This window comes from Lissotriton vulgaris, chromosome 3_1 (assembly GCF_964263255.1).
Source record: "Lissotriton vulgaris chromosome 3_1, aLisVul1.2, whole genome shotgun sequence".
NCBI classification, from domain to species: domain Eukaryota; kingdom Metazoa; phylum Chordata; class Amphibia; order Caudata; family Salamandridae; genus Lissotriton; species Lissotriton vulgaris.
Window position 1 is genome coordinate 1,237,247,860 of NC_141689.1, and position 144,179 is coordinate 1,237,392,038.

At 46.2% G+C, this 144,179-nt stretch overlaps 2 protein-coding genes across 2 annotated transcripts; both read left to right on the forward strand.

Moving 5' to 3' along the window:
- Window positions 1-1,310: 1,310 nt before the first annotated feature.
- MBOAT4 (membrane bound ghrelin O-acyltransferase MBOAT4) lies at window positions 1,311-101,162 on the forward strand. Its single transcript, XM_086963674.1, has 4 exons — window positions 1,311-1,763; window positions 35,739-35,947; window positions 87,924-88,148; window positions 100,205-101,162. The coding sequence occupies exons 1-4, from the start codon at window positions 1,311-1,313 to the stop codon at window positions 101,160-101,162; spliced, it is 1,845 nt and encodes a 614-aa protein (XP_086819800.1).
- On the forward strand, window positions 61,353-65,891 carry LOC147727715 (uncharacterized). The gene is made up of 2 exons (XM_086963167.1): window positions 61,353-62,852; window positions 65,622-65,891. Exons 1-2 carry the CDS (start codon window positions 61,353-61,355, stop codon window positions 65,889-65,891), a joined length of 1,770 nt encoding a protein of 589 aa, XP_086819293.1.
- Window positions 101,163-144,179: the final 43,017 nt, after the last annotated feature.

Here is a 144,179-nt window from a genome sequence, read left to right on the forward strand (position 1 = left end):
TCTATTTACATGAGTGCTTTAATTTCATGGTGGTTCTTGCTAGACTCGGAATGTTCGATCTGAATGTCATACTGCACATCTTATCAGTTGTCACACAAATTCTAAACCCTAATGGCTAGGCAGCCTGACGCACAATTCAATGTAATTACATGGAATGTAAGGGGACTTGGGGACCCTAGGAAACGAAGACAGATATTAGCATACCTTGATAGGCATCACACCCACGTAGCAATGTTACAGGAAACGCATATTGCACCACACAGGCCCACGACCTTTGCTTCCCGTTGGGCTGCGCACAGCATCTTTTCCTCGTACTCCTCCTATGCTAGGGGCACTGCGATATTAATCAAGAAACACGTCCCCTTTCATCTTACAGAACCGATGGGAGACGACCAAGGGCGGTACTGTATGATCTGGGGCCGATTGGGCCTGGAATAGGTCACACTAGTGTGCTGTTACGGCCCTAATGTAGATACCCCTGAGTTCTTCTCCTCTCTTTGGGAGGCAATCAGACGCATAGGCTCTACGCATATTATTTGGGGAAGTGATTTTAATGTTACGTACGCACCAACTCTGGACAGACCCCACCCCAGTCCGCACCATCGCACTAAATCTGGCTTATTGCTGAAAGACATTATAGACGAAAATCAATTGGTTGACACCTGGCGACACATGCACCTACTAGACAGGGAAGGCACACATTTCACGGCTCACGCGGCCACTTGGGCCCGACTGGATCTTTGGCTTGTCTCTCGGGGTCTGGGCACTGCACTCTGCCAGTCCCACCAGCTGACCAGGAAATATATTCGGACCATGCCCCAGTGCTGATGGCCTTTTCATATGCTGACTTTAGCCCTCCATGCAGCGCTTGGCGACTCAACACACGCATGCTCTCAGACATAGTCTTTCAGGAGGAACTGCGCGAAGAGGTGCGCGATTTCTTGGAACGGAACAAGGGGTCTGTTGATGCAGTGGAGACAATTTGGGAAGCCTTTATGGTTACCATAAGGGGTTACTGCATCTCCAAGGGGGCAGGAATCCTTAAAAATATCCTGAACACCTTGTCTAGGCTGGAACGAGAACTGCGGGCACTGGAGGATAAGCTTAGAAGCACACCAGACGGTGAAACGCAGTAGAAATTTAGGGCCCTGCTCAATGAGTACATGGAGGAGGCACAAAGAGAAGTGCGCTTTAGGGGGAAATACTGGCAGGCTCGCCGGTACGGCGAGGGGAGCGCCCCGGTAAGGCACTAGCGAACACTATCCGACGGCCTCGACACTCTGGCTTTGTATTGGAAGTGGAGGGTCGTGATGGGGCGCGCCACTGCGAGCATAATCGGTGAGTTTACTGACCACTATGAAGCTTTATACACGACCTCCGGGGCTGTGGATGTGGACTTTGATGCCTACCTGGGAAATATTGCGCTAGGTTGGCTAAGTGACGCGGATCGCAATTTCTTGTGCGCTCCCTTCGAACTAGATGAAGTACGGGATGCCATAATGGGCCTTCAGTCCGGGAAGGCCACAGGTATGGACGGCATACCTGTGGAATTTTACAAAACCTATATAGACTTAATGGCACCTATTCTCCGAGAAGTATATGCAGAATCACTAGAAGTTGGTTCACTGCCTGCCTCTATGAAGGAAGCGCTAATAATCTCCCTGTTGAAACCGGACAAACCTGCTCATTTGTGCGAGTCCTATAGACCTCTGTCGCTCCTCAATTGCGACGCCAAAATCCTTGCCAAACTCCTAGCTAATCGAGTTAGTCTATTGCTGGAACATCTTAAATTGCCGGATCAGTCCGGATTTGTCCCTGGCAGATCCACTTCCCACACCCTGAAAACCTTATTTACAGTGTTGCACAACGTGTCCCCTGAGCTACCCCTAGCAGCAGTCTTTCTAGACGCAACAAAAGCTTTTGACTCGCTTGAGTGGCCGTTCCTCTTTGGGATAATGCACCGCATGGGCTCCCCCCCCCCATTCATATCATGAATATGCTTACTTTATCACCAACCAGGGGCCAGAATACTGATCAATGGCCAGATCTCGAACACCTTTTTGATTACCAGGGGCACGCGCCAGGGATGTCCGTTGTCCCCACTCTTATTTGCTATGGCCACTGAACCTCTGGCTGCTCGCCTACGACAACGTCACAATGATCTGGCCCTCCGCTTTAACATGAGGCAAATATTAATATCCATGTATGCTGACGATATTACCTTGTATGTTAGAGACCCGCAGCATAACTTGAATACCCTACTTAGAGAATTTGTAACATTTGGTCGTCTGTGGGGTATCCAAATAAACTGGAGTAAGTCTTGCTTCTTCCCGATCACGGAGGCAGTGGCGCGTTTCCCCCTGGACTACCCATTGCAATGGTGTGACGAAGACGTACGCTACTTGGGCATGAAAATCACCAGAGACAAGGACGAACTCATGCGTCTTAATTACGGTGTAGCAGTCTCACGCCTCACGGATAAAATTGACCGTTGGATCACACTTCCCCTCTCTATGGCAGGAAGAGCCTCGCTGATCAAAATGGTAGTTCTACCACAACTATTGTACCTGTTCCTGCATATTCCCCACTATCCTGGGAGGCATTTCTTTTCAACCCTCAGGTCCGAACTGTGCAGATTGGTGTGGGGAGGAAAAAGAGCTAGACTGAAGTGGTCCACACTTGCTAAACCTTATGCAGCGGGTAGGTTCGGAATTCCTGATTTTGAACTTTACTATCTTTGTGCCCAGGCGCATTACATGTATTACTGGATTAGACAGCCCAGGTACATGCCACAAGTTGCGGCTGCACATTGGTTGCTACACCCTATTCCGATAGAAGGTGCAGTCTATATGAATCTGAATGCTCGGGAACGCACACAGACCACTGTGAATGCCACAATTACAGTGTGGCAACGCATAAAGTGCATGTTCGATCTCCCCCTGCTCTATTCACCGTTACTTCCTCTGACCTACCATCCAGATATGCCACTACTACAAAAGACAATCTTCTACAGACTGCAGCACTGATTGTCCATTCCATTATGGGGGGACCTGTACACGAATGGAGTGTTCAGAGACTTCAGCGATTTGCTCAAAGATGCACAACATACTCCATTAGATAGCTTTCTGTATCTTAGACTCAAACAGGGGATGAGGGCGCTTCACACTGACTTTCGTGCTGAGCCCCCATCGCTTCCACCACTGCACGCTGTACTACAACAACCCTCACCCAGGCGACTGGTCTCGCTCATCTACCGAGCCATACACACTAGACCTGTGACGCTGGATTCACCATCTCGTACTAAATGGGAGGCGGACCTGGGCACACCCATAACAGATGACCAGTGGGAGTACTGCTGCTCACAAACTGAACGAGTGTCTGCCAGCAGCCGGTTTCGGATAATACATTATAAGTATCTACACAGATTGTACTGTACCCCTGCTGGCATGCACAGACGGCAACTGCGCGACACTGACTATTGCGATAGAAGCCGCGCGCCCAGGCTGATTTCTTACATTTAGCCTGGGAATGCCCCACTATCGCAGAGTACTGGACACAAGTCTTTGCATCCCTTACCCAGATAATCAATGCAAACCTTGAGGCTACCCCATTACTAAGTTATGTTCAGCATGTCTCCACAGCGCATCGCAGATTCGTAGCTCTAGCTCTGGTGGTGGCCAAGCGCCGTATTGCCTGCAGATGGGGAAGGGGAAGAGCACCAAAATTTAAGGACTGGCTTGCAGACATGATACACTGCCAAGATCACCTCACCCTTTATGCAGACCTTCTCCCTGCCAATTCTCGACCCAGAGACATATGGGCGCTATTTGCAGCTTATCTGCAGTCCTGCGCTGAGGCAAACGACCAACCTATTGCTAATACTCAAGTATAAGAGCTGTCTCTCTGTAACACTAAGCTATTAGAGTGGTCTTCCTACAAGTTACTTCCTGACCGACACTCTCAATGTCCTGCTTCTCCCTCGGGGACCATATCAAGAGAAGGAACCCCCTGGCCGCCCCCTTACATCTTTTTCGCATTCTCATGTTTGCCTTACAGTATACTTACATATGCAATGATATGAGAATTATTGTGTAATGCGTTTTTAGCGACTACTTGTTGATTGCTGATCTTTGGCCCGAGCTCACAAGAGAACCACTGTGCCTACTGCACCTTTTTCACTTTGTTATGGATTACATCATGCACATGTATACTTCAAAGATGCTTAAATGTTGAGACGCGGCCGGCCCTGAGAGGTTGTAGGCGGCTTGCTGTGTTAGAAATTTCGTACTAATCTTCTGATGCTACTGATGATTCATTTTGTTTTGAAGCGCTGGCGGCCACATGACTGGTGGTAGGCATGGAGCTGTGTAACCCATCTAATTTCCCAATAAAATGTTAAAAAAAAAGATATATACAAATAATGACCCCCCCCCCCCCACCTCAGGAAAAACTGTGGGTGTAGGGGCCATTAGTTATTTGTTTTCAAAACCAAACTCCCATTTTGGGAGCTTGTTCTTGAAAACAACTTCAATGGATGGGCGTCAAAATCGATGATGGCTATTTTACAAACTTTTGGTAACTTCAGAGGAACGCTGTGACTGTGGTTACTCTGAAGGTCCTGAGATTACAGGTGGGCAAGTGGTGCTTTCTTGATATGGTGGCCCTCTGCGTGTTAGTGTGGTAGATGTAATGTCCTCCGCCACTCTAATGGAGAGAATAAATGTTAGAACTGGGAGTCTCTAGTTGGCAATGGCTTGCACCATTGTCCAAATAGGGACCCTTGCTCCTAGTCAGAGTAAGAGGGCTACACTCCTAAATAACCCCTGCTCAACCCTGTGGTAGCTTGGCACGAGCAGGAAGGCTTATCTCAGAGGCAGTGTGTAAAGCATTTGTGAACACATACAGTAATACAGCGAAAATAAGTATTCTTTATATAGACTTAACACAAGACACAAACAACAAAAATCCACAATACAGTATTAAGAAAATGACTTTAAGATGGTAGAAATAGCTTAGTTCAAAGATGATGGTAAATGGAACACGTTTCTCTCAAAGTACCTTAGGATGCGTCACGCAAGATAAATAAAAGGTTCGCAGGGAGAACGATGTGTCGGTTCCTTGCTTCGGCGGAGGCGATGCGTCTATTCCTCAGTGCTTGCGCAAAGTAGGCGATGTGTCTGTTCCTTACCAGAGAAGAGGTGATGCGACAAACTCGTGGTGCGGCCTGGCTGCGATGCGACAAGATTGCGCCTCGATGAGATGCGACGATCCGGTGCAATGCGACAAGATGGCGTCTTTGATGCGATGCAACAACATGAAGGCGATGCGTGCACGCCCGATAGCCGTGCAGCGACTCTAACTTTGGAGCTGTGACAGACCCTGCGACACGCTTCTCCGGTGAAGCGATGGCGACCCATGTGGTAACGACACGCTTCTCCAGTGATGCAATGGCAACCCTTGCGGTGGTGACTTACTTCTCCGATGATGCGACGGCGACAGCTGCGGATGCGACACGCTTCTTCTTGTTGAGTCGCGCTTCCAGCTCCCAACAATACGCAGGCTTCTGCAGACAGAATTCCCAGCAAGGAAATTCAGGGGGGAGCTGGTGGTGAAGTCTTGTATCCCTGAGACTTCAGCAGGAGGCAAGCCCAGTTCAAGCCCTTGGAGATTCTTCTTCAAGATGATGAACGTTGCAAATAAAAGTCTTTCTCCTTTCCTTGGCAATAAAGAATCCACTGCAGGCCAACCCCAGAAAGCAACACACTGGCACAGGGGAAGTCAAAGACTCATGCAGATTCTCTGGTTCTTCTCCTTGGCAAAAGGTCCTTCTTATTGTCCAGAAGTGATCTAAAGTTCTGGGGTCTAGCCCCCCCCCTTTTTATACACACAAATCCTTTGTCTCTGAAGGCACCGAGTGTCTGTACCTAGTCCAAACCAGTTCTGGTGCATTCTGCCAGTGCACAACGTCTTCCTTTGTCAGTGTGGGCCAAGGTCATCAGACGCACCACAGGAGGTGAAACCAGCGTTGTGGAAGGCAGGCACAGCCCTATTCAGGCCCAGGTGCTACTCCTCCCACCACTCCCAATACAAATAGGTCTATTCAGCCTTGTGCTGACTCACCCTGCCTCCTGGATGGTTTAGGCAAGAAAATACCTACTTTCTAAAAAGTAGTATTTTCAAACACAGAATGTTAAAACCAACTTTACTAAAAGATGTATTTCATCATTCTGAGTTTACAGGCATACTAAATTTGTTTTTCTACCATGTTCCCTGGGTCAGTTAGGATTTTAAAATGTTGTAATCAAACTGCCCATTCTGTCCTATGAGGACAGGTAGCCTTGCAATAGTGAAAAACGAAATTGGCTGTAATTCACTATCAGGCCATGCTACACACATCAGGGCATGTCCTACCTTTCACGTACAATGCACCCTGCCCTAGGGCCTACCTTGGGGATGGATAACACGTAGAAAAGGGAAGGTTCAGGGACTAGTAAGTGGGTGCACTTACCAAGTCGACATGGCAGTACTAGACTGCACACAGGCTCTGCAATGGCAGGCCCGAGACACACTTTACAAGCTGCTTCTGTGGGTGGCACAATCAGTGCTGCAAGCCCACTAGCAGCATTTGATCTACAGGCCCTGGGCACACATGGTGCACTGTACTAAGTTCTGACAAGTAAATCAGATAAGTCAATCATGTAGTCACTAATCCATTACAATAATTTACAATAGGGAGCACTTGCACTGTGGCACTGAATAGCAGTGGCACCGTGCCCAAAGCATCTAACCAGCAAAAACATATCAAAAACAGAGGAGGCAACAGCAAAAAATGTAAGGAAGACTCACATCAATGGTACCAGATCTTAACAGTAAATATCTCCAAAGTATAAACCAGGCCGTAAAATTAGATTCACAGTGGTTTGTGCCAGTTTATGAACAATCTGGAGCAAAGAAGCCAATGACTGTAGGAGGCTGACCCAAAGTCGATTAAAGTAAGTACACACTGCACCATGCACATCAGACCTAAAATCATGCTATGTCAAATAGAAAAAGTCAGCTGTACAAGGTGTATTATTTTAGGCAATCAGATTATGTTGCCTATCAAAAAAGGAAAGTCAGCAATTTTCCACCCTTCAGAACCTCTATTAACAAGCATTTGCAATACAATAGGCCATTAGTAGAAAATTGAGCTTTTGGCGTTGCAAGTAATAATGCAACACTAATAGCTCTAACTTTTAGGAATGCAAGACCTATTGCATTGCAAATGTTTGTTTTTTAACCGGAATGTTAATTTGTATTTAAAAAGTGGACATATAAATAGGGAGCAAGGGAGGGAGCAAGATGATGGGAGAGAGTGGAAGAGGAATACAGGGAGAGGTAGAGGAAGAGATGAGGGATAGGAATAGTGAAAGGGAGGAAAAGTGCCAGGTACTACTATGGAAATGTGTGATTTTTTTTAACCAAATATCTTTTGGCTTTTTGCCATTTTTTATATTGGCGAATGCCTGACAGCTCCCCCGAAAACTGAAGTTGTACACGAACCAAGCACTGACACAGCCAAAAAGGTGGTAGCAGTCCAGACATATTGGGTTTGCTGGTGGAGTAGTTCTAAAAAGACAAAAAAAAGCCAAGCAGGATAAGGGGTGAAGGAAGCATCGGGCAAGCTGGATGGAAAGCAACTACCTTTCAGGGGTGGGGGGCGAGGGACACGTGAAGGTGGAAGCAGCACAGGCGGGGACAACACGAAAAGGTGGAAGCAGCACATCGGGAAGAGATCACGAAAAGACATGCACTCCCATAGCATGCCAAATAGCAAAATAAAAAATCATAGTTCCATGAATATAAGCAGCTGAAGAATTCAAGCCATCTAATCAAAATGATAGGAAAGAAACTATGATCTAAGAGCAGGACAAGAAAAGATGAGTAAAACCACAGAAGAAGATAGCACTAGACTGACAAGAAAGACAAAGGAACGGACTGATCCAAAAGGTACTCTACCTATACAGTCCATAGCGAACACTTGAGGCAGACTACTGGCAAGTAAAGTAAAACAAAAGATTTCCCAGTGGGATATACTATTTCCTGCTCATAAATCAGGGCTCAACTCTCAAACACCATTCACACCATTCATTTTTGTGGAACGGGAAAACACTCACCAGAAAGGAAACCCACCCGATCTAATAATACAGTGAAAAATATAGTAAAAAATATACACTTTATTCTAAAATATACAACACTGATCGATAAGTCAAAGTTAAAAAAACACATAAAAAACACAATTGAATGCACAGTTAAAAAGCCACCTAATGTGGACGTGGAGAAAATTAATCTAAAGAGACACTTGTATCTGTCTTTAGTCTGTCATTTCGGGCCCTCTTTTGTCAACACTACGAGGAAAAATATTCCTTTAGTTCAGTTAGAATGTTGGCAATGCCGAATATGACTTTGGAGTTGGCGTCGACGCGTTTCGGAAGCTTAAAAAATGATAATGGCTTCCTTCCTCAGGACAGTTTGTATACGTATTCTCCACAAGTTGATAGAAAACCTAATGCATAAATAACATAAAATGTAACTATTAGAACCCTCTTACATTTTGCACTTATTTCTATTTTTGACATTACTATTTTGGCTACACACACCCAGTATTTATGCTCCATTTTATGAATCATGATAAGGGTGGTAACAACAACAACAACAGTTCATAATCCCTGTGGGTTTGTCAGTAATATTGAGGCCTTGTTTTTTACTTAATTCCCAGGCGAGATACTAAGCATTTCCTACACAGAGTTGGTTATGCACCCAGTTACAATCATGATAGAGATAAAAGTAACAAAAACACAGAACAACATGTCGTGCTGACAAAAAATCTATATATCTAGATCCTCTTTTTACACACTCCCTCCATAACATTTAACCCTGCGAGATTGGCATCTGCCACACGGGTTCCTTTTTTTTTTTTTTTTTTTTTAAAACAAAAACAGAATGGCTACACATCAGAGCAGGATAGCTACACATAAGTGTTCCCAGTTAAAACCCACATCTTTACACCTGAAGCCATATGCCCATCAATTACCAAACCTAATTACATTGTAAGGGACCTTCACTCTTTCTGCTTTCTATAAAAAACATTTTGCCTTTTGGTTCATGTTATCCCCGTTCTATTGTAAGAAATACCACATTCATGCGTCAATCATGCACACTGGCAGCGATAATACACTAACCGTAATGATTGTTATTTTCGTAAAGAGGCCACCCAATGTATAATGATCCTCAGTTTAGCTTCCGTGACAATCACCTGGCTTTTCTTTCCTCCCCCACCTATGAATTAGAGCGGTATTGAATTAGGTATAAGCTTGCACTTATTCACTTATCTCCTAATGTGCTAGATTAGAGTTATATTCACCTTCATATTTTGAAAGATGTTTTTTATCATGACACTCGTTTTTTTCAATAAAAGATATTTTTCATCGGGAGGAGGCTTTAAACGATCCTGCATTAATAACAGAAATAAACCATATTATAATTCCCTTTATATTTAACGATTATTGTTCTAATCTCTACAAGATTAAACACGAAAATACCTTACAAGTCGCTCAATGCGATCTTTATTTGAAATTATGGGTCTCACAGAATTTTCAGGTGCTGTTCTTTGCTGCAAAAACGGAGAAAAGCGCATTACGTCAGCTTAAACCCAGGGCGTAGTTTAACTTATCACCCAGGTATCTTATGATCAAAGTCACGTATTTCATCTTACCCGAAATAAGTAGGTTTCGTTCCCTGAATGGGGTTGTTGTCCGGCTACCGGGTAAAATAATGCACGAGGCTGCATGCGAGAAAAAGTAATGAGAGTTTTGCTAAGGAATCAAATTAGAAAAGAGGGCTTGGCATATTATAGTCTAAACACCCATTCCGCTTCTGGTATTTAATCTTACCCGAGATACGGCACTCTTGTTCCTTAATTGGGGTTCTTGTTCAGCAACCGGGTAAGGTAATGCGCGTGGCTGCATGCAAGAGAATTAAAAGAATTTTACTAAAAATTCCGCTCGGTAACGGAGGCTTAGTTTGTTATAGTCTGAACACCCATTCCATGGCTGTCCTTACCTAGTGTGTGCACACGGCTCGCGTTCCCGGTGCTCAATCTCGTGGCGTTTTTTCAATCACCGCTGTCGTAGGGAAATGTTTGCACGCCCCATTAGACGTCGCATTTTGATCTCGTGTAGAGGTCACGTGATTTTAAAAGGGTGGGTCTGTATTAATGGGTTCACCCGCTTTGGTCTGTTTTTTTAAAAGGAAAGCGGCTGCTCGTGAATGAACTTTATTATTCTAAGTAAACAAGGACATGTCTTGTGGTTGAATAGCTACAGCCCATAGTATGCATTTTCCAATTCTATTTAGCTGTTGTTAAGCTGTAGTGTTCTTTTATTGGCTGTCCATCGCTACGATTCTAATTGTATCAAATTTTATAGCTGTATTCGAGTCGGGTAATTATCCCCTCATAAAGGGTCCGGATTAAAATTGATCAAAAATAAACAAGAATAAACGGATGTTTTTGATGCATTTCTTAGCTAAACACCGAATATTTTATCTCGATTTTATTTTTATTGTGCATAGTATGTAGTATCACTCAGGTTATTTTTCCTTAAAAAGGAAGCTAAAAGGGGGGGGATTTTAAATGTTAACAAGGGGTCACAGAACTCTCTGCATTATTAAGAGAGTATTCTTTGGTGAAGAGAGATATTAAGTTGTTATGTTAGTCACTTAATGGTCATGGCATACAGTGATTCTGTCTACTTAGTGTTGGATATAAGAGGCAGTGGTGTCAATAGTATCTCTAGGAGTGCTTATGACACTATTTTCATCCAGTCTTCTTTTGTATTGAGGCCCCTGTTGACAGTGTCTAGCGTGGAAATATACCACTGTTCTCTGTTTTTGCGTTTAATCTCAAGGTTGCCTCCTCTTTTGGATGTCGTAATTTTTTCTATTACAAACCATCTGAAGTCTGTATGTTTGTGCTGTAATTTGTTAAAGTGATCCACCATGGGGGCATTCTCTTTGTTCGTTTTGAGTGCAGACCTGTGTTCCAATAAACGCACCCTTATCTCTCTTCCCGTCTCTCCTACGTAAGCTAGTTTGCAGGGGCATAGGATTATATAAACTAGGTTGCTGCTTCTGCAATTGTTCAAAGTTTTTGCAGTTATAGTGTAGTTGTTATAGGTCAGCGTTTTGCCAATAATGCAATTTTCGCATATTGAACAGTTACTGCACTTGTGATTCCCTACTGCTTTACTGCCTCCAATTGTCAGTTGGTTGTTTTGAGTCTGTTCTCTGTATGTGTGGACCAGATTCTGACGGATAAGACCTAAAAACAGTGATTATAGCAGACCAGAAGCAGTCCTTCAAGTTTCAGATTTCTCACCGGACGACTTGTGCCTGCTCTCAACAACAAATTAATAAATCTAACATCAGCCCAGTGAGAGAGTCATGGATTATTAAAACTGCCCATCATCCTAACACGTGGGGATCACAGACACCTTGTGTGTGGAATGAGCAGGTTTTAGAGGCCTGAAGAGATGCCCTTCCTATCAGACAGAATTCAGATCTACCTTTCCTAACCTGTCCATCCGACGACTGGTGGAGGGACAGACCGAGGGGCACCGCCATCAGTTAAGAAGGCCCTGACAACACATGCCCGAAGATGACAGACAACTGTCAGTCACTTAGTAGTGAAAACTAGGAATGTAATCCGGTTCATTAAAAAAAGTTCAACAAGCTATCGTTTTTTCGTTTAAAACATTTAAAAAGATGCCAAAATATTGTCACTGGCTAGTGTTACACGTTAGAGAGATTCACAGGAGTCAACATTGTGTAACATTCAAAAGACTAGTGAATTTCCCACCAATAACTCCTAACCAATGAAAGAAATGTGTCCTTCAGGGCAACGTTGTGAAAAAGTTCGCTTCACACACCTGTCCACAGAGCGTGCGCTTTTCAGGGCAGTGCTATCACTGAGGATGCAGACTGAGCAGGGCAGTGATTGTCGGTGGGCAGAGCTGGCACCCCTCTCGACCGTCATGGGGAGCAGCAGCGAGCTGACTGGGCAGGCACAAAGACACATGGAGCCGCACATGCCCGGGAGGGGCTTCACACCGCTAGAAAACTTCTTATTTCTCTATAGCGCTACAAGCTGGCAGCTTATGTCCCTAAATACTTCTACTTATTAGGACCAACAAAGCTTGCACACCCTGGGATCAATGTCCTCACCCTTCGAGGGTGAATTAAAAATACTAGAAAACACCGTCACGCATTCACAACCCGTACCTCTTCAGCGGCAGCTTGGCGCCATGAAGTGGCTGTAAAGGTGTCAGGCTGTGATCCCGCCTGACTCCTTCAGGAATACCTGTACTATGGACAGTTTTCCTACGATCGATGCCGAATCGTTCATCTCCTTGATGTCCAAAGTTAAATCTGGATCCCCCCGTGACTGCTGCCCCCCACATATAATGAGGGAAGTATTTTCCATTATTCTTCAACCTGCTCTACCCCTATTAAACTCATCACTTACTCAAGGTTGCGTCCCAAAATCATTCAAGGACGCCACAGTGGTCCCTCTGATAAAAAAAGTTTGGCGCCGACATATTAGAACCATCTAATTACCGCCCCATCTCCTTGCTTCCATACTTAGCCAAGGTTTTGGAGGCACATGTCGCAAAATCCATGTTTGCCTTTATAGAACAGTCCGGACATTTGGACCCCCACCAAGCCGGCTTTCGTCCAGGTCATTCGACTGAGATGGTCATCTTGGCAGTCCTGGACGAGCTCCGTAGGGAGGCTGACATTGGAACCCCTCAAGCCTTGGTTCTTTTAGATCTGTCGGCCGCGTTCGACACAGTGGACCATAAGATCCTGGTGGACCGTGTCGGACGTGCAGGCTTTCAGGGCAGAGCCTTGAGATGGGTCACCTCCTTTCTGGAAGACCGTACACAGGCTGTTCGCCTGGCTAACTTTACAGCGCCAGGGCTGAATACCACATGTGGGGTTCCCCAGGGTTCTTCCTTATCCCCACATCTGTTTAACATCTATTTACTCCCCCTGATCGAAGCCTTAAAACAGAGGAAAGTAACAACATTTAACTACGCAGACGATCTGCAGCTTTCCTTCACCATAGATAATTCCACTGAATCTATTACCAACTTTCAGGATACTATGGTGTTCATCCGCCATTGGATGGATTATAACCATCAGAAGCTGAACCCCGGAAATGTGGAGGTACTGCTGATAGGAGATAGTCGTATCTCCTGGGGCCCTCATTATTGGCCAGCAGAACTAGGGCCTTTCCCTAAACCCTCCTCTTCCGTAAAAAGCCTGGGGGTGACTATTGACAGAGATCTGTCTTTAAACACCCAAGTGGGTACAGTAGTTTCTAAATGTTTCTTCCAACTACGAAAGATCCAGAAGATACATCACTTGCTCACCCAGGTAGCACTGATACAAGTTGTGATCGGCCTAGTTTTGTCCCATCTAGATTATGCGAACTCAATCTATCTAGGCCTCCCCTCTTATCAGATCAAGAGGCTCCAGCTTGTACAGAACCAGGCAGCACAACTGATTTATCAGCAGCCTAAGTGGCAATCGGCCAGATCCTTGATAAAAAAGCTACATTGGCTCCCACTGCTTCAACGGGCCACCTTCAAAACTGCCTGTCTTACATTCAAGTCCCTAAATTGTTATAGCCCTATTTTTATTAACGAACTGATCTTGAGATATATTCCAACCCGTGATCTCCGTTCTAAACATCAAAATCTGCTGGTGAGCGCAAAGTTCAAACGAAAGCGGCATGGCGGGTGTCGCTTCGGATATCTGGCACCACAACTCTGGAACTCACTCCCATGGGAGATCCGTTCTTGCCCCGATCTGCTTCAATTTAGAAAGCAGCTTAAGACATGGCTGTTCATACAGGCACATGAGTAAACCGACCCCACTGAAGTCAAGTCAGAACAGTCAACTCAGAACAGCTTGAAATAGCGCCATGAAACCTTGGTCGAGGTGCGCTTTACAAATAGGTTATTAAAAAAAAAAGGTATGAGGTTGCTGAAGGTAGTTCTAAAAGTATCTTAAATGTGCGGTTATATGTACCACACAACTTAAAGAAATCCCCTAAAACGTCAAATCGGAATTTACCTCATGCCCGCTGCTCAGCAGACTATAATTATTTTTACAGCTGCGGGATGGAATGTCATCAGGATGGAAAAGGGCGAATTGCCTGTTCCATTTTTACATTTCCCAAAAAGACCATATCCGAAAAAACAAAAAATCCCCTCTGGTGGAACCATTCATGGTGACTTTTGAAGAGTGTTTCGCATTTATTTCCGCTTCAAGTGAGGGTCCAGGGCAGCCCAAAGAGGACACCGAGATCTTAAAGCTAGGCATGTTGCGCGCAAATCCTGTGCACATTTTTTTATATAATCAAAGGGGTGATTCACAGTCGTTAGTTTCTTCCGCCCAAACGTTTAGGACTATGGTAAGCAAAGGACAAAGGCGGCTGTTTGTCCCACATAAAGTACCAGCGAACTCATGACACAAAAAACACAGGAGCTGCCCCTTTCTCTCCGGTCCAAGAAAAGCAAGCCAATATTAAGAGAGCTCATTAGCATTCAACTGCCGAACCAAAAATCATGGAACAATAGCCGATTTCATTGGCTGCTGCTTTCCACAATGCTGCATTGTGAGCGTCTAAAAAAAGCACATTCGGACCCAACGCCTTATATCTCTGAGAACTTTCAAGCACGTATGGCGCGCTGACCAGGCTCAGACAGAACATTGTATTCACCAGATTCCTTACAGCCTTCTTCCTGATGTCTTAGCATCTCTTAGTATCATAAAAGCTCAGTAAAAATGTCTTCGGAATATAAACGGACCAACATTTTAAGTGGTTACTTTACATGACGGTCTGGGAGACAGCACCTAAGGACTGGCCTTGTGGCGCCTTGCTGCCAATCAGGGCCTGGGTGCTGCCTGTGGCCAACTTCACAGTCTTGAGGAAGGAAACGGCCGTCGATAGTTGCACTTGCTGACAATTCTCACGAGGAAGAGTGTGAGCAAAATAGAACCGGTGGTGCGTGCGCACCACAGAGGAGCGGGGGCTAGGGAGCGAGGCAAACGCGTGCTGCTGCGCGTGGTAGCCACCAACGGGAATGGGCAGAGCAAAGATGGGACATGCGCCCTCCTTTGCCCAATTGTGTGCTGGCTTTTTTACAAAAAAGCATGCGAAAGCCAATAGAGCAGCGCAAAGCAAAATCACACGCACAAGTGTGTGAGCAGCTTTCAGAACCCCATACAAAAGGCATCGCTGCGCGTGCACTGCTGCGCACTGCAACGCAGGCGCGAGCCCTAAAAAGGGGTTTTCATCTGTGTAGACAACTATAAACTGCATTTTCTTTTGGTGACATAAATTGCAATATTCAACATGATGATCTGTGAAGACAAGAAAGTAATAAAAAGACAAACAATGTTTGTGTAGATTTGAACTGGGTTAATAATAATAATAATATTGAATCTTGCAGTGGGAAAGATGCTCTTACAATGGATGCCATTAAAGGTTAGGAATCACAGAAATGAATGCACTGCACTAGCAGGATATGTGCACTGTGTTATAGAGCTGATACTAGGGTGTCTTTCTTCTAGAGGCCAGAGGCACGAAAAGCTTAAAGACAAATGTTCCAAACACACAGTATTGTGAGCAAGAAAACGTGCTTGAAAAAACTCGAGCCCTAAAACTGTTGGGGAGTATCTTTATATCTCTCTTTTACTTCTACTTCTACAGTAGCAACACATAAAATAGAACTCATTTTAGAATACGAAAATTCTTGCAGTATGTTCTTAACCAGACCAACACTATTAACAAAAGGCTGAAAATCGGCAAGCTGTCTAGAAACATAGCACTGACTTCCTTTAAATAAAAAGTGTGATTTCAATATGTCTTTCAGTCTTCCTCTCCAAGTACAGGCCATTGCTCTTCTCACAGATTGTGCCACAAATGCAGAAATGTCAACGACTGCATGATTTATAACACACTTGGATAGCGTGGGTGGTAGACATGACTGAAATGGTTTTTACAAATGAAATCATCTTAAGCACTTTACAACAAAATGTTTCTAATGACATATCACATTGGACAAAGATTTAATTTGTCTTGTCACTACAAAAAAACACCCTTTCTGGTGTAAAGAATACATTTGAACTATCCAAAACTCTCTCATTTCAAAGTAACCTAATTACATGTGTCACCAATGTTAATGTGAGCTATTTCCTAGTAAAATATATATTGTATTGGCCCTGCCAAACCATTAGCAGTACCCTAGTCACATCTGATCAAACTGAATACCTACACCAAGTAGATCATTCCAACTTAATACTCTTTCAATCTGCACACCAGAGTATTTCTTCCTATTGCCACATCATACAGTAAAACTGGTTCCCTTGCAATAGCTGACCTGTGCAAATTAATTTTACAATAAAATTTGAAACAACACTAAAAGAAAGCTAGCTATTTCAACCACAGATGCTTTCAAAGGATCCACACATCATTCTATGCACCCACCCAACCATGATCTGCAAGCAAGTCTAAAAACTTTCTTTGTTCCCAGAATGCAGGACTCCCGAATAAGGCTGGAAAGGACTCAAGAAAGCAGGGCTGGTGTCGCCCAGTGCAACATTCTTTGTTGGTAAACCCGCCCTCTAATATATATCCTCCTTCTCAACACATTACCTCACTACCACACTCTAATTGCGCCCCTCTCTTACATACATTTCACTTGTTTTAAAGGGCTACTCATACCAGTGTAGGGCGTCAGAGCATTTTACGTCACACACACATTATACAAAAGCGATGAATCATACGAGTATAAATCAGTCTATATAATGTACATAAAACAATGAGGATTGCGACGTGTAGAAATCCCCTTATCCATACTAGTAGGCAGTATATTTTGAGGCGTTTGTCTAGAAAAGCCTAAACTATGGATTCAAAAAGTGCCACAGTGGTTAGAGTTGCCTTTACTAATAAGAATGCATTTCTACCCAAACGAACCCTTTTTAGCAATATTAGGAAAATGAAAGACTAAGAGGAAAAAACACAGCATTCTAACCTATACCATGCAGTTTGCATGCAGCTCTTTCATTACAGTTCATAGGACACTGTGCTATATTAAGATTGCACCTTATGAACTGCAAGAACTGCAAGTAACAAAATGATGTCTATGACAAAAGCAGTAACCCACTGAGCTACCATCATAAAATACAGTTCTGTGATCTGCATGGTGTGCATTCTTTGCAGCAAGCATAATAATCCTCTGTTCTACATCTTGATGAGTCAAAACTGCCACTACTCAAAAAATCTGATCTCTCTCCAACAGGAACCTTAATCACCATTGTATATTGACCTTTTTATTCGTGCCTGAAAACTGCTGGACACACAAGGAACTCTGCAGCAGGTGTGTTTAAACCCATTAATTATCTCTAAAGACAGCACCCCTTTAGCACAGCGCCAGGTGCAATTGCACTGGTCACACTCCCGTAAAGCCTGGCCCTGCAAGGAAAGGGCAGGGAGTTGCCAAGATCACCCAAAGATTTTCCAAACCACAAATTGCTGATGACCAGAAATGATCATTTTATGAACTTCTCTGCTAGGATTCAATAGCAAGTCTTGAAAATGTGGGATCAATAGTGGTACCGCCCCACACATATCCAACATTTGCCGGAAATCAAGATTGAATTGACCAAGTTGGAGTAACCAGAACTATACACACTTGAGCCCGCTTAACCTGAAGCAACTTATGTGGATCAATAGTAAAGTGGGACTGCTTAACACCTCATCCCTGACCATTCCTGATTAAAAGCATCTGAAGTTGTGGGATTTGGCATATAACTGAATAAATCTTGCAAGCTGTCTCGATAGTCAATGGGCAAGCACATATATGTCCAGAAGAACCCAAGGAGAGGCTCCCCTCTTGAAACAGTCCCTTTTGGAACCTCCATTAGCTAAACTCTCAAAGCGACCTTGAGTTACAATCAGCTACGACATTAGATAACCATGGAAGATTCTGAGCCTTCACTTAAACTTTGTAAGTCAAAAAGAAACCAGATGATTGTCACACTGAACCACTGACACATTGCCCATCCTCGACAGCACTGAACAGCCCCTCTTTTCCTTCCCCATACTTACTTCTTTACCAAACTGTATTTAACAAGTGAAGCACAGCATCATGGTGTAAACAGTGTATTATTCCCTGGGACAAAAATCTCTCAAACAAGTGATGCCCCACATATCAAGCGCCTTACTAGTTATGTCTAATAAGCTAAACCCAGTGAGTGATAACAAGGGAAAACTGAATTCACGGGCTCATTAGGAGGCATGAGAGGTAAATGCAGATCAGCAGAGACACAAAACAGTTAGGGAATCACTACTTAAACCTGTGATTCTATCTCCTACACCACTTCCACAAAGGTGATTCATCCACGAATCTTCAGAACAAGAGAATAGTATCCCTACCAACTCTAAAATAATATGGTCATCATCGATATCATTCGTAAGCTTTTACATGATGGTCATATGCTTCCACTCGATGAGCTTCAGAATTTGACCTGCCTCATGGGTTTTTAAATTACTGCACATCTGTGATTTCTTTTACAAACTGACCAGTCTGGGATCAACATTGGAACAATACGTTTTTAGATAAAGTGCAAAAATATAGATTTATTGTTATTTATGTTTAATATAGCGCACAAATCACCCAGGGGCATCTTGGCGCTGTTATGAAAACAAGTATCAGTGGAGGGGTAAAGGATGCAGAATAGGGGAGATTTTAGTAGTTTTCTGAATTTACAATAGTTCGGACAAGAGCAAACATGAAGTGGAAGCTTTTTCCAGTAGTAGGGAGCGAGGTAAGAAAAATCCTTTCCTCCGCTGTGAGTCAGGTGAATGAGAGGAACACAGAGTAAGGTTTTATCACAAGATCTTAGGCTATGGCCCGGTGTTTATGCTTTAATTTTTTGTTGCAGATATAATGGGCCTTTTCCTTTTAGGGCATTATATGTGTGGCAGCAGATCTTAACACAAGATCTTTTCTTTACTGGCAACCAGTGCAGTTCCATTAGCAACAGAGCCGAAGAAGTACCATAAGGGCAATTAAGAACGTGCCTGGCTGCAGTATTTTGAACAACCTGAAATTTGGCAACTAAGGTCTCATTAGCATCTGCTAAAAGGGTGTTGCCATCGTCTAGCCTGCTTATTACTAAGGCTCGGACAAGAGTTCTTCGAGCAGAGGTTGGAAGAGAGGGGAATATCTGTGCAGAAGGCGCATGTTATGGTAACATACTCCGGTAGTAGCCAAGATGTGCTCTTTCATCGTTAAGGCTTGGTCTCTTTTCATACCAAGATTCTTTACTGCTTGTTTGGGCATAGGAGTAGACCCCAGCTGGTGAGGCCACCAGTCGTCTGTCCTGGTAGAGGAAGCTCTTCTAAATAACACGCTCTCTGTCTTATCTGCATTCAATTGGAGATAGTTCTTATTCATCCAATCGGAGAAGGCTAACATGCCCAGGGGGAAACAATGTTTAGTCTCTGTCAGATCAGGGTCAAATATAAACATCATGGGGGTTGGGAGCACACTGCATCACAGTCCCAGCACAGTTCGCCCCTTTGCATCCTGGTAAATGCAGTACACAGTTCAAACTTACTTCAAAATTAGCTGGAGTTTTTCACCAAAGTTGGTGCAGACATTGCTCTATATCTCTAGACACGTGTTTCTGGGCTGAGCCCTTCATCAGTAGAGAGCACCAGTTTTAGAGTGCAAAGAAAAATCATCTGGGGTTGCTGGAAATGCTGCCAAGTTCCTCTCAGGTCACAGTAGCACTCACAGGCACACAGGTGCATCTCCAAAGCTCGTCAGCTTGCTGGCTCAAGGGAGACTTTTAAACAGAATGGGGGTTGGGAGCACACTGTTCACAGTCCCAGCACAGTTCGCCCCTTTGCATCCTGGTAAATAAAGTACACAGTTCAAACTTACTTCAAAATTAGCTGGTGTTTTTCACCAAAGTTGGTGCAGACATTGCTGTATATCTCTAGACACGTGTTTCTGGGTTGAGCCCTTCATCAGTAGAGGGCAGCAGTTTTAGAGCGCAAAGAAAAATCATCTGTGGTTGCTGGAAATGCTGCCAAATTCCTCTCAGGTCAGAGTACCACTCACAGGCGCACAGGTGCATCTCCAAAGCCTGTCAGCTTGCTGGCTCAAGGAAGCCTTTTAAACAGAATGGAGGTTGGTAGCACACTGCCTCACAGTCACAGCACAGTTTGCTCCAACTTTGGTGAAAAACTCCAGCTAATTTTGAAGTAAGTTTGAACTGTGTACTGCATTTACCAGGATGCAAAGGGGCGAACTGTGCTGGGACTGTGAGGCAGTGTGCTCCCAACCTCCATTCTGTTTAAAAGGCTCCCTTGAGCCAGCAAGCTGACAATCTTTGGAGATGCACCTGTGTGCCTGTGAGTCGTGCTGTGACCTGAGAGGAACTTGGCAGCATTTCCAGCAACCCCAGATAATTTTTCTTTGCTCTCTAAAACTGCTGCTCTCCACTGACGAAGGGCTCAACCCAGAAACACGTGTCTAGAGATATACAGCAATGTCTGCACCAACGTTGGTGAAATACTCCACCTAATTTTGAAGTAAGTTTGAACTGTGTACTGCATTTACCAGGATGCAAAGGGGAGAACTGTGCTGGGACTGTGAGGCAGTGTGCTCCCAACCCCCATTCTGTTTAAAAGGCTCCCATAAGCCAGCAAGCTGACGAGCTTTGGAGATGCACCTGTGTGCCTGTGAGTGGTACTGTGACCTGAGAAGAACTTGGCAGCATTTCCAGCAACCACAGATGATTTTTCTTTGCTCTCTAAAACTGCTGCTCTCTACTGATGAAGGGCTCAACCCAGAAACACGTGTCTAGAGATTTACAGCAATTTCTGCACCAACGTTGGTGAAAAACTCCAGCTAATTTTGAAGTATGTTTGAACTGGGTACTGCATTTACCAGGATGCAAAGGGGTGATCTGTGCTGGGACTGTGAGGCAGTGTGCTCCCAACCCCATTCTGTTTAACAGGCTCCCTCGAACCAGCAAACTGATGAGCTTTGGAGATGCACCTGTGTGTCTGTGAGTGGTACTGTGACCTGAGAGGAACTTGGCAGCATTTCCAGCAACCCCAGATGATTTTTCTTTGCTCTCTAAAACTGCTGCTCTCTACTGATGAAGGGCTCAACCCAGAAACACGTGTCTAGAGATATACAGTAATGGCTGCACCAACTTTGGTGAAAAACTCTAGCTAATTTTGAAGTAAGTTCTAACTGTTTACTGCATTTACCAGGATGCAAAGGGGCGAACTGTGCTGGGACTGTGAGGCAGTATGCTCCCAACCCCCATTCTGTTTAAAAGGCTCCCTTGAGCCAGCAAGCTGACAAGCTTTGGAGATGCACCTGTGTGCCTGTGAGTGGTACTGTGACCTGAGAGGAACTATGCAGCATTTCCAGCAACCACAGATGATTTTGCTTTGCTTTCTAAAACTGCTGCTCTCTACTGATGAAGGGCTCAACCCAGAAACACGTGTCTAGAGATATACAGCAATGTCTGCACCAACTTTGGTGAAAAACTCCAGCTAATTTTGAAGTATGTTTGAACTGTGTACTGCATTTACCAGGATGCAAGGGGTGAACTGTGCTGGGACTGTGAGGCAGTATGCTCCCAACCCCCATTCTGTTTAAAAGGCTCCCTTGAGCCAGCAAGCTGACAAGCTTTGGAGATGCACCTGTGTGCCTGTGAGTGGTACTGTGACCTGAGAAGAACTTGGCAGCATTTCCAGCAACCACAGATGATTTTTCTTTGCGCTCTAAAACTGCTGCTCTCTACTGATGAAGTGCTCACAACAGACACACGTGCCTAGATATATACAGCAATGTCTGCATCAACTTTGGTGAAAAACTCCAGCTAATTTTGAAGTAAGTTTGAACTGTGTACTGCATTTACCAGGTTGCAAAGGGGCGAACTGTGAGGCAGTGTGCTCCCAACCCCCATTCAAATGTAAACATCAACTGGGTGTCATCCGCGTATGAGATTATTTCAAAGCCAAAGAGCTCTGCAATCCTGGCAAGGGGAGCCATATAAATATTAAGCAGAGTGGGGCTCAGGCAGGAACCCTGTGGAACACCCTTATCTTGGATTGTCTTGCGAGGGGCATATGGGCCCAGGATGACAGTTTTACGTCTGTCTTTCAGAAAATGATGGAGCCTTTTGGGTGCTGGGCCTTGTATGCCGATCTCTTGCAGCCTTTCCAGCATCCTCGTGTGAGACACTGTATCCAAGGCTGCATAGAGATATTGATGAGATCACTTCACAATATCTGTCTGATGTAAATATCAACAGTTGACAATGGGTTAAACATGTTAGCACAGAAATGGTCTAGCAAATTAGGATACCAGGTGCATTTTGAGATGGTTTAAGAAGACTTTAGAGCTGCATGATACATTTATCAAGGCTCACCTTCAAATACAATATTTGAAGTAATTAACATGCTATATTGTATGCTATATAAAGCGTATAAGTGGACAATTCCGGAAGATTCCTAATGTCCCAGATGTGGTATGGATAAGGCTGATGAGCTGCATATGTTTTTAAATAGCAATGCTTTACAGGCCTTTTGTGCTGCTATCTTGGAGTGTTTATGCTTACTCACGCATTAGGATGTTTTAGTTTCTGTACATAGTATTATTTTTAGCATGTCTGAAAATATTCAGTCATTGCTCCCTTTTTAGGACTTGCCTTCTAGACAGCGTATGTGCTGTCTGTTGCAGAAGTATTGTTAGCTTACATTGGGCTTCGAGCCTTTCCATTCCTTACCATTGGTTGTCTTAACTGTCACTCTCATCTTCTTGCTTCTTATTCATCCCTTGTGTTGGTTTTCCTTCCTCTTCTTGTGTTTGTCCATGCACTGGAGCATGGACACAGTACTGTGTCCTTACCCTACTCGCTTTTTCAGGTGCTATTTTTTCTTTTTGTTCAAGCAATCTTTGAGAGTGATGCATTTTACAGCTGTCTCCCTTGCATGCTTTTCTGTCACCTCTGCCACGCTACGAGTTACTCTCTCCCATCTATGTGCTTATCTCTTTTAAACAATATGTAAAATATGAGCACATTGTATAAAATATAAAAAACGAAAACATAGCACAACAACAAACACCAGCACAAAGCATACAGCGGTACAAAATGACAGAACAGTCTAGGCCCAAATCTTCTACTGACCAGAGAAAGGTGAAGAGTTCACTTGAAGACACAATGGATTAAGTAACTTGAAAGGGATGCAGTTAAAGACCAACATGTGCTTAGTAGCAAGAAGGAATGTATTACTTTAGTACTTGGGCTCACCGGCGGGACTTCATGTTTCCAAATAGATTGTAACTTGATTAGATAATGGGTGCAGAAAATCCAATTATCTTAGAACACATAAAGGTCTTAGGTGCACAATGATAATGCACAAACTCCACTGAAATTATATTTACCACAAATACACATTCACTCCTGAGCAAAGAATGGTTAGGTTTGTTAAGCACTGTTAGAAACTGAGCAGGTTCTGTTGATTGCCCATTATTTGCTGGAGAGATAACTCACCTCTGTTGATAAACCACCAGTCACCTGTGTATCCTTTACAAATGTACATGAATACTTTATAATGTTATGTTTCAGCAGCATGCATATGCCATATATTATTTTAACACTACGGGTACAGTATGGGCATTTAGAGTGCCCGGGGGCCGCAACTGGACTCTGGTGATCATCCCATGGGATGATCACCAGCCCCTGCCCCTGCCCCTCGCTTAGCCTCCATTGTCCGTATCTAAGGCGATTTTTTTTCATGTGCACATTACACTCTGTATCGTGTTTCCCCACCGGGTCCCGTTGAGCCACCGAAGCTCTGTAACCAACTACTCCAGACATATAATTGGCGGCTCCGATCCACCACAAAGTGAATGCAGCACATTATGGGTTTTGAATGTTGAAGTTTTGAGTTTGACACAGCATAGTTTAATGGCTGCGCCGAGTATTTTTTGTTCAGAGGGAAAGGTGTACGGCTGGTCTGTAAAAACCACATGGCTTAGATTTAGGGGGAGCCTTGATCACAAGGACTACTCATGCCTACTCACCGCACCACTTTAGGCTCATATAACCCCCTGACTGGAATGTGAGAGGATTGGGTCAGTACATAAAAGGCACAGGGTACATGCATACATCCTGCGGCGGAAGGCACAAATTGTCTTCCTCCAGGAATCCCACCTCACGGAATCAGAGGCTCTGAAGACTTATAAAAAAATGGAGGGGAAATGTATACACAACTAATTACTCAGCCTTCGCACGAGGGGCCACTATATGAATTTGTCACGGAGTCCCGTTTACAGAACTGGAAAGACGGGTAGATGATTAGGGCCATTACACATTGCTAAAAGGTACCCTGGATGGTTTACCGGTGATGTTAGGAAGTATCTATGCCCCGAACTTCGACCAGGATAAATTCTTCCAACGTCTAAGTGTGTCCCTGACAGGATAGGACTCGATCCCCTAGATATTGGGTAGAGATTGCAACACTGTCCTAAATGTAGACCTAGACAGATCCCATCAACCTTTACATAGTGCAGGCGTCCATAAGCAAACTGATTTCTTGAACATTTGGTTGTCTGGGTGGGGGCTGAAAGATGCATGGAGGCAGCTACACCCCACACACAAGGAATATTCATTCTACTCTCCGGTCCACCAGCTCCACACTAGGATCGACAGGTTCTTATGCTTTCACACTATCACCACGCAAATACATCATTATACTTATTTAGCCAAGACCTTCTCAGACCACAACTCGTTAGAGTTTATATTATCATGGGGTAGAGTTCCCACCCCGGTCCCTACTTGGAGATTATGGCCCAGGCTCCAGGAGGATACCCTGTTCTGCACCACATAATCCACGACCATTACAAATTACTGGAACACAGCCTCCTCCCGCCTCGTGGAGTGGGACGTGTTAAAAGTGGTGGTGCGAGGTTCTGCAATTGGCTCCATAGTAGGGGCCAGACAGGAAGTCCACCGAAGCCTTATCAGTATAGAGATCCTCTTGACCGACCTGGAGCAAGCGACGGTTATGGACACTGGCAAACAAGAATCTCTGTGAGATACTCATATCCGAAACGCTGAGACCCTAGAAACCCTCCGAGTTATTAATCATCAAGCATACATGAACCGAAAACATGCTGAGGCTGGCAAATCTAGTACCTTATTAGCCCGGATATTACGTGATAGTCCGGAAACACCTACTATTACAAGCATATGCTCCCCAACCAGGGGATTAGTGCACATACAGCCCAAAATAAACTAGGCCTTCTGCACCTACCTTAGTAATTTATATGCTGCACCAACACACACCACAGACACGTTAATGTACGACTTTCTCAATGACCTTACATTTCCTTGTCTTACAGTGGACGCACAGAAAAACCTTTCGGGCCCCATCACCCAGCACGAAATACGAGTTGCAATAAAAGACCTTAACTGCAACAAAGCCCCAGGTCTAGACGGTCTGCCCACAAAATTCTATGCCACTTACTCAGATATCCTTGTCCCAAAGCTGGAGGAGCTATATAAGTCCGCTTTATCCTCCGGACAATTACCACACTCTACCATGCAAGCCCCGGCCGTCTCTCTTCCTAAACCGGGACGCGACGGCACGGATTTGTCCAATTACAGACCCTTGTCTATGTTAGCAACAGAGTACAAAATCCTCAGTAAAGCCCTGGCCAATCGATTGCTCCCAGTCTTAAACACGCTCATACATAAAGATCAATGTGGATTCCTTCCTGCGCGCAGCACCTCCTTAAATACCAGACGCCTACATCATGTCATCATGGCCACCCCCCGGGGAGTATAAAAACGCTGGTTGTTTGACATTAGATTTACGATATATGTTTACGGCCTTACAACGCTTTTGCCTCCCTCCTGAATACATCCAATGGATCGGCTCCTCCACTCTAAGCCCATTGCTAGGGCGTGTACTGGGAACCACATCTCTAATGAGTATACTATACACAGGGGCACGAGGCAGGGGTGCCCTCTTTCACCCCTACTATTCGTTCTGGCACTGGAACCGCAAGCAATAGCTCTGAGGCAATCGGTCGAACGTCTGGGGATACCAATAGCTGACACCACACACTTAATTTCCATATATGCCGATGACATTCTCATCTATTTACGTGACCTCACTGTTGGGGCGGAGCCTCTCCCCAACTTTTTTTCCATTTTCAAGCGTATCTCGGGCCTTGCCATTAATGAGGGGAAATCTAATGGCTTCTTTTTTCAGGACAGGCCCCATCCAGACATGTATCAATTCGGTACCTACAACCTGCCCGTAGCCCACCAGACCTTCAAATACCTGGGAATACACATCTACCGGGCTCAATCTGACCTATTGGATGGTAATCTCATGAAGGCGATCACCTCCCTGCGCTCGAGTATTACCTTTTGAATATCTCTCCTCTTATCAGTCATGGGCCGGATTGCCATCTCTAAGATGGTGATGCCATCCGCCTCCGCTATTATTTTGTTAATCTTCTCCTACTGGTCCCACAATCCACTTTCCGTGTTCTGGACACACTCCTCTCGGAACTCATATGGGGGAAGGGTAGACAAAGAATTGGCCTCAAGAAGTTACAACTTGAATCCCATAAGGGGGGACTGGGCGTCCCCGACATTCGAGCGTATTAGTACGCTAGCCAGCTCCAGTGGTTATCTTTTTGGACGGCCGGCAGGAACTTGCAGAAAATAGGGTATGTACCCCAGGACCTAGATCGAAGAGCCCTCCATAGCTTATTGCTCCCAAGAATGACAATCCCCCCGGATGGGCCCCCATTGCTTAAAACAGCACTTCAGTGCTGGAAAAAGGCACTTTGTTACACCCCAAATGCAGTTCCCTATGCGGCTCCTGGGGCTAACAATTCCCGGGGGCAGGCTCAATAGGACTAGAATACAGGGCTGGGAGGAGGTTGGTTTGTTTTTTAATGACGGCACCCTAATAAACCACAACACTTTTTTGCTGGTCATTGGCGCACCAGACAGCCTGTATCTACTGCATGCAATGGCAGCTCACTACATTAAGAAGACATGGGCGCCCCAACGCGCTGAACATTCGCGACACGAATTAGTGCACATGCTGTACTTACATGGGTAGGGGGGTCACCTAGTCAAATGCCTTTACACTGCCATCAGGGTGCAGGCCGATGTAGCTCACTGCCCTCCGTACAATGTGGTCAGAGGCCTCAGACCAGGAACTCACTGACAAAGCCTGGGCGGGCATCCTTGAAAATCCCAAGCGCATCTCCCGTAATGCTAAGCTTAAATTCATACAAACTATGGTACTCCATAGGTCCTACCTAACCCCAAAAAGGATCCAGCGCATGTTTCCGGAGGCCCAACATTGTTGTCCACGATGCAAAGCTGATGAGGCTGGCTTTTTCTACATATGCTTTGGGCTTGCCCTCATCTCAGGGATTACTGGGGGATGCTCCGCTCCATAATTGGGGAGATCACACACCTCATAATTCATGACAATCCTATAGAGTGTCTATTGGGTCTGCACAGAAGAACTGGCATCTTGAGGGTACAACTACGTTTCCTAGACTTGGCTTTTGTATTAGCTATAAGGGCGATCACTATGAGGTGGAAATCACCCAGATGCCCCCCATTGTCGGTATGGCAAGATGACATGATTAGCTGGAGCGGGGCCGAAGTTGCAGCACTTAGGCGGGAGGAGACACGAGGACTGCGGAAACACCCCATATCCATGGACTGGGACATCATGCTGGAGGAACTTAGGCAGATAGACCTCCTGCCCACTTGCCTCGGTCCCTCACCATGATGTACCTAGATACACGTTAGGGCCTAAGGTGGCGGGTACCGCAGGGACCACACCAGTAATTTTATAGCACGCTAGCATTGGTAGTCGTACTCCAGCACCTCATAGAGAAGACAAGGTGGGAGACACTCAAGAAAGGACAGACCAGGAGGGAGGGTGGGGGGTGGGAGGGAGCGTTCAAGTTTTTGGAAGTGTTATAATAGTAGTGAAATGTAATTCTTTCCAGAGATATAGGATCTACTTGCACGTATATATCTTTCAGGGTTTTTTTTTCCGCACGGACTACAGAACACTGTAGTGATTACGCATTATGTTATTAAATCTGTTTAACTCGAAGATTCATGCACGATTTGAAAATCAGGAAAAATGGAAATGCTGTGACGTCCTTGATAGGATATATGGTTGTTATTCGGTAACACTCAATATAGTTTGTTTAAAACAAAACAAGCATTGTTAGAAACTGCAATAAAGGATATTTATTGAATTATGCTAAAGTCAAGGGTCTCAGGTGGCTTCATGTTTCTTCTGATCGGCATGTGTTAATTTGTAACTGATGAAATGAGCTACTTCTGAACTTGTGTAACCCTAATTGTTTAACTGTGTGTAAAAGAAGCTGTTTGTGATCTATCAAATTGAGATCGGCTGCCTGCTTGCGTGAGGAGGTCAGACCCCAGTCATTAATAAGCATTTACGCGAGGGTAATATTCTTCCACTTAATGAGCTTCAGAATTTGTCCTGCTGAATGAAGTGGGCCGATTTGGGTCACTCGGGTCACTAATGACTACCTCTCAGCCTACAATACAAAATGAAGAGTCGGTCAGACAGTAGAGAATACAAACAAATATCTTTTTATTCAGGTACACTCAGAGTTGAGCCCAGTCTGCCCAGTCGCTCGGAGTGCTGCAGAGGGACTAAAATCGACAAGCATAAAGATACACTATGTACATTTTGTAACTGGGCTAAGACACGCCCATAATGTAATTTTTTAGGCAGGTGCTGCAAAGTAATGAAATACGAGACAAAAAAAATCTCAGTGCTTATATCTTGCAAAGTTACAAAGTCAAAGGTTACTCCAGGCGGGCCCATCACCAGACAAGTGGGAGAAGGCCGGTATCTAGTGAGAAATGTAGGAGCTAATAAGAACAGTCTATCATTAGTGAAGCAAAACCTAGTGAAACTCAGCAGAAGCCTTTTCTCAGAAATAGCAAAGGATTAGTACTGATCATGATTCAAAGTCCATTGAACACACAGGAGGGGGTTGCAAGCAACAAACTATCTTCTTATCCCAAAGTCAAATGACCACACTCGCTGTTTGGGGAGACAGGGGAGAAAAAAGTGTGATGCATAGACACAAAATTCTAAAATACTTGAAAAAATCACATCCATGGTCAAAAATGAGACTGAAAGAGACACCCCTCAAGGTCAAAACTTTAACAAGTGCCTGGTGGTAATCGGACTGACCGCTGTGGCTCAGGCCACAGTCTCCCAGGTATGCCCTACTGCCAACATAGGGTCACCTGTGCATTTTCATTTTCCTGCCTGTGGCTCCTGTTTGTCATGGGCACCACCGCTGTCTTGACCTCATACTCCTTTGCTGGTTACGTCATTGCTTCAGGCAGTGCTGTGAGCCTTCTCACTGAGCCTTAGTACCTGCCTTCCTCACCAATTGACACCCCAATTCCACCTGAACTGACAGCCGTGATGGGGGTCTACGAATATTACGGCTGTCTTGGGCCCTGGTTGGCCATTCTCCTCACTTTCACCACCCTTTTGACTGTGAACATGTCTGCTAACAACTCCAAACAATTGACCATGCAGACTTAATTCTTGGATTGATCAGTTCCTATCAGATAACTGAAAACATCTGCATCTGAATTTGTAACATTTGTAATTATGATGCCTCAAAAAATGCAAGTTAGGAACCTCCATTGTGTTTTGTTGTGAAAAAAGTAATATCTGTTCTACCACACCAGGCTATGACTTGCTGCTCCCACTGAATACTGCAACTGTTGGAATGCATGCTTTAAAACCATCCAGCAGATATATTTAAGGCAACATAGTTCTTAAGATTTTATCTCAAGCTTTATAGTTGTTTTCTGGATAATTTTGTCCAACTAAACTAAATAATAATAAATGTAGCCCCCTAATGTTAGCAGGCTTGCTTATTAGCCCAGTGAAAATTGATGACAGGGAATATATTGGAAATGTAGATGAAATGCCATAGGGCCACCAAGAAACAGTTCTGTGGTTGACCTGTTAGAGTTACACATCAGAACCAGTAAGCAGCCTTTCAGAAGTAAAATAAGTAGGGGCATAAGGGCAGGATTCCCATGAGAAAGGAATACATGAAAGATAAGAGATGCAAATTAGGGTGCAGGCCTGGAGCAGGAATTCCTAAATGTTTGCCCCAGGTCATAGAGAGGAGGTGTGCAGCAGTAGGAGTTTGGGACACTTGAGATGGGTGGAAACTCTTGGCTCACGAAACGGAGCTTTTAGCACATCAAGCATGGCTTGTGCCAAAGATGGTACCCCATGAGATACAGATTCCTAGTAAATATTTCAGAAAACCTTGCAAAACTCTAGTTCAGATCATCAGTCATGTGAACGCCATTCATTTATGACTGGAGCATTAAGTAATGGTGGCAGAAGGGCTTTTGAGAGGCTGTTTACAGAAAATACAAAGGTGGGGAGTTGGCTGCTACAAAATGCCATAGTAGTGTTGTTGCAGGGATTCTGCGGAGTGACAGAACTATGTTTGGGGCCATAGAACCTTAGTTGGCAGGGACTGAGTCATCCTACCACCTTAGTACCCATGAGCCCGGAACCGGCTATCTATAGTGTCTCAATTGCCCTCCTACTCACTCACAGAAGAACAAGTGATTCGACACACCTGAACACAACACTCCTGATCCTCACAGGAATCGCGGCACCAGGACACACTCTTTCGCTCTCCCCCTTGTACTTGTCCACAATAAAATCAGACAGAGACACAAGAAAAGTTTAAAATATTTATTTTAACTATTGTTCTCTAGTATGCAGTATAAGTGCCACAATAAGATAAGTAAGAAGATGCCTAACACAAATACGGTCAGCAGTAAGTAATCCATAAATCATAAAAGAAGCTGTCATGATTTAAGATAGGACAAAATATAGTGGCAGCCAGTAAATCTCAATCACTGCACCACCTAAAGTATTCACAAGTATATTACAAACATCAGACTTGCCCTCCTCAAATGGCCAGCTGCCAGATGGTCATAACTTATACAAATGAATAAAAGGATGAGAGGCAATAAAAAGCAAAGTTAGATTCCATATAATAATCATGACATATATGACAAGTCTAGTTATGCTTCAAAGTTCCTTTAATTCTTTTTCTTGAAAATCAGATAGATGTATGCAACCAACGTGTTTCACCTAAACATGGGCTTCTTCAGGGCAGATCGATTTTTGAGATGGCTGTAGTGTGTATATAGCCTGGAGCACTCCTGCCGACGTTCTACATCTTTTGTTCACCACTGGTGTGTACCGGAAAGTCCCCAACATTATATATGGTACAAATTATTCTAAAATTCACGATTAATTCAAGGTAGTCCTTAGTTCCAATTTGTAAATTAAAATGCCTCTCATTCTGTTATTCACATGATTTAACAGAGTAGACTAATCCCCCTCCCCTTCTACAGAAGCAAAGTGATAATATATCAGAAGATCTCTGGGTGTTTGCAGTGGACCCCGTTCCTTAGCATTAACAGATGAAAGTTCTACATCTCAGGTGTAGTCGCGATCTCTTCTCTGAAAAATCTCTCTCCAGGTGCTTAAGTGTGTATTTGCATGTCTGTGCATACCTATATGACAAAGAGTGCATTCTTTCGAACAACAGCTGCATTTGTGTGTTTTGTCTAGGTGCTAGAGCGTGACCAAAATAGAAGAACTAGGGGCATTGTTGTTTGACCTTGTCTATGGTGTTCAGACTAAATCCCAAGAAAGAACAGAACGCAAAAACAACAGTTCTATGTGAAAGTACAGCGTGGCACAAAGCAAAATACGTTTGTATAGTAATGTGCGCAAAGCAGAGTGCAGACTGCAACATGCCCATGCTAACATAAGGTAAACAACAGTGGGCCTGTATGGGACAAATGACAGTGTCCCAGAGGGTTGGTAGTGCATGAGATGAGTAGGATAAAGCAGAACAGAATTTGTTTGGTCTCGAGGAAATATGAAGGTGGTGCCACTTCGCTGTCCACATGGCAGTAGTACAAGCCAAGAATGAGTCTTATGTGTTCAAGCATTACTTTTCCAATCATGGGCTGCATGCTCCCAGGACAGTACTGGTTGAGTGGTGAAATGATGTTGATTGATCCCGATCAAGTGGGAAGTGAAGACATGCATACCATAGCTGAAAGTTGTGTAAGCTACAAGAATTCATCTAATTAAGAAAATTAAGTATAATTTAGAAATAAAGAACAAGTGCCCAGCATCCTATGTGGCCGTTTTCAATCTGCCTTACCAGGAGGGTCTGACAGAGGATGTTTTGCCAGCTTGCTCAACAGAGAATCATTAATTTCCTGGTGGGGTCTGTGCATGTTGTTGGTCAAATTTTACAAAACCTGAAGGGGGGAAAGGTAACATCCCTACTTCGACCTCCCCAATCAATAACTGCAGCACATACAAAGGAGTAGGGAAGTGTATAAAAATATATGAAAAAGTGGTGGCACATGCTCAGTGTGCAAAAACTCCCTCACACACAAAATTGTGACATGCTTCATCATAGGGCGTGCTACTAACACTCCCGCGCAGACCAACACCTGGGGTGGAGCAAAAGAGAAGGGGAAACAATACACACAATGAAATTTGGGATCACCAAAGAAAAGTGCAGCCAGTGAAAATTAAACCTAGCTCGGATGTATACCCCCTCAATCGTTTTTATTCTGGGGCCATCCAGCTAGGTTTAAAAACGTGAAGGATGGGAGTGAATGGATAGAATTAAGATTCCTTCACCCCCCCTTACTGCCAAGGTGTCAACATGTTTCTGCTGTATGAGTTGTGCCCACAGTGACGGGTCACTCCGGCATTCATCAAGACTCTTCGGATCTGAAAAAAAAGGAACCCTCTAATCGTACCTCTGGTATCTGTGGAATATCATCCTTTCAAATCAGGGATACCCTATTCAAACAAAAGTTCCTTAATAGTTTTTCCTTAAACGGATCACTAGAAATAGCGAGGTGTGGGGAGTGACCCCCTGTAGTCAAACTTACGTCAATGTGGGTGCACTTCCTGGATATTTTCCAGCTATCGCCGTGTAGGTGGATGTTGTTGGTCAACCATGGCCCAGTTGTGTGTGATTCCCAGAGTCTGTGGAGGCATGGTGGAATCTACCTGTCTTTAGTATCCCTTGAGTTTTCCAGGAGGCCCCACGGAAGAGCCCGCCAATTAGCATGAATGACCAGATATATCTGGAATAAGGTCACTGCCTTCTAAGGACCTTTACCTGAGATCTGGATCTCAGTGCCAGGGCTAGAAACTGGCATTGAAGGGAAACAGAGCAAAGGATAAAGAGATGGATTCAAGTAAACACCACTGACCCAGGCCGATGGCACTTGTTGCACACACCAGTAGGCAGAACAGCTGACAACAGAAGGTGTTAGAATAATTCGGTGGTTCCATGGAGATAATAGCAGCAGATTTGTACCCCCAAAGTGAGCCTCATGGTAAGATGTTGAGGATATCATGATATGGGATTTGAAAATCAAAGGGTTCCACACCTGAATGGTTGCTGAAGGCTCTTTTCGTTTCATAACTAACCGTCAATACCCATGACTAGGTAGTAGTGACATCAGCAGTCATTAAATGCTATCCATTGATTCTATTAAGTGCTATGAAATAACATTGTGCCTAGGTTTCACGCGCTGTCGAAGACTTTTGTAAAGACCCAACTAAGACACTGTGATCCTGAAGTTGAAACAGCCTAAGGGAAAGACATTTGTCTCTCAATGGGCTAGCCAGTCATATTTTTTAATTATAAGTACCAGTCATTCAACTTACTAAATATACTAATAAAATGTAACGAAGTGGCATGCATAATAATTGGCCTGGGATAATATCATATGCCACTTGAGATTTGAAGGATGGTGGGGTGCAGAGTTAGATATATTATTGTTAAAATAAGAATGAATTGGAGACTTTGAGACAATGCCCCTTACTAATTTCTGGACGTCTACAAGATAATGTGTCTATAAAAACAATTCTGCCTAGTCTTCAGTTTATAAATTGTAGGGACACAAAGTGTTTCTTAGGAGCCACCGAAGGCCGGGGTTGCTAAAAACCAAGCCTGCCTAGTCTTGATTACACCTCATGCCTCTTTCTTCCCAGTAGTAGCAGCCGTGCGGGCGTATTGGCGGGCGGGGTGGATGCTGGAGAGGGACGAGGGATGACGCAGAGGTGGGGGGTGGGAGGGGAAAAGGATATCAAACATTTAAAAAGAAAAAGAAAACAAACTTACATTCCGCCTGCCGCCTAATGCTTTTCTCCGTGTCCTCTTCTCGATGCAGCACAGGCTCCCAGCCTCCTCTGCGGCCAATCCTGGCGCTGCTTTCATGTTAGAAAGCAGCGCCAGGATTGGCCTGAGCGCTAGGACTTTGAGCTCCCAGAGAGATTGGGAGTCAGTGCTTTGCTGTCTCTCACCCAGCAACACAGCTGGGTTGGAAACAGCTCAGTGCGCATGTGGGTTTGGCCGGCCTGAGATGGCGGCCAAACCAACATGTGCACTATAGCAGTGCTGCCCACCACTCCATCTCCTAACTGACCCGCGATGACCCCAGCCCCAGGACACAGCACTTACAAGTTGAAAAATAAAACGATAATAAACTTGTTTTATTTTTCTACTTTTGAGGGTGGTTGGGGTGGGGGGGGGGGGCGCTCCTACACCTTAGCTGTGGAGCCAACACTCTTTCTTCCACCACCCTAACTTTCCCCTCTCTTTATTTCGTTCCTGCAGATTCTTTTCATCCATGCTTTTTAACTTTGTCACAGGTTCAACTTTCCCCTCTCTTTAGTTCATTCCTGCAGATTCTTTTCATCCATGCTTTTAACTTTGTCACAGGTTCAACTTTCCCCTCTCTTTAGTTCATTCCTGCAGATTCTTTTCATCCATGCTTTTAACTTTGTCACCGGTTCAACTTTCCCCTCTCTTAAGTTCATTCCTGCAGATTCTTTTTATCCATGCTTTTAACTTTGTCACAGATTCTTTTGCTTCCTCTTTCTCGCTCCCTGTTTGCCTTTCTTTCTTTTGCTCTGGTCAAGGTCTAATGATCAAAAATAACTCCTGCTCCCCCAAAACGAGTCCAGATCTTTTGACTGGGTGTGAATGTTTGATTGATTCAGATGCTCCGTCCATCACCACCCCCTTTTGTACCCCCCCAAAAACGAGTGCCAGTGTCCACCACCCGCGAACACTGGCACAAATTAAGCATTGATTCTACCCTCGTTTCTCCTGTCCAGTGAAGCCTCAACAGATATTTTGTGAACCAATGACAGACATTCCATAGTATCCCTCGCAGATGGCACAAAGAAAATGACTGTGGAACTGGGCAGCAGGGGCCCTGGCTATTTGTTTTGGGCTGAGGCATACCAGACACCTTTGTGCACCTAAAATGGTTTCCTTGGAGGCGATGGTACAAGTGAGAAAACACATAATGCGTCTTATCTCGCCCTGCCCCTGCTGTGGTCACAGCCCTCCCGCTTCGATATGTGTTCTTCTTTAAAGGGACTCGAAATGCAGCAGACATCTGTTGTGTGGGAGAGTCTGTTGGTGCAGGGTTGTTGTTGTCTCCTGCCTGCTGGGATGATGTTACTGCTGGAGTGGAAGGGCCTCTTCTCCATGCACCCCGTGGCTGTATTTCAGCTTGCTGCGTTCCCGTTTGCTGCTTTGTACAGCAGCCTCTGCTCACTGGGATATCTGTCTCCCAATGCCAGGTATGCTTCTGAGAACACCTTTCTTTCTGGTGATTCATGCCTGAAATCTGCAGTCAGTGCTTCATTTCTAAAAAATAAATAAATGCAGCGGCGAAACGAGGTTTATGAGGCCGCTGCCAAATACTAATGCAGCCTGGTCATGAACCCACGTCATGCCTCTTCCTCCACTCTCCACTTCCTTTCTCTCACTCCGCATGTTCTTTTTCATCTATTTTCGCCCTTTGTCACGGTTTACCTATCTTTCCACTTTCCATCCCTTCGCCCTTCTCTACCTTCCTTTCTCATGCTTCGGGATAAAGTCTGATCTTGAAAACCAAGTTCTGGTCACCAAAAATGAGTGCAGGGGCCCACTACCGACACACAATAATATCAATAAATGTTCGCCTAGCTTGTACTGCGAGGCCCAGATCAGCATTGTCTGCCCCAATGAAACGTTATAGACCATATCCAGCAGGTCTTTATTTTTGTTTCAGTTTTGGCGCTTATTGGCCCCGTTGAATTGTTAAGGGTTTGGTCTGTCTGGGTTATGCCTATGCTTTGCAAATGTGAAATTTTAGTTATGGATATTCTAAGCATTGGCAAACTGTTGAAAAAAAGGGCTGGATTGAGTATCAAAAATGTTAAATGGGAATGTATTCACAAAATCACCAGATTGTCAAGGTAAGTAGATACGGATTTGAGTTAAGAATGGTAAAATATATACACACCTACATCTACTTTCCATGATGCAATAGAGGTAATGACTACAATGTTTGTGTACGTTGACCATATTTTGACTGTGATATATGGCTATAATAAAGAGATCTGCTGGCAAGGCTTCTGGCCCAGACGGGGTTCCTATAGATGTTTTTAGACAAAACCCAACATTCTGGGCCCCCTGGCTTAGAAATGTGTTTCGTGCCGCAATTATAAGGGAAATTCCAAGCTCCTGGAAGAAATTCACAATTGACCCTATTTTTAAAATGAGCGATAGAAAGCAACTGACATGTTACCTGATCTCCTTTCTAGATGCTTCTGTCAAGATTCTAGGACTGGTAAACCTCCAAAAATTGGAAGACTGGGTGGAGTAAAGAAGTTTTTTTCCTGAAGCACCGTACTGCTTTCATCCAGGCCTGGGGACATTCGAACAGTCCCTTAGCTTGCTCTTGCTCATTGGAAAGTACGTTAAAGCTAAGGGAGTTTCACTACACATGGCTTTCATGGTCACCCCACTGCTTTGGATCTGGTGGACAGTAGCAAGTTATAGGACATGATGAGTGGGGCAGGGGTTGAAGTCCCCTTAATAGAACTCCTTCACTGGGACACGACTGCACAAGTTTGCTATGGCCAATATGGAGAACGCACCCCCCCCCCCCCCCTTAAAATCAACCAGGTGGTTAGACAGGACTGTAACTAGACCCTTTTTTTGTTTCTTTTTCATATTTATTCTCTATACCAACTGTTGATGGCCAGTGAGAAGGACTCTGCACTGGTGTGACCAACCTGTGCCCAACCTTCTTTACCAGGATGAAGCGGTGCTTATTTCTTGCACTGATAATGGGTTACAGTCATTACTTGTTTCCTTCAAAGGATTTGTGGGGGAGTTGAAATTAAAGGTTAACCATCAGAAATCGTATATCATGGTTTGCGGGCCAAAGAATAATACACGCTCACGTAGATTTAATATTGGAGAGACCCCATCACTAACGCCCCAACATATAATTATCATTGAGTTTTGATGGATCCCAGTGTCAAGTGGGATAAGCTATTGTCCCAGAGGGTTCTTAAAACTGCAGAGGCAGTGGACGCTATTTTTAAATTTGCCAGGAAGCTCGGCCAAAAGCCTATTAAAGAATTAGTGTCATTATATAATGACAAGTGCCTTTCCCTGTGCACATATGAAGCTGGTGTTTGGGGTTTTACAGACCTGTGGTGTCTGCAAACTATTGAAAACAATTCCTGGGTAGGCTGTTAGCGGTTCCAACGAGCACCCCAAATTTTATAACCCATACTGAAGCAGGTCTGCATATATGACTGACCTGATACAAATTAAACCGCTACTACTCTGGTTAAAGGTCTGGAGATCTCCCCATACTAAATTTTCATGACAAGTTCACAAGTTCATGTAGACTGCGTCAAACTAGACCACAAGTGATGTTATTTCTTGGTAAACATACATTAAAATAATATTTATAGAACTTGGCGCTCCTAATCTATTTCACTTCCCAAATTAAATTGACAATGCCTCAAAGGCCATGGTAAAAACTCTCTTTTATAACCGTAGGCCACATAGTAGAATAATCAAGATTCAGGCGATGGACACAGTCCCCCATTAAATAAACATTAACACTATCGAATGACTGAACCCTATCTATTATATATCCCTAATCCAGAACATAGATTTGATTAAATTCGTTTTAGATTGAGCACAATTCATGTCCTGGCTGCTTTTCCAAAGCAGAGCACCTGGTTTGCTATTTTTCCCTGCTGTCCCTGGGACAATTTTACTCAGCAATCCATTACTCATTGTATGTTTTTCTGTCGCTTTTATATCATACCCAGAGTTCAGATTTTACGTCCATACTGTGTGCAAATAATCTTAGATCCTGCGGATTAAGCTTTTGATTTTTACAGTATCTGGATTCAGAGCTCAAATGTCATGCAGTCACTAATTAGGTACGGATAGCATTGAGAATTGGAAAGGATATGAATGTTTTGACTTTGCCAGTCTTTTAGCCTTACTTTTCAGGCCTCATTGGAATAATGTTTGTAATGTTTTTTTAAGCTGAGTGCTTATCTGATGCAATGGTTTGCCACATATTAACAGTTTTTTAAATACATTTATTGTTAAGCCTTATATGTCTTCAACTGTTGCACATATGTCTAGCATCTTAAGCACTCGAAAACTTTATGTATTTTAAAATGTGTTTAATTATTGTATGTCTGTCTGTTTATGGTTATATAGCAGTATAAAAGTATTTTGACTGACTGATAAAGTAACATCCAGTCCAGCTTTGATATTCAAAGTTTTGCCAGCAAGATCTCAAATTTTGAAATTTAGCTTGATGTTCTGATGATAACAACTCCCATATATATTGATAAATTCACTGAAAAACCCAAAGGTTACAGGGATGTTATAGTTAGGTTCAGATTTTACACACGCAAATCCATAGAAATTCAGCAGTTATAGTTAAATGAGCTAACTATAACTTACACCCCTGCAATGCACTGCTTATGATCTCACATATTACATCACTCATGACTTGGTCAGTGACATCACTGATGATATCTCAAATGACATCACTGAATTCATCATCCAGTGAGATTAGGTGTTTTGTTTAAGTTTCTGACACTGAAAGATATATACTGGGTAACTGCATACATTAAATTACTGTTCTTTCTGTACTACCAATGAGTGTTAGTATTTCTAACATATAAAATCTGAACTATAATCCCGTTTTTTAAGTGGATGTACTATTTGAGTAAATTAGCCTCTGCGCTGACATGTCCTTTGCTGGTCTATGTGTATGGTAGTGCTTTGCAACTGTCTAAGATGTTCATTGAGATTTCACTCCATAGTGATGGCTAAGTATAGTTTTACACCATTCTGACCACATTGCTTAGACCCCTCTCCTTTGTGATTAATGAGTGTGGCAGTAGTTTGCAATAAATTCAGCTGTTCACTAAGATCTCTCTCTAGGGTGATAGCTCAGTGTAGTAGTGTTTTGCAACATGCCGACCTCTCTGCTGACACCTTTTATCAGGATGAAGAATAATTGTACTAGGGGTTTGTGACACAGTGGCTTGTCCGCTAGGACCTCTCTACTGGGTGTGTGCTGTAGTGGTTTGTGTAAAACTGACTTCTGCACTAAAACCTCTTTCCAAGGTGACAAATGATGTTGTTGTGGTTTGCGATAGACTAGCCTGTATGGTTAGACGTCTTACTTTAGTCATTAGTGTTTAGAGTAGTGGTTTAGAAGAGACAGGACTATCTGCTGAGAGCTCTCTCCTGGGTGATAAGTGAGTTTAGTTGTTGATAATGTTACAGTGACCTCTCTGCAGTATGTCTCTCACCTATATCTTTTTCTTATTTAAAAAAATAATAATATTATTTTATTAAGTATATTGAAGTTTACTTTGCTGGATGATGTCATCAGTGATGTCACTGACCATGTAATGAGTGATGTAACATGTGAGGTCATAAGCAGTGCATTGCAGGGCGTAAGTTATAGTTAGCCCAGGTAACTATAACTGCCGAATTTCTGTGGTTTTGTATGTGTAAAATCTGAACCTAACTTTAACATCCCCAAAACCTTTTTTTTTCTGTGAATTTCCAAGGTTTTTCAATTCCTTTGCCTAACTATACCATCCCGGGAACCTTTTTTTTCTGTTAATTTGTAAGGTTTTTGAATGATTTTTTCTAAACTATAACGTCCCTGTAACCTGTCACACATCCAAGTTGTTTTGCTCCTAAATCATACATGAATGGACTGCTGTGGGATGACCTGTCTGCGTGCCTTGTATGTTATGACTACTGTTCAGTGATAAAGTCTGTAGCAATGTTGATTGTCTATATACTATCAGGTCAGCGTTCTACATGTTGTTTGATGTATGTATAAAAACAATCCAAAGAAGCTTTAAAACAAAAAAAATTAAATCTTAGAAGAACAACACAGTTCAGTAACCAACTAAGTGGCCTATGCAAGAAATACCATAAAGGGACCTGTAGAGCTGTTCAAAGCTGCCAACCTACTGAAAACCATAAATAGTGTGCCTGTCTCTCACGCTTCCTCATTCATCACACTGCTAAGCACTGCGTCCCCTAACACGATAACCGCACCTTGGTGGCCCTCAAACATGACATGGAAACTCTTCTCACATAGGATCAAAACAAATACAACACCCCTCTAGCCACACACCCTATGTGGTGCAGAGTGCTACCCATTTAGGCAAGTGATTCAGTATCCCACATAAGGATAGTAAGCACTATATAAATGTTGCAATACAATACAATACAAGAGGGACTAGGTAAGAAAAAAAGGCAAGAACAATAGGGGCAGTAATTGCGTTCACAGTGGGAAGTGCCTGCAGTGAGCAGTGCCGATGGAAACTTCCTAATAACATTTTTGTGCCCTGGAAGCTTTATCCAAATTAAGCACTCAAGAGGGGAAATGTGAAAGAGAATTTGGCATGGGACAGGTGTACAGAGGCAGTCTAAGAGTACCAAGAGGGCTAGGAGGCAGAATGGGACATAGGATATGAGAAACAGGCAGAGGAGAGCACCATGCCGAAGAATGGGATATGCAGGGGTGTACTGAATAGAACAAATTCGGGGGAGAAAGGGACATGCGGAAGCACTATCGGATCACTACAGTGCCGGGATGGGGAGATAGTACATGTGCCAACATTTGGATGTGTTATGCATCGATTACAAGGCAAGAAGCATTCATTTCGGCCATAATGCTCCAATTAATCACAAGATGGACCACATTAAAAACATTCTCCACTTCTCATATAATTCATATAAGTCATGATTTTATTCATGTTGCAAGATAGCAGAGCAGCCATTTTCAAGACATGTATCAAACCCCCGTCCATGCAGAGCAATGGAAACCCTTATTTGGCAAAGCAAGTATAGGTGAACGATCTAACAATTCCTTCCTTTTAGTAGTTTCTTCTAAGATACTGAAGTAATGGTTTCTGCCTATTGACACTAAACCACTATGACAACATTGATCTGTGGGACAGTGAAGTGAGACATAAAAGAGCACCACTTTGGTTGCATGAAGAAACACAATACTGTGATTAAAAAAATCAACCTTTTGGTTAAGCCTATTGGTCTGACCGTGGCACGCCGGAATGGTGGCTAATTTTTTATTGCAACCAAAAGCCACAAAAATAAAAATAAAGAAAACAAGCATTTGCAATGCAATAGGTCTCGCATTAGGAAAGTTTGAGCTATTGGTTTTGTAAATGACACATTTTTTATTAATGTTTTGGTTTTGAAAATAGTGAATTTAATAGCTTTGTCATTTACAATGCCAATAGTTTTAACTTTTGCAAATGTGACAAATATAGCATTTGTAATGCAATATGTGTTGTATTTACGTGACTTAGATGTATTGATATTACAAATAGCAATAGCGTTAAACATTTTTAAAATTAATACTTAGATAAAAGTTATTGTAATTTATAATGACAATAGCTTAAACTTTTGTAAATAACTTTTGTGAAGATTCTGTTCATTGTATTTTATTGTGATGAAAATCCAGGAACAGAAGTGAAATATTAACATCTTTTTGTGACATTTGTAAAAAAGCTTGAAACATTGAGAGAACATATTTGAACCAGTTGTTGTTGAATGGTTGCACAGATTGAGGCTGTGGTGGCACTGAGTGATGTTTTGGGGGAGACAAGTGATGCTGTGGCGTTCAGTGATGCTGTGGTAGCGCATAGTGATGTTGTGGTGCCCCTCAGTGATACTGTGGGGGTGCTGAGTGGTACTGTGGTGATGCGATAGATAGAGTGAGTGGGATAGATAGAGGGAGGGCGATAGATAGATAGAAGGAGGGTGATAGAAAGATAGAGTGAGGGTGATAGATAGATAGATTGAGGGCGATAGAGTGAGCACGATAGATAGACAGATAGAGTGAGGGCGATAGATAGATAGACAGATAGAGTGTATTTATGTTGCATTGAGTAGAGTGTAATTATGTGGCGTGTAATTATGTGGCACTTAGCAGTGAACAATTCGGCAGTCCTGGTTCTCGGGGACTTAAACTATTGGCCGAACGACCCTGCTGAGGATGCAAGATCTAAGGAGTTCACAGCCCTGCTTATTAGTCTCAACTTCCTTCCCCAGCTTGCTACGCCTACCCATATCCAAGGTCATCAACTTGACCAAATATGGACCCTTAATATCCCAACCAACTCCCCCACCATTTCGCCTTGTCCCTGGTCAGATCACTCCCTTATTTCTTTTGCACTGGGCCTTGGACGGCCCCCCAAACCTCCCTTGCCCAAAAACACCTGGGTCAGAAAGTGGGACAAGGCCGACCTTCCCGGTGTCTGCTCTTCCCTTGCTGCATCTAGCCCTGAGATTAGTGATCTATCCCCTCCTACTCAGCTCACATCCATCAACAACTGGTTGCTAAAGGCGTGCAACAGCATTGTTCCCCTCAAGAGAGTGATCATTAAACGCGCCCACGCTGCCAACAGATGGTTCACTCCCTTCCTTAGGGAGAAGAAGTTGGTGGCGCGCAGAGCAGAACGAGCGTGGCGGCGCACCTACTGCCCCCTCCTTAAAGCAAATTATTGCCTGGTACTCAATGAATACAAAAGGGACATATTAAAAGCAAAAACTGAGTATTTCTCTGGTAGAATCCTGGCAGCGGAAAATCAATCCAAGGAAATATTCGCTACAGTACACGAGCTCGCTGCTTCTGACAGGGTGATTTCTAAAATCCCCCCGCCTCAATCACTCTGTAACTCCCTTAACTCCTTCTTTATTGAGAAGGTAGCTCTCATTAAGGCCAACATCCCTCCTTCACTCCCAACATCGACCACTGTTCACCCGCTCCCCTCTGCTCCACTCCTCACTCAGCTTCCCCCCTTGACACGAGAAACCCTCCTCCCCTTACTGGTCCGGGTAAAATCGGGTTCACCTCAGGACATCGGCCCGGCATTTGCCCTGAAAGAGATCTTTTCTAGCTGCTACTCCCCTCCACTCACATTAATCAATCATTCCCTCAAAACTGGCATTGTCCCGAACGCCCACAAATCAGCAGTTATTATTCCGATCCTGAAAAAGGCAGGCGCCGATCCATACCTGCCGGCTAACTACCGACCCATTTCCCTTCTCCCTTACCTGGCGAAGGTCTCAGAGGCTCATGTTACCGGGACTCTGAGCTCCTTTGTGGAGTCCACTGGCTGCCTTTCCTCTCGTCAGGCGGGCTTTCGCCCGCTGCACTCAACCGAGAAGGTGGTAGTTTCGGTGATGTACAAACTGAGGGAGGACATTGACATCTGCCTCCCCTAGGCCCTGGTCCTGTTAGACCTGTCCACCGCGTTCGACACGGTGGATCATGACATTCTGTTGACCCGTGTCGAGGTGGCGGGCATTGGGGGTACGGCCCATGCCTGGCTCCGGTCCTTTTTAACGGACAGGGAGCAGGCCGTCCATCTGGCCGACTTTGCTGCCCCTCCTCGGAGAGTGACTTGCGGCGTTCCCCAGGGCTCCTCCTTGTCTCCCCTGTTATTTAATTTATACATCTCACCCCTCATTTTTTCTTTACAGCAGATGGAGGTCTTGGTGTTCAATTACGCCGACGACCTCCAACTTATCTTCAACCTTTCCCACTCCCCCACTTCTGACCAGAATTTCCAGAAGGTGATGCTTTTCATCCAAGATTGGATGAACTGCAACCACCTCAAACTGAACCCCGACAAAACCGAACTGGTTTTGACTGGGGGTGGTTGTAGTCCTTGGTCCCCTTCCTTCTGGCCCCACTCACTTGGTCCCCCTCCCCTCCCGGTTCCTAAGGTCAAAACCCTGGGCATCTTTATCAACTCCCAGCTTTCCCTTCACACGCAGGTTAACTCAGTGGTGTCTTCCTGTTTCTTTTCCCTCCGCACCATTCGTAAGGTTTCCCGTTTTTTTTCTGTTCCCGCCCTTGAGCTCATTCTCATGGCCATGGTGCTATCGCTCCTTGACTATGGGAATGTGGTCTATAATGGCGCCCCAGACTACCTGATCCGCCGGCTTCAACTGATACAAAATCAGGCTGCCCGCCTGATTTATAGTCTCCCCAAATTTCACCATGCCACCCCTCTGTTGCAGTCTCTGCACTGGTTACCGGTGAAGGAGAGGGCTCTTTTCAAGTTGGGCTGCATCACTTATCAGGCTAGGTCGGGGACTGCCCCCGCTTTCCTTTGTGAAGCTATTTCATCTTATCTTCCGGCAAGAGAGCTCCGCTCCTCTCACCAGGCTCTTTTGTCAGTCCCCCGCTTCAGGAAGCAGAAGTCCGGGGGGGGCGAGATTTGCGGTTCTAGCTCCATCTTTTTGGAACTCGCTTCCTCTTGCCCTCAGAGCTTCAACCTCCTATCTCGAATTCCGTAAACACCTCAAGACCTTCCTGTTTTCCAGATCCCCAGCAGTCTAGCTTCCCTCTCTGCCTCTACTGGTTCACCGCCGTCTAGCGCCATGAAACCGTCCCGGTATAAGTGCGCTTAAATATTTTAAAATTCAAATTCAAAATTCAAATATGGGGAGTATATGTTGTATTCAATAGAGTGTAGTTATGTGGCACTGAGTGATATTTGGAGTGTATATTGCATTGAGTGCAGTGTAAATATGTGGGGTGTAATTATGTGGCACTGAGTGGTATTGTGTAGAGTGCATGTTGTATTCAGTACAGTGTAATTGTGTGGCATGTAATTATGTGGCACTGAGTGGTATTTGGTAGTATATGTTGCATTGAGTGCAGTGTAATTATTTGGCGTGTTATTATGTGACACTCAGTGGTATTTGGAGTGTATGTTACATTGAGTGCAACGTAATTATGTGGCGTGTAATTATGTGGCACTGAGTGGTATTTGGAGTGTATGTTACATTGAGTGCAACGTAATTATGTGGTGTGTAAATATGTGTCACTCAGTGGTATTTGGAGTGTATGTTGCATTGAGTGCAGTGTAATTATGTGGTGTGTAATTATGTGGTACTGAGTGGTATTTGGAGTGTATGTTGCATTGAGTGCAGTGTAAATATATGGTGTGTAATTATGTGGCACTGAGTGGTATTTGGAGTGTATGTTGCATTGAGTGCAGTGTAATTATGTGAGGTTGTTTGTGGGGTTGTGTGTGTGTAGGGGGGTGTGGCGGGGTGTGTGGGTGTGTGTGTGTGGGTGTGTGGGGGGGGGGGGGTGTGGGGGTATGTGTGGGGGGTGTCTGTGTGTGGGGGGTTGTGTGTGTGTGGGGGGTTGTGGGTCATTCTCTCAAGAAAAACCAGAAAGGACCTGGCCTGGCAGTTCGGGCTGGACTGTCCCATTGGGAGCAGGGCCAAAACTGATTTGCATAAGGCTGGGTTTAAACTGGAATGGTATGGGGAACGAAAGAACGATTGATAAAGGCCCAGATCTCTGTACTGGGGTGAATGTATGACATTGTTCTGCAATCTGCCCATCAACTGTTCTTTCAGAACTTTTATTTTGGTGCCTGGGCTTATTTTTTGTGATAGGCCGACCCTGTCTTCAGTCTGTTCTTTGCTCACAGTCGCTGTCGTTCTATCCCTCTACAGTACATAGGGACTGCCATTCTGATGTTTAAATGGCTAGCTGAGGGTCTATCATTCAGTCCCTCCACTACTTTGGCAGAGCTTTTTAGTGTTAATATTTAATCCCTCCTTTTGTAGGCTGAGGGTTCTTGCTATTCAGGCTGCACCCGCTATGGCAGAGGGCTTCTGGGAATCCACTATTTTCTCCCTCTGTGACAACGAATAAAGGATGGACTGAAGGGGCTTTGTGTGGCCATAAGAAGAAGGGGAGAACGGCCCTGCGGAGGTCACATGCACGCACAGCACCGTACCCCACCCTTAGAAAGAAAGGCAATGGAAATGTGGGTAGACCAGAGAGAACGACAAAGGGCATTTTTTGCCCCCCTTCGCTTCCACGGTGCACTGACTGCAGTTGTGAATGTGCAAACAACTGGCTTCAGTGTACCGCAGTGAAACAACTGAACACATACCTCCTCTGAATGAACACTTTACAAGTAATGCTCATGCAATGCGGGTGGTGATCCACTTTAACACTGTTCACTTATCTTTTAACACTAGTGTTAACTGCGTGCACGTTTACCGCCCTGTTCAGAGCTTCCTTTCATAGCAGCAATGTCTTCTTGCACAAGGGGCTAAAGCTTAAACTGCGAGTCTCCTGACAGGAACCTCACAACAGTGCCCCTCTCCCTTGTCACTCTGTATTTATTAAAGCCGCTATCTGACCGCCAATAGCCCCCGCTCACGTACTCTTCTGTGTGCACCAGCATCACTTGATCTCCCTCTTAGTAAGACCATGCTATAGCGTGTGACCCTCGTCCATGTTGTTTATACATGTCTGAGTAACTTAGGAAACTGATCCTCGGAGGCAAAGGCTGCCTGAAACTAACAGCTCACCTCCAGGAGAGACTATTATGCAACACGTGGAAGCAGGGCCGGTCCTAGAACTTCTGGGGCCCCGGGCGAAAGGGAAGATGTGAGGCCCCTCTAATTTTCATGTAAAATCCAGTCGCGGCCAGCATGACTCGCGGGTAGGAGGTCTTGCAGGGGTTCGCGCGGAGGATAATTTAAAAATAAAATAAACTTACCTTCCCAGGTCTCGCGTCATCTCTGCTCCTGACCTGCTCTCTTTCTTTCCTGCCTCTGGCAGGAAAAGGAAGCAGGCAGCCTCCATCTCCTAAGCCAATGAGAACGCTGCAATGGCAGCATTGTGATTGGTTGGGCCGCCGACCAGCCAGGCGCCTATGGGGAGGACATTTTTTCCATGTAGGGTGCATTGGTGCCTACATGGAGAAAGGCCAGAGTGTGCATGACTGTTTGGTCGATCCCGGAGGGCCGACCAACAGTCAGGGCTTTATCAGGGGGCAAGGCAATCCTCCCCTGCCCTAAAGCAGACCCGCCCGCCCCCAACCAAACCCTTCTGCTTTCTCGCAGTGCGAGTAGCAGAAACATAAAATGGTAGTTTTAGCATTTTGTGTTTCAGCTTCTCACACTGCGAGAAGCAGTGGGGCAACGCACCTCCGCCCTAGTGGAGGAGCCGCCCTTGGTAACATCACAAGAAGTGGCATCACAGAAAGTGACATCGAAGGACTATTGATCTTATTTGGCAACCCTGAAGAGACCTAACATCGATATCAGTAACATGGACAAAAAGATAAATATACAAATGAAATAAGTCCATATATTTTAAAACTGTATTAAATGGATTACATTTGTCACATTGGATGGAAAAGCTAGGTGCAGGTCTCACAAAGATGTATATTATTTACTCCTCAACTGATTGTTTCCAGATGAGTGCATGATACAATTTCCAGTTCTGCTCCATAAAGGGGGGAGATCCTGTGAGGTAATGATAGCGCTGGGATGCCTGAGGGTAGCCTTGCGCTTAACAAGAATTAATAATAATAATAATGAGGGACGGGATCATTCAAAATATAAAATGACACAAGAGAAAACCTCTCACACCATGGATATAATTTCAAATTTCAAAAGGCTCCCTTATCTTTCTGTGCCATTATTGTGCTACCTTAGGATGACATTAATACTTTGTAATTTGTTTTAACATAAATCCTCTCTCTAACCAGTATCTCCATACACATGCTAAGAGACGTAGGACAATCTTTTTTTGTGTGTAGGCTCTTTACTCGCCAGAATTATGTTAAGTGTAAAACACAACACATATAATAAAAAACATAAGGCCCAAGGGAGAGAATAACATTTGGACATCACAGAACAGGATCATGGCTGCAAGGTGTAGGAGAGCAGGCCTGCCGTCGTGCAAGCAAGGCAAATTGTGACTCCACACTACCCTCTAGTCACTGACTGAGCAGTAAAATACATCCATAATTTGGGTGCATTGGACAGATAACCCCAAAAGACCATGGTCCCATTGCATTTTCTACACTATTGATAGCTAGGCCCTTCAGATGTCGCCTCTTGCCCTAAGCATGGCATTCATGAATCTGTGCTGCCTCTCAGCATTGGACGATGACAGTGAGGCCTAGGGGAGGGTGGGCCTTCTGTGAGCTGCACAGCTGTACTGGATCATGGCTCTGCGGTGCAAGGGAGAAGGAACTAGTGAACTAGTAATGTTGCCATGGACCGTGATGCAAGAAAGAGCTCTGGTGCCACTGCACCTGCTGCACTATTGTTAACTACACCCCCTGAGAGAGGACCCCTGGGCCTCATAGCCATGTTCCAGTGCTGCTTATCTCATAGGAGGGTGCCTCCTCTTGTGAGTGTCCAACCATGGTTGTGATGCCCATGGGAGGGAGGGCCTCTCGCAGGCCTCACAGGTCTGTAAAATGGCTGTGAGGCCCATGAAAGAGAGGGCTGTAGCACACCAGTGGTGCCATGGTGCAAAGGGAAAGCATCTCTCACCCTCGTCCACTGGCTGCACAGTACAGTAAAGCCATAATATGGAAAGATTGAGGTCGTAATATGCCCGAGCCTGGTGCCACGCCACCTGCTGCACTACCGATTGCTATTCCTGTTAGAGACACATGCACAGGGCCAGGGTCCAGCACTGTAAGAAAAATTTTAATGGACCCAGGGGTGGGGGCCCACACAAGGAGCGCCCCTCTCGTGTGCCTCTCATACATGGTGTAGCATTGAAAGGATTAGGATAGACCCATAGGCCTATCAGCACTGAACCATGGCTATGAGGCCCAGGGGTGAGGGGCCCCCTGCAAGGCCTTTCAGTGCTACACCATGGCTTCAAGGTGTGGACCCCCTCACCATGAGCCTGAGCTGTAAGGCCCAGGGGAGGATGGTTCCATCCACTTGCATGCACAAAGTTACAGGCCTAAACGCAAACTACAACAAATTGCCAAAAAAGGCTTAGCACGGGGGAAAGGCCTAGCCGCAAAGGGAGTTAAGGACCTTGTACCCCCCAAGAAATCACATTAGCCAGTGCTTGAACATTGGTGATGGAGTCCAAGCTCTAGCCTAAGATTTTGTACTGGGATAGCAGAGCTTAGGCTACAAACTTTTTGTAAAATCTTCCCTTTGTATACATTTCAAATAGGCCAATTAAAAATGGGCATATACTCAAGGGAATACCTTGGGGTAGGCAACATTTTTATTTTATATATTTGCATTCGATATTTAAAGTGTTTTTCTCTCCATAGATTTTTTTTTTTTTTTTTAAAGTTGTAAAACGTAGCCTATGGCTTAAACTACTAGACACGGTACTGCCCAAATAGACATCATTTTTCACAATCAAGTTTTTCATGACTACTAATTAAAAGGTAACACTTTTTCCCCTCAAAGCTTTGGGGACGCGTAACATTCATGCACAACTGAAATGAGGAGTAGAACACTATGAACTCTCCACCAGTGGAGCCTGCAAAACACTTAACATTTTTAACTGACCTGACTCACAGCCCCTGGACTGAGAGAGCTCTTTGGAACGCAGAGATTGAAAGCTATTTACATCTAAATTACGGAAGGTGCTCCTGACCCTGCATGGTGCGTGCCCCCCTCGTGTGCTACAACAACACCTTCCATTCAGCCACTGACCAGCATCTCTTTCGCAGCTCATCAGCATCTGTGAGAGTTGCTTATCTTCATAAATTGTTTTACCACTGTCAGGCCCCCCCCCCCAAATGCGTGCTAATTGGCACTGGAGTGGGAAGTGGACGGCATCCCCAATTACAAATGCAGACGGGCCTCGCGCTAACATGTGGGCTGCACGGCCCAGGGGAAAAGGGCCCCCCTCCCTGGGGGTTAACAGTCATTGCCCAGTGCTACGAGGCACAGGGGAGGGGGCCTCTTCCCCATTTCCTACAAATGCCTGCGAAGCCCAGGGGAGAGGCAGCCCTTCCCTGGGCCTCACGGCGGCCCGTGGGGAAACACTTTTGCGAGGCCCCCTGTTGATGGGCTGAGCTCGGGGCCCTGGGCAGCCGCCCATGCTGCCCATGCCTAGCGCCGGCCCTGCGTGGAAGCCTTAAAATAGAATGAAAGTGGTTCAGGCAAAAGTATGGTTTGATTGGCTGTAGGCTTCAGCTCTCCGAGTATCCCGCTTCAATGCTGCCTTTTCCTGTCTGGGGCAGGGCCGCTGTTGATTTTAAGACATTTACTTCCGGCCCTACAAGGTAAAGTCGAAGTAGTGATTGTCGACATCCCATCCAACCACAGCCTCCTGAGGCTATGTGAAGGGGCGTGGTGTGAGGAGACCCTATGCAAAAAGGAGCTTGCCTACAGCCCTGGGTCTCTCGTGACTCATTCAGAACATGATTACATTGGGAATCTACGTCACCTAGAGCACTTGTTTACTGTGTAGGGCACACAAAGGGGCTGGTGAAAGCGATAGCTTCTTTGTACCTGCAGTGTCGCGAGAGCACGAGGAACGTCAGCAGCAGTCAATTGTTCATGGGGTACACAGCCTTCGTTAGCAGCAAAAGCCAAGGCGCAAAGCAAGATACACTTGCTAGAACCTTTTTATGACAGCAAGGCTTTAAACACCGTTTAGGGGAACATTTCAGAAAAACCAAGCACATGCCGCTAGGAAACGTAAGATATATGGAAGTTATAGCATGTACTGCAGGTTGCACGATCTTAAAATTACTAGCTGTGGTCTCTCTTGTGAAATTAATTCACTATGGCAGAACTACAAATAACATGTAGCGCACTGTTTTCTCGACGCCCGTTTATACCTGCAGAAATACAAAACACGTGCTGCTAGGAAACGTAAGATATATGGAAGTTATAGCATGTACTGCAGGTTGCACAATCTTAAAATTACTAGCTGTGGTCTCTCTTGTGAAATTAATTCACTATGGCAGAACTATAAATAACATGTAGCGCACTGTTTTCTCAACGCCCGTTTATACCTGCAGAAATACAAAACAAGTTAGCATTAGTGAAGTACGGTGGAGACTCCTTTTACATATACGGGAGGCGTTAGCGCGAATGAGACGAAGCAGTACTGTGGCAAACAAACAGCTACGAGAGTTAACAAATAGAACAAGAATGATTACCGTGCTGTGAGGGTAAGCTGAAGGTTTCACTCTTGAGCCTCTCGAGGGCCGCTTCCGCCTGTTTACTATTCCATGTTGGTAGTAATCTGAGCTCCTCTTGAACCCAGTTGGAAGTCAGGCAGGCCCGCCCGGGACGTGGGCGGGGCCTTGATCCAAGCCGGAAGAGGCCGGCGTGAGCTGTGATGTAGGGCTCCCATGCTCGAGGGAGAGCCCCGCGGTGGCAGCCACCTGATGGAGGAGAGGCCCGGGTCCCAGGAGGGGGCCCGGGTGAATCAAGGAAGGTGGCCGAGGCCGCCAACGGCAGTGCAGGGCTCCCAGGAGTCCAGGCAAGCCCCGCAGGAGAAGTGCTGCCGCCACAGAGGGAGTCCCCGGAGAGCAGCCCGGTAAGGTCAGAAGGGCTGGGAGGCTCCATAGGTGCTCCGTTAGTGCCGACCGCGGCACAATTGCGTGAGGTGTTGCAAAAGAAAGTACAGTAAATCTAGTAGATAGCAAGCGCCAGCTCGACAGCTTTAACAATGAAAGTGAAACTGCATGCTGGCCAGGAGCGAGACCTAAAAAGCTGATTAAGATGTAGAAGGCACTGGAAACAAAAGAGGTGATCTAGGGTTGGGAGAGCTAGGGTAGGGGAGTAGAGAAATAAATGTATATACTACCATGGAGTGTTAAAACCAAAAGTAACAAGAGCTCACCTCAAGCTCGACAGCGAAAGCCCAGGCTCCACAGCGAAAGCGAAACTGACACCGCACACACAGCAAGCAGCCAGCAGTGCGCTCCCGCGGACAAAACTGACACTGGAAAAGCGCACGTCCGACTCGTGTCTACATTCCCAGAAACGGACACCAATAGTTGTCGAGCAGACAGCAAGCAATGCTTCGCATTGCTTGCACATCTGGGCTCGACCTAAAAGAATATTAAATGGATTTGAATTACTGTAACTTGAAGCCATAGTTTAAACACACGAGTAAAACTAGAAGAAATACAAAAGAATTAAGAATGGAAAGAAAAAGAACAGTGCCGAAGTATTAGCCCATAAGCCCTAACACTGATGTTCACTTCTTTGTTGGCGGATGAACACATGTGATCAGTTAAAATGCCATCACTTAGTGCAAGAGAGCCAATGGCTAAAGTTTACTCACCCTTTGTCCCTTGCAGTATGCTTTGGTGGGCAGAAGCAAAATGTGAACACCAGTTGATTAGACTAATGGATGAAGAGGGCTGACCAGAAACCCTGCCTGTATATTTGTATGTTCGGTGTTTATGCATTTTTTTACATGAGGCTAATGACACAGCCAAGCGGTCTAAAAACCAAATCTAAAAAGAAAGAAAAATATATATGGGTCCACAAACACTTGAAAACCCACTGAAAACGAAATCATGTGTATAATACGTTTACAAAGCATTTGCACACTACACTTTAAAGGTATGGTGCATGCTCCATACAGAGTCGAATTGAGACAGAAAATAGGCCTGGGCAACAATATAAAAGTGGCCCCCATTAGCCAATCAGGCAGCAAAAAAATGGCCCAAAGTCTTCAAATCAGGACAGTTGTGAACTTCTAAAGGCCTACTTCATAGGTGTTCTGCAAGGTGTGGGAGGTTCCCTCTATTTGTCCTTGCTGAAGGCAATATTTCTGACAACAACAGGGCCATCAACAGTAAAAAATAAAAACCAGTCCATCAGACTATAAAATAGTAACACAAACAGCCAAAAAACAAGCGCTGGTAATAGCTCTCACATTTACAAGTGCCAGGTGACCGTTTGGTTTTGCCAGTGCTTTTTAAAGATGCTATTTAGCGTGGGCAAAAACACAAACAAAATAGTACTGGCATTGGCTTCTGTTCAGTTGATTTTGCCAATGCTTGTTTTGTCATGGGTTTTCTCAAACTTTATTGTTGGGGGAGCTGCCAGGCCCTCGCCAAACATTGAAGAAAAATGTGTCTTAAAGCTAAAATATTTTGAGGTCTCAAAAAGCAAACATTGCTATACTGGTTCCTGGCACTCAAGAGAGCAACTTTGTGTAAGGATGTGCGCCTCGTAAACAACCAGAATGTTGTCACTCCCAGTGAAGTTAGCCAATGTCTGTAGGCAGACTCACTGCCCATGCTGTATGCTATAGTGAGAAGAAGAAATCTGAATGGCACAACAAAAATCCAACGGATGAAGGGGGCTGGCTGAAAGCCCCTACAAGTAAGAATATTATAAATATAATTTTAGTAACATCAAAAGGTCTTAATCTGATGCCAGAACTAAAATAGCTTGTTGTTGATGGCTGATGCTGAACAGCATTGGCAAAAACATACATAACAACAAAACAAAAAACATAAATGGCCTGCCCTACTTTTCTTGTGAAATGTTGTGCACGCATATCTAAGCATGTATCACCACCCAATTTGGGGAGGGGGGACATGTAAGCAAGCCGTCATTGAAGCATAAAACCTAATAGTCACAAGATTGAATCCCAGTTTTACAAAATATATACTCATCTTCGACAAAATAGTTTTTCAAGTGCAACTTATTAAAATAATAATCAGATGCAATTCGGAACTTGACTGTTTTCACCTTAATGATGTTAATACATAACGCCACTAGAGCCAGTCTCTAACCTAGTCAAGTCAAGTCAAGTCATAGAATTTATATAGCGCACTACATACCCAGAGGGTTTCAAGGCGCTTAGGAAGGGGGGGAGGGTTATTTGTCAAAAATCCACGTTTTAAGCTGTTTTCTGAACGCTAGATGATTCTGGGTGAGGCGAAGGTAAGCGGGGAGTGAGTTCCATGTTCTGGCGGCCAGGTATGAAAAGGATCTGCCTCCCATGGTGGTCTTGTTGATGCGAGGTACAGTGGCGAGGGCTTGGCTGGAAGATCGAAGTTGGCGGGAGGGGGTGTAGAAGGACAGTCGAGAGTTGAGGCAATCTGGTCCGATGTCGTAGAGTGATTTGTGTGCGTGGGTGAGCAGACGGAAAGTAATCCTCTTATTGACGGGTAGCCAATGGAGGTCTTTAAGGTGACCAGAGATGTGTTCGTTGCGTGGGATGTCTAATATGAGCCTGGCTGAGGCGTTTTGGATTCGTTGTAGTTTCTTCTGGAGTTTAGCGGTGGTACCTGCGTAGAGGGTGTTTCCGTAGTCCAGTCGGCTCGTGACCAGGGCATGGGTGACTGTTTTCCTTGTTTCGGTGGGGATCCAGCGAAATGTTTTTCTGAGCATGCGAAGAATGTTAAAGCAGGAAGAGGATACGGCGCTGACTTGTCTGTTCATAGAGAGTGAAGAATCCAGGATGACGCCAAGGTTCCGTGCGTGGTCTGTCGGGATGGGTGCATTTCCGAGGGCTTCCGGCCACCAGGAGTCGTCCCATGCAGAGGGAGATTTACCTAAGATGAGGACTTCTGTTTTGTCTGAGTTTAGTTTTAGACGGCTTTGTTTCATCCATTCGGCAACTTCTTTCATTCCTTCGTGTAGGTTAGTTTTGGCGGTGCTGGGGTCATTGGTGAGAGAAAGGATCAGTTGAGTGTCATCCGCGTAAGAGATGATGTTGAGGTTGTGTTGGCGGGCGATGGCCGCGAGGGGGCTCATGTATACGTTGAAGAGGGTGGGGCTGAGTGAGGATCCTTGTGGTACGCCGCAGATGATTTCAGAGGCCTCGGACTTGAATGGTGGGAGGCGGACTCTTTGGGTTCTTCCGGTGAGGAACGAGGTGATCCATTCCAATGCCTTTCCTTGGATTCCGATGTTTCTGAGGCGTTGTAAAAGGGTGCTGTGGCAGACTGTGTCGAAGGCTGCAGAGAGGTCGAGGAGGATGAGGGCGACTGTGTCACCATTGTCCAGTAGAGTTCGAATGTCGTCTGTTGCTGCGATGAGGGCGGTCTCAGTGCTGTGTTTGGCTCGGAAGCCAGATTGTGAGGGGTCGAGTGATTTGTTGGCTTCGAGGAAGGCGGCGAGCTGGTTGTTGACGGCTTTCTCGATGACTTTGGCCGGGAATGGGAGAAGCGAGATGGGGCGGTAGTTTTTGAGTTCGGTGGGGTCTGCTGTTGGTTTTTTCAGAAGGGCGGTGAGTTCAGCGTGTTTCCAGTCTTCTGGGAAGGTAGCGGAGTTGAAGGAGCAGTTGATGACGTCTCGGAGGTGCGGAGCTATGACGGAGTCTGCTTTGTTGAAGATGTGGTGAGGGCATGGGTCTGTGGGGGATCCAGAGTGGATGGAATTCATCAGGCGGATGGTGTCCTCAGTGGAGATTGGGTTCCAGGCGTTAAGGGTGTTAACGAGGGGAAGATGGTCAGCTGATGGTAGGGTGGGTTGGCGTCCGGGTTGGTTGTCAAAGCTGTTGTGGATGTCAGCAATCTTGTTGTGGAAAAAAGATATCAATATCAATCCAACATGCTACTCTGCTTCCAAACTCATTACTGCCAGTTTGGAAGCAGAGTAGCATGTTGGATTGATATTTCTCTCTGTATAGATAAAGAATTACAGGAAATAGATACGATTTGGGAGCAGCTGTTGTTTAAAAGCGTCTGCATCAATTATGACTTTTTTCGATTTTAAGATAATTGACTGACACCACTGATTTGTCCCACACGTCACATACATTTGAAGCTTCTATCACAATATAAGATTTGAAGTAACGTCTCTGTACATCAGTTCCTGTGAAACAACTCCACACCACAATTAAGAGCCAAAATACCAAGTCCAAGTCCTGAAGAGAATCCGGGATTTGTTAGGGATTCAGAAATGCATTGGCTTTGAGTATGGGGGACTGTTGATGGGCTGTGTCATGAGGAATGTTAAATATTATTTCCCTCAGCAGCTTCTGACAACACCCACCAGTAGGTTAGGTATCCCCATCCTCTCACTGGCAGGACAGGAAACATGTGTGTCGAAAATGAGTAACGGTCCGTCTGGTGTTAAATATGAATGCAGGACTGGTTTAATTTCAGGCTGGCACATATGAGTTATTGATGTTTTTCTTGTGACTCCTGATTTGTTGTTATTATTTGTTTGCAAAAACAATCAATATATTATTATTTTTTCTCACACATTTTATTGCACTATGTAAAGGTTGTATATAGTTCTATTTCAAATGTTTTTGAATTGTGCCATTTACTAATGTGGTGTTTCTTTGAAAATACATGCTCTATTGATTTATGAATGTCTTTGCTGAAATATCAAAAATAAGCGAAATAAAGCTTAAAAGCTTTGGAATTGAAGGTCTAAGGTTTATCACAACTCTAATCAAAATACCCCAGACATTCTGTTTGCTTATTTCAAGCCTTCCAAGAAAGCACCGTAAATTCAAAGGGAATGATAAAAAACTATAGGATTCATGCACTTCTATTACTAACACTAAGTACTTTCAGAACCCAAGGGCGCACGAACAAATGTCTCAACAAGGCAGAGATACTTTTTAACTACCATACCAAAAGGAACTGCTGTACATGAACACTCTGAATACTAAAGGTTCCCTTTTAAGTATGACCTAGCTGTCGTGTTTCAACCAAGAGCATTATTGTTTTAATTGAACAATAGCATTGTAACGTTCATTCGATTTTTCCTCTTTAATCCTTCTAATGAATGGAATGGTCTCAGATGATTCTGCATGGATAATAATAAAACTTGACTTGATTACAATCACCACCAAAAAATCAAGTTATCATCTGCATATTCAATTAACTTGGAAGCTGTATATTTCCAAATATTGTCAGTTTGAGTTGGTCCATATAGATTAACTATTGTAACAGAAATGTTATCAGCTATCTGTTAATCATCTGCCTTCAGTATCATTTTCTTGTAAATGAACACAATATGTTGTTTTTGAGAACAAAGAGTAACCACACAATTTGTGTTTTTGGAGAAAAGTGAAGAGAAAGCATTCCCACCCAATCGCTTTGTCATTTCTTAGCTTCTTTCTATTTTCAGAGGATTCTTGTAATCGTGCAATATTAACATTAAGTTTAGACAAGTGATCTAGGATTCTTTGTCTCTTAATAGAATTCAGCCCTTTGATGTTCCACAAAGCTATTCGAAGTACCATAGAAATAAGTCGCCAGAACATTAGTAAAGATTACGAGTTTCAATGTTAGAAGACTAGGATAAAATAAGTATATATAATTCAATAGGAACTAAAGGAAGAGAAAGTAAAAGAAACAAGAAATTAAAATAGTTAGAAACTGGAAGTAGTATTGATACAAAAGGATAAGGAAAAAGAGAGAAGGAAGGGAAAAGAGGAAAAGCAAGTAACAAAACAAAAAGAAAACGGCCTAAACTCAACAACATTGCTGTAGGAACACATATTTTTGGGATGGAACCACGATATGGAGATGACACATCTTCACTCCTGGAGATCCAGTGAAAGGTAATAGAACAACAAAAAGGAGGACACTAATAAGGCAACAAGCAATGTACCTAAAAGGAGAAAATGTGTTAGGCTTAAATTTAAACAGAGAACAGAGATAATTAAATAAAATTTCCTGTAAGAAAAGAGAAACGAATAAGGCAATATGTAAAAATAATGACTTCAACTCTCAAAGACCTTGATGCTTCCATAGCCCCTCCTCTGCAATTATCCCAAAATAGGTTTGCTTTTCAGGATCTTTATAAGTCGTAGTTTTATTATTATATGTGACATTAAATAAACATAGAAATAATAGTCATGCATTGAGGGATTTAATAAAGGTTGCAATTTCCACAACCTCTTCCGTTGATCAGCAGTAGACTTAGCAACATCTTGTGAGAAGAAGTATTTTTTTTATGTTTTGCTAATAAGATGACTTTAAGAAGATCTGCATATTCTAAAAATAAGAGAATGATGCTTCTGGGATTTGTAGATGTTTAGGAATACTTAGAGTTCGGACCTAGTCCATGGGCTCATTGTATATTTAGTGAAGTAAAATACAGCCAGTCTAAGGGCCAGATGTAGGTCGCCAATTACCGGTCGGTAACGGCCGATTTCGGCCGTTACCGACCGGTAATTGGTTTTTGAGATGTAGGGGCCATTATTTTACAGAATCAGTAAATTTACCGAATCGGTAAATTTACCGATTCTGTAAAATACCGAATCGGTAATTATACCGATTCGGTACATCCCAGATGTAGGTAGCACTGTTTACAGTGCTACAGGCCTTCAGAATTTGGTATTTTACCACCCAATACAATTGGGTGGTAACATACCGAATTCAGGTGTACATGCACATCTGTGCATGTACACCTGTGCCATGTGACACACAGACATGCCCTTAGGGCATGTATGTGTGCCACTTGTCACACAAGCCTGTACTTGGGGTGCTAGAGGGTGTCAAAGTGACACCCCTGCACCCTTGCAGGATTCGGTATTTACCGATTCGGTAAATACCGAATCAGTATTTCCCATTGATTCCTATGGGCTTCAAGGCCCATAGGAATCAATGGGCAATACCAATTCGGTATTTACCGAATCGGTAAATACCGAATCATACCGATTCGGTAATTCAAAAATAATAATTACCTACATCTGCCCCCTTCCTATTTACCTACTCTTAAATACCGAATCGGTATGATTCGGTATTTAAGAGTCGGTAAATCGGAATTACCTACATCTGGCCCCTAAGTCTTTTAGATGAAAGATCTGAAAAACACAATACGGTCAATTCCTTCAATACCTTCTGGTAACCCATAAATTCTAAGATTGTTTCTTCTGTTTATATAGTCCCAGCCTTGTTCCTGCCTAATAAGCTGACAAAACATCTTGTTCCATAGAGTCAAATTTTTGTGTAGGGTCTTGGATTTCATTCACACGTTTTTCTACTTTGGATACTTTTATCTCCAATTAACACCATTTATCATCTAAAGCTTGTACTCTCCTAATAGTTTGTTCCATAAATGGTTTTAAAACTCATATTTAAGATTCAAGGAAACGAGGGAATAGATGTGATGGGAGAAGGAGGATCTTTCTTTCGTCTCGTCGAAGTAGGAATGGTGGTAGTCATGAAAGATTTTTGCACATGAGGACGGTGTAGGAATAGTTGAAGAGAGGAGTCATGTTTAGCAATTGCAATGTCATCCTTTAGGTCGATTCCAGATGCCGATTCCATGCCTTGTCCATTTTTTGAATTTTTGATCAAGATGTTAATGGAGGGTTTGTCAATTTTAACTATAAAATTAGTAGTTAAGCTGCTGCAAGAAAGATGCCCTTCATTTGCATGATAAATAGACAGTTGACAACCTTAATAGGAGGACTGTATTCCATATGAAAGCCAGTGAGTCTCAATAGTGAGTACATTTTGAGGAAAGCCACTAAGGAATACAGTCATATGGAAGTTTGAGCAAAGGGATTTGTTTGCTTAAGAGTAAAACAAAAAGGTTGCTGTTTCTAGGTCTGAAATTGAAGCAGCTCTGCAAGATGCATCATGAGTGCATTCAATTGTAATAAAATGGCGGCCCCTACTGAGGAAACATGCATTGCTTCAAGAACTGCGTTTGAGAAAAATAACCAACAGCTTACATTTTGAGGAGTCGCAGGGTAAAAGTAGCCAGTTTTCCTTTATAGAGCTGTCATATGTCACATTCATCAAAAGAATAATCCCGGACCGCCTCGGATTGTCATTAGAAGGTGGCCATATCTACTAGGGCCTAGCCATGCACCATCTTTGATCTGTCCTTTTAATGAACGTAATTCATTATTGTGAGCTAATTTGGACTCACTCCTTTTTTAGATAGATGTGATACGGCGTCCTCACATACCCGTCATACACCATGGTATTGCAGTCCTTCCCGTACGACAGAGAACCCGGCCAGAGCGTCCATAGTAGCAACCCAACCCACCAAATGTCCAACCCTCTGTCCTCTGTTCCAGGACCCAATCCGGAAAGGCGGAAACACGGAAGCACTACCTCCTGACCCCGGAAGTACCTCCCCCTCACGTGATCCGGACACTAGAAATATCGGAACCAGGAAACAGTCCGGCGTCGGATTGAGCTTGTGGCAGGAGACCCCGACCGGAGCGGCGAAGGAGAGGACGACCGAAGAGGAAGAGGACTGGTCCGAAGATTGGTGGAGTCCACCGGAGGTTGCTGGGGAGCGGCCGCAACTCAACTTGGAGAGTTGCGGCGGAGCGGGTGAGTGAAACGGAACCCCTCCGATAGCACATTAGGTGCAGTGTAAATAACTCCTGTCTGTATAGCTGAACTACCCCTTTAGGCTCACGTCGTCACTCGTAGCACTGTGTAAATATTGTGAAGCACTCCTCCACTTTGTAGATAAACCCTCTAATCCTCACGTCCCACCACCCAACACCCCTACTGCTTCTCGATACCCAGCTTGTGTCTGTCCCTACCCCGACCCTACCGTCCCCTCCTCACTTTCGTCTTCTTACCCCACACACTTCCCGGTGCTGGTAACAGGGGTTCGACGAGAGAAGTCCGGCAGGACTAACGGCTCCTTTCTTTTCTTTGTTTTCCTCCCGGTACCTCCGAGGACCTCCCCAAGATCAGAAGACCCGGAGAGCCCGCTGACAACGTTACCGGACCTGGACCCTTCTTTCACCCGTGGAGCTGTGCCTTTCATTTCTGGAACATTGACTCTTGATAATCACCCTGTTGTGAGCAAACGTACGGAAATAAATCAAACATTGCCCACTATATACGGCCTCCGCGCTTGGTATTCCGGTCCGCCACACCCCCACGCACACAGTTGGTGTCAGAAGTGGGATCCGGAGGCATGGAGGCCGTCGTACAGAAAATGGCCGAGTCCCAAGAGATGTTGGGAAAGCTAATGGAGAAGTTTTTGAAAACCGCTGAGGAAGACAGGGGGCAACTGCATGACGTCCTCAAGGGCCAAGGGGATGCCCACGACCAGGCCATGGGTAAATTAACGGACGTCCTCGGCCAGCAGCAACAACGACCCATAACCTCCCTCCCCTCAGTGGTCTTACAAAAGTATGTTCCTGGCGACGATCCGGACTACTTTTTTACGAACTTTGAAAGACTAGCGCAGGCCGCCTCCTGGCCAGCAGATCGATGGGGGCAATATTTGGGGCCGCTACTGACCGGAGACCTCCAAGCGGCGTATCAGCAAGCCAATATACAGGGCAACACACCCTATGATGACATCAAGAAGTGTATCCTCGAGAGGCTAGGCATAGATGACGAGACCTATAGAGTGAAGCTACGCCAAGCCAAGGAAGGGCCACAAGAAACCCCCAGGGCTCTGTCCTTCCGGATTAAAGATCTCGCCAATCGCTGGTTACGTCCTGACACCTCCACCAAAGACGATATCCTAGCAAAAGTGTATTTGGAGCAATTCCTGGCATCCCTACATCCGGCCACTCAAAAATGGGTACGACAACATGCACGTCTCACCCTCGACAGCGCGGTAGAGATCGCGAGTGCATACAGTCGAGCCCAAGAAACACCCAGGGGCAGAGACGAACATCCCCACCGAGCGCATATAAATACAGTCAGACCCCACCGACCCCCCCCTCCACGGAAAGCGGAGCCGCCTTCCCTGCTGCCACCACCGCTCATATACAGACCACCCAATCCGGGTCCACAGTGTTACAACTGCGGCGGCTATGGACATATAGCACGTGTATGTCCACAGAAAGACGAACCCATGGAGATAGGCCTGGTACAGAACTATGTGTGTGCAACACCCGGAAAGAAGCCCCCACCGTTCCGTTGTCCCGTGTATGTAGACGGACATCCACTCCTGGCTTTGGCTGACACGGGCTGTCGCCAGAGCGTTCTACGGCCCCAGGACCTACCGACCCCACCAAGATCACCCACAGGAACCGTCGCCATCCAGTGTGTACACGGAGACACTAAAAAGTACCCAACCACCCAGGTGCGAGTACGGCACCCAGCTGATCCCGGAACTGAACTCACTGTGGGTCTGATACCGAACCTTCCTGAGCAAGTGATCCTAGGGAGTGACTATGCTGGTCTCCCTAAATTAGTACAGGACACTACAGACTCCCTGAACCACTGGTGGGAAGAAGCACCCTTTTCCGGGGAACAACCGCTTGCTGAAGATCCGACCAAACCCCGGAAATCCCGTAACCAGAAGAGGAAAGAGAAGCGAAACCACACCACCGCCTACCCGGTGGTTCCTGATGTCCATCCCTGGCAAACGGATAGGGAATTCCGGGCGTCGCAACAAGAAGATCCTATCCTACAAGAGGCCTGGGGAAGGGCCTTAGACCAGGAAGACCCCCTTCACGTATGTCCCTATTTCTTTAAAAAGAACGGACTACTGTATAGAAAAGGGAACCCAAACCAACCACCCCAGCTATTGATCCCCGGACCCTTTAGAGAGAAGGTACTCTTTCTTGCCCACAGCCATCTCCTAGGGGGTCATTTCAGCGACGAAAAAACCAGTCTGTCCATCCTGGAGAAGTTTTATTGGCCAGGAGTACATCAAGAGGTCAGACAATATTGTAGAGAGTGCCCGGTATGTCAGAGGAACAGTAGATATCGTCCTCCCAGAGCTCCCTTACTCCCTCTACCCCTCATTGACATCCCCTTCACCCGGGTGGGAATGGACATCATAGGCCCCTTACTTCCCTCCCGCAGTGGCTGCCGATATGCCCTGGTTTTGGTGGACTACGCCACCCGTTTCCCTGAGGCAGTGCCCTTACGCCAACCTACAACGCAGACCATAGCTAAAGCCCTCATCTCCATATTCTCGCGAGTAGGGTTTCCCAGAGAGATCCTTACGGATCAAGGCACTCCGTTCGTTTCATCCCTAATGAAACAAGTATGTTCAAACCTAGGCATAAAACAGATCCGCACTTCCGCCTACCACCCCCAGACAGACGGGCTGGTAGAGCGATACAATGCCACCCTGAAGTTAACACTGAAGAAAATGTTGGCCTTAGAGGCAAAGAGGTGGGAGGAGATGCTGCCGTTGGCCTTGTTTGCCATTCGCTGCAAAACTCAGAGTAGCACAGGATATTCTCCGTATGAGTTGCTGTACGGTCGACCACCCCGCACCCTTCTTGACATGGCCCAAGAAGCATGGGAGGCCGAACCTGACAGAACCCGACCCCTGCCAGAATATGTCGAAAACCTAAAAACCCATCTCGCACAGCTGCGTGATATTGTCCGCCAGAATATGGAGAACGCACAAGCCAGCCAGAAACGGCAATATGATAAGGGTACCAAGCCTCGCTCCTTTAATAATGGGGATCTAGTTCTTCTGATGAGGCCATCATCCGACCACAAACTGTTAGGGCAGTGGCAAGGACCCTATGCGATTCTTCGCCAAGTGACCCCGGTCACCTACGAAGTGGAACTCGACCCTGTTCGAGGCACCACACAGGTGTACCATATCAACCTTCTAAAAAAATGGGAGGGACCCCGACCCGTCCTATCCACCACCGATATGCCAACCCCTCTCTTATTTGAATCATGTTTCGACCCCGAAATGACCGGAGAACAGAGACAGAGTCTCCGGGAGGCCTTACAACCCCTACAGAGAGTGTTTTCCTCCTCACCAGGTCACACGACAATCACAGAACACAGCATACACACAGAGCCCGGAAAGATTGTACGACTACGACCCTACAGGGTCCCTGAAGCCCGTAGGAACGTGATCCGACAAGAAACCGAACTAATGTTGGGTATGGGGATCATTGAGCCTTCCATCAGTGAATGGAATTCCCCCATAGTTCTAGTGCCTAAACCTGACGGGTCCGTCAGGTTTTGCATAGATTTTAGAGAGGTAAATAAAATATCTACCTTCGACACTTATCCCCTTCCGCGGGTCGATGAGATGGTCGAGAGCATAGGGAAAGCCCGATACATATCCACGTTAGACCTCTGCAAAGGCTACTGGCAGATCCCACTAAGAGCACAGGACCGAAAGAAAACTGCCTTTTCTACCCCAGACGGCTTGTTTCAATTCACGGTGTTACCTTTTGGGTTGCACGGGGCACCCGCCACCTTCCAAAGGGCGATGAACCGGGTATTAAGACCACACTCAGGGTATGCCGGGGCCTACCTCGACGATATTGTTATCTATAGCAATAGTTGGGCAGAACACCTCGATCACCTCAGCAAAGTTGTTGGGTCATTGGGCTCTTTTGGGTTCACCATCAATCCTGCAAAGACCACTTTAGCGGCTACATCGGTGAAGTACTTGGGTTACCTCTTAGGTGAGGGAGTGATACGTCCACAGGCCAAGAAGGTTGAGGCCATTCAATCCATTCCATTTCCCCAGTCCCGAAAGGACCTCCGGGCTTTCTTAGGCCTACTAGGTTATTACCGTAGGTTCATACCCAATTTTTCCCAGACTGCAGCTCCCCTCACTGATCTCTTAAGGAAGTCCACAAAAACAGAAACCCTCCTAAAGAATCCCAACCCTGTTCTACTGTTAGCCTTCTCTCGACTCAAAGCAGCATTAACCTCCAAACCTGTATTGGTCAGTCCGGATTATTCACGGACCTTCCTCCTACAGACAGACGCCTCGGACCAGGGTCTAGGGGCGGTCCTTTCGCAGACAGACGAACATGGGAACGAGAACCCCATTTTGTACCTGAGCCGTAAACTGTATCCCCGTGAAACCAGCTATGCTGTTGTAGAGAAGGAAGCTTTGGCCATTAAATGGGCGGTGGAAAGCCTAAGGTATTATCTGGAAGGGAGAGAGTTTGTCATCTATACGGACCATGCCCCTCTGGAGTGGATGGCCCGTAATAAAGGACATAACGATCGGGTCCTCCGGTGGTTCTTAGCCCTGCAACCATACAGATTTCGGACATTGCACCGTAAAGGGACTGAACAGGGCAATGCCGATTACCTCTCCCGTTATCCCATGGCCCAAACCCGTACTAGAAAGACAGCTAGGGGAAGGGGATGTGATACGGCGTCCTCACATACCCGTCATACACCATGGTATTGCAGTCCTTCCCGTACGACAGAGAACCCGGCCAGAGCGTCCATAGTAGCAACCCAACCCACCAAATGTCCAACCCTCTGTCCTCTGTTCCAGGACCCAATCCGGAACGGCGGAAACACGGAAGCACTACCTCCTGACCCCGGAAGTACCTCCCCCTCACGTGATCCGGACACTAGAAATATCGGAACCAGGAAACAGTCCGGCGTCGGATTGAGCTTGTGGCAGGAGACCCCGACCGGAGCGGCGAAGGAGAGGACGACCGAAGAGGAAGAGGACTGGTCCGAAGATTGGTGGAGTCCACCGGAGGTTGCTGGGGAGCGGCCGCAACTCAACTTGGAGAGTTGCGGCGGAGCGGGTGAGTGAAACGGAACCCCTCCGATAGCACATTAGGTGCAGTGTAAATAACTCCTGTCTGTATAGCTGAACTACCCCTTTAGGCTCACGTCGTCACTCGTAGCACTGTGTAAATATTGTGAAGCACTCCTCCACTTTGTAGATAAACCCTCTAATCCTCACGTCCCACCACCCAACACCCCTACTGCTTCTCGATACCCAGCTTGTGTCTGTCCCTACCCCGACCCTACCGTCCCCTCCTCACTTTCGTCTTCTCACCCCACACACTTCCCGGTGCTGGTAACAGGGGTTCGACGAGAGAAGTCCGGCAGGACTAACGGCTCCTTTCTTTTCTTTGTTTTCCTCCCGGTACCTCCGAGGACCTCCCCAAGATCAGAAGACCCGGAGAGCCCGCTGACAACGTTACCGGACCTGGACCCTTCTTTCACCCGTGGAGCTGTGCCTTTCATTTCTGGAACATTGACTCTTGATAATCACCCTGTTGTGAGCAAACGTACGGAAATAAATCAAACATTGCCCACTATATACGGCCTCCGCGCTTGGTATTCCGGTCCGCCACACCCCCACGCACACAATAATATACCATGATACTTTTTTTTCATTTTAGGTTACATGTAATACAGTTATAGCAAAAGTATCTTTCAATACACAGTCACATTCAATCTATGACATATATTTAGTCATCAGAGCAGTTTATCCACAATTCACCCGTTTACATCATATCCTGAAACTGTCCATCCATATTGCAACAGGGCAGGAGGGAAGGTGCACCGGTACATTAATATGGCTATGTGGAACTGCATCCGAGATGGCTGCACATCACCATGAAAGCTTGACTCCACAGCTACATTCGTTAGATATTGTTTCAAGGGGTCCCATATTTCTTTGGGTCTTGGATTGCCGTGGCACTAGTTCTTCCTAACAATTGTTACACCACACTATGTCCTTCACCCAATCTTCACTGTAAGGTGACCTGCCCATCCCCAACATAGTGGCACTCGCCATTTGCCCAGAAGCAACACCAGTGCTGTAAACTTTCTGCAGTGTTTGGGGACATTCCATACCCACCCTAGTAGTACAAGCAGTAGTGTCAAGTCCAGGGTGTCTCCTAACATGTCATTTAGTTTAACCAAGGCAGGGCACTCCCACACTAGGTAGAAAAAAAACCTTCTGGCACCCTACATCTCTAACATCGTGCATCAGCTATGAGACCTCAGTTCCACATGCTCGCTGGGTTGTAGTAGTCCCTATATAAAAATTTAGAATGCACCAGGCAGTGTCTTCCATTTGCTGACACGCTTTGTGTTAGTATGCAACAGTAGGCCCATACATCATCTCTCAAGTTTTGGCCCAGGTCCATGGTCTATTTATCCCTCACACAGGTCTGTCAGTTTTTCCCATCTCCTGCATCACTGTGGCATACATTAAAGTTCTCAGTCTAGAGTAAAGAACTTTGAAGAGCAAAAGGGACAATACTTTTCACTGTTTAGTCCTGCCTGGTGTCCCTGTTATCTTTCCTGTACTGAGCATTGTAGTCGATGATATAGCTATGTCTAGTGCAGTGTAGTCCTTCAATGTTCCAAATGTCCATGCCTTATACATGTTGCCCAAGGTCTGAAGCTGTGTCCCAGCCAGGCGTTTCCTAGCAGCCGACTCACAAGTTACCCGGGGTACAGGATTTTTCAGAAGAGGCATCATTGGGGAATATACTTCCTCTACTCCCATTATCCTCACCAATGTTGCCCATGCCCATATCATACACCACAGTGTTTATCTCTCTTGTGGGTCTAACAGGTGGCTTCATAAGTACAGTGTTTAGCAGTATGCGGCCCCCAATCCTCGTCAACTTGTAGTGTGGCGCCTGCCATATGTTTTGTATACAATGGGGCGCGTACTGCACCTGGACTATTAGATAATACATTTCAAAGTTAGGTGCAGCAACCCCCCATCCTCCCCAAGGCATACGTCAATTGCATCGTCTTCCTTTTCACCCTAGCTGCTTTTTTAGCCAAAGTCAACTAATGTGTGGAAGAACTGACAGGTCAGCTGGAGTGGCAAATTCGGGAAGAGATTGATTAGTTGTGGGAGGGTTACCATTTTCATTATGCCAGTCCTCCCCCCATTACATATTGGTAGTTTTTTTCATTTGTCTATATTAGTAGTTATTCTATATACACTCTGCACTTGACTTTATATAGGGTATCTATATCTGGGTGGTATTGTATGCCCAAATACCTAACTGGTTCCTCTCTCTAGATCAATAGATATTCTAAAATTATTGCCATAGTGGACTCGAGTAGTGGGGCCATCACAGACTTATCCCAGTCTATTGTTAGCCTTGACCCTCTCCCAAATTGTATTACATTTCTAGTGATGGAATTCCCTGACCAGCAATAAAATATCATCAGCATAAAGTGACAGAAGGATTCTGCACCTATCGAATTTACCACTTCCTTTGCTATGGTATTTTTGAGGGATATTGGATTGAGGCTCCACCACCAGGGCGTATAGTATTGGGAAAAGCAGACATCCTGTCTTGTCCCACGCTGTATGGGTATTGTCTCACACAGGGGCCCATTTACTTTTATCCTAGACATCAGTTACTTATATAATACTCTGACACATTTCACTATGTCTCTTCCTACTCCCATCCATTCCAATGTTGTGCTGAGGAAGGGCCATTCTATAGCATCAAAGTCCTAAGCTGAGTTCAAGAACACTGTTGCAGCTTGGTTTTAGGGGCATATTTGGTGTGTGAGCGATAACAAAGTTCTTATGTTATCTTCCGTAAACCATCCTGGTCTGACAGGATTAGTCTATGAACTAGCGGCAGCAATCTCATTGCATAATTTTAGCTAGTAACTTATGATCAATTTTTATGAAGGATAGCGGGCAATATGACTGACATTTCGCGGGCGGTTTGCCCAGTTTCAAAAGAGTAGTGGCCACCGCTTCCCTCATTCTTGGTGGTAGGGATCCCATCACCTGCGTCTCCTCATACTCTGCCAGCAGCACCAGGGCCAGTTCTTCAATGTATCCTTTATAGCATTCACCCTTGAGGCCATCACTGCCAGGTGATTTGTTATTCTTTAGTGTTTTAATTGTACCACATACCTCTGCCAGTGTGAGCGGCGCACACAATGTCTCTTTTTCAGCACCCTCAACACAGGCTAGTGTTGTTGACTCTGGATATTACTCAATGTTGGTGACATTTTGCACTGTTCAGGATTTAAAGAGTCTGGTATAGTAGTCTGTACATTTCTGCATTTTTGCATCAGTCTGTACCTTGATGCCTCTATCGAGGTTATTGTGGATATTGCCCATTGTTGTCTAAACATAGCTCATTGTGGTTTAGTATGTCTGGCATGTGTATGTCCGGGTTGATCCCCCTCCCCATATGATCTCAAACTGTATATTTGCTTAGGAATGTCAGCTCTCTGTCTGCCCTGTGCCTATATTCTTGTTTGTAGGTTGTGTACGCTTTCAGGGGTACGTTGCTCACATTATGTATTTTCCACGTTTTGGCGCTCAGTTTCTAGCTGGGCTGTTTGTCTCAACGATTTTAGTATGCCATGTCCTTTGGCCATACATTCCACAGTATTACAACCTTGAAGGCTTTCCATAATATGCTGTGAGTGTCTACTTGCCCTGTGTTTTCTTTTAAATAGTTTGTAGTTACATGCCTTATCTCTTCTTTGAACACTGTGTCCAGCAACATGGTAGAATGACGGTGCCACTTGCCTCTTGTGTGTCTTTTGTCCAGTATTGGTGATGTAAACAAGACTGGGGAATGATCCGAGTATGTGCGTGCCAAATGTCTCATGTCTGTTATCCATCCAGCAACGTTGGTTGATGTGTAGCATGCATAACATTGCTCCTGTGTACTGCACATTCTCCAGAGATCCAACAGTGCTAGGTCCTGCATGATTTTATCTATTGCCTTCCTCCCCTTAGAACTCTCTCCACCTATCCCTAGTGCTGTCTAATGTGGGGTATAGTGTGACATTTTAATCTTCTCTCCAGAGTAGCACCGAAGGGACTGTTTGTTGTGTTTTTGCAGCAAGCTAGGAAAATAATTTGTGGTCCTCATAGTTGAGGCGATATGAATTAATTATTAATTATTTTCTAAAAGAACCCTCACTCATCCTAGAGGTGACATGCTTCATCATTGGATTTGTTCACAGGGGGGCTGAATATCCCCTCCTGTGTGCTACCACGCCTGCAAGTGCAGCGGAGCAGGTATGTGTGAAAGTGGTGATCAGTGCAAAAAGTGTGTGTTTAAAAGATCACAACCGTGCCTCAACAGACTTTATTAGGGGCCAGTTGTTCACATTAAAAATGGTTTAGTCGCTGGATTTTTTAATTTTTGTCCAGGGAAACCAAAAGGTGACTTGTCAACATGTTTCTGCTGTAAAAGCTAAAGGTCAGCTCAGCTTTCTTCAGGACCAAAATTAAAATAAAAACAAAACAATCCTACGGGGGTCCAAGCACGCTAAGGCCTGCCCACACCGTTAGGAAATGAAAAGTGAGGGTAGATAACAATTTGTACTCTCCTCAGGATACCTCACGGTTTACCCATCCATCCAACTCCTGTTATTCATCAGGCGTTGTATAGTGTTACTTTATGTGAACCGCTTCATGGGCTCAAAAGGGTAGGCAGATCTTCACTCGCTGTCAGTATTTCAGACTGCGAGACTCGCCGCCTCTAAACCTAATCGGTTACTCCCAATGGCCCGGAACGAAGAAAGCTGAGCTGACCTTTAGCTTTTACAGCAGAAACATGTTGACCAGTCACATTTTGGTATCCCTGGACAAAAATTAAAAAATCCAGCGACTAAACCATTTTTAATGTGAACAACTGGCCCCTAATAAAGTCTGTTGAGGCACGGTTGTGATCTTTTAAACACACACTTTTTGCACTGATCACCACTTTCACACATACCAGCTCCGCTGCACTTGCAGGCGTGGTAGCACACAGGCGGGGATAGTCAGCCCCCCTGTGAACAAACCCAATGATGAAGCATGTCACCTCTAGGGTGAGTGAGGGTTCTTTTAGAAAATAATTAATTTTCCCCTTTTCTTTTATATAAATTAATTGACCATTCACTTTTTGGGTAGTTTATTCACCTTGTTTTCTTTTAGAAATAAGGTTTTTTCACGGGTGTTCCTCATGGCGCTCTTTTGTTGATAACAGTCATTTAAATAAGGGGTAGGAGAGTAGCCGTCTTTCCCTTCCTCTCTTGTTGTATATACATGAATTAATTATTGCCACTGTGTGTGTATATAGACATCCCTGTATAATTACATATCTAGCTTCCAGGTCTGCAATGTCTAGTAAATGGGTGTATTGTAGGCCCTTAGGAATGAATATTGCTACACCTCTGGTGTATGCTATGTATGCTGTGAAGAATCTGTGCGCACTCCAGTTTTTAGTTATGTTCTTGAGTGCCAACCAAGTGTGTCTCCTGTAGGCATAGTATGTCAATCATGTTACGTGTAGCGTACCCGAGTACTTGGTGAGTTTTTTTGGTATTATTTAGACCTCTGACATTCCAGGTAGGCAGTCGAAGTCTAAGTTCTCTATTTACTTGTGCCATATTCCACAGTGATCCCTATGTATTTGTGCATGTCCTCACATTGTACGACATCTGATAGCTTTCTGTATTGTACAGTAGGAACAGTGACCATGTTGTCCATTCCTCTCTCCCCCACACTGATTTTCAACTTTCTAGTGATTATCCCGACATCTCATTGAACAGAATTCATCAGAACAACATCAAACAAACATGACTGTTGTCTTAACACCCCCATTCTGATAGCGCCAGCTAGTGGTGGGAGATTAGAGTCATCAGTGTTCCCTGCTGCTCGTTGTCAGTTACTCTGTATTGGAGGGCCCCATGGACCCCACAGGTCTTGCAACTAGTTCCAGTTCAATGGAGTCCCCGTTGAACTTGAAGTGCTCCTCCCATGCTCCTTTCCCATGGAGCGTCTAAAGTTCTCAGATTCACCATCGCTTACTTTGGTTCTTATCTTGTGCCCCATAGTGTGGCGGGCCACACTGTCCCTGTTCCCACAGGGATGTATTCAAGTGGCATGACCCTTTGGTTCAAGTCATATAGCTGTTCAGTTTGTAGCACCAATCGTAGTTAAACCTTACTCTCTATATCACCTGTTGTTTAGCGCTTATCGTCCATTCACTCTAGATCACTCATAATACTCTGCAAGGGCATTTCCTGCGCTTTATTCCTTCTGGGCTATTTAGGGGCATGTTTATTCAGGAATTCCTATGCCATCTGTGGCTCTTTGAAGACCTGGACATTTCCATGCCATATAAATCTCATCCGCGCTGGATACATCATGGAGTAGCTTATGTCTAAGTCTCTTAGGTTTTTTTCTCAATGTTTATGAACGTCCACTGGACGTCCTGTACTTGCATAGTGAAATCTGGGTAAATGGAGATCTTGTTGCCATTATATTGTAAGTCTCCTTTTTCTCTGGTTAACTCTAGGAGTCTGTCTCGGTCTTGATAACACAGCAGTTTGATGATGATAGGTCTTGCCAGGGCTCCAGATATTGGTTGTAGAGCAAGTGAGCAGTGAGCTCGTTCCACCATGCATATGCGCGACAGGTTCTCCAAATAAACAGCAAAGCCAGCATATTTTCTATGTAATATTCCATCTACCCAGTTGCTGTTGTTTCGGGGATCCCCATGATTCTACTGTTACTCTGTCAGGCTCTGACTTATACGTCTTCGTTGTGGAGTTTTGGACTCTCAATTGGGCTTGCCATTTCTTTTGGGCCCAGGAAATATTGGTAACTTTGGTCTTCCACATCTGAGATCATTTGCTCCACAGCATCAGGCCAGCCTGCTTTTTGCCTAATGTATATCTTTCATTTCATCAAGACGACTTGTGAGGGCATCGATTTTTCCATCTATGGTTGTCAGGCTGTTGCACATTTCCAGAAGCAGGGATCTAGTGCCTAACTCCTCCACATCCATCTTGGTTACCCACGTGGCTAGTGTAGCTTCACCCTGTGAGTCCTTATCTCGAGGCTTGGAGCTTTTCTTAGCTTCAAACTGAAGCCACAATTGTGTTTGACCCTTTTTCCCCATTACAGTGCCGGAAGAGATGCAGCGGCACCCACTCTTGCACTCATCTACTCTAAAGTGTCTCTCTTTGTTACTCTAAAGTGTCTCTCGTTGTTACTAACAGCTCCAATTTGAGATACACCAGGTCTATGTAAGAGTTATCTTATCAGGTTGCCCTCATCACACCTGTATAGCTAGTCCAAGTTGTATTTCAGTGGAGCCCCTTCAGAGGTCTATAGGATTATATCTAAGGGGCTCACTCAGTGCAGTTGCTTGGTGACTGGAGCCGGAGTCCACGACACCCTGTGTTTTGTCCTTCCTATTGTCATGTCACGCTGCAAGTAGCCTGCTTGTGAGCAGCTGTCATGCCAGGGAGCCCCACTTGTCCCGCTGTGTCACCGTGGGAAGTCCGTCTGGCACACTCCTCAACCCCAGAGCGGGCTGAGGACACACTAATGTATCGCCACAGCCCTGCTCAGACCCACAGCGCGCAGGCTCCGATTTACGCTGCGGGGTCTCCACTACTATTAGTATTCAACAGTGGGTCCCAGCACACGTATTTCAATTGTGCCGCATCTCCAACAGCCACTGCCGGACCTGGTTTTCCCTGAGAGCATGCCCAGGGTCTGTCTCCATCTCTGTGCCACAAGGTGGCTTCCGGCACCATCATAGCAGGCCTCAAGCCCACAATCCAGGGTGCTCTTCCTCCAGGACTTACTAGGAGGTCATCCACAACACAGCACCATTTTCAGCCGATTGCAGAACACCTAGGGTTCCCACACCAATGCAGCTGCGATTTGTGTCATATGTAGGCTTTAATGGGCATGTTAAATGCTCATTTATTAAATGGCAGTGGGAGCTCCCTTAATCAGCGCCCCTCTTGATGCGGCTCTCTAGCGCCACTATACCATAATACTTCTATTTAGAACACACATCTTAATAGGCTTTTTGTGAAATTCTTCCATTAACTAGAAGAGCTAAAAAACACCTGCTTTGGTGGCATTTCTATAATTTTAAATTTAGGTGTTACTGTGTATCTATAGATCATATATATGCTATATTCAAATTACTTACGTTCGGTAACACCTTATCTGGTAGAGACTCTATCTAACCACAGATTCCTCACCTTAGAATATCCCCCAGGCATCAGACTGAACATGGAAAATATTGAGCAGTACCTCTGCATGCCAGAAGGTGGTGTTAATTTGCTCCACATTGACTAGTACAGAGACTCCCACGTGGTTTCCTGACAGATGTCCAGGACGGGGACTCTGCACACTAACGCAGTAATGGCAGCCTTTGCTCTGGTGGAGTGGGCACAAAGCCCTTCAGGTGATTGTTTCTTCACTAGTGAGTAGCATATTTTGGTACAAGCACAATCCACAAGGAGATGGTGTGTTTTGAACATCTTTGCCCTTGTTTGTCCCAGGAATGGAGCTTGGTGTGATCAATGAAAAAGGAGAGATATTTTTTAGCGTCTAGGCAATGGAGTCTCTCCTCTTCCTTGGAAGGAGGATAAGGCAGGGAGTAGAAAGCAGGCAGAGTGATACTTTGGCCAACATGAAAGGGGGCTGACCACCTTCCGGAGGAAAGAGGCACCGGTTCTGAGAACCAGCTTGTCCAGAAAAATGTGGATTATGGAGGGTTTACAGACAGAGCTTGAAACTCACTGATCCTCCTGGCCGATGTAATGACAACCAGAAAAGCAGTCTTGATGGAATGAGCCATAAAGGACAAGAATGGAGCAGTTCAAAAGGAGTACACATTAGAAATAATAAAACAACATTTTGATACCATTTGGGCATGATAAATGGGGCAGAAGGGAAAAGAACCTTTTAGGGAATGAGTCACAAGTGGTGACTTAAATAGGCACGGTTGATTCAGCAGCTGCAGGAAGCTGAGATGGCTGACAAACAAACTTTAATAGTGTCCAAAGCAGGGCCCTGCTGGAAAAAGGAAAGAATAAATAACAAATCCTTGACCGAAGTATAGAAAGGGGTTTTACCTGGCGTGTGGAATACCATGTGTTGGACCGGCCTCGTGGCAGGCCCGACCCCTCCCCGCATGGCGGGTCGCGGACTACTGCTACCCCTGTTCCCCGGACAAGAACAACACCTGCAACCCGCCGGGTTAACCCCCAGCTCTTCCCCGACGGAACCCCGGCTCATAACCATAACATTCTCGGCTGGCCCGGGTCCCTTCCCGAACCACCGGCCCTGGCCCAGCCGCCATCTTGGACCCACCACGACCAGGCCTCGTGGCCACGGGTCGACCTCAGCCTCAGGCCCAGCCAGGCCCCGACATCGAGGCGCCCCCATCCACCCAGGGGGTAAAGAGACCACTTGGCGAGTCAATGGAAGAAGGAGTGTCGATGGCTCCCCTCCGCCAGGTTTCGATCGCCCCCAGCCTCCTTGGGCGCTGGCTCCACCCCCCTGCTGGGTGTCTGGACTCCCTCATCCCGGACCCCCCGACCTCCAAGTGCGAGGGTCCGGACATCAAAGGGCGCCAGACCTATAACTGGGGTAGCGCCAGAGCAGTAAACCAGTTGTATCCTGGAGTCGAGAGACACTGAGACAAACTCATCCTGGGAGGCCTGCTGGCGCTGCGACCCCTCTTTGTGAACTGTCCTTGAAGGCCTGCTGGCGCTGCCGCGGCTCATCCTCTCCGTGTAACCATCTTCGTAAGCCTGCTGGCGCTGCCGCGGCTCATCCTCTCCCTGTAACCATCTTCGAAGGCCTGCTGGCGCTGACGCGGCCCATCCTTGTGAACCATCTTTGAAGGCCTGCTGGCGCTGCCGCGGCCCATCCTTGCGAACCATCTTCGAAAGCCTGCTGGCGCTGCCGCGGCCCATCCTTGTGACCCATCTTCGAAAGCCTGCTGGCGCTGCCGCGGCCCCTACTTGCGAACCCTCCAGCTCGAGGATTGAGAGCTATACACCAGCTACCCCCTGTACCGGACCGGTACTGAGACTGTCCCGCTACCCCCTTTCCCCCAGAGACTAGAATTGGCGAGATCATCGTATCCTTGTCTTGCTGTATCGCCAAGTTTACCTTGCCTGAGAATACCTATAAAAGTGTACAGAACCTATCTTTGTGTGGCGTCCATCTGTGGGGGGAGTGGTTGCCCGTCCGTACGATTGAAGGAGAGGGCCCTCGCCAGGAGGCCTCTCCCCCTTTCTCGGCCGACCCTCCGGGTCCCCGTCTAACACCATGCCACAATCTTCTCCCAACTGCAAGCTTGGAAAGACACCTGGCTGACAGAACAAAAACACAGACTTCGGGCCGAAGGTCAAACACTCTCAAATGTTGCCACTCAATCACAACGAATGAAGGGGAAGACTGCGCAAGTGTGGGTGAAGCACCCTGTCCTTTTTCTGTGGCAGGATGTTATGCCGAAGGGCAGCCTGATTGAAAAAGCAACACTCAAGCTCAAGATATCTGGATACCCCACCTGCATGAAAGTAGGATCTGCTTCTTATGGTTACCCCCACTTTTTGCTTGATGTTACATTGCTTTGACTAGTCTGACTGGGATCCTGCTAATCAGGACCCCAGTCTATCCGCTTTCTCCTTTAAAATTGTTATGCATGTACTTTTTTACACTCCAGATTGGATACTGGGGTACCCTTATAATTACCTAGTATATGGCATTCATGTACCCTGGGCATAGGTACCCCAGAGGCCTTCTCGGAAGAATGTATCATGCCACCCATGAGAGGCCATGCAAAATGGAACTACAGGTCTGCTACTGCAACCTGTGTAAGCTTATGCTTGCACCACTTACTTTAGATATAGGTTCACTATATCTATAGGTCACTACACTTAAAACATATAAGTCACCCCTATAGGAGGCCTTAACAATCCTGAAGGCAGGGTGCTGGGTTTTACGTGAGAGGGTGCCCCTGCATGAGCCGAGCCCCTCTGCAGCCTTCGGAGACCATTCTCCTGGGTTGTCTGCGACTCAACCAGACATATAGGTAGAGGTGCATTATAACCTCGCTGTAAATGCTGTCTTAAAAATGGCTTAAACAAAGCATGTTGTGTGTGGTAACAAACACCTTGGAATCATACCTCCACAATGGCAACCGGTGTGGGATGTATGATTCCACCCTTCTGAAGTGAGCTTCGTGGGGTCAAAGCTCTATCCGGTGCCAGTCTTCTCGACCCGGTCAGAACAAAATGGATGCTACCGACCAGAGACACAATTCTGCCCTCCTGCTGATGAGCCAAGCTCGAGCAGAGGTAGGCAGCACAATAGGCATCCTGTCACAGGGAGGTGTGACCACCTCCCAGACAGGATTGAGTGTATTGTGGCTGGGTGGGGGCATTCTGAGAGTGCCTGAAAGTCTGCAGCTAGGGCACATTTGGTGTCCCTGTGCATAGTCCAGCTCAAACCAGTTATGGGAGCCGTTGGCTCCTGCTACGGTACGAAACTGGACAAAGGACATGGAATTAACCTCCCCTCTGTCCTGACCCTCCCCTAGGAGGGTCCCCTGAATCTGTCCAACCCTCTCCTGTGGGTACAAAAGGGCTTACCTGACTGTAGCTCTTTAGATTTTATGTGGGCAAGATTCTACAAGAAGATACCACTGACCTTCAAGCAGCTGGACACTCTGGACTTCGCTGTACTTCGACTGGACCTGACTTTGTCTCCCTCTCCGTCCAAAGCTTTGTCTGTGCCCTTGCTACATAGAGGCTCCATGCAGGACCTGTGGTGCATTAACAGCAACTGAAGAATCTCCCTTTGGGTGAAGGAGTCACTCCCCTGCATTTGCAGGCACCACAATGCAACTGACCAGTCTGCTGATCCTGAGCTCCTGTGGACTCTGAAGGCTCCGGCAACACAGGAAGTGGATGCCAAAGGTCCCTAAGGTTGATCTGCCCTCTCAGCAAGTTTGAGGCCAGTATCTCTCGTGGTGACTGCATAACCAGAACCCCTGTGCACTGGGTGTATTTGCAAGTGCATATGCTTGTTGGCAATTCCCGAGCTTGTGCATTGGACTCTGTGTAGTCCTGACCCTGAGCAGTATTTCCACCAAAGAACTCTGGCCTCCTCACACCAAGTGCTCCGTGGCTGGTACTTTGTGATCTTGCTCAACGTCCGCTCATGACTCCTGGTCATTCGGCCTGTGGGTCCTCCTGAGGGTCAGCTTTAATTCTGTTGGGCTTTCCTGGTTGCTCCGGACGTGCCCTGATGCCCCTTTGCTTGGTGAGTCCCCTGCACCTTGCTGGTCCACACCGTAACCTGCTTGACCATCCTGCATGGGTTGCTTTTGCCAAGGCTGGTTGGTACTCCAGCCGGACATCGACCCCTCAGCACTCGGTATCCTTTGTGGGGCAGCTTGCATCTGGCTCCTGGTCATCGTTGACGTCTCCTGGTCCTCGTGGCTGCAGAGTCAAGCATCCCTTCTTCGCACCTGAAGCACCCGACATCGGTGGCCATTTGTGTCCCGAGCCCCTGGTCACTATGAAGTGACCCACATTCTTTCCCCTCTGCTTTACAGTTCCTTTCTTCAAGAATCCACCCTTGGATTCCACCGGACCCTTTCCACCTTCACGTCAGCAGCACTTCTTCGAAGTCTTCCATAGAGAACGACTGCGGTTTCTGACGCCACTTCAAGCCCGGCTACTCTGAGATAGGTAACTCTGGTAGTTTGGTATCCATGGGTGGGGTGACTCTCCAACCTCTTAAGTTTTGAAGGGTTTCCTCGAAGTCCTCCTAGAAGGGTCCTTAAACTGTAAAATTGCAACCACAACTTCCCCATAGAATTGTACAGAGCCCCCGGTCGTGATAGCACATTGCACCCGTCTTCCATGCGGTCCCTATCTACTCACCTTGGGTGGTTCCTTGGGGTCCCAATGATTCTACGTGCTCCAGACCTTGTCTTGACCCGAGTCGTGGTTGTCATACCACTATTTTAGTATATGGTTTGGTCTCCCCCTGGAGCCCACTGTGTATTGTGCTACTTACAATTGTTATGTTGATATCGTATTGTGTGCTTTATGTTCTGTACTCGGGTAAAGGATACTAGTGTTATATTAATAATACATATTTGTATATAACTACTGTGTGGTTCTCCTAGACTTCCTAGTGGTCCGTTCACTCTCTCTCAAAGTACCCCTCACTTGTCTACTTATGTACCGTCCCCCCCAACCTCCTCAAACCTTTCTTGACGGGTTTCAAGAACTTGCAGCCACCCTAGCAGTTAACAACTCTTCAGTCTTGGTACTGGGCGACTTTAACTTCTGGCCCGCTGATCCAGCTGAATGCCCCACCTCTAAGGAATTCTCCGAAACTTTACGCTCCCTCAATTTCATCTCGCACATTCACTCCCCTACGCATACCCAAGGTCACTCCCTTGACCAGATTTGGTCTCTCAATTGTCCTATTGCGTCCTTATCTGTCTCCCCTTGTCCCTGGTCCGACCACTCCTTGATTTCTTTTTCCTCTCAAAATCGGCCGCCCACCAAACCCTTGCACCCTAAAAATATCTGGGTAAGATCCTGGGGATGTAGCCTCTCTAGCTGCCTCTCTTCCCGCTTCTAGTCCAATTATATCTGGCCTGTCCTCCTCAGAACAAGCTAACACCATAAACTCTTGGCTTTGTTCAGTCGGTGAGTCCATCGCCCCACTTAGGCGGGTCCCCTCTAGACGGACGAACGATTCCAATCTCTGGTTCAACGATGAACTGAAATCGCTAAAACTTTCAGTCCGGCGAGCAGAACGGGCCTGGAGACGCCAGTACTGTCCCATTCTCAAAGCTAAGTATACTTCCCTTCTGTTGCAATATAAAAAACTTATTTTTTCCACCAAAAAGGATTATTTTTCTTCTAAAATTCTAGTCGCGGAGAATAAACCTAGAGAAATCTTCTCTATCGTTAATAAATTGGCCTATTCCGATAGAACTTCCTTCAAGCCTTCCCCCTCACAATCTTTATGAGACTCCCTGAATTCTTACTTTTTGGATAAAATTGCAACAATCAGAGCTAACATTCCCCCCCCTCCTCTTCTTTCCGTATCCCGCCCTGTATCCCTGCACAGGCATGTCTGGATTTTTTCCCTCTACTAACCGAGGAATCTTTCCTCTCCCTCCTGTCCTTGGTTAAATCCGGGTCTCCACTTGACCCTTGCCCTGCCCATGATCTCTCCCACATTTTCACGTGTTGCCCACAGCCTCCGCTTACCTTTCTTAACTGCTCCCTTTCCCAGGGTGTGGTTACCCCTGTTCTTAAAGCCGCGATAATCCTCCCCATCCTCAAGAAACCTGGTGCAGACCTTTCTGACCCCGCCAACTATCGCCCTATTTCCCTACTCCCTTTCTTAGGGAAAATCTTGGAGCGACATGTCACCAGAGTACTTACCACCTACGTGGAAGAAAACCGTATCTTGGCTCCTCGCCAGGCCGGTTTTCGCCCAGGTCACTCCACCGAGTCAGTCGTGCTCTCAGTACTCGACAATCTTAGAGAGGGATTAGACACCAACATTACCCAGGCCTTGGTGCTACTCGATCTTTCCGCCGCCTTTGACACGGTGGACCATTCCATCTTACTTTCCCGTGTCGGGGCGGCGGGGATCGGTGGCACGGCCTTGGTTTGGCTGTCCTCCTTCCTAAATGGCCGCACCCAAGCGGTCCGTCTGGGAGACTTCTCGGCTGAACCCCGGAAGCTGCTATGCGGGGTTCCTCAAGGTTCCTCCCTCTCTCCCTTATTATTTAATTTGTACATAGCCCCCCTCATCTTTGCACTTCAGCAAATGGAGGTATCCGTATATAATTATGCGGATGACCTCCAGCTCATTTTTTCTCTTTCTCACTCCCCTGACTCTAAATTTAATTTTCAATCCACCATGCTTTTCATCCGGGACTGGATGAATCACAACCACCTGAAATTAAACCCAGATAAAACCGAGTTGGTCTTGACAGGTGGTTGCTCCAGTCCCTGGTCTCCCCTCTTCTGGCCCCCTTCTCTTGGGCCCCCTCCCTCCCCTTCCTCCTCGGTTAAAACCCTTGGCATTAAACTCAATGACCAACTCACTTTGCATTCCCAGGTGAGTTCGGTGGTTTCCTCCTCTTTTTTGTCCCTCCGCACTATCCGTAGGGTCTCCCGGTTTTTCTCTTTCACGGCCCTAAAACTTATCTCACTGGCTATGGTCATCTCTCGATTGGACTACGCTAATGCCCTCTATTACGGTATGCCTGCCTACAGCGTTTGTCGGTTGCAGCTGGTTCAGAACCAGGCTGCTCGCTTGGTTTACAATCTCTCCAGATTTCACCATGTCACTCCCCTTTTGAAATCCCTACACTGGCTCCCCATTCATGAACGCTCTCAATTTAAGGTAGGCTGCCTTGTCTTCCAGGCCCAGCTAGGCTTAGCTCCTGCATTTGTCTCCTCAGAGATCAAACTTTATGCCCCTACCAGGGAACTCCGCTCTTCCTCCCTTCACCTGCGGACCATCCCCCGATTCCGCCGAAAAAAATGGGGAGGCTCCAAATTTTCCACTCTTGCTCCCACTCTCTGGAACTCCCTCCCAGTCCACCTGAGATGTACTACCCAATATTCACTTTTCAGAAAGGCTCTAAAAACCTTTTTATTCTTCAAAGCCTTCCCTCAATAAATTATCATTAGTTTCCCCCCCCGTCTTTCTTGTCTCTGAGGACTTGAGCTACCATAGCGCCATGGAACCGTTCCGGTGTACGCGCGCTTTATAAGTAATTTAAAACTCAAACTCTCCTTTGATTTAATTAATTCAGGAGGTGATTTTCTGGTAAAACAAGCTGCTTTACATTCCGTCAAGATTAAGCCTGAAGGCTGCTGTCCACAGCTACTACTAGGATAGCTTTCTAAAGGTTATCGTTGACCTCATACATCGTAAGGGTCGATGGATTGGTGCAAGGTGTCCACTTTAATCAGTGGACAGCATATACCAGGCCACCTTCTCACAACACCCTCCAAGCCCAATCCGGGGCCACTAGGAAGATTTTGGCCTGGTCATTCCGAATCGTCTTGAGGACTCAGAACAGTCATAGTATTGGAGGAAAGACATACAGGCGTCCTGCACTGCACTTGAGAATAAATGCATCTCCAAGCTAGAGGAACTTTGGAAACGCCAGTACCCAAAAGCGATGACATTGCACGTTCTCTGTAGTGGCAAATAGATCAAGCAAGGCTCCCCCCACTCTAAAAAATGAAATGTGCACCACCTCTGGATAAGCTCGTCGGCCCAGGCATCCAAAGAGTCCGCCAGATGTTGTGCCAATTCTTGGCACAAGGTCCATGACCCTACCCCTCCCTGTTTGTTGCAATACCACATGGCGGTGGTGGTGTTCGTGAACACCTGAATCAGTCGCCCTTTGATGGACTATAAGAAGGCTTTCAATGCCAGGCTGATCGCTCTTAATTTCAACAGCATGGTGTGGAGCTAGGACTCCACCAGAGACCAGAGTCTTCAGATATCCACCTCACCCAGATGTCTGCCCCTACACTGAAGTGATGGATCAGTCACCACAATGAGATCTGGATGGGTAAGGGATAGGGGTCTGCTGCTGACTAAATTGCAGTTTCTTAGTTACTACTGCAGGTCTTTTGCAGTGTCCTCTGATATCTGGACCAGGACAGAGGGATTTCCTTGATATTTTGCCTACTGGGACCTCAGGTACCACTGCGGAGTCTGCATATGCCAACAGCCATGTTTTACCAGCATGATGCAAGAGGCAATGAGACCCAGAAGCCTCAGAGTCAGGCTCATCGAAATCCAGGAGACAGTCTGAAACATCGGTATCATAGCCTGAATATCCCAGACTCGCCACTCTGGAGGATAGGCCCAAAACACAGGAGCGGCCCATGCAGGTAAGTGCGCTGGGCCGGGTTGGGTGGGAGGATTAGACAGACGACCATGAGGGAAAATTAAATAAATAATTAATTTCCCCTCGTCACCATCTGTCGAAATCCCCCCCCCCCCCACCTGGCCACACCGCTCTTACCTGCATGGGCAGCAGCTGCCAAAATGGCAGTGCTGGCTCTGCTGCAATGGGGTGTCTTAGAGGGAGTCCGGTGCGACTTTTATGGAAAACCCCAGTGAATGCAGGAGGTTTGCGGTAGTCTGGAGGTGCGAGACGAGTGCATGTGGCGAGCCTGCCTTCAACAGCCAGTTGTCAAGGTAAGGGAAGACTGGACTCCTGATCCCTGCAGATGTGCTGCAATCACCACCATCTACTTGGTGAACTCCTGAGGGGCCTAGTGAGGCCAAAAGGGAGCAACCCTAACTGAAAGTGCCCGTAGCACACCATGAACCACAGGTAACGTCTGTAGGCAGGCAGGACAGGGATATGGAAATATACATCATTCAAGTCCAATGCTACCAGCCAGTCTTCGGGATCCAGGACAGGCAAAACCTGAGCCTAGGTGAGAATTTTGAACTTCTCGCTCTAGAGGAAGCAATTGAGAGGACGCAGATCTAAGATTGGAGGGTGGCCTATGTCCTTCTTTGGTACCAGAAAGTGGGAGGAATAACAACCATGCCCTCTCTCTGACACAGGCACCCTTTTGCTGGCCCCCTTGGCTAAGAGGGCCTGCACTTCCTTGCGGAGTAAAGCGAGATGGTCCTCTGTCAGCTGTTCTTGGGATGGTGGCAAGGCTGGCTGTTGTGCCGGGTAGTGCTGGTACTGTGGGTGCCTTAATTGCCCCTGCCGCTGCTGCCGCAGGGACGAGAGAACTGTTGTTGTGGCCATATTGAAAGGTAGAGACCCAAACATCGGATAATGGATGACCCTGGTTTTGGGAAGGTGGAAGAGGGGCACGTCAACTGTCTTCCCGAACAGGTTGGATCCATCAAAGGGCATGTCAATCAACATTGACTGAACATCCCCTAAAGAACCCAGTGGACCATAACCAAGCGTGATGGTGATGCACCACCGTAGAGGTCATGGCTTGCCGAAGGGGATGTCCAAGACTCCAATCCACACCGTATGTCAAAATTAGCCACATCCCTTCTGTCCAGTAAAGGCTGGTTGAGAATGGCATGGCCCTCCTCAGGCAGCATGGGAAGCAGCTGAGTAACCAAATCCCACAATGCATGGGAATAGCGGCCCATGAGGCATGCAGTGTTCACTGACTACAATGTAGGCTGGTGGGAGAAAGGATATGCTTCCTGAAGGTATCCAGCCTCTTGTATTCCCTATCCGGTGGTGTGGTAGGGTATGCACTTGGGTTTATTTTGTCTATAGAGGCCTGAACCACTAGGCTGTCTGTGCTGGTGTGCTGGGAAAGGAAGGCTGGGTCCATTGGGGTGGGACAAATCCGCAGGGCAATCATGCGAGTGCACAGTTTAGCACAGGCCCCCAAGAGAGTGCTGGTGAGGGCTTCCCTTGCCTGAAGCTCCTCACCTAAGACATTTGATTTGACCTTGACAGTCGGGAGCTGAAAATCAAGGACGTTTGCCACCCTCTATATCACCATGACGAATGACATGCCTTTCTCAGAAGCCTGGCCCTGAGGGGACAATATGCCAGTGTCTAGTGAGGTGACTAGACAGCTGGTATCACCCAGCTCCTCATACCAGTTTCCACCATCAGCTGGGACCTCCTCCAAAGGACCATACATCTCTTCCTCATCACCCCTATGGGTGTCAAAGGGTGGCCCTGGTGGAGGAAAGTCCAGGGATTGACCAGGATAGGATGGTGCTGGGCTTAGCGTTGAGCAGCCACATGGTGGTGCCGGTTTGACGTCGGGAATGATGATGGGATCATCCTTAAGCGGCGCTTAAGCAGGCACTGAATGAAATGGAGCCTAGGTAGGTGGTGGCCTAGGCAGGGTCATCCCAGTTCCAGGGATGGAACCTGAGGGCCAGGCTGGCATTGAGGGTGAACCTGCCAGTGATAACCTAACCCTGGCACCTCTTGGCTCGATGGGACCTGAAGAGGAGCAAGAGGAGCAAGAGGAAGTTGGGCCCCATAGATGTCGTGCATGGCGTCACAAAATTCCAGTAATTGGGCAGGCTTTGCTCCAGTGCCAGGAAACTCTAGGTATCATGCGGTGGGCCCTGATGCTGGCTCCACAGGCGGATTTGGGGAGTGGGGCCTAGAAGAATGACGTCAAACGGGTGAAACAGAAGAATGCTTCAACTTCTTCTTATAGTGCTTCTTATACTTATCTGACTTTGACAAGGAGGTCTTGGATCTTGAAGACAACCGTCAGGAAAGTGAAGGATGCAGAGCCTTCTTCTGATATGCCACTAGTAGCTTCATCACCCGCTTGAGGATAGTCTTTGGGTAGATGGAATTCCACTTGGTGAAGGCCTTGGTGTCATGCCCGACCACAGTCACCAGAGACAAACCACCGACATCTTATGGCTTAAATCCCAACAAGGCTTGAAACTAGAGGGATTCGTCTTGCCCTAGCACACAGGAAATAAGCTAAAAAAATAGATTTTTGATTCATAAGTAGAAAAAAGTTGACCAAAACGTGGTGGAGGTAGCCCTCGGAATCTGCGCTTTACAGTGAGGAAAGAAAGAAAGGAACTGATGTCAGAGTGTCTCGTGGCATTTAGGAAGGCACCAAGAAGTCCCTCCCGATGCAGACGCCATTGATGCAGAGCCTATCGATGTCACCTAGCAGTGCGCAGCTGTACTGAACAAGATTTTCCAGATTGAGTCTTACATCTGGGGGATTTTCTTAGGTGAGGAATTTATGGTTAGAGGTTTCTATCAGATATTAAACTACATATTAAGAAATTCTGAAAGAGACTATTTTTGTCCCTCACTTTGCATGTGCAAGAGGATCATTTGACTGATAACTACTAAAAATAACATGTATGAACTATTACCAGCTAACGTCTATGGTTTCTGCCTTCCATTATCATGGTAATATGTTGAAATTATTCCAACTTTGATGATACATTTCTTTGATATTTTTACCCAATAGGGCTGCTTGATTAACCTTGGTCCTGAAGAAATCAACAACGACCCAATGCATGTCGAAACAATCATTTACCCACCACTTGAGGTCCAAACTCTTCTCCTATGTATTTTATAATAAAGTGTCTGTTCAGTTTGTGTCCATGTTATGTTTACCAGTCTTTAAAAGGAAATATTTTCTATTTTGCTGGATGTTGCATAGAATCTTTTTGGTATATCACATATACATTCTCTATATATTTGAACAATATTAATCTTCAAATAAAACATACATGTTAATTTACAGACCTGCAACACCCATTATTCCAATGCATTAATTAACTTGGGTAATATTTAGCAACTAATTGATGAGATTCACGGCTATAGATGAAACCCAGTTTAATTAACAAGTTAATCATACATACAGTCTTATTTACGTGGAGTACCTTTACTAAGATTATCCTGTCATGGTGCGCACACACACACACACACAAACACAGGCGGTTGTCTTTGCGGATCTGTGAAGGCGTAATATTTTGCTTTTATGGATCCCTCCCCTTGCAATCTTGAAATTTTACCCACATATGTGCATTTCTAAGACTTCCAATTTTATTTTATGGTACGCATCCAGTGGGCCTTCTCTGGAGTGTGTTTTGTGGCACGTATGTGCTGCTGGGTTCCTTCCTACATGGCTGTGTAGTTTTGTGCGTAGGCACAGGACACCTGAAATGGATTCACTGGCAGTTGTAGTTTTTTCCCCACATGTATATTGGGTAACACGTGCAGTTTTTTTTATTCAGTATGCCAACATTTTCAAGGTCTTTGTCACTCACCTCCAATCGTGGCATCGCAGTATTGACGTATTAGAATATCGTTAGTAAAAATATAACCTGACAACAATAATCTGACTGCAAACACAGTGGTTCCTCTGAACTCCTGGTGCATGGTATTTGTGGTTGAAATTTCTTGTTCAAGTTTTTGATACTAATGTGCACGAGTTGTTGTTTTATGTCCTCTGGTTCTGGAGGTCATGTTGGTGTGCTGCACTTGTACTGTATATATGCACACATGATGAGCTTTTCACCGAGTAAATATATATGTACATTTTTGTATAATAATACCCATACTGACATAGGGTTCTTTTATTTCTTCAAAGTTAAAGGATTCACAAACCTTATATAGTCCTGAGGAGGCGGAAGTTAACTGGCCGAAACGTATCGACTATTTTCTAAAAAGAAGTCCACAACAAATCAAAAAGAATTTTTGATACAAGTATCACCAGCCTAATCACATTACATGTGGAATATATGGACATTTGGCCATTTTTTCATTGAATTTACGAGTGGACTACTTTAAGATGGATCCAATGCAAAAAGAATATACTTGGGCCGTCTGTGTATGATAAGAGTCTATATGAAGTCAGCGTTTTTTGTATTGCGTATTTGTAAAGTCATGGACATTATCTCCAAAATGAAATAAAAAATTGATATCCAGCATCATTCTAGAAGTGCTTGAAATAATTGATATAGCGGAATATGTATGGTTAAAGAACAAATAAAGTCCAATAATAATTGAGATATTATTGTAGACATAAAGTTGAAGTATATTTATGCCCAGCCAGGGTACATGGCTGGGTGTATAATACTGGGGTATAACCAGATGACGGACATACCCATGACTCTCATGAATTGAGTGGATTTCTGCAGTTCCTGTTGCTTTTTCTGTTTTGTGTTGTTGTGTCCCACCATAATGCAGCCCAACTCTTTGTGCCTAGCACCCATGGTTTCCTATTTTCTGTTGTTGAGAGGAAATTGCCTATCAAAATTGTCACAATTCTATGCCAATTATCATATATAGTTGTGTTATCTGCTTATGGAGTTTTTCGTGTGTGTATTTATGTGCATGCCTCAGGGTCATAATCACTTTTGTCCTTAAGTGCTACTCAGTATTTACTTCAATTAATTTGCTTGACTGGCGTAAATGCGTTTACTTGACATTGAAAATTCTGCATGGCTGAAATAGCATGCTCCTTATGTAGTCTGGTGTTTTGCTTTATCTTCTAGGTATGTATTTATTTTAGTGGCAGGAGTCATCTTGTCGTTTGCTTCCATGGGATCTTATTCTCTGCTCGTGCTCACTCCAGCCTTCGTCTCAGCCTTTCTACTTCCTGCCGCGAACCCCGCCTCGGTCCACAGATGGGCTTTTCTGCTTCAGATGGGTTGGCAAACCCTGTTCCACCTATGGTTCCAATATGCCAGTCCCAGGCTGCAAGACACTCAGAATACCAGGTGAGAAAATATGCACCAACCAACAAACAAACTGCTGGACTGAAGAGCCAGCTAGATCCTTGACTGGTGTGAGATTTCTCACATTGTGCCACCCCATCTATGGCAGTGAAGCCACATTTTTCGCATACAGGCGCTATCAGGCACCGTTCCAGACTGGTGACCCCTTATGAGGGCTCCATGAATTTCCTTGACCCAGTGCCAGTCTTGATGCAAAGTAAGTAGATACAAGGTTAGATTTACAAAGCATTTGAGATTTGATCAAGTTTTCCATTTGAAAATATTTAATTTACCCCGTGCATCCTCCTCTAATCCAGATAAATGCCATTCCTGCCTTTGTGCAAACTGGTCCATGAGACAATTCCAGTGCATTCTGATTAACAAAAGAATGCATCACTATTGTGTATCTTTGTGCGATCCTTACACGTGTGCCGGCACATACAAGTGTATGTATAATGCTCAGGTGGGTGAGCTCTGAGCTTGTGCCTCGTCTAAGCAACCCTTAATCTGCGACCGGAATGAGTGTACAATACATTTGTGGCTATAACACGGTTTCCTTTAAATGAACACTGTTCCTAGTAGCCTTGAGGTCCCGATCTCATAATAACATGAGCAAAACTATAAGTAATTGTAGTACGTATATGTTGAGTATTGCATAATAAGTAATTTGTAATTTAATGCAGCTTTTCTTTTTTACGGTATAGTTGTCACAATATGCCATTTGCAAAAAGAAAATTAAGTAAATACCCTACCGTAATAAACCATCACTTCACTTGTAATGTCGCAGTTCCTAATGTCAAAGACACATTGTGTGAACAAGGACTGCCATGGGTCAAAATTGAATCTTCTTTTTAATAAATGAAATGGACTACTAGCTTTTCCGCTTTCTTCTGAGTAATTTTCCCCAGAAAATGTTCAGTCGTTAGTTGACATGGTCTTATTTATGGCAGTATGTTTATTTATTGCACTGTTGGTTGTCATTACAAGAAAGCGGAACTCCAGTTGCTTGTTAACAATGTAACACGAAAGCGCATTTAAAAGCACATCTATACCATAGTCCACATGTCCTGCCGCCATAGTGTCTCTGTCAAAGTTCAAAGTTCAAAAGACCTTTATTCGAATTTCATAAAATTCATAAAAGCACAGAATACATTTCAATCGTCCCATAAACTCTTTGTAAAACGATTTACAATATCAAAAACTTAAAATCATACAGCTTTCATATGTCAAATTTCATGGGATTTCCATCATTTTACGGGGGCGAGTTGTCAGGTTCAAAAAAGTGCTTGTGCGTAAGACCAATTCATCAGTGTCCAAAGATAGCAGCATTATATATGAATACCCTTAAGAAAGGGGTCTTTGTTTTCTAAAATATGCTAATAAAAACCATTTGATATATTTGATATAAAATGTACAGAAGAATAGAAAATGCAGATCATTTTGTGTACTCTGTCAATGGAAGCAGCAAGTGTTCAAGGATTTAAAATACAGTTAAGGAAAAGTGAGTGGTGTCACTGTGTATTATAAGGAACAAAATATCTTCAACCTTACTATTGTTGACACACAGAGAGATCAGAGAAGTAGTGGGGGCTCACACTCTATCTTTATTGACCCTCAATGATACAATCACATCTACTAATACCCCAGCTTCTCTTGTGGCATGCCACCCCTATGGCCATTTGCCTTAGACCTACCCTTTCCTCCTGTGGCTCCTCCCTTGTCTGCCCTCTCCTGGACCTCAAGTAACAAAGGCAGAGATACAGGTGATAGTTAGCCCTCGCTTGGATATCACACCTCTCTCTTTTTAAAAGAAAAAACAAAGGACAGATAAACAGAAAAAGATGCCATACGATTACAACTGCTCGAAGAGCTGTTGAGGTTGCCAGGGTGTGAGTCAACCAGAGTCAGGAGACCACTCCATTCAGGAAGCACAAGAGTCTGGATGCCCTTTGCTGCCACCGTCCTCTGCCTCCACCGAGAAATGCAAAGAGGGAGATTAGTTCCGGGCTGTGAATGTGATACCTTGATGTGCAAAAAGCTCAGGTTAAAGAACTATCTTTCCAACCTTGTGGACACCATGGACCCCCTGGCTTGACTCAACTGCATGAGAGTGTCTGAGAAAGTGATATTAGATATGGAAGATGGTCTTCAGTGCACTAAGATTAACAGGGTCATTTAGACTCTGACGAGCTGTACTCCGTGTTGCCAGGACAGAGGAGGGAGGTACCCCACGCCCTTGCAAACTACAGCCCACAATATTTAAAGATTTCTATGCGGTGGCTCCTCTGAAGACATTGAAAGTTTGCTGAGTGGGTGTCAAGTTTCATTCAACTACTCAGCAAAGTAAGTCCGTAGTACAGTGCACTGTGTGTGCCCAGGGCCTGTAAATCCAATGCTGCTAGTGGACCTGCAGCACTGATTGTGCCACCCACACGAGCAACCTGTAAATGTAACGCAGACCTGCCACTGCATTGTCTGCACACAGTTTGTAACTGTCATGTTGACCATGCCAGTGCACATACTTGCCAGGCCCTAACCTTCCCTTTTCTTACATGAAGGCCACCCCTAAGGTAGGCCCAAGGTACCCCAGTGTGGATGGTGCAGTGTTCGTGAAAGGTAGGACATGCCCTGATGTGTGTGGCATGTCTTGATAGTGAAATACTGCCAATTTAGTTTTTCACGATTGAAAGGCTATCTGTCCCATAGGATAGGATGGGAGTTTATTTATAACATCTGATAAATATAACTTCGCATTGAGACAAGATCAAAAGTTGGAGTTTAGTATGCCTGAACTCAGAATATAAAAATGCATCTTTTAGTAAAGATGATTTTTATATTGTGTTTGAAAATACCACTTTTAGAAAGTGGGTATTTTCTTGCTTAGCCATCCTGTGTGCCTCTGCTCGTTTGTGGATTTACTGGGAGGCTTTTGAATGACAGGGGCGGGATGTGCATTCTCTCAGACGGCCACTGGGGGGGTCGGTGATGTGTGTCCTGCCTTTCCTGAATGAGTCAGCGTTGGGCTGAATAGACCTGTGCTGCATTCAGAGTAGTGGGAGGAGTTTTCCCTTGTACCTAAAAGGCCCTGTCTGCTTTGGACAATGCGGTCTCCAACTCCTGCCGGGAAGCTGGACCATGGAGGACAGAACTGGTTTGGGCTGAGCACAGACACTCTCTGCACAAAAGAACAAAGAGAAACTGAGTATAAATATTGGGGCCCAGACCCCAGGACTTTAGATTACTGCTGAACTAAGGAACCTGCCAGGAAGAAGAGCTGGAAAATCTGTCAGAAGGAACTGCCACTTTGCTGCATTCTCTGCTATGTTGGCCTAGTGCTTGCTGCTTCTGTCTTGGGCAGGGAAAGGACTGGATTGTACTTTCATCATCCTGCTATTAGAGTTCTCTGCAAGGACTTGCAGTAGAGCTTGCCTCCTGTTGGAAGTCTCTGGGAATTAAAAGACTTCAGAGAACTCCCTGGAATCACGGAACTTGCGAAGAAGAAGAGCTGGAAGAGCTGCCAGGAGGAGTACAGCCCCTGTGCTGTGCTCTTGCTTTGTTGGGTTGACCTGTAGTTGCTGCTTCTGCTTTGGGCAGTGAAAGGACTGGACTGAACTTTCTTTACTTGTGCTGAGTATCTCCAAGGGCTTGAAGTAGAGCTTGCCTGCTGTTCTGAAGTCCCAGGGACTGCAGAGACTTCATCAATGTCTGAGTACTGCTTCTGGAACCGCTGTTTCAGTTGCCACAGAGAAGGAAAAAGCAACCAACTTTGTCGCCGGCTCCGTGTCCTGAAGGCACTGTAAAGGGCACCACCGTGTGGTTCCGTAGTTTGAGGGTCCGTGGTTTGTAGATTCTGAACCCGTGTAATAAAGGTCGTTGGATATAGACGATTTTGGTATCAGCGGACCGCAAATCACGAGTGCGGTGTGTACGAGTGTTTTCGTCATAATCGATCAATGAGAACACTACGTATTCAGGGATTTCGTTTGAACCCTTGGGTTCCATTTTGTGTACGGCAGCCATTTTGTGTGGTTGCCCTCACATAGGCCGATGACTGCGGCCGAACGAGTCCTTGGGACACGTACACCTTAGCTGACTTTTGCGTGACCTGGTCGAACTGACTCCCTTGCCCGAGGCTGACCTCGCTGAACCAGTTCCTTGTTAAGCAGCTGGTCAGATAAAGATCAAAGAGCAGGACATTGCTGAGTTTATGGTACACTGCACCCACCCTTCTATCTTGCTTCTCATCTGTTTCTGTTCCTTCCTTTATGGCTTAATCACTGATTTGGGTTGAGGTTTTATGATGGGTTTGTCCGGCCTGATCGAACAGGAATATTGGAATGTGCTTGGTCATTTCTGGTGGGCTGGACAACGGAAAGTGGGATTGTCGTCATGCGCTACTTTTGAAATGTCATGTTCCTATTGGTCAGTTTGTACGTAATTGATGCTAGCCTGGAATGTGATTTTTGGCATAAAAGACCATGCTCCCCTCATTGAATTTGTGCAGTCTCTAGCGAACCACCCGTGTTGTGCTTCGTAGACCTCTGTTCCTGGTTGCAGCCAATAAACTTGGTCTTTGACGTCATCAAGAAGTGTCCCGTGTCTCTGTTTGCCGAGGCAGGGGAATCCGAAGACATTGGGCGTATTCCCTGGCGCCGCTGGGTTCTAAAACCTGGTTCTTCAACCGCATCTCACACTGTAACCCTGGTCTCACCAACAACGACCACCAGCGATGCCACGAGCCACTGCTTGCACTGTGACGTGTGGGCCGGCACTCCTCACCCCCTCGCTTCACTTCGCTGCCCTGGTCTCATCTACGCTGTCGCTGCACGCTGGCCACGACCTCCATGACCGGATTGTGGCTTGGGGGCACTACTCATAAGTTACACAACGCACCGCCCCGTTCCACACTGCAGTCCGGACCGACCAACGCCAGCTTACTGCAACCAGCTCTACTACCTGGACCGTGATCTGTCAGCACTGCCTTCACTCCGCACTGTAACCCTGGTCTCACTGCCACCGCTGAACGACTGTCATCGAGCCGCTGCCTGCACCCCAACTTGAGGGCACTCCACGCTGCACCGCTCCACTTCACATCGCAAATGCAATGGTTGCCATGACCAGCCTGCACCAATGTGTCGGCCGCAACACAAAAGGTACTGTTTACCAGTCTGTTGACACCCCTGACCACGGCGGTCAGATTGAACTGTTGTTTACAGCACAACGGTAGCACTGGACGGAGCTACAGACTTCAAGGAGCTGTGTTTTTCAAGTATTCTTGTAAAGTGCATATTTTTAATGTACTTTATGTTAGATTTTGTCGTTTTGGTCTTGTTTTGGATAAATACAAATATTGGATCTTTTTCTGAACCGATGTGGTGTTCTTTTGTAGTGTTTTCACTGTATTACTGTTGGTTATGTGCAAATGCTTTACACACTTAGATAAGCCTGTCTGCTCATGCCAAGCTACCAAGGGGTGAGCAGGGGTTATTTTAGAAGTGTATCCCCCTTACCCTGACTAGGAAGAAGGGTCCCTACTTGCACAAAGGTGTAAACCCTTGCCAACTAGAAACCCCCATTTCTAAAACCTTGCAATGACACTGTCCCCTCAGGGAACCCTAATTGCTTCACACTCATGTGCCCTGGTGGTGATGGTACCCCAGTTTCCCAGTAGTGAGCGTCATGTGGATTGCATCAAGGCAGACTGGATCCACCAGGGCACATGGAGCAGCATCCAGGTGAATGCCATTCCAGCACCTCAGCCTCCTTCTTATTCTATTAATAAGGTGGAATGACTTCACAAGAATAAGGCCATATAGCCTGTGTTGTGAATGTAAGGTCAGGCTGATTCAGATACAGAAAAAATTCCAATCTACTAAATGTATTGTGGGTTAGCTTATGGCAGGAATATTGTAGAGCTGTCAGGTGAAGATTCTCCAAATATCTATATACCACAGATTACCCATAATTTCCTTCAGATCAGCAATGATAATTGGTTTGGTGTTGTGTTTAGGTTGTGACCTATCCAGGTCTCCATTTAGGACACATTTTAAATCACCCACCTATATTATGGGTATATCCACATATGTGGTCAATGAAGCATTCATTACTGAGAAAAGGGAGTTATCAGTGTTGGGTGTGTATATGTTTAATACGCATAGCTCCTTCCCATTTAGTTCACCATATATTAGAGCATACCAGCCTTCTATATTTGCCTCTGTGTTCCTGGGATGGAAACAGAACACCTTAGCTATCAAAATCGACACCCTCTGGCCGAGGATGAAAAAGTTGCCAAAAAACATTGGCCCCTCCATTTCTTCCTGATCTTTTCATCTTCCATATCTGAGTGATGTGTCCCTAGAAGACATGCTATGTCTACTTTGTGTCTTTTAAGAAGGGATAACACCCTAAAGCATTTCTGCAAGCCATTTAAGCTGCTCTGATTCCAAGCGAGTATTTTGTGTTGAACTGATATTACCAAATATGTATCATTCCACTATCAAGAGGCAAAGCTGTTTTGAGCTTCAAATGAAGCAATCGGTCCAGGGACAGCTGAGATTGCACGAAGAAGGGACTGCGACACAGAAATAATTGTAACTCATCATAGCTGAGGAAGCTTTGATCAATCTTCAATTCAGAAACAATAAAATCCCCAATACCCCACCCTGGATAAAGACCTTGTAACAGTTCAACATCTTGGCTACCTACCTGATCAGGACAAAGAAAAGAGTTCTGACTCAGGTCCCCCGCAAAAAATGAAAACAACCACAAACAGAAAATACCAGTCTACCACTTAACATTGGACAATTAGTAAAATTGGCTTATATATGCATAAAGTAGAGGACAAGAACTACACAAGAGCATCCAGAACCTGCTTCGTTCCAAAGTGCCAGTCAGAAGAACCACCTCCAGCTATCCTAACCTGACTGTCTTGTGACCACCGCCCTAGCCAATGTTGAGGTCATGAGAGGCCACCTTTGTTAGCCAAACAGTTATGTTCTAGGACTATATACCTCTTCCTTGAACCCAAATGAACTCCCTCCAGCTCAATGTGCAGGCGTCTGCTCACAATTTGTATGGGCCCTCAAAGGGAGCCCTAAAGGAGGCGCCTCACCGAGCAGCTGCCTCTAGCACACACATGGGCCTCATGAAGATCTGAAGGCAGTTATGCTACCAGGCTTTAGGATTATGCGGGTGAGTTGCATGGCAGAGACGCCACAGAGGATTCTGTCAGTAATGGCAGCAGAGGGGAAAGGGAACGCATTGATCATCAACAGGTCTGGCCCCCCTCTTCCATGCAAGAACACACATGCACTCCTCCAGAATAGCAGCAGCATTGGTCATCCCTGACCAGACCCTCTTCATCAGAGCCTATTCGGCCCCACATCTCTTCTCCAGTTGAGGTATGCAGGCCGGTCCAGGCAGCAGGAGGAACCCTGCACCGCTTAGAGGTCAGGAGACTGACCGTCCTGAGATTGGGGCTGCAAGCATCCAACCCCACCTCAAGTAGACTTTGCCAAAGAGTAACAATACCAAAATACGAAAAGTGAGCCTATTATCATCTTTCTCCAAATATCACAAATATTTTTCATCTAAAGTATATTTCAGTTATTCACGCAATGTAATGTACAATAGCGATTATCGAAAAAATGTAATATCGTTTTAATAAAAAAACATCTGTTAGTCTTTCTTTTAACATTGTTTTCATTTTTGCATTTTTGCACTCAAAACCTCAGACACAAATTGTTTAAATAAAACCAACATGTCTGCAAGTCTTTTTTTTAAAAATGTTCAGCCCATAAAACGGAGTCATAAAAACAACCACCATAGGACCTTGCACTCCAGCTGGAGAGCATAGAGATCCAGCTAGGTGCACTTTTAAAAAATATGGTGGGTTCTCCTTGGGTCATGGTTTTAATGACCCTGCAGGCATACCGTTTTTTGTAGAGTACCACAAGCATAAAAATAATAATATAATGCCCTTGGGCATTAGGGGGGGCACTTCTTTCCTAGAAGCAGTGAATAATAAATGAGCATCTACTGCCGCTAATTTATTATTCACTTTTTAAAATAAAAGAATTTTATTGTGTAATCAGTCCCCACTTGGAACACCCATAACATGTTTTTCTATTAAGTGGAGGGGTGCATGGCCCTCCCACCTGAGCCACTAGAAGCCCCAGAGACGCCAACCCCCAGGGCCTATGGGGCAGATTTATGATAACTGGCGCAGTTATTTTGCACCGCTGCTCCGCCACCCATGGTGCGCCGCATTTACAATGTGGCGCACCATGACGCATCTGTGCCGTAAAGGTGGCGCATTGCTGGAGTTGCGTCGCAAGCGCGACGCAGCTCTAGCAAGGCTCGGGGGTGCCCCATCTTTACAATGCTGCGTCAAGACCTACGCCTGCTTCAAGCAGGCGCAGGGTTTTGACGCAGCATTGGCCTGAAAGTGACTGAGTGAAATCTTATAGATTTCATTCAGCCACTTTTGCGAGGTGCACCTGCCCCGGAACGCCCACCCTGCGCCGGAACACCCACAAGTGGCACAGGGCTTTACAACGTGACACATCTGCCTAGATGCGTCACGTTGTAAATGGGTCGTAGGGATGCACCATGTTTACGCCACAGTTGCGTGACGCAAACGTGGCGCATTCCCAACATAAATCTGCCCCTTTGTTTTTAATTAAGAGGAGAAGGTGCGCAGCCCTGCTCCCTGTGCCACTAACAGCCCCAGGGACCCCATCCTCCGGGGACGTTTTTAAATAAAGGGAGGCGGGCCATGCGGCCCTCCTCCCTGAGCCTTCACGGTCCCAGAGACCCCATTTCCCTGGGCATCTGGTGGGTGCCCTTGTGCCTGCTGGAGGACTCACAAAACACACTGTTGTGGCTGCAGGGGGAGCGCCAGGGCCCCGACAGCCTTAGCAGGCGCCCCAGGAAAATACTAGGTGCCTGCAGGAACCACCAACTTCCTCTTTACTCCCCCCCCCCTCCCTCCCCCCGAGAGGGAGCAGCATTTTTTTAACGCTCCAGCCAGGCAAGAGCAAAGTGGAGATCTGTGCCCAGGTAAGAGCGTGTAGGATATGTGCTCACCCCCCACGTGGGGCAAGAAACCCAGCCTCCTTCCCAATTTTTTTTTTTTTTACCTATTTAGCCCCTGGGGATAGGGTTCCTGGGCCCCAAAAGAGGCTCAGGGAGAGAGGGTTTGCGTCCCCTGGCCTACTTTTGGCTAGTAAGCCCAGTGGATGGCGTCTCCTTGGCTCATTAGTGGCTTGAAGAGAGGGGCCACATGCCCTCTCCCCTCTTTCAAGTATAGGGCCAAGTAAGTGGTTCCCGGACTCAGGAGTAGATCGGGGAGGAGGGAGCCACCCCCCCCCCCTCCACAAATATTTTAAATAAAGACCCCGAAAGATCCCTGACCCATAATTAGTGTTTAAAAAGTGTTCCAGTCTTGGCATAAAACGTTGGAATTTTAGATCCAACTGGACATTTTAAGATTTTCCGGGGATTCGAATATTGAAATATAAAGTGCCTGTCAAATTTCATTTTATTTTTAAAAAGCCACAATCAGGATCGCAGCTTTTTAAAGCTAAAACAGTATTTGACCTTAGGAGTGGGGTCTTTGTGGAACCCCCAACACAAGGACTAGGGGAAGGTTATCCCTACCCTGCCCCAATATATAACAAAAAAAAAAACTAGGACTGGGAATTAAGTCCCTGTGCCCTGTCATGGCTTCCTGCAACATTTTTCTTCATGTTGCCGGCAGCTAATCAGCATGCTCTGGCCCAAGGGAAAAAAGTGCCCTGGCCCATTCAGAACGCTCTAGTTTTAAAAAATGGGCTTGAAGGACTCTTACAAGAGCCCTTCAAACCCAACCATCCAGATATACAAATATTTTTCATTCCTAATATCTCAAAAACTACTACATCACACCAAGCATGATTTCCGGACCAATATCTAGCTGCCTGACAAATTTGGTGTATTTCTGTTCAGTACTTTTTGCCGCAGTACTTCTTAAAAGGTCTATAGAAAATGAATGGGGGTTTTAAGTTTTGAGACCCCCTCTCATTTTTCTCGGATATCACTTGAAGGATCACTTTGAAACTTTCCATGAAGAAACTAGGCAAAAGAGGGCACTTTTTCTGAAAGTTCTGTGAAGATTTGCCATATGGCTCCAAAATTATTACCAAACTAAAAAAGTATTTCCTATGGAAACCTTAACCTTACTATAACTACCCATCATATATTTATAATGGCATCATAAACCACTAGGCCAGAACCTGAAGATGGCAATATTGCAACAAAAATACGAATGTTACCCTTCATGTATGTTTTATATTTTACAATTAATTGGCTATTTTGGGGTAGGTAGCTTGAAATATCTTGTTGTCACACCACAACAATATGCAAAGCTCTTAACCTCACCCTTGATGTGACAGATCCAATTACAAATATTGTGAATAACCTTACAGATGATATTACATATCAAATTGCTCTTTATTTTATTAAGGAGACAACTATGCATGCAGTATTATTTATTGGTTTCCATATGTATTGTTATTTAATTATGTTGTGCTTTTGGGTGTTGTTACTTCATAGGATTCCTATTGTGAGGTGATACGTGTTGCATTTGCTGTGCAAGTTATGGTCTGCATATATGCTGTCTGAGTTTTAGATTGAGGTCCTAACCATAACTTGGGAATTCCATTGTTTTTTCAGTTTATTTTCCAACCCAAACGCCATTTTAGCAGTTGTTTTTTCAGTGAATTTGTGAGTTTTTTTAAACGTATGTTATTGTGTTAACCAAAGATAACCCTTACTTCACTTCAACATTTTTTTCATTGATTGTTTTGATCATATACCACAAGCAACAGTTTCCTGTGCCCAATCAACCATGGAGGTTGGTTAAACAAACTGCCAGGATGATGTACCCAGCCTTCCATGGGGTGTCAAACTATGCTGTGCATAGAAATGATTGGCCTTCAGCCAGACCCAGAGCACAATCCTCCACAGGGGCCAAACCCCTCTGCACATGGACTTTGACCGTGCGCTGTGCAGCGGGGATGCCCACAGGCAGCCAGGTTCTGCAGCTAACCGAAATTGTATGCCAACTCATACTGTGGGATGCTTATAGCTAGGGTTGGCAGCAGGACTTCATTGAGAGGCAACGACAAACGCCTTCTGTGCACAGCCTGAGCGTGTGCAGCATGTTTCAGGGTTGAGGGACTCAACTACAATCATGCCCTGCTCCCAGCCACAACTTGCCGCTCACCACCACATGTGGCTGTTGGTCAAGTGCAGCAATAATGCACTGAATATTTGTTATTTTCAGTTTTTTTGCAGGAATCACATATCTTATGCAGGATATGTGAATAATAAGGCCCCAAGAGAGTCCGAGGGACCTACAGAGGGTGCAGAATCTGTGCATCCAGTATAAGAGAATTTTTTGATAATTATTTTATTTGGTTTGGGCCGCCCCATATGGGCCTGGGGTAATTGTAGGATCACCCTGCCCCTTATACTTTTTTTTCAGATTTCCCAAGTTAGTACTTAGTGCACCATGTTGGGTAAATGCGCCTGCAACATAACTTTTCTGTAGTGACCAGTCAATCAGATTACAGCAGTCAACAAGTCCCAAATCTACAGAAGATCTGCAAATGTCTAAAATGTCATCGTTTCATGCCCAGACTTCAACACTTTTTAAACACTAATTACTAAACAAATTTACACCACTTCAATCAAAGGCACTTGCTTGAGTAAAGTTTGGTGCAATTCTGTTCAGCCATTTCTTTCCTGCATCCAGGATAATCCTATAGGAGTTGACATGGAAAATGTAATTTTTAGGACCTTCCCCTATTTTAGGTGTCCGCTTGGTGGGTCTGCTTGAAACTCGTTATATGTTTTAGTGTGACCCATGAGAAACATGGTAATCTGAAGTATTTATTACAGAATCATGTATGTTACAATCCTAACTCAAATCTAGGCAGTAAACTTGAATCTATACCAGGAAGGATCAAGGAAAAGATTGCTTCATTGTATTAACTATTACAATGTCCTTCTTTTAGGTTTTCTATTTCTATTTCATCACTCATGCTGCTCACTCAGAGGGTGACATCACTGGCATTGGACATCCATGAAGGCAAACTGAGGAGTACACCTGAAAATCAAGAGCATGGCTCATTCCAGAGGTCTCCCTGGAGTCATCTGGCACTTTGCAGTTACATGCTCTTCTTTCCTGCATTGCTAGGTGGCCCTCTATGTTCTTTTTTGACATTTGACAAACAAATCAAGAAATTGGGTGCACCTCTTGTTAACCCCATCTGGATTTTTAGCCGCATGTGCCTTCGTGTGTTGGTATTACAAACGCTAAGAATCTTCATGCAGGACTGGGTGATGAACCAACCAGGATTGGCCGAATGCTCAAAATTCAGTTGTGTTTCCGCAATGTGGACTACTGCCCTCCTCTTCAAGATGACCTATTATTCACATTGGCTGCTTGATGAATCACTTGTCCATGTAGCAGGCTTTGGGTTGCAGCTTGGCCACCAGACTGAGAACTGTCACAGTGAGCTGTCCGACATGGACCTCTGGACTTTGGAAACCACAAACAGGTTGTCTTTGTTCACCAGAACTTGGAACAGAAGCACCTCCCAGTGGCTGAGAAGACTCATATTCCAGAAAAGCCCAATGCAGCCTTTACTGGTTACCTTCATCTTCTCGGCCTGGTGGCATGGTCTCTACCCAGGGCAGGTCTTTGGTTTTTTGTGGTGGGCCGTTATGGTGGAAGCGGATTATCGAATTAACCAGTACTTTAGTTTGATTGTGAAATCTTGGCATGCCCAGCTGTTGTATAGATTTCTCACATTGATGCAAACCCAGCTAGTTATTGCCTACATCATGATCGCTGTTGAGATGAGGAGCTTCTCTGTACTGTGGATGCTGTGCGGCTCCTATTGTAGCTTATTTCCCCTTCTCAACTGTGGCTTGCTTATTTGGCTTGTGAAACGTAGCATGAAAACGTAGTCTTTAAGCCCCTTTAATGAATTTTTTTTCACAGCTTCATTTTCAGAATAATTTATAAACATCCCACATTTTCTACTGATGTTCATTTGGAATTGTGTACTGTATTTTTATTTAGCTAAAAGAGATATATACATTCAAATAAAATTCAATAAATAGATTAAAAAAACTGTGATAATTCTGTCTGGGAACCAGAGAATTTTTTTGAGCAATGCTTAGCTTTACTTCCCAAATCTCCATGATATATACATTTTATTCTCTAAAAAATGTTGGGAATCTACTTTTTGGTGTGGGCAGCTTCCAGGTATCAATACGGGCCGTTACTGCATCTTGAAGGAAGCATTGCACAAATCCCTGCACTTTGAATGAAAAATACACTTCTTTGTACATTTTAAAAGCAGCCTCTCTTTTCAACGAATGAAAATGTGATTGTAAAATTGAATATATGTTCAAGAGGCATATCAGTGCTTAATTTGCTAAAAAGCCCTTCCTCAGTACTACCAAAATTCCAAATACCAGTTTAGCTGAATATGCAGGCTGCCTTGTCCCAATCCTACCTCACACCTAATTTTTTCACCGTCCAACACATGGGGCTTATTACGAGTTTGGCTGTCCGTGAACCGCCGTGCCGACGGTGGCAGTCTGACCGCAGTGAGCTCGGTGGCCCAACAACCTTTTTCCAAGTTACAGAAGACTGCTGCCGAACCAAAGACACCGCCAGCCAACTCTAAGCACAGCAGTCGCAGATCAAACCTATGAGGCTGTGGGTGACTCCGACCACCAGTGAATCTGCCCGCCCAATTATGAGATGCCTTACAGCTGGGGTGACCGTGGCGGTCCAACCACCACATCTGAGATGGTGGAAAGGGACGGATATAAGGCTGAAACTCACCTCTACTCAGCTCTACACATCCTGTGCCGCCATGGAGCTGATCCTACATATCTTGCCAACGCTCTACCTGCTCGACCGCGTTCAAAACCAACTCCTACATGGAAGACATTAGTGGTAAGTCATAGTACTACCTGTTGCCATTGACTCCTCAGCAAAACAATGCCCTGCCATTGTTAGACGGGGACCCGGAGGGTCGGCCGAGTACAGGGGGAGAGGCCTCCGGTGAGGGCCGTCTCCGGCGATCGTACAGACAAGTAACTTCCCCCCCACAGATGGACACCACACAAGGATGAAGTATACACACTTTATATAAGGTTCTTGAGGCAAGGTTATCAGCGATACAGTGGGGTCAGGACACGAGGGTCCTCTCAATTCTAGTCTCTGTAGGGAAAGGGGTAGCGGGACAGTCTTGGTACCGGTCCGGTACAGGGGGGGCGCAAGAAGGAGCTCACAATCCTCGAGCTTAGGGGTCTGCAAGGTCGGGCCGCGGCAGCGCCAGCAGGCTAGGATGATAGTTCTCGGCAAGGAGGGCCGCGGCAGCGCCAGCAGGCCAGGATGAAGGCTTTACGACGAGGAGGGCCGCGGCAGCGCCAGCAGGCTAGGATGATGCTTTCACGTTGCAGAGGGGCCGCGGCAGCGCCAGCAGGCCAAGGCGATGGTTCTCAAGGATGGGCCGCGGCAGCGCAAGCAGGCTTAAGACGAAGGTGCACGTTGCAGAGGCCCGCGGCAGCGCCAGCAGGCTTCAGAGATGGGTTCACAAGGCAGGGCTGCGGCAGCGCCAGCAGTCCGTCAAGGATGAGTTCTTCTCGGTGTCTCTCGACTCCAGGATACAACTGACTTCCTGCTCTGGAGCTGCCCCAGTTATAGGTCTGGTCTCCTTTGATGTCCGGACCCTCGCACTTGGAGGTCGGGAGGTCCGGGATGAGGGAGTCCAGACACCCAGCAGGGGGGTGGAGCCAGCACCCGGGGATGCCGGGGGCGATTCACACCTGGCGGGGGAGAGCCGTTGACGCTCCTTCTCCCATTGACCTGCCAAGTGGTCTCTTCACCTCCTGGGTGGATGGTGGTGCCTCGATGTCGGGGCCTGGCCAGGCCCAGGGTTGGGGTCGAGCCGAGGCCACGCGGCCTCGTGATGCAGTGTCCAAAGATGGCGGCTGGGCCGGGGCAATGGTGCTGACGGGGGCCCGGGCTAGCCGATACTGGGGTGTTCGGGAGCTGGAGTTCCGTTGTGGATGGGTTGCGGGTTGCCTCGGTGGGTTGCCGGGATGGTTCTTGTCGAGAATACAGGGAGAGCAGGGGTCCGGTCCCCGTCAGGCGGGGAGGGAGCGTGCCTTCCACGAGGCCTGTCCAACATGCGTCCCCCCCAGCTGAAGGGAGGGAGAGTCACCCATCCTCTTGGGTACTCTCCTCGCAGAGGCGGAAAAAGCGTGACAGGCCGTCTGCGTTGGCGTGGTCCTGGCCTGGACGATGCTCCACAGTGAAGTCCATCCCTTGCAAGGAGATGGACCATCTCAACAGTTTTGGGTTCTCCCCCCGCATCTGCATCAGCCATTGCAGGGGCGGTGATCTGTTTGCACCCGGAAGTGGGTACCGAAGAGGTAGGGCCGGAGCTTCTTGAGGGCCCATACCACGGCGAAGGCTTCTCGCTCTATGGTGCTCCAGCGCTGTTCTCGGGCCAGCAGGCGTCGGCTGATGAAGGCCACTGGCTGATCGACTCCCTCGTCGTTGAGTTGAGAGAGGACGGCCCCAACGCCATGATCTGAGGCGTCCGTCTGTACTATGAACTCCCGGCTGTAGTTGGGGGCCTGGAGCACGGGGCGGTGCACATGGCGGTCTTCAACTTCTCGAAGGCCGCTTGACAGTCCAGAGTCCAGTAGACTGTTTTGGGGTTCTTAATAATAATAATAATAAAGGGGTTTATAAAGCGCCTGGTGACGCCATCCCGGCGTGTCCCCGCGCTGTGGAGAGAGCAGCAGAGAAGAAAAAGAAGACAGTGGAAGATCTATAAGGTATAAAGGTGGGTTTTTAAAAGTTTCCTAAAAATAGGCTCAGTCTCTGCTAATCTGATGTTCAGAGGGAGAGCGTTCCAATTTTTGGCCGCCAACACACGAAAGGAGCGTCCTCCCATTCTGGCCTTATTTATCCGAGGGATTTTAAGAAGACCAGTGCCCATAGAACGAAGTGCTCTGTTGGGTACGTAGGGGATGGCAAGATCCCTCAGGTATTCAGGGGCTTTCTGAGAGGTTATCCTGTAGCATAGTAGTAGCGCTTTGAACAGGATCCTCTTTTTTATAGGAAGCCAGTGAAGAGCAGCCAAGGTGGGCTTGGAGGCTGCTCTTTTGGGTAACCTGAGGACTAGTCGCGCTGCTGTGTTTTGTAGAACCTGCAGTCTCCTGAGGTTCTTCTCGGTAGTCCCTAGCATTAGCACATTACCGTAATCAATACGGGAGGTGACTAGAGCTTGGGTCATAGTGCGTCTAGCCTCTAAAGGGAGAAGGTCCAGAGTGCGGTTTAAGGTCTTCAGCACCCCAAAACATTTCCCTACTACTTTATGGACATGACTGTCAAAGGACAGCGTGGGATCAACCCAGACACCCAAGTTCTTTGCTTCCTTGCAAGGAGTAGGTAGGGGACCTAAGCAGGGAGGCCACCAGTCCTGAGTCCAACTAGCCGTGCTTCCCCCTATCACAAGAACCTCTGTTTTTGAGCCGTTGAGCTTCAGGCAGTGTTGGTTCATCCAGCCTGCAAGCTCCTGCATACATGTTTTAAAGTTCGCGGCTGCTAAAGTGGGTGCCTGGGATAGGGAGATGAGGAGTTGGGTATCGTCGGCGTAAGATACTAATTTTACGCCGTACGATTGGACCACATCCGCCAGCGAGGCCATGTAAAGATTAAACAGGGTGGGGCTCAGGGCGGAGCCCTGAGGAACCCCCTGTTCTAAGGCAATGCTATCAGAGAGGAGGTTGCCTCTCTGAACCTGGAAGCTGCGGTCTATGAGGAAAGCTTTAAGCCATCCCAGTGCAGCCTTGGTGACCCCAGCCTGGTTTAGACACTGTAGCAAGATGGAATGTGCTACAGTGTCAAACGCAGCACTGAGGTCCAACATAATAAGTGCCATCGTATGACCCTCGTCAGCTCCTGCCCGAAGAGTTTCAGTCGCTCTCAGGAGGGCTGTCTCAGTGGAGTAGTTTGTCCGGAAACCAGACTGAGAACTGTGCAGGGAGTTATTGGCTTCTAAGTGAGCCATGAGTTGTTTATTGGCAATTTTTTCGGTCACTTTCGCAAGGTATGGCAGAAGAGAGATAGGTCTCAGGTTTTCCAGGATGTCCTGACTTACATTAGGTTTCTTTTTAATTGGTAATACAATTGCCCTTTTCCAATCTAGCGGTAGGCAGGCTGAGGAAAAGGATAATTGGATGATGTGCCTAAAATAAGGTTCTAGTACTTGTAGACTTTCTCTGAGTACTTTCGGGGGGGCAGGGTCCCGAGGGGAACCTGATTTGACGCTCTTACAGATGTTTATAAGCATTTCAGGAGGGGGAACCGAAAAGCATTGTAGACGAGGCTCAGTAAAACTAACATCTACACTTTCCACAAAGTCATGGCCAGAGGTCAAGTTACCAGAAAAACTGGCATAGATGTTGGTGATTTTCCCCGAGAAATAATGTGCAATTTTATTACAGGTTTCCACCGAGTTATTGCAAGACACACTATCATTGGTGAGCACTGAAATTTCTTTAAAAATTTTAAAAAGCTCTTTGGAGGAGTTCTCTGCCTCCCCAATGCGTGTTTTGTAATGCAAGGCTTTGGAGGTGCGGATTTTCTTATTATATTCCTTTTGCGCTTTTTTATATTGTAGTTTGATATCAGGGCAGAAATTGATACGCCAGTCGCGTTCTAATTTTTTGCACGCGGATTTCATTGCCTGGAGTTCTGAGGTGTACCATGGGGTGGTTTTCCTGGAGTTTTTGGAGTTTTTCATACTACGAGTGGGGGCAGTTTTGTCAAGAGCCATTAAAATTCTACTCTGCAGCTGACTGTATGCTATTTCACAGTTAGTGCCTACTAGAGGACCTCCTATTTCAAGCAGTTTGTTAAAAGTATCATGGGAAAAACTTTTCCATTTCCGCCGCAGGTATCGGTGGTCCGAGTCATTTTTTGGGTCAGACTCAGTTATCTGCAAATGGAATGGGATAATGGAGTGATCAGACCAGGGTACGGGAATAGGGGGTGAGGCTTGTACTCTGGATCCGTTCCCAAAGATAGGGTCTAGGAGGTGACCAAGTCTATGAGTAGGGTCATGATTTATAAGATCAAGCCGTAGGGACTGAAGTACAGACCTGATGTCCATCGCCTCCGAGTCGAGGGGGTCGTCAAAGTGAACATTCATATCCCCAAGCACCAGGAAACTGTTTTTCCTTATTGCTAAGTGAGCAGTGGATTCTAACAGGCTAGAAGTGAAGTCATACAGTCTCCCTGGGGGTCTGTATACCAGAATGCCTGAGAGGGAGAATTGTGGATTTATGATGATAGTGAAGGATCCTGCTTCACAGTGATCAATGGTAAGAGGAGATATGGAACATTGTAGAGGAGTTTTAATGGCAATTGCAATTCCTCCTCCTCTGCCAACTTTCCTATCCAGTCTGGAAAGGGAATAGCCAGGGGGCATAGCTTCGATGATGTCAGGGTCGGAGAATTCTCCTAGCCAGGTCTCCGTAAAAAACATTATATCAAATCCATCATCCTCCAGTAGCTGATATATTTGTATACCATGTTTGCTGAGAGAACGGCAGTTTAACAAGCCCGCTTTGATCTGCTTATTGGGATCTGCCTTGGTGAGTGGTTCGTCAGGCGTAAAAGAACATATGGGGCAGGTGTGCAATGAGAGCGCCTCCATAGTGTGTGTACAAGATAGAGTGACATCGGGACACAGATCTAGCAGCTCCTGTCTACCATACCGTAGCTTTTGGGATGTTAAATGGCCAAGAGTCTTGGCCCCGCGCCCCGTCCGGCCGCAGACGGGCGCAGACGGGCTTGACTTTGGCGCGACTTCGGCGCGCTCCCGGCGCGTCCGCTGCGCGGTCGCGGCCCTACGCACATTATATAGGAGAGGTAGGGGCAGCTAGAGCGCTGAACTTACAACCCTGAAACCGAAAGTGCTGGGCTCCTCCTCCACCCTCCGCTACAAACGCCCAAGATGGACGCGGCGGACCGGGGCGGGAGTATAGAGAGTACAATCCCACACAAGATTACTTCAGCCTACAGGTGAGGCGCAATTGAAATTAAACACAAGGAATACACTTGAAATAAAAGTTAGCAGCAATCGCCAAGTTTTTAAAAAGCGCTATGCCATCAGCGCTCACAGTGCATAGCTTGTACCCACAGCGCTAGCGGATAGAGTCAGCCACTGCCACCGGCTGGACTCGTCTCCACCACGCGCGTGTGTCAAGGCAGGGAATTTATTAACAACTCGGACAGCGCAGCTAGAGCGCTGAACTTACAACCCTGAAACCGAAAGTGCTGGGCTCCTCCTCCACCCTCCGCTACAAACGCCCAAGATGGACGCGGCGGACCGGGGCGGGAGTATAGAGAGTACAATCCCACACAAGATTACTTCAGCCTACAGGTGAGGCGCAATTGAAATTAAACACAAGGAATACACTTGAAATAAAAGTTAGCAGCAATCGCCGAGTGTTTAAAAAGCGCTATGCCATCAGCGCTCACAGTGCATAGCTTGTACCCACAGCGCTAGCGGATAGAGTCAGCCACTGCCACCGGCTGGACTCGTCTCCACCACGCGCGTGTGTCAAGGCAGGGAATTCATTAACAACTCGGACAGCGCAGCTAGAGCGCTGAACTTACAACCCTGAAACCGAAAGTGCTGGGCTCCTCCTCCACCCTCCGCTACAAATGCCCAAGATGGACGCGGCGGACCGGGGCGGGAGTATAGAGAGTACAATCCCACACAAGATTACTTCAGCCTACAGGTGAGGCGCAATTGAAATTAAACACAAGGAATACACTTGAAATAAAAGTTAGCAGCAATCGCCAAGTTTTTAAAAAGCGCTATGCCATCAGCGCTCACAGTGCATAGCTTGTACCCACAGCGCTAGCGGATAGAGTCAGCCACTGCCACCGGCTGGACTCGTCTCCACCACGCGCGTGTGTCAAGGCAGGGAATTTATTAACAACTCGGACAGCGCAGCTAGAGCGCTGAACTTACAACCCTGAAACCGAAAGTGCTGGGCTCCTCCTCCACCCTCCGCTACAAACGCCCAAGATGGACGCGGCGGACCGGGGCGGGAGTATAGAGAGTACAATCCCACACAAGATTACTTCAGCCTACAGGTGAGGCGCAATTGAAATTAAACACAAGGAATACACTTGAAATAAAAGTTAGCAGCAATCGCCAAGTTTTTAAAAAGCGCTATGCCATCAGCGCTCACAGTGCATAGCTTGTACCCACAGCGCTAGCGGATAGAGTCAGCCACTGCCACCGGCTGGACTCGTCTCCACCTTGGATGTGAGTTCTGTGAGGGGCCCCACAAGGCTGCCATAGTTCTTCACAAACCGCCGGTAGTACCCGGTGAGCCCCAGGAAGGCTCGGACCTCGGTTTGGGTGACCGGTGGTTGCCAGGACTGGATGGCAGCGATCTTGAGCTGCAGTGGGGCCACCAGACCGCTCCCCACTTGGTGTCCGAGGTAGGTTACAGACCCCTGGCCGATCTGGCATTTGCTGGCTTTGATGGTGAGGCCGGCCTGCCGGAGGGCGTGCAGGACTTCCCGGAGGTGGTGGAGGTGGTCTGCCCAGTGGCGACTGTACACAGCAATATCGTCCAGGTAGGCGGCGCTGAATTCTTCAAGGCCCGCCAGTACCTGGTTCACGAGTCTCTGGAAGGTAGCTGGGGCGTTTTTCATGCCGAATGGCATCACCTTGAAGTGGTAGTGGCCATCCGGTGTAGAGAAGGCGGATCGCTCTTGGGCCCCTGGGGTGAGGCCGATTTGCCAGTAGCCCGCTGTCAGGTCGAAGATGCTCAGGTAGCGGGCGGCCCCCATGCGGTCAACTAGTTCATCCGCCCGGGGGATAGGGTGAGCGTCGGTTCTGGTAACTGCGTTCAGGCCCCGGTAGTCCACACAGAACCGGAGCTCGGGGGCAACGCCCTGGGCGGCAGCCTTGGGGACCAGTACGACTGGGCTGGCCCAGGGGCTGTCAGATGGCTCGATCACTCCCAGAGCCAGCATTTTGGTGACTTCGTTCTGGATGCAGGCGCGCACCCGATCTGGCACTCGGTACGCCCTGTGTCGAATAGGCGGACTATCCCCGGTGTCCACGTCGTGGAGGCACCAGGGGGTGACCCCGGGGGTGAGGGAGAACAGGTTCGCAAATTGTAGCAGGAGAGCCCTACAGTCTTGGCGTTGCTCCGGGGACAAGGCATCGGAGAGTCTGACCCCTTCCACGGAGCCATCTTGTTCACGGGTCCTCAGTAGGTCAGGGAGGGGCTCGGAGTCTTCCTCTGTCCCACTATCGGTAGCCATCAGGAGGCTGAGTTCCGAGCGTTCAAAGTGGGGTTTGAGTCTGTTGGCGTGGAGGACCCGTAGGGGATTCCGGGAGGACTCCATGTCGATTAGGTAAGTGACGGGACCCTTGCGCTCTATTACTTTGAAGGGTCCTGTCCATTTGTCCTGTAGGGCGCAGGGTTCGACCGGGGACATCACCCAGACTTGTTGTCCCGGCTCAAACTCGATGGAGGAGGGATGCTGATCATACCACTTCTTCATGTCCTCCTGGCTAGCTTCAAGGTTGGCTTTGGCGAGCTCCCTGAATCGCCGGGTCTGGTTGCGAAGGGTCAGGAAATACTTATATATATCTGGAGGAGTCTTCTGGGGGGCCATCTCCCATCCTTCCTTGACCAGGCTGAGGGGACCCCGGACGGGGTGTCCGTACAGGAGCTCAAATGGGCTGAAGCCCAGGGATTTCTGGGGGACTTCTCGATAGGCGAACAGGAGGCACGGGAGCAGCACGTCCCATTGGCGACATAGGGGTTCTTCTAGGCCCATGATCATCCCCTTGAGAGTGCGGTTAAACCGCTCGACCAGTCCATTTCCTTGCGGGTGATAGGGGGTCGTGAATTTGTAGGTGACCCCGCACTGTTGCCAGAGAGACCTCATGTACTTTGAGATAAAGTTCGTGCCCCTGTCGCTGACGACTTCCCGGGGGAAACCCACCCGAGAGAAGATCCCCATCAGGGCTCGGCCTACCACGGGCGCTGCCACAGTCCGAAGAGGAATGGCCTCGGGATAGCGGGTGGCGTGGTCCACCAGGACCAGGATGAACCGGTGCCCTTGTGCCGTTCGGGGGTCCAGGGGCCCCACAATGTCTATTCCCACCCGTTCAAACGGGGTGGTGACGACGGGAAAGGGTTGTAAGGGTGCTTTGGTCTTTCGGCCGCTCTTCCCGCTGGCCTGGCAGGTGGGGCAGGTCCGGCAGTGGTTGTAGACATCATTTCGCATTTTGGGCCAGTAGAAATGGGTCACCAGGCGGCTGTACGTTTTGTCCTGCCCCAGGTGTCCGGCGAGAGGCACATCGTGTGCCAAGTTTAAGAGGAAGTCTCTGAAGCGAAGGGGTACCACCAGCACCCAACTGGCCCCCAGCTCAGCAATCCTTTGCTCACTGTAGAGCAGGTCATTGTCCCAATAAATCCAGTGGGCCCCTGAGGTGTCTCCTGCGCTCTGGGCGAGGGCTTGCTGCCGGAGTCCCTCGAGGGAGGGACATGTCCTCTGCTCTTGTCGGAATTGTTCCTGGGTGGGTCCACCCTCTTGACGCCACTGGGCCAGTTCGGGAAGGTCCCGGAGCCGATCGAGTCCTTCTGCGTTTTGTTCTGGAGGACTGGCTTCTAGGGTGGCTCCCTCTGGGACGATCGGGGAACGAGGCTCTGGCCATTCGGGCTCTTCGGAACTGGGGATGGCGCGGGCGGCCATGGACCGGGTCGTTACGCAGGCCCATTCAGGGAGGCCCAACATCCCCAGGTGCTCTCTTCTTTCGACGGCGGCCCAGGGGGAACTTTCGAGGTCGTTCCTCAGGAGACAGTCCACGGGTGCATCATCGCGGACAGTTACTTTCAGCATTCCGGACACTCCTCCCCACTCGAAGGGGACGCAGGCCATCCGACACAGGCTTTCTGAGTTGTCGGCTGACCATACTGGGCAAAGGACGTTTGGTAAGATCTGGTCCAGGGTCACCAGATGACAGCGGACTGCGGTCACACTGGCCCCGGTGTCGCGGAGGGCTTCAGCCCGGCGCCCATTAATGTTGACCCACTGGCTGTATTTCTGCGTGTTGGCGGGCAGGGGGGCCGCGGGATCATGTCTCTTTCCCCTAGGCAGACCAGGGACATGGCGGCTGGTTCCCACTCGGGCTGGTCTGGCTCGTACTCTTCAGTGTCTTCTTGGTTTTGCTCTTCTCCCAGGGCGGCGGCAGCGACCTGGCGGGGCATAGGGCTCTGGTTCTTCGGGCAGTTGGGATCATTGGCGTAGTGGCCGGGTCGCTGGCATCGGTGACAAGTAACATTGGCTCGGAAACCTGGTCACATCGGGGGGTTTCCCCTGCCGGCCGGGGGCGGGGCATTGCTGGCGGGAGCCACCGGGACGGTGTCCCTGCCCCGACCCTGGCCTCCTCCTCCCCCTCGGGGGCGATGGAGTCCTTGGGCGGCGCTGTTCTGGTCGCTGGGCCCGTTTCGGGCGACTCGGGTGCTTTCCCATCGGTCAGCTTCGGCGGCGAGTTGCCGCGGTTCAGTCAGTTTACTGTCGAGGAGGTGCTGCCTGAGCTCGACGAAGCAGTTGTTAGAAAGGTGTTCCCACACAATAAGGTCGAAGAGTTGCTCATAAGTGGTCACTTTGCTGCCCTTGATCCACCCCTCGAAGGCTCTGCTAAAGAAGTTCACGTACTCCACCCAAGTTGTACCCGGGATCCGTTTGCAGTCGCGGAACCTCTGGCGGTACATCTCGGGCGTGAGTCCGTATCGAGTGAGGAGGGCGGCTTTCATGTGGTCGTAGGATGTCATCTGATGGTCCGGGAGTTGCAGCAGGGCGTCTTGCCCTTCGTTGACAAACCTTCCCCATAACCCGGCTCCCCAGTCGCTTCGGGGAATCCGGTGGGAGGTCATGGCTACCTCGTAGGCTTTGAACCATTGCTGGATATCATCGTTCCGGTAATACTCTCTGACGACATCCTTGGGGATGTGGACCTTTGGGTCTGTGGTGGCAGGAGTGTTCGGGCGCTCGGGGACCCCGAGATCTTTGTTTTGTTTCCGAATCTCTAGTTCCTTTAAGCCGCGCTCATGTTCGTAGGCTAGCTTTTTCTCTTCTAACTCTCTCTGTCTTTGTTTCTCTTCTCGCTCCTCTCGGAGCCGCAAGTGTTCCAACGTTATTTTTTGTTCCGCCAATTTAAGTTCTCCATCTAGCCGAAGTCGAGCCAGTTCTAATTCATGGAGCCTGCTCTTTTCCCGTTCTCGGACCTCCTCCAGGGAGAGACCTGATCTTCTTTCTTCCGCCGGAGTGGTGCTCGTTTCCAGTGCTTCGAGGCTTTGGTTTTGGGGTACGGCCGTACCCGTCTCCGCCCAAGATTCCAGGGCGTTTTTGAAGTCTTCTTTTGTACTCAGTCCTGTGGTAGCAATGCCTAGTTCCATGCAGAATTGTTTTAGTTCTCTGTGGTTGTATTCTTCTAGTTTTTCCATCTGGAATTTTTCTGTGGTTCCGCTCTTTTTTGTTGACATTGTGGTTGTGTCGTGGGGTGAGTTACTCTCTGTACGATTATGCGTTGGTTCGGATCACGCCGCTGGCCACCAATGTTAGACGGGGACCCGGAGGGTCAGCCGAGTACAGGGGGAGAGGCCTCCGGTGAGGGCCGTCTCCGGCGATCGTACAGACAAGTAACTTCCCCCCCACAGATGGACACCACACAAGGATGAAGTATACACACTTTATATAAGGTTCTTGAGGCAAGGTTATCAGCGATACAGTGGGGTCAGGACACGAGGGTCCTCTCAATTCTAGTCTCTGTAGGGAAAGGGGTAGCGGGACAGTCTTGGTACCGGTCCGGTACAGGGGGGCGCAAGAAGGAGCTCACAATCCTCGAGCTTAGGGGTCTGCAAGGTCGGGCCGCGGCAGCGCCAGCAGGCTAGGATGATAGTTCTCGGCAAGGAGAGCCGTGGCAGCGCCAGCAGGCCAGGATGAAGGCTTTACGACGAGGAGGGCCGCGGCAGCGCCAGCAGGCTAGGATGATGGTTTCACGTTGCAGAGGGGCCGCGGCAGCGCCAGCAGGACAAGGCGATGGTTCTCAAGGATGGGCCGCGGCAGCGCCAGCAGGCTTAAGACGAAGGTGCACGTTGCAGAGGGCCGCGGCAGTGCCAGCAGGCTTCAGAGATGGGTTCACAAGGCAGGGCTGCGGCAGCGCCAGCAGTCCGTCAAGGATGAGTTCTTCTCGGTGTCTCTCGACTCCAGGATACAACTGACTTCCTGCTCTGGAGCTTTCCCAGTTATAGGCCTGGTCTCCTTTGATGTCCGGACCATCGCACTTGGAGGTCGGGAGGTCCGGGATGAGGGAGTCCAGACACCCAGCAGGGGGGTGGAGCCAGCACCCTGGGATGCCGGGGGCGATCGACACCTGGCGGGGGAGAGCCGTTGACGCTCCTTCTTCCATTGACCTGCCAAGTGGTCTCTTCACCTCCTGGGTGGATGGTGGTGCCTCGATGTCGGGGCCTGGCCAGGCCCAAGGTTGGGGTCGAGCCGAGGCCACGCGGCCTCGAGATGCAGTGTCCACAGATGGCGGCTGGGCCGGGGCAATGGTGCTGACGGGGGCCCGGGCTAGCCGATACTGGGGTGTTCGGGAGCTGGAGTTCCGTTGTGGATGGGTTGCAGGTTGCCTTGGTGGGTTGCCGGGATGGTTCTTGTCGAGAATACAGGGAAAGCAGGGGTCCGGTCCCCGTCAGGCGGGGAGGGAGCGGGCCTTCCACGAGGCCTGTCCAACAGCCATTGACCAGGCAAGTGAGTTGGGATCCTTAAGTAAATTCCATGTGTACAAGGACCTTGTCTGGGATTGTCTCTTAACAATCATCCTAAAAATATCTGTAGGGTGCCCTTCTAGGCCAAACATTGGTACTGCACAGGCACACTGTACACAAATAGACATGTGTTAGCAAATTATTTAAAGTGATAGTGATGTGTGCATTAATTTGTGTTCCACAACACCACCTCCTATCACCCCTATTAATTTCTGTCACAAATAGAGTGGTGTGGCTCACTGGTTAGAGGCGGCAGACCCGGAAGCAGGAGTCGGCCCGGGACCAGGGTTCAATTCCCGAAGCGGCAGGGTTGTGGACCAGGGTCAGCGGACTCGATAATTCTCGCCTCGGTGCCTACTCTAACCAGGGGTCCCACTCGGCAACTCTGGGCATTAGCTTGTCTAATCTCCACAATGGCCCCATCAACGCCGGGGATGCCTGGCTCCACCTTGGGGACTTCCAGTAGGGACCATCCCACAGGGAAAGCCAGGACGGGTTCCCCAGCGGGAATGTCTGACATAATATCGACAGACAGAATATCGAAATACAAAAATATCGGAGCAAAAATATCGACATCAAAAATATCGGAATCCTATCTTCATAAAGGTAAGTACAAAAATATCGAAAAAATAATATCGTAGTACAAAAATATCGGAATCAAAAATATCGTTTTTTTAAATGTATTAATAATAATGTAAAAATAATTTTAAAATACATATAATTTTACAAATATTAAATAAAAATATTAAAACAAAATTAAAACGAATACATATACATTTAAAATAAATAAAACACTTAATAATTTAATGTACATTTTTTTTAATGTTATTTATTTGATTTAATGTAATATTTTTTTGTTTTTACCCTGTACGCCTGTACCCCAAAAACCCAAAACTGACCCTGAACCCTAAAAATATCCCTGTACCCCAAAAACCCAAAACTGACCCTGAACCCTAAAAATACCCCTTTATCCAAAAACTGAAAACTGACCCTGAACCCTAAAAATACCCCTTTACCCAAAAACTGAAAACTGACCCTGAACCCTAAAAATACCCCTTTACCCAAAAATTGAAAACTGACCCAGAACACTAAAAATACCCCTTTACCCAAAAACTGAAAACTGACCCTGAACCCTAAAAATACCCCTTTACCCAAAAACTGAAAACTGACCCTGAACCCTAAAAATACTCCTTTACCCAAAATTAATTAATATTATTTAATTACCAATTAATTATTAATTAACAATAACAATAAAGTAAATATATTAGCACATTAGCTGTAATTAATTTAATTTAATAAGTAATATGATTTTTCCCAATTAATTAATTAAGAATAACAAAAAATGATACATAAAAAAATTACTATAATTAATGTAATTAAATCATTAATATTAATTAATTACCAACTAATTAATAATTATAAATATGTACAAAATTATATTAATTAATTAACTAATTAATATAAATTAATTACCAAATAATTATTAATTAAAATATGTACAAACATATATTAATTAATTAATTATTATTAAATTACTTCCCACCCTATTCCCCTATAAACCCATAACCCGCTACAGAACATATTTATCAATTAATCAATTAATTAAAATTAATGTAAAATTATTTCTCAATTAATTAATTAATATTTCCTACTAATTAATAATTAATTTAACATAATTAAATTACTTCCCACCCTATTCCCCTATAAACCCACCACCCGCTACAGAAGTAAAAGACAATATTTAATTAAATTACATTAAAAATAAATAATAAAACATAATAAATACAATATAATATACACTAAATTTATTTAAAAATTGATATTAGTAACATCGAAGTTATTTATTTCGATATTATTGACATTGATATTTAAAACTTCGATATTACTGATATCATACTAATATCGATATTAAGACTGTCGATATTACTTACCTTCGATATTTTGTCCCATCGATATTTAAACTTCGATATTTTTGTATATCGATATTTAAAAATCGATATTTTGTCTGTGTACCCCCCAGCGGTATACCGCGCCAGGATACTCCGGTAGTAGTTGTGCACGTTACAAAACAGCATATAACATAACATAACATTAATTGTCCATGTGCCACTGCACAACACTGTGCCACCAAATTTGCCCTTATTGACATTGCCAGGGAAACCTCCTCAGGAAGGGGCATCTAGAGAGAAGTCCAGGCACCTAAATGATGTTATTTGGGAGGGCTGGGGTAGGTATTGGGAGGGGTTGGGTTGACTTTGGTAGGAGGGGGAGTGTCTGTGGCAGAGGTAATGGCAAGGTCAAACATAGGGCTTTACTTGGGAGTCTGGGGAGGAGGGATGACAAGGGGTGGGCTCTTAGAGGTAGAGGGAATGTCTTTGTATTTGGGGTGTGTGGGTTGTTGGTGCAGGTGTGTGTGGGTCTGGTGTATGTTGTGCAGCAGCGGTCGGTGGTGGAAGTAGCTGCCGGGCGGTGATGTGGGGAGGGGAGGGGCAGGGTGTGTGTAGTAATGTATAGATTACAGAGGATTACAGGTAAGTAAACATATAAATAAATAAAACAAATTTCGTTGCGTGCACTGCATCGCATTTGGGGGTGCAGTGCGCACAACAAAATTTGTTTTATTTATTCATATGTTTACTTACCTGTAATCCTCCGTAATCCATGGATTGCAACCTCCACCCTGCCCTCCCCTCTCCATGTCCCCACCCGGCAGCTAGTCCCACCACCGACCGCTACTATTGTAGTGTCTTGTTGTAGGTGTCTGTTTGGGTGAGATTTTGCGTTTGTCTGATTTTTGGGTGTTTGCTGTGGATGTGGTGGGTATGTTGTGTGTCTGGGCTGTGTCTTTTGGTGCGAAGTCTGAAGATATGTTTGTGGTGGGGATGATGAGGGTGGTGAGTGTCTATTGAGTGGTTGCATACCTTGACTTTTTGCTGCTTTTTGGTGTGGGTGTGGTGCATGTGGATGTTTTTGTGGGTGTGGGCTTTAGTCTGCATTTGCTCTGGACAGGTCTTGGTAAAGGGATTTGTGAGGGGGAAGAGGCAAGAGGTAGGGTGGAACGCTGGGGTGGGTGGAAGGCTGCCATCAGTGAAGAGGCCAGACCCTGAAATGACCTCTGTAGGCCAGATATACTACTGTGAATGCCTTTCAGATAATCCAGCGTCTGGTCAGCTGTCTGGACTGTCCCTGGATGGCACTCATCAGTGCAGTCTGCCCAACAGAGATCTGTCTCAGGAGGTCAATAGCCTCCTCACTCAGGACAGCTGGTGGCACAGGGGCAGAGGCTGAGGTGAATGGAGTAAAGGTGAAGCCTTTCTGTTTGCAGGAGCGGAGCCGGACAACTTGGTGGGGAACAGCAGGGAGGGTGGAGATGGAACGGTGGGTGGCGGACAAGGATGTTGTGGAAACAGGCTCTGTGGATTCCAAACCCACCAGGGATTTGCCACTGGAGGTCAACTCAGAAGAAGAAGACATCGAATCAACCACTTGGTGGAGGAGTGTGGCTCAATGGTTAGAGCGGCAGACCCTGATGCAGAGTTCTGGCCAGGGACCAGGGTTCGATTCCCGCCTCGGCGGGGTCTCAGGCTCAATTTCCTCGGACCTGTTAATTCTCGCCTCGGTGCCTATTCTAATCACGGGCCCCACGCTGCAACTCTGGGCAACAGCTTGCTTAGCCTCCACACAGGCCCCAACAGCGCTAAGGATGCCTGGCTTCACCCTGGGGGTGCCCAGGAGTGGACACTTTACAGGGAAAGCCAGGAGGGGTTCCACAGCGGTATGAGTATCAGCGCCAGGAAGCCGAATAGGCGACACCGCAAGGTGACCGTCTGGTGACAGTGCGTTCTATAAGTACCATGACATTTACATTTACATTTATTCCAGGGATCCCTCACCCTCTGGGCCACTGCCTCAATCAGTGTCAATATCCCGAGCGGAGGCAGTGTGGCCAACTGTTTTCCCAAAGTTGATGACATGGTCTCCTCTGCTTGCCTCAGTTAATGCTGAAAAGACAGTTGAAATAGGTGTAAGACATCTGCGTAAACTCAATGTATTAATAGCTCTTAATATGCAGAAGCCTAAGGCAACTCTTAAATTGTTTCCAACAGTTTATACAATCTGAAAATAAACATGAATGAAGAATAACAACACATAAACAAGGCACAAGATGTGTGTAAAGAAAGAAATAGATATATCTTAAACCTATGTTTTTTTATTTATATATAAATTTATCAATCTATTTTAAAGTGTTAAATACAATCATATACTATAATCACAATAGCATTAGGCATGTCATCAATAACCTTTTTTTATTCTCCATTCGCATCTGCAGTCAAACAAACAAAACCAACACATACACTCTAAAAGCTAACTAAATCAGATGTGATCAAAGACAATGTTTACAAAACGCAGATTCGAAAATTCTTAGTCTCTTATAGCCAACAGATGTTCTCGTGATTTAATGATTCTTATCATTGAGACAGCAAAATAAATAGGTCACACACTTCTCGAGGAATTACAAACATTGGAAGCAAAAATCAAAAATAGTCAGGCTCTAGAAGAAGCTACAACATTACTTGAAGAGGTAGAAAATGATATGACCTCGTACAATGATTATCTATTGAAAAGAAAGACAGACAAACTAAAAAAGGACATTAGGTTTTCAAGTAAAGAGAAAGTCTATCCCTATTTAGCTGATAATATTTATCATAAGGAAGCTAGTGGGGAGGACAAACAGCAGTCCACATACAATAGGCCTCTCCGGAAAACTACTTCCTTTTCAGACACATCTGATTCAGATGGAGAAGATTATAACTATTTTCAAGAACAAGGACCTGGTAGGAATATGTTGGGGGGTCCAAGGGGTGCACGCCCTCCTTTTTGAGCCAGGCGAGGGAACCAACGAACTCGTTGGTGCACTAGATATGAGCCCAGATTCAGAGGCAATCAATCATCAATTCAGAATCAGCAATACCCACTACCTCAAAACCAGCAATATCTACCACCTCAGAACCAGCAGTACCCTGTACCTCAAGATCATTATCAGCAAGGAGTGAATCAATATTCACATCAGAATGAGAACCAATATCTGGTGACGAAACACGGCCAATATTGGTGTGACTAAATGTTATTCCTATTTCTAATCTGAGCAGCCATATTTTGGAATTCTCAACTGAATCTCTCTTAACCAAAGGATTGTCTTATGTACATCACACGAAAACAAATACATTTGAGATTCTTCAAGACTTGATAACTTTTTTTTAAAGATTAGGTTGCATTCTTTCTTTGAAGTTCATAATACCATCACACCATCCACCCCTAACATATCTGGACTAACACCCATGTCCATCTTTTTACCATCTTTAGATCAAGTTGCTCCAGAAATGCAATTTTTGAACATGTAGTTTATAAAAACCTAACTACGACGATTAAACATATTCCGGTACCAGACTATAATATCACTAGCGAAGACAACACGGCGCTCTCGGAACTTGTCCTCAATAAGAACTTAGGCATAAAAATGTGTGACAAGGGTGGAGGTATTGTCCTTATAAATACTGAGCAATACAGTCACAAAATGGAGGAAATGTTCAACAATAAACAGCATTATATCCCCATAAATAGTGATCCTACAAAAAGATTTCAAAAGTTAGAGCTTAATATTACCACACAAGCACTCTGAGATGATCACATTTGTTATAAATAATGGGAGTATCTGAATATTGATAAACCAAAAATGGCTGCAATTTACAATATTCCCAAAATCCATAAAAACAGTATAGACCGGCCCTACAGACGGATTGTTACCACAATCGGTTCTGTCACAGACCGCTTTCTAAGTATATAGATACGTTTTTAAGACCTCATGTTCCACAAATACCTTCGTGTGTTCAGGATACACGGGACATCATAAACAAAGTGGAAAATTTGCACTTCAATGCTTTAACTCAAACGATGGTCACTATGGACATTCGCATCTGCAGTCAAACAAACAAACCCAACACATACACTCTAAAAGCTAACTAAATCAGATGTGATCAAAGACAATGTTGACAAAACGTATAATATCTGAGGTGTGCATTCTTCACTATTGATACAGTATTATTGGCAACAGTTTCGGAACGAGCGCATTCTTCAGGAAAGCCCCTTATTAAAACTATGTCAAATACCTCTGAGTCTGCTATGTTCTTAACAACCTTAACAAATGGTACTACTACTCAAATATCCATGTACTGTATGCTATAATGCAGAAATCACAGTATGTGAGAATGGCACTTAAGGCAGCGAGACAGAAGACCAATCCGGTATAGGGTAGCAGGTAAAGGATGCCACAGCGCAGCAAGTATGAAAAGGAGGACGCCAGGTAAAGGACGCCGATGATGGCTTGCGGTGTATTTAGGCACTTCGGATGAAATACGCGAGTGGTGACTTACGGTAACAAGCACAGCCGGATATTGCACTCCTGGCTTGCGAAATAGAGTAGTTGCTGATACTACTTCCTGACAAGCCTCTATTGCTAGAGTCCCAAATCCAAGACCCTGCTAAGGATTGATTCTCTGTGTTCAATCCCGGATGGCATACCAACACGGAGAATCAATCTCTAGCAGGGTCTTAAATATAATTCACCAGAGTTAATCTCCAAACTAGATACTGTATGGGTTGAGGGAGCATTTAGGGCGCATACCCAAGAAGTAAGAACTTTAGGCTCCCAGCATAAATGCTGCTATACACATTATGTGATGGTGAAAACCTTGAATAAAATAGAACCATACTTAACATTGGATATGCCGGTTTTGGATAGAAGGTTTTTAACATATTCCTGTCTGAATATTTTCCCTCAGCTATTAGTGGGATGGCATAAGCCATCAGACCCCCCTATTTTTACATGTGACAGGACCTCTACACTAGATACTTTATATATTGTTCTAATTTGCCCTAAATAGGCCAATCTGCAAAATAAATATATTCGTCCACTACTCTTGCCTCTGAATTTCCAGCAAGTAAGACCAGCCTTATTATATTTGCAATTGTTAGATAATATTAATGTATGTTGCTATTTCACAGAGAAGCCGACGCTTCTCCGTGAAAGCTTCCACCGGATGGAACTCCCTCCCACGCACCCTCAGACTGGAACCCAGTTATTTGATTTTCAGAAAAAAACTGAAAACACTTCTATTCCCTAAATAACGTCCTCCCCCCCTTTTCCTCCCTCTCACCTGGATAACAAATCATTATAGCGCGGGGATGCCCTCGGGTCACCAGGCGCTCTACAAGTCGTTAAAATAAATAAATAAAAATAAATATTTATCTAAGTTTTTAGTGGGGTGTATTTTGCTCATGTACGATACTGTATTTTATGGTGTATCTATGATATTGGATTTTATACTGTGTTTATGAATTCATTGATGTTTTTATACAGTTTTTATTGTACTGTTATGCTTGCTTTTGCAAATCGAATAAAGATATTCTGACTGACTGACAACAAATTACAGCTACATATGCCATCATGTAGGCATAAATACTGATGGCACCAGTGTTGTTTGCCATCTCAAAATGTTATACATACTCCACTTACCAAGGCCAAGTATGGCTCATTGTCTGCATCCTATGTGCACTGTATGCAATTTCACATGTAAGAGATCTCCAGGATGATAAGATAAACAGTATTAGGAGAGCATCGCTTTTGACACAAAGAAGATATGTGGTTTGTGTGGAACAGCTGATACACACGACCTCAAACATATGTAGGTGAACTGCCACATTACTCAGCCATGTGTCTGTACAACTCCGAAGATAGACATGTGACTTGACTCACCGTTGGATCTGGTCCAAAAGACATAAGTCTTGGTAAAACATAATTCACCTACGACAAGACCTACAAATGCAACAACACTGCTAATCTTTAGGACATGAGTAACCTACTATGTTGATCAGGAAACTGCTGCTTCTAACAGAAGGAAAATGTTAATGCACAATGTCCGACTCGGCCCAATACTCACCCGCTCCTAGCTGCTCTGGGGCCCTCAACTGCCCATCAACTCCGGGTAAGCCACCGCAAGGATGTGGGCCATTAGGGAAGACAGTGTCCGGCGCATGCCCCTACCACATGGGGAGGACTTCCCCAGCTTCCAACGATCTTCCCAGTCCAGCATCTCAGTTCCTCTTGCCTCTTCCTGCAGTGGACGCTGTGTCGGCTGTAGACCCCCAGGGACCGAACTTTCCGGGAGATGACTTTCCACATTCCCTGCTTCTGATGGGTGGTGACCTGTATATATACACAAGAGATTAATTAAAACATTGTAACTGCTAGTAAGTGGATCATTGTCGGTGTCACACATATTTTGGAGACATCTAGCACTAGCAAGTAATAATGCTTATTACACTACATGTGTACTCTTGACATGCTTAGTACCAAATATAAGGGTATGCACAGTTTTGTAGTCATCAGCGGACTATCCTCAATCCTGCTTGTGTCCTACACTGATGAAGACAGCCCACTAACACCATGTAGGCCAGTGTCATCCTGCATGTAGTGTGCTGTGAGCTACTGTGCCACACACCACATCATTCAGACCTTCTGAAGGGTAGCCTACTTGTGCATGTTTGTACACACCCTGTAACTGCGAGGCCCATTTACAAAATGCATATGATACATACAGCCTAACACCACAGTGCAGATTGACAGCAAACGCTAAGGTCACAATAAAAGGGCTCACATGTGTCACACTGACAGATACCACTCTGCTATTGTCTAGCCATGTGGACAACAGAAAGGGATACCATACAATGTGTGACAGAGTTTGAGTGGTTGGTACTAGCATCACAGCACATACCTCCTGCCATATGTGGCACTAACACAAGGATGACACCTTCAAACTTTAGAATAGCTAGTTGTATACGTTGCCTTTTAGCAAACTGCTGAACCACAAAAATCGGTTGTCTTACACATAAGCAACTTCCAGATTAGTCAAAATATCACATGAGTATTAAGCCTGTACAATGCATGAATGATGTTAGGAAGAGTTTAAACACACCTTTGGAAGTAAATGACCTGACCTAATTCAATCACACACATCCACAGTATTGGCCAATGGAAAGAAGTATCAGGTCAGGGGGTGACTTCTGACAACATACAAAATTTACAGCATGCAAAGGCAATCTGGACAATTATTGGGTGAATTGACTCATTTTGGGAACAGCCAAGGATCAGCAGAACTACAGGGAGCTAAACCTGTGACCCACAAGTGCAGCCCAAAGTGACTGTGCTTCTTAGTTTCTGCCATGGCCAATAAAGGGCACAATTCCTCATCCTCCCTTGCCCTCTGCAGGCAGTCCAGACTCATCCCACATGCAGAACACATTCTCAGCACTTACATCTAGAAATATTCAAATTTGGGCCATGATATATGTACATACACAACTCAGACTGTAAGCCTATAAATATTTAAACCCCTTTACCATGATTTGCTAACACAAGATTTACATGGCACCATCAACTGAACATGTGCATTGAAATGAGCCTGCTACCCAGGAATGATTTAAGGCTTAACAAATGTCACAATGATGATGTGAAGTACACAGAGTACAGTGCTTCACACTCCATTACATGTGTGTTCTATGTAGAGACAACAATATTCTACTTCATTACTGTCATATGACACACTGGACACCAAAGCCCCATCACAGCCCGTGATGCAGGAAGCAATGCAGTCCAACAGAGTGAAGTATGTATGTTAGGAAGATACCTGCTCCTAAGTGAGACATAGAGCTTGCCGTACAGGAGAAAGACCTATTGACGAGCATCTCCAGCTCCTCTGGAGAGAAGGCTGTTGCCCTCACCCCTCCAGCGTGTGCCATATTTGCTCCCAGAGATGGTAAACAGCAGCTGAAGTCAAGAAGGTGTAGATCGCAGCAGTATCAGTAGGCAAGTGAATAGTTTTTGCGCACCCTGTTGTACATGTATGCCACATAGGCAGTCTTTTGCATAAACAGACCCAGCCATTGGGCCGTGCCCATCATATGCACCAATGTTACCCAATGGCTGTGCCCGCCATAGATGATGCAACTACAGCGCGGACAACATCCGCCGGCGGTTGTCAATTCTGATTTGCGATAAGCGATGTCAGGCAACCGCCATTTTAACGTTTGAAATGAAAGTATTCCCTAAATCATCTAGAGCATCACCATCACAACAAGTAGGTTGGTACATCTCTATAGAGGATTTAGCTCTAATAAAAGAGAGAGGGACCCAACAACCAAAGGGGTAGGGTACCGTAAAGACAAATGTCAAAAAATGAAATCCCCTTTGGGCAATTGCAATCACATATACTCAATCCACAGCATAACTCTAATCAAAGAACCTTAATTCCCACAATGTGATGAACAAAGTGGAAATGTAGAAATTATATTAATAAATGTATACAGTTTATTCAAACAGATATTAAAATTATTAGAGGCTTTCTAGGAGCACATGATGCAAGACTATCATAGGTACAATATTGTTTAAAACAGTATAAAACACATTGGTACAAAACAAAACAAAACAGAATAAAATGGGAATAGTACTAAGGAAAAGTAGTTCCTATTACACAAAGGGAAATACAAAAGTCATCCAGAGATCAATTCTGATCAATATTTCAATTCTCCGTCAGAATTATTGTCTCCACAGACTAAGAGTAATTATCCATTGCTTGAGCATCGACGCGTTTCGGTGGCCAAATTAATAAATAGCCAACACCTGCTTCAGGAAAACATTATATTCATTCCCATTAAAACATTATGTATCTCTATTATTCCGGTATTTGAGACACTAGACATATACCTCCGAAGGTAGTCAGACTTCTAATAGATCGTTGGTTAGCTCATCGCACCCAGCGTGTCAAAAATATAAATACGCAAATACTCTCAAAATTCTAATTTCCACAGAACAAAGCATACGACTCCGTAGGTCGATAGAGTTCTCCTATGTAATGGGTTTGTTAAATTCCCACCGCGATTAAAATTCACAGACGTGGGGGAGGAGCTTCGCGGGCGACCAAGATGGCCGCGTAAGCTCGGAGCTCCGCGGACCCTCCGACCCTCCGCAAATATCCTGCTGAAAATCCTGATCCACGTTAGTGGATTCTGCTTGGTGAGAGGTCGCAGACGCGGGAACTGCTTTCCGCTTTTAAATCTGTAGCTCCTAGGCGAAGTTACGTCGAGCTGAACTTCGTGCCAGTGATGCGCCATTGTCTCATGGGTGGCTGCTGCTTGTACCGATGCTCCGCATGATTGGAATGCGAAGTGGACATTTTTGGTCCCTGCTGGCGGAGGGCATGTAGCTGCGGAGTCGCCTGCTACCGGCCTGGCTTGTTTGCTGACTTCGCCTCTGTCCAACACATCTGCTTCTTTGTCCGGGCGGCGTAGCCCTTTGTTCTCCTTGGGTCCATCATGGCCGTCAGAGGGGACCCCGACAAGACGTCGAACAGAGGTGTCCGTAGGACGACTCAGACGCAGCTGAATAAGATTGATCGCTACGCTCAGCAGCGGGCCTCGCACACGGTGGTGGCCTCCTCTAAAGACCTGCAACGTGCGGGCTCGCCCGAAGGTTCCGAGCCTACTCTGAGTGACATTATGGGGGCCATCGCGGGCATTTGGTCTGAAATGCAGAAGCAACACGAGGTCCTGACTCACAAGGTGGACACTCTGGCCGTGGATCTCAACCTGATCAGGGCCGACCTGGGGAAGACCAATGATCGGGTGAAATCCCTTGATCTCAAGACCTCCAGCCTAACTACCGACGTTTTGGACCTGTAGGCGGAGGTCCAAACCTTAAGATCAGTCAACGATCAATTTTCCAGAAGGTTGGAGGATTTTGAAGGGCGTGCAAGGCGGCAGAACGTCCGCATTATTGGTATTCCGGAGGGAGCGGAGGAGGCGGCAGTGGACCTTTTTGTGGAGGACTTGGTACAGACGCATCTCGCACCTTCTGGCCTGAGCAACTTCTTCTCTGTGGAGCGTGCCCATCGGATACCTGGCGGCCCTCCGAAGTCGGGTGTTGCGCCTAGACCCATCATTGCCCGGCTCTTCAACTTTAGAGACCGGGATGTGATCCTTCAAGCCTCCAGGAGACATGGGCCGCTCAAATTTCAGAACTCTGAGGTGCACTTTTACCCGGACTTCACCAGGGCCGTTCAGAGGCAACGTCAGAGTTTTGCAGGGGTGAAACGACGCCTGAGAGACATGGGTTTTAAATACTCTATGCTGTTCCCTGCTAAACTGCGGATTGAGTACGAGGGCCGAGCTATGTTCTTCGATGTGCCAGAGAATGCGAGCGATTGGCTGGACACTTTGCCACAACGCCGGGAGGAACGCGACGAACATTCCGGTGGAGCAACTGGGTTCTGCTGTGCTGATTATGGCGGTTGGTGTCCCTGATGTCTGTGACTGCCAAAACCAATGCTATTCTGATTTTGATAGTTTTCCTGTTTGTACATGGAGGGTGGCGGGAGGGGTTTGCAGAGATTCCTTACTCCTCTAGGGACTTTTTGTAGATTAGTTTATGGGGCGACAGGCACACTGCTGGTTGGGGGGGCTTCTTAGTCTGCTGCAGGGGTGCAGGGTGGTGGGTGGTGGTGGGGAAGTTTGTTTGTTTATTCTCTTTTCTCTCTTTCTATTTCTTAGGCAATGGGATGTATATACTGATCAGTTTAATTTGTTGTTGAGGCTTGTTGGGGTTGGGTGGGGCCGGGGACACGATGATGGGGGGTAGGAAACTACGAGTCCTCAGTTGGAATGTTAACGGGTTGGGTGACCATATCAAGAGAGGGGTTGTGATTCAACTGATTAAACGTCATATGCCTGATGTCGTCCTCCTTCAGGAGACGCATCTGGTTGGAAACACGTGCAAAGCACTTAACCGTAAAGGGTACAAGATGGTGGCTCACTCGGGGTTCTCCTCGGGATCTCGGGGGCGGGAGTTCTTGTTCGTACGACCCTTCCGCTTGAGGTCGACGTCACTGTGATCGATGATAGGGGGAGGTACGCCGCTGTGGCGGGTCAATGGGAGGGGCGCGCCCTGACATTACTTTCAGTTTACGTTCCCCCGGGTCTACAATCTAGCACCTTCCAGGACCTTGGTGGCGCCATTTTGAATTTGCCTGCTGGATTGCTGATAGTGGGGGGTGATTTCAATTCGGTTTGTTCCGGCTCCTTGGACCGCCATCCACCTAGAGACCTCCGTAGCTCCCAATTGTGGTTGCCATCTTTCCTCGAGACCATGGGGCTGATAGATAGCTGGCGGCTTTTACATCCCACGCTCTGTCATTATTCCTTCCACTCAGGCGCCCATGGTAGTCTTTCTAGGATCGACTATGTTCTTACATTGGCTGCACACGCGCCTGCTGTTTCTGAGGCCCGTTGTTTGGCACGGGGTATTTCTGATCACTCCCCGCTGTGGGTCTCCTTTGACTTTGACGTTGCCATGTCGGACCGACCGGCGGTTGTTAACCCGTGGTACTTCCGCAATCCCAAGACTCGTAATCTCCTAGCCAAGGTCATCGACCTCTATTTTACTGAAAATGAGGGTTCGGTTGCGTCGGCCGCGACTCTATGGGAGGCGTTTAAGACAGTTTTGAGGGGTGAGGCTTTCGCTCTTATAGCGGAGGCCCGTAGAGTCAGAGATGCTGATTTAGTACGCATCGAGGAGGAGATCATGGAGCTTGACTCCCGGTTGGAGGCAGGGCCCGATCCCGCTCTTCTGCACGACCTCTCCCTCAAACAGTCGGAATACCGCGACCTAGCTACAAACGCTGCCCTTGTTTTAGCTAAAGAACAGCAGGGTCGGATATACGACGTCGGCGATAAGGCCGGGAAGTTGCTGGCCTGGCTGGACAGAAGAGAGATGGCTAACCGTGTTGTACCTGAGATAATGGGGGAGGACGGAGTTGTCGTCACTGATCCAAGTGCCATTGCCGAGTCCTTCGCTGATTACTTTCGAGGCGTCTATACCTCTGTTTCGGACCGGTCTGAGACCGATTCGACAGTGTTTCTTTCGGCTGTCGATCTCCCGTGCCTTTCGGACGAGGAGCGCGATGACCTGGATAGGGACATCTCTGTGGATGAGGTCGCCCTTGCGATCCGCTCACTGCGATCAGGCAAGGCACCTGGTCCCAATGGTATCCCGGTTGAACTATATAAGATCAGGCCGGATGTGGTTTCCCCCCACCTGCGTAACATGTTTCTAGAAGCGCGGGAGACTGGCCTACTTCCCCTGGACCAGAGGTTGGCCACCATTGTGGTCATCCACAAGGAAGGGAAGCCGAGAGACTTGTGTCGGTCCTACCGTCCCATTTCTCTCCTGAATGCTGAGCCTAAGATTCTCGCCAAGATAATCGCTAATCGACTGATTGGTGTTATCGGACCAGTCGGGCTTTATTCCACACCGCAACACTGCCCTTAACTTGCGTAGACTCCACGGCGCCCTGGCCAGGGCCCACACCCTGGAGGAGCCGGCAGTCCTTGCGTCCTTGGACGCCACGATGGCTTTTGACTCTCTCGAGTGGAGTTACCTTTGGGCGGTGTTGGCGAAGCTCGGTTTTGGCCCGGTGTTTGTGGGATGGGTGAAGCTTTTGTATGCTGACCCACTGGCTAACGTTGCCGTCAATGGCCGCATCTCGGCGACTTTTGCCCTTCATAGAGGCACCAGGCATGGTTGCCCCTTGTCGCCACTTTTGTTTGCGCTCGCTCTTGAGCCGCTTGCGGCCCTGTTACGTACACACCCGGATCTGCATGGTATAAGCTGGGCCCCTGGCTTTGAGGACAGAGTCTCTCTTTATGCAGATGACATTCTGCTTTACCTCACTTCCCCCTGCAAGTCACTTATTGTGGCATGTGATGTACTTAGACTTTTTGGCCGGTATTCTGGCCTTGTTATCAACTGGGCCAAGTCTACCCTATACGTACTGAAAGGGGACACACCGCGCCTCCCTAGAGGCTGCAACATCCAGGTGGCAAGCCAGGGCTTTAAATACTTGGGGATTTATATCTCTGGTAATGTGAAGGCGCGCTATGAGCACAATTTGCTTCCCCCTCTTCTGCGCCTCCGGCGTGACGTGGAGGGTTGGCGCAAACTTCCGCTTTCTTTACTCGGGCGCGCGGCATTATTTAAGATGATGTCTTTGCCCAGGTTTCTGTACGCCCTGCAGAACACCCAAGATCCGGTCCCCGCCCGATACTTCCGAGAGATTGAAGGCCCTCAACGTGCCCTACTCTGGGACGGCCGACCCCGCGTCGCTATCACGAAGCTCACGCTTCCGTGGTACGACGGGGGTATAGCACTACCAGATGTACGCAGATATTACTGGGCCTCCCAATTGGCGGCTATCAATCATGGTTTCTATGGTCCGGAGAACAACTCTGGATATGCGATGGATAAGTGGCTCTTGAGTGGCGGCAATTACTACAGGGCGCTGGATTCGAGGTCTCTGGACAGGCGGATGTCGGGTCCAACGAAAACTGCGGTCCATATTTGGAGGACAATCACCAAGGCACAGGGTTGGCAAGGCAGGTTGACTAGGTTCACCCCATTGTACGATTCAGATATTTTGGGCAAGTTATGGCACACCAAGGGATTTGACAAATGGGACCTCATAGGTATCTCCAGGGTGGATGATTTGATATCGAAGGGTGCGATCAAGACCTTCTCCCAGCTGCAGGCTGAGTATCAGCTGGGTAACTCAGAGTCTTTCCGATATGCCCAGTTGCGACACGCACTGCTCTCTGCTAAACCAGCTGAGGGGGCGATTCCAGAAAGCTCCCCGTTGGAGGACAGGGTGCTGGATGGCCATATGCCTGACAGTGCCATCTCACTGTCTTATAAGAAACGTATTAATGTTCGCACTGACCTCCTCCTGGGTGTGCGGGATCAGTGGGTGCGTGACGGATTGGAAATCGATGATGAGGATTGGCAGAGTGCAGTTTCTTCCCCTAAGGAAGTCGCCATTTCCTCTCGTCTCCGGCTGGTGCAGTTCAAAATCCTCCACAGGGTGTACGTGACTGGCCCCCGGCTTGTGCATATGGGCTACTCGATCGATGGGCTTTGTCGCCGCGGCTGCGGCGCCCTTGCCACTTTTATGCACATTCTTTGGGAATGCCCCGCCATAGCCTCCTACTGGAGACGTGTGCATCGAATTATGGATGAAGTGACTGGGGTGGTAGCGACGGCGGAAGCTAGGAGATGCCTCCTCAACATTTGGGGTCCGACGGATCACAATGTGGCTCAGACGCAGTGGGTGACCCTCGGCAACATGGTGGCCAAACGCGATATCGCACAGAAGTGGGGGGCTTCGGCAGCTCCCATGGTGGTGCAATGGAAAGCCAACATGGATTGATGTATGTTCAGGGAAAAGACGGTCTATGTTGCCAGAGGTAAGCCCAAAAAGTGGTTGAAAGTGTGGGGGGCCTGGAATGCTTACAGGGGAGATATTTGTGTGCCCCCGGAACCTGTCTCTTTGGAGGAACATCTGTCGCCATAACCTGTGACACCAACTGTGACACGCTGTACTGTTGTATCCTGTTTCCTCTTCTCCCCCCCTTCTATCCTGATCTATTCTCCTGTATCCGTGCTTGTGTTCCCTGCTGCTCCCCCTGCCCCACTGCCAACGCTTCACTGGTTTCTTCTACCCCATTGCCACTCTTTATGTGCCTTTCCGGCGTCTTCCTCTTTTTCTTTCTCTATGTTCCTTATGAAACAAAATAATAAAATCAACCTTCATTGTACTGTGACATTTATTCTTGCGCTATTGCTCTCCTGCTTCTATATGCTGCCTTGCCTCCGGGATGTTAGGCTGAATAGCTGTGTGCACTTTTCTAAATAAAGGTTTTAAATTTAAAAAAAAAAAAAAAAAATCAGAGACGTTAGTGTTCAGGTGGTTGCCTCCACCGTGCATGCTGGCAGCCCACTTCCTTTAGGATGTGTACACGTCCACACCACCCACACTTATTAGTATGGTTGCTTTATGTCAACCAATATGTTTCTGGCGTCTGGCCTCAAACTCCACTCACCAAAGGTTAAGGTTCTTTGATTAGAGTTATACTGTGGATTGAGTATATGTGATTGCAATTGCTCAAAGGGGATTTCATTTTTTTGACATTTGTCTTTACAGAGGATTTAGACCAATGCTCTGTAACTACCACTTCACAAACGAGATTGTACAGCATTCCTGCTGATGTCCTCATGATTACTGTATTGTACAATGTGTCCATCACTAAAATTCACACATGTGGAGTCAGGAAAGAGTATTAACAGTACACATTGATGTCAGTCAGTAAATACATGGTTGGATGTTGCAGTGCCATACATTGTGAGATTGTGGTGACCATTGACTGTGTTTTTACTGACTCAATTTTAAATATACAACATCATTTTGTGCTCTTGCATGATTTAATGTTGTGCCTTCTTGCAGCTTCAGTGTTGGATTTTTTCTTTCTTCAAAGCACAGAGCAAAACAGCCTTGCTTGGAACACAATGATTGGGACATGCGTTTGAAAACATGAGAGACAAATGTATTTCTCTGTCTCTGAGTCAAAACACGGCGTTTGACCAGCTACCGTTTTGCCTGCGACACAGACCGGTGCAGTCAGCCAGGTTTTTCAATAGATGAAGGGAGGGGGATTTTCCAGAAGCCTTTCTCTGTGTTAGTAAAAGGTATTGAAGACAGAAAAACATGGTGCTCAGACAGAAGCTCACCTGTGAAGTGGACGCACTGTCAAGGGGATGTTCTTGCTGTTCCATTGAGACTTCTGAATGGTTGAAAAGGACCTTCCATTCAAGCTGACCAGAATGATGTGTTTATTTCAATAGGTGGTATATAAGCTATAAGTTCCATTGCTCTGTGATGTTTTCATGTTGTGTATACATGCTCTTTCTTGCATTTGCCAGTGCTTATTTCTTGCATTGGACCTCCATTATTATTATTTGCATGTGCTTTATTACTATTATCTGCTTATATTTTATCCCTGGCATTTGACTTGTGAGCGTTTTATTATTATTTTCATGTGTTTTACTAATATTATCTGCTTGTGTTTTAGCTCAAGCCATTGACAGTTGGATTAATAGTGAGTGTTTTATTACTCCTTGCCTGTGCACATGTATAAATATATATACATTTGCATGTTGTTTTACTTGTTTCATTTGATATCTGGACATGTATTTCTATTAGAGAGTGTTAAACCCCATCTTTATTTTGAAAACTGCCTTTTGATATGCCTCATTTTGTGTGTGCTGAGTCTGCTTTCCAAGTGTTTCTTCCTGCTTTACCGAGTGCCCCATCTTGAGAGTACTGAATTTCTTTTATTTGTGAATATAAAGCAAAACAAATGTGTAATGCTTACATATCCAGTACTGTTTGTTCACATGATTAATTTGGCTTTCTCCTCACAGATGTTACTGCGGACACTGTGATCCTAGTCCAAATGTGTGTGTACCACACATATAGATAGTCTGGGACAGTAAGACGACCCTAGGCTCCAGTTTACCTGCCATTCACAGACCTTCAAACCATGGAAGAAAGAGATGTAATGAAGAGGTTTTGTCTGACTATAAAGACCCATACATGATAGTACTCTCTGCACCATGTTGTTTCCTGACTGCCTGAGGGCCTGGGCCACAGTCAACATTGCACATAACTCCAAATCCCCATGTGCACAGTAGCAGTGGACTGAAGTATATCAGGGACAAACATTATAATAGCCAGCAGCCATACAAATCAGGGAAATGTGGAAGTGCAAGTCGGCTAAGTAAACACAACAAGAACTGATTGTGTGACAAACAAAGATGATTTAGGTGAGAGTCCAACACACATATGTGGATATATGCCCATTACAAATCATAAAACAGTAGGCCTACATAATTCCATTCATGTGTGATGAATCATGTTTGTTACTTCAAAACATCAAACAATATCCAATGTACATCATTGCGAGATCTTCAAGACAAATTACGTTGATATTGTCTAGGAGAAATAGAAATGCCCACCATATGACTTCCCACCTAATTCCATGTCATCCAACATGTCCATCCATGGAACAGTTAGCCTTCTCCTGTGGTATGCCATCACCGGTGCCATTTACAGGATTTACCAACTTCTGCTAATTACATAGCAAACTAGATGTAAGAGCTAAAACTGTAGTCACACATTAAAAAGTACATAGGGGCATATTAGCAAGAACCACCTTAAAATTATCGCAGTTTTAGCGGCAGGAAAATGTCGCTAAAACAGCGATAATGGGCTTGCTAATATGCGCTATAGAATTCCAATAGAAGCCCAAGTTAGATGGCAGGACATCTAACCTGTGCTTCTATTGGATTTCTATAACACATATTAGCAAGGCCATTATCGCCATTTTAGCGGCAGTTTCCTGCCGCTAAAATGGCGATAATTTTAACGAGGTTCTTGCTAATATGCCCCTTAGTAACTTTACAATGATATCAGAAAAAGTGGCGGACTTGTGTGTTTCTAACAAACGGATCTGCTTTATTCAGATCTAAACAAAACTATTTTTCAAATAGTTAGGTGATTAGCCAGTCCACAAGGGTGCTGGTGGCCAATAGGTTTGCCACCAAACCTGCCTACAAATCACTGTCAGGGGAACCTCCCCAGAAAGGGGAATCTGGTGGGCATGCCAGACACCTCAAGGATCTCAATTGGGAGGGGGTCTTGGCTTTGGGAGGCGTGGACATTGTCTTTGGTTTTGGGAGGAGTCTTTGGTTTCTTCTTCCTTTTGGTTTGAGATTTGGGAGTGGTGGTTCTTGATGTTGAATGGATGGGTATGGGTATGGCAAAAGGGGGCCTGGGTTGGGGGAGGGGGAGGTGTCCAACAGGGAAAAGTGCAAGGGAAAGGAGATAGAAGGGGCTGTGGCAGACAGTGATGGCATCACACCAGGATGGGTGGGGTCTGCCATCACCAAAGAGAGGCCACTGGAGTCCGACTCCCTTGGATGAGTTTTAAGTCAGGGTCGTCTCGCCCTTTTGGCCACTGGGTCCATCCCTATGAGTGTCCGGACTAGACCCACTTTGGCCAGCTGCTTCCCCAATGGCCTGGGCCCTGTCTCCTCTGATCACCTGGGTAGATGCAGAAATTACATATAAGTTTGGTCAACTCCAACTGCGTAGACACACAGGAAGAACAGCTCATTACAAATAACACAACAAATGTGCATGTATCACACCGCCTGCTAGGATGGTTAAATGTTTTACAACATTAGCACCTGCATGAATCCAACATGAGTTCTCTACAGTTGCACACAATGATGTCTGGACCATAGTCTGCCACAATTGCATGAGTGATCTTGTATCCACTCCATCATCATGTATGTAGCAGGATATAACAACACTCTGTACACTTAGGCCCTTTTGACATACAACAGTGACCAGGTGACATCAACTAGTATGGCCATAATTAATGCATCCCTACCCATTCTGCACAAGGCCCTACTACAGCAACTAGTCATGTTCCTAAACCCACCTCATGGTGAACTGATGGACACCTGATACAGCTATCTTCCTGCTATGTGTGCAGTACCAGGAAGGATGTGTCATGGGGGTGTCCATTCCATTCTGTTCACTAGACCTAACAGAACCTTCTTCTTTTGTCCTCTGTCACAGCACTCTATACAAAGGTGAAACTGCGTACCTTTGCTATGTATCACACAAAATTAGAATGGAGACAATGTGGCTGAAAATTGGGCGAGATGTCTTCACATGTATTCATATGACATGAGATTACCTAGGTCTAGGGACATGCCCACTCCTGATTGGTGTACTCACCAGTACCAATCTCCCATAGCATACCATGAAGACCTTAAAACAGGTAAAGTTTATGAGACTCAGTGAATCTACTGTCCATGAAGGCAAGGTTAAACATGCAGACAATAGGGAAGGGACATCACAGCACCTCGACTTGTTTAACAAACACATATACCAATGTATTACTGAGTGTACACACTCACACTTACACAACATGTTTACATTACACTACCTGCTGCATGTTAGCAGCAACTTAATTAACTTTCACTGTTCCACATGTGCATGTGACCTAACTATATACTAATACCTCAACAGAATGGAACATCATATTGTGAGACAGTACTGTAAGTACATCAACCATGTAAGTCAATAACTAATTATTTAGAACCAAGTTTTTCCAATGAACAATGTTTTTGAGTATGTGTGACCCACCCACCCATGTCTACACACCCGTCTGTGATTACATATTACATGCTTGCACATTACCATTCACAAAAGTCCTTTATACATTGGACAACACAGAAAATTGTGATGGACACAGACTTCAAACTAAGTAGACCCATAGATATTGTAGCAAACACTTGCACATATGATAGTACAACATGCATATGTTACACGTGCCAACCAGACCTACACATGCAATTACTCTTCAATTGTGTTTGCCATCAGTTAACCTCCATGTTGATGTGATCGCTGTTGCCTGTAACATTGAATAGATGGTTAGGCATGATTTAGATTAGGTAGCACAATACTCACCCCCTCCTAGCTGCTGGTGGGTCCTCAACTGCCCATCAAGCTCTTTGTAGGATGCAGTCTATTAGGGGACTCAGTGTCCGGCGTGCGTCCCTACCACGTGGGGAGGACTTCCCTAGCTGGAACTCCCCAATGTTTAAGGTCCAGCATGTCAGGTCCTTCCACCTCTTCATGCAGTGGGTGCTGCACTGGCAATCCACTCCCAGGGACCACACTTTCAGGGAGATGGCTTTCCAAATGACCTGCTTCTGATGGGCGTTGACCCGTATGGGTGCAATAGATGAAGAGACTGAGTAGACATGAAAGACTAAGGACATCTATCTGGCTGATCAAGAGGTTGTAGACACATAGCATGACCATTAATACATTTTCAACACCCCAAATGTGTCCCATGATGAACACACACTCACATGATCCCACAGTACACTGGTCATCTGATGACTACACCCAACTCAGGTCATGTCCTCTACTGAGTATGCCAGACTACTTACATCACGTAGCCTAGGGCCATAACACATGTACTGTGAATGTTGTCAAGATGTACCACAATACACCTTGGGGCGCACATGACAGCTAAAGTAAATGCATATGACAGTACAGACACTTTCACACCCCAGACGTGTGGCTATCTGTGCTGTTCAAAACATAACTGTTTCAACTAAATGTAATACATACCAAAAGATGGGTCACCATGGAAGGTCTGCCATGTATCACACTGTGTGCTCACAATCTGGAAATTAGTCGTCATGTGGATAACTCAATGTAAAATAGTACTACGTCTGATTGAGTATATAGGCAATGTCCTGCCAGCAAAATATACCCATTTGGCCATTTGTGGCACTGTTCAGTGGATGACATCAACATACCATTGTACATGCAGTCTGGTTGCTTCATGTAACACACCTGGTGATGCAGTGATGGATTTCACTGCTGTACTCACCAACTATCTGGGCAGTATATTCATCAATATTGCAATATGCCTGCACAAATTGAGCTCTACTCATGAGACAAACACACTTTTGGTAGTGAGGGGCCTGTCCTAAGGCAGTGAAGCACATTGAAAATGTGGCTAACTGGCAAGTAGACTCAGTACTGTGGGTCTTGTCAGGTACAATACTATAGGTAGCATATGTAAGATGTAGTTGGTCAAGAAATTGTTCAGAAATACTAATTTGAGCACTATCTAAGGATTAGCAGATCTACAGGGAGAGGATACTGTGCTGCAGTACTATGCTGCATATAACTCAGTTACAACCTGGGCCAGAGTGGGCAGTAATCATTTTGCTCTCTGCAGACTTATCATAGTGATTTCACATTACCATCACATTCTTAAGTTTTAAATAGGTAACTGTACATCTGTTGACTACCCAATACAGGACGGTATACACCTGTTACAACGCAACTTTTACAACTACCTACTTTTACAACGCAACTTTTACAACGCATACCATTACAACGCATTGCGCTGGGGGGCGCTCTAGGATAGGGAATAAGTATAATTTACTATCCAACACCTTCCCTAGTGTCCACGGGGACTGGAGTTAGAATAGTAAATTATACTTACCACTATCCAGCACCTCAAAGCGCTATGCGTTGTAATGGTATGCGTTGTAATGGTTGCGTTGTAAAAGTAGGTAGTTGTAATGGTATGCGTTGTAACATGGTACATCCATACAGGACATGGCCGTTATGTTGCTCTCTGAGCAGGTTTGTGACATAATATTCACTCCCGGCAAAGAGGTTGGGGAGGACTGATGTGCGCTGGGAGGTTTGGGGTACTATACACATATGTGAGATCAAATACTACTGCACCATACATTATACATACACAAGTCCTGCAGTCAAACATATTCATTCCTTTGCAGATAGAACACGATCTGCTTGCCAAACTCACAATAGGTAACATCACACTTTGGCATGCACTTATATGTGCATGGCACAGAACTAGGATGTAGGGCTACTCCCACGTCACTATGGAGTTTTTTGGTAACAAAGTACAGAGCATCATGATCCATCACATGACTGACCTAGCACTCAGAGGCACATAGTAGCCTGAGGACATGGTAAGGATGAGCTTTCATATGTCTTAAAACATCATGTAGGAAATTACCTGCTCCTCTGGTGAGTCATAGAGTTGGCCATAAAGGGAAAGGACCTCTCCAACCATTGTCCCCATCTCGTCTGGTGTAAAGGCAGGGGCCATTTCACCTGCTTGGCCTGCCATGGTTGCTCTCAGAGGTGGTACACAGCAGCTGACGTAGAGGAGGTGTTTATTACAGCAGTGTCAGTAAGCATGTGAGTTTGATTTCAAATCGTAGCATACATTTATGCCATGTGCGCAGCCATGAGTGTAGACGCATATAGCCATTGGGTCGCGCCGGTCATATTCCTCAACGTTAGCCTATGGCTGTGTCCTCCATGGAGTGAACCACCCAAGGTGGGGTCGACGACCGCCGGCAGCGGAACGTTGCATTTGTCCCATAGGCAATGTCAGGATTCCGCCATTTTAGTGGTTGTATAGACAGTATTGGTGACTGTATTTTACTTGTTGCTGAGGCTGTATTTGTGACAGTTAAGTGCGTCACCACCTCCACAAAAATCCTGGATCTATGTCATCAGTTGGAGCCTGACCTCCTACCTCGCCTCAATAATCCTAAATCAATTTCACCACTAGTTAAACTCATTTCAGTTTTGCATTTTTTGACCAAAGGCTCTTTTCAATTGACTGGTGCTATTTCAGGTGGAATGTCACACCTATGTTCAGCCGGGCCCTAACTGAGGTGCTAGCAGCACTTTTGAGACACATGGGCAGCTAAAGCCAGTTCCCTAGATGTCAGGGTTTAGCCACTGTAAAAGCGTATTTCTATGGATTTTATCACATCCCACATGTAATTGATTGAACAGGAAGCACTTACATTCTATCAATGTCGGATTTGTATGTGCCCGGTTCCAAGGATCTGCACATGATTCCTTTATACTGCGAAACAGCACCATACCCCAGCTATTGTCACATCTACTACCGGAAATGGCCTGGCTTGTAGGTAAATGTGATCTGCCCTAACTTTGACGTCGATTAGGATGGCGGACGGACTTGCCTCCGTGCGCCACCCCCGATGTGAGGGACTGTCCGCAGGGGCAGCGGCCTTCCCTCCATAGGAATTAGGATGTGACCGCCACCCTCTCAGCAATGGCGACATCGGCGGCAGGCTGAAAGTTGGCGTTTTTCGTGTGTGCAGCATCTAAGGAATTCATGCGGAGAATGCACTAAGAAACGCTGGAAAACTCATGGCATCAATAACATCCAGGCGGCTGTGACTATCGGGGACTTTGGGTGGCAACGCGGTGGAGAGATGAGAAGGAGTAGCAGAAGAACAGTGGGGCAGTAGAGTTTGTTGTCTGGCAGGAGCAGTGTCGGCAGAGCGACGCGGTAGAGCGGCAAATGCGCTGCCGCTCAACTCAGCTCAACTCAGGCTAATTACTATCGGCCGGTGGGAAGATAGCTCATCTACCCCCTCTGGTGGCTGCTTTCAAGATGTCAGCGCTGTGAAAATAAGAAAAACGAGATGAAATCTGCTGTATTGAAGTGAGGCAGAGTAAAAACTCGGACTTCAGTAAAAAGACCTGGCCATTACAGGAAGGTGAGGAGTGTGGAGGGTTTGACTTTGATTTGTGTTCGTGTTTGTGGGTGTTTCCTTGCATCGCAGCCGGGCTTAGCTCCGTCCCCCGCCCTCACCGACCGGCCGGGCTTTGCTCCGCCGGTCCAGCGGAACAGACCACTTCCCGGACTGCAAGCCCCAGGAGCAACAGGGGCTCTTTGCGCATTTCCCCCGCGCCAGGAGGCGCATAAAGACTCGCATGCAGCAGAGTCCATCGGTGTTCGTGTTTGTGGGTGTTTCCTTGCATCGCGGCCGGGCTTAGCTCCGCCCCCCGCCCTCACCGACCGGCTGAGCTTTGCTCCGCCGGTCCAGCACAACAGACCACTTCCCAGACTGCAAGCCCCAGGAGCCACAGGGGCTCTTTGCGCATTTTCCCCGCGCCAGGAGGCGCATAAAGACTCGCCTGCACCCTCGTCCCGCGAGGACGCGCGCGGGACGCGCCGGGCTAATCCCGGGCAAAGGACGGGCCCTCTGTGGCCCTTAGAGGCCTGAGGAGGACGGGACGGGCCACCCCCCTTGGTTCCGCAACAAGAGGAGGTACATCGTTTTGACCTATTCATTGACACTCTATGGACAGTTTATTTTCCCCTGAAAACCATCATCATCGTTTATATAGTACCACACTGTAATATGTCACGCAAGGGGACCAATAAGAAATCTCCTTCACAGCGCGACCCAGGTCAGGGGACCTTAAATTTTACCGTGACCAGTAGAACATTGCCCACTTCTAGCGATGCTGAGAGTGACCTGTGCCGATCCATAGTTACTAGGAAATCTCCCCCACTGATCCCAGATAGTCCGCAGAACTTGTCTTTTTGGGAGGAAATAAACGCTTTGTGTGGCACTAAGTATGCCCCAGTGGCATCACCATCCCCCGTAAAAGGCATCTGCACCATTACCCCAATTAGGAAACCTTGTGACTCATCTCTACCATCTCTAAAAGACAACACCCAAGGTATTGCATTGTTTCAGGGCCCAAACGCTAAAAGGAAGCATGACGGGACTAATGACAGCGGGAATCATCCGAAAATAACAAAACTGTGCGTTGGTCCTACATCGCCAGTCACTAACCCCACCTTAACTTCGGTGGAGGCTGGAAATTGTGACGACCAAGTATCTTCTCCCCATTTCTCTCTACTGTCTCAGTTAGAGCTATTGTTAAGTTCTATTGTATTACCATTGGTAGAAAAAATTAATGTTCTGGGTGATAGACTAACAGGTATTGAGAAACTTATTCAAGCCAACTCCCCACCAACCATCAAAGATCCATCTAATGGGGGAAGAGCCCCTTCGCCAACTACCAAAAGAAAAGAGAAAATCACTAAAATCAATTCTCCGTCCACTTCTAAGAAGGTAATACCCAATGGCTCTGACCCATTTATAGCGCCCAATGCTCCTTTGCCTATTAACATAAGTAAATATGCCCAAACTTCTACACAATTTCCTAATAAAACTGCTACAACTGCCCCTAAAGTCGCCCCTAAATCTGGGATTACTAAGTATACTGCTGCCAGAGTGGACCCAAACAGAGCAGCAACCATACACTTACCCCCAGAAGCCGCCCCATTTATCCTCGTTCTCTCAGGAATACCGGCACCGTCCCACGGGAAACCCGAAAGACGCCTGGAACTTTTAAATAAGGTCATATTCTGGCTATCTAAAAACAGACCACTCACACCCAATCACGACTGTGGAATCCTGTGTGTTAGAAGGGTGGGCTGGCTAGGGTCTTTACCCAAAGACATCAGTGGGGACCTGGTTCTAGTGAAATTTAGAAATAGGAACATTGTCCCCTATCTACGATCCAACCCGCCCCAAAAAGGAGACGGCTCCATATCTGTGTGGGACTTACATGATTTCTACCCAAGTACCCCATATACCCCGCCAATATGATCAAAGGCAGACTATACCCATCTGCTGGGAAGGAGTCCCCATGCTCTCAGTGGTAGTAACTTTTTTGCATCTAAGAGACTTGATTCGCAGTATAATAACTCTAACTGCAGATGAAATTGTATAAAGGGACAGCCTCATGTATTAGTTTAGCTGGTAATCCCAATTTTAAACACAGCACGTTTTTTAAATTTGGAAAGTACTTCAAAAGTCTGGGCACATGTTTCTTAAACTTGTAGCTATTTTATCCAGTAGATATTTGCTGTATGTTTGCTGCCTTTTTATAATTGTATTTTATTTGTACGCTTTCATGATTTTTAAAACAAAATCGAATAAAGCATTATCTGATCTGATCTAGCTAATCTCTGTGTTGATCTGTTTTAGGCACCTTCACCATTTCATCTTCATTTGGAAGTTGTAACATTAGCAGGTATATGATACTGTTCAGACGTAGGAAGTGGACATGGATTCTTCCTGGGAATCTGTGTCACCAGTTGGGTGTACAAAGTTAGTACCAAGACAGCTTGCACAGCGATAGGATGGAAGTTGCCTGGCTTCCATTGGACTTTTGGTGCATTGGTCCTAATGCAATACGTGCGCCATCATGTGATCCAACACAATGTTTTGTTCTGCCCAAATCATGATGTCCAGACTTCACGCTGGAAAATTCCTCATTTTCTATGAACTGGATGTAGCTGTTGCTCTGTCTCCTCATTGTAGTGCAAAGTGCTTATAGCACATCACTGACATTTGTTTGTGACATTCCTCCAGATACACACAACAGTGGATTGAAAAGACCCTGTGATAAGAAACAGTTGTACTGACATGTGTCTGTTTATTTGTTACTTTGATGTAGAATTCCTTTTGTGATGTGGTCAAATGGCTCCAGTTGATGATGTAGCCCTAATATCTTGTTGCCCATTGTGTGGGCTATTGTCTGATGTATTCCCTTCTTTCATGTTGTGAGAGTCTGCAAGTGATTATGTGATCACTGACTCAGTATAACTGAAACATGTCTTATTTGCTATGTGTCTGACATCATGTCAGCCTATGATTTGAACTATGGAATAAAGATGTTGTACGCCCAGACACTTGTATGTATGTGCCGTTGTGACATGGCAGTGATCCTGATTTAAATATTTTTTACAGACAACACATCCATGCTTCCAGAAGTCCCTAATTTTGACATTGCAAAGTTCACATGGTAGTACAGTCACAATGTTATATGTGAGAATTACAACAGGAGACAATGCTTTGGTGAGGTGTGCTTTTATTTGAGTGAACAAGCCCAAGAAACCAACAATTAAATTGTGACAACAAAAATGTGAAGTTTTCAGTCACAGTGGATAAAACTATTGTAACAGAGTCTATTTGTCTGGAGTCCAAAGTCCAACATACTCCTCCCATCAGATATAGAAAAGTAGGATTAGTCAACAAAGACATTAGTGTAAAGGTTTCCTCCTGACAGTGGTGAGTTTCTTGCTATCCTAAGCTCCTGGCATTTTCTGTGGATTACCCCATGCACAGACAGAGGGGGATCTTGAGCTGCTGAGACAGGGGTGCTTGCAAGCTTATCATCCTTTGCCAGAGCCTCCCTTCCAGTGGCTGCAGCAGATGTTGATGGCACATATGTATGTGGGCCACAGGAAGGGGTGTTTATGTCCCTCAGCATCCCAACCAGGGAGGCCACCTCGGTGCAGATGTCGGCCACATCTGTGCGGATGCCAGTCACCTCCGTGTGGACACCGGCCAATTCAGTGTGGATGCCGACCACCACAGTGTGGGTGTCAGCACTCTCCTGGTATGTGTCCACTGCAGCTCCTTCATTTCCTGGATTTCGGCCAAAACCTGGCCCATCACACTTTGGTAGTCCTGGAAGACTCCCAGGACATGGGTGATGGAAACCTGGGTGTCCGTGTCCTGAGCGGGCTCACTCTGGGGCTTCCATTTACCCTCCCACTATGCCTACCCCCCAGGCCTGTGCAGCACTATGTTCAGTTTCCAACCGCTTTCCGATGCAATGGTGTATCAAATTGTTGAGAAATGGACAACATTGTTAATGATGGAAGCGAGGTATCTACATCCATGTAGTTTGTGTCAAAGTTAATGGGTACCTAGAATGGAACAAAATAGTTAGAGATTAGTATTGTCAGCCATTAGCATGGAGTTGAAGTTGGTTACTAGACATTTGTAGACATTCAATCAAAGTATTAGATTTAACCAGCTCATTAGATGTGAAGCTATGTGGAATTTTGGCTTTAGGGATCGACATGAAGACTCCAAAACTCGGCTACCAACACAGTGTAGTCATACCATGTGTTTTTGTCCTTTCCAAGGCCTAGTTGTGTCTAATTCAGGCAAACACCCAGCTTGTTTGTATTTGTAACATTGTTTATCATGTGGGAAGTGCAGAGGCAAGGCGTCACCTGGAAGTGGTAATGAGCTGACTTTCCTTTATGGCTGACATATATTAAGGGCATACTATTGTTATGGTGTCACTCATGCCATCAATAGTTTTATTTTATGGGTCCAGGACACCATCAAGCAAAGTATTCAGAAGTATATTTCAGTGGAGCATTTACTGTACATTACAAATTTTATGACGAGAGTAGATCAGTGGTAAGATGGCTGACAAGTGAGAAGGGGCAAAAGCAGTCTAGTATCTAGGTTAGAGTTGCAGTGACAAGGTCTCATGGTATCAGTGGTAGCTTTTCAATTTCTACATGTACACACTTGAGAAAAGGTAAGCTGCATGACTAGTGTAGATCAGTAGTAAGATGGCTGACAAGTGAGGAGAGGCAAAAGCAGTCTAGCATCTTGGTTAGAGTTGCAGTGGCAAGGCCTCATGCAGACCCCCCAGGCTATTGCGGCATATAATGTCCACATTTTTGCAGCACAAAAATGTACATTTAGCGGCATTATTGCACCACTTTATTTTACTCGCAATCATTCCTTTTCAGTCTTAAATCAATGGAAACTGTTTTAGA

Excerpts from the sequence above, each read along its gene's own strand:
- MBOAT4 (XM_086963674.1), top strand. The coding sequence starts at position 1,311 with ATGGGGCGCGCCACTGCGAGCATAATCGGTGAGTTTACTGACCACTAT. Across the intron at positions 1,764-35,738 it reads CCAAACTCCTAGCTAATCGA|GGACTCGAAATGCAGCAGAC; the intron begins GTTAGTCTATTG and ends TCTTCTTTAAAG. Across the intron at positions 88,149-100,204 it reads CAAGACACTCAGAATACCAG|GTTTTCTATTTCTATTTCAT; the intron begins GTGAGAAAATAT and ends TCCTTCTTTTAG.
- LOC147727715 (XM_086963167.1), top strand. The coding sequence starts at position 61,353 with ATGGAGGCCGTCGTACAGAAAATGGCCGAGTCCCAAGAGATGTTGGGA. Across the intron at positions 62,853-65,621 it reads ACCAGGAAGACCCCCTTCAC|GACCCAATCCGGAACGGCGG; the intron begins GTATGTCCCTAT and ends CCTCTGTTCCAG.